Source organism: Populus trichocarpa, chromosome 2, assembly GCF_000002775.5.
Source record: "Populus trichocarpa isolate Nisqually-1 chromosome 2, P.trichocarpa_v4.1, whole genome shotgun sequence".
In the NCBI taxonomy this organism is placed as follows: Eukaryota; Viridiplantae; Streptophyta; class Magnoliopsida; order Malpighiales; family Salicaceae; genus Populus; species Populus trichocarpa.
Genome location: NC_037286.2, coordinates 3,162,948 through 3,283,329, shown reverse-complemented (window position 1 = coordinate 3,283,329; position 120,382 = coordinate 3,162,948). Strand labels below are relative to the sequence as shown.

The 120,382-nt window shown below is 34.6% G+C and overlaps 11 protein-coding genes and 1 long non-coding RNA gene across 31 annotated transcripts; 10 read left to right on the top strand and 2 right to left on the bottom strand.

Annotated features, from left to right (window-relative positions):
• Positions 1-804: 804 nt before the first annotated feature.
• LOC7480684 (serine/threonine-protein kinase Nek2) lies at positions 805-7,088 on the top strand. Its single transcript, XM_024594723.2, has 15 exons — positions 805-1,010; positions 1,993-2,128; positions 2,317-2,383; positions 2,783-2,848; positions 3,102-3,148; positions 3,255-3,300; positions 3,431-3,511; positions 3,612-3,654; positions 3,785-3,834; positions 3,927-4,008; positions 4,101-4,150; positions 4,301-4,374; positions 4,554-4,605; positions 5,387-5,848; positions 6,242-7,088. Exons 2-15 carry the CDS (start codon positions 2,043-2,045, stop codon positions 6,869-6,871), a joined length of 1,836 nt encoding a protein of 611 aa, XP_024450491.2. The 5' UTR covers positions 805-1,010; positions 1,993-2,042; the 3' UTR covers positions 6,872-7,088.
• Positions 7,089-7,454: 366 nt separating this feature from the next.
• LOC7480683 (uncharacterized) lies at positions 7,455-10,714 on the top strand. Of its 4 annotated transcripts, XR_002980178.2 has the most exons (4): positions 7,455-7,797; positions 8,200-9,313; positions 9,505-9,956; positions 10,250-10,714. XR_002980178.2 is itself a non-coding variant. In XM_002302064.4 (3 exons), exons 1-3 carry the CDS (start codon positions 7,534-7,536, stop codon positions 9,552-9,554), a joined length of 1,428 nt encoding a protein of 475 aa, XP_002302100.4. In that variant the 5' UTR covers positions 7,455-7,533; the 3' UTR covers positions 9,555-10,216. The 4 variants fall into 4 exon arrangements, 3 of the variants coding, with proteins under 3 accessions (XP_002302100.4, XP_052306156.1, XP_024450493.2); XM_002302064.4 differs by lacking the exon at positions 10,250-10,714 and having other exon boundaries at positions 9,505-10,216; XM_052450196.1 differs by lacking the exon at positions 10,250-10,714 and having other exon boundaries at positions 8,200-9,356; positions 9,511-10,216.
• A 1,286-nt stretch (positions 10,715-12,000) lies between these two features.
• Positions 12,001-16,124, top strand: LOC7480017 (VAN3-binding protein). Its single transcript, XM_002302063.4, has 7 exons — positions 12,001-12,463; positions 12,625-12,738; positions 14,175-14,604; positions 14,954-15,178; positions 15,323-15,372; positions 15,466-15,523; positions 15,618-16,124. Exons 1-7 carry the CDS (start codon positions 12,134-12,136, stop codon positions 15,830-15,832), a joined length of 1,422 nt encoding a protein of 473 aa, XP_002302099.1. The 5' UTR covers positions 12,001-12,133; the 3' UTR covers positions 15,833-16,124.
• Positions 16,125-17,722: 1,598 nt separating this feature from the next.
• Positions 17,723-19,710, bottom strand: LOC7480682 (protein LIFEGUARD 2). Its single transcript, XM_002300783.4, has 4 exons — positions 19,290-19,710; positions 19,082-19,195; positions 18,273-18,430; positions 17,723-18,158 (listed from the first exon to the last, which is right to left on the bottom strand). Exons 1-4 carry the CDS (start codon positions 19,537-19,539, stop codon positions 17,952-17,954), a joined length of 729 nt encoding a protein of 242 aa, XP_002300819.1. The 5' UTR covers positions 19,540-19,710; the 3' UTR covers positions 17,723-17,951.
• Positions 19,711-25,886: 6,176 nt separating this feature from the next.
• On the top strand, positions 25,887-31,911 carry LOC7480681 (uncharacterized). Its single transcript, XM_024595134.2, has 8 exons — positions 25,887-26,532; positions 26,638-26,787; positions 27,145-27,294; positions 27,919-27,978; positions 29,758-29,871; positions 29,970-30,263; positions 30,518-31,023; positions 31,121-31,911. The coding sequence occupies exons 1-8, from the start codon at positions 25,992-25,994 to the stop codon at positions 31,727-31,729; spliced, it is 2,424 nt and encodes an 807-aa protein (XP_024450902.1). The 5' UTR covers positions 25,887-25,991; the 3' UTR covers positions 31,730-31,911.
• Positions 31,912-32,856: 945 nt separating this feature from the next.
• Positions 32,857-47,640, top strand: LOC7480678 (uncharacterized). 4 transcript variants are annotated; one of them, XR_008058555.1, is made up of 12 exons: positions 32,857-33,952; positions 34,241-34,369; positions 37,704-38,376; positions 39,487-39,636; positions 39,757-39,930; positions 45,030-45,155; positions 45,531-45,650; positions 45,747-45,935; positions 46,070-46,425; positions 46,622-46,956; positions 47,100-47,276; positions 47,322-47,640. XR_008058555.1 is itself a non-coding variant. In XM_052450619.1 (11 exons), exons 1-11 carry the CDS (start codon positions 33,122-33,124, stop codon positions 47,170-47,172), a joined length of 3,156 nt encoding a protein of 1,051 aa, XP_052306579.1. In that variant the 5' UTR covers positions 32,857-33,121; the 3' UTR covers positions 47,173-47,310. The 4 variants fall into 4 exon arrangements, 3 of the variants coding, with proteins under 3 accessions (XP_052306579.1, XP_052306580.1, XP_052306578.1); XM_052450619.1 differs by lacking the exon at positions 47,322-47,640 and having other exon boundaries at positions 47,100-47,310; XM_052450620.1 differs by lacking the exon at positions 47,322-47,640 and having other exon boundaries at positions 47,034-47,224.
• Positions 47,641-51,404: 3,764 nt separating this feature from the next.
• Positions 51,405-56,107, top strand: LOC7480677 (protein TIFY 4B). 4 transcript variants are annotated; one of them, XM_052450617.1, is made up of 9 exons: positions 51,405-51,730; positions 51,832-51,968; positions 52,110-52,285; positions 53,356-53,413; positions 53,526-53,688; positions 53,914-53,979; positions 54,814-54,871; positions 54,971-55,182; positions 55,636-55,913. In XM_052450617.1, the coding sequence occupies exons 1-9, from the start codon at positions 51,613-51,615 to the stop codon at positions 55,740-55,742; spliced, it is 1,095 nt and encodes a 364-aa protein (XP_052306577.1). In that variant the 5' UTR covers positions 51,405-51,612; the 3' UTR covers positions 55,743-55,913. The 4 variants fall into 4 exon arrangements, with proteins under 4 accessions (XP_052306577.1, XP_024449807.2, XP_024449809.1 ...); XM_024594039.2 differs by having other exon boundaries at positions 51,406-51,730; positions 53,356-53,446; positions 55,636-55,910; XM_024594041.2 differs by lacking the exon at positions 55,636-55,913 and adding an exon at positions 55,924-56,107 and having other exon boundaries at positions 51,407-51,730.
• Positions 56,108-59,357: 3,250 nt separating this feature from the next.
• Positions 59,358-65,448, top strand: LOC7480676 (ETO1-like protein 1). 3 transcript variants are annotated; one of them, XM_024594288.2, is made up of 5 exons: positions 59,358-60,709; positions 60,817-62,532; positions 62,959-63,250; positions 64,461-64,770; positions 65,024-65,448. In XM_024594288.2, exons 1-5 carry the CDS (start codon positions 60,579-60,581, stop codon positions 65,242-65,244), a joined length of 2,670 nt encoding a protein of 889 aa, XP_024450056.1. In that variant the 5' UTR covers positions 59,358-60,578; the 3' UTR covers positions 65,245-65,448. The 3 variants fall into 3 exon arrangements, with proteins under 3 accessions (XP_024450056.1, XP_024450059.1, XP_024450058.1); XM_024594290.2 differs by having other exon boundaries at positions 59,637-60,709; positions 64,461-64,839; positions 65,024-65,172; XM_024594291.2 differs by lacking the exon at positions 65,024-65,448 and having other exon boundaries at positions 59,634-60,709; positions 64,419-64,594.
• A 10,487-nt stretch (positions 65,449-75,935) lies between these two features.
• On the top strand, positions 75,936-79,060 carry LOC7480674 (heat stress transcription factor A-6b). 3 transcript variants are annotated; one of them, XR_002980093.2, is made up of 4 exons: positions 75,936-76,728; positions 77,325-78,404; positions 78,507-78,596; positions 78,781-79,060. XR_002980093.2 is itself a non-coding variant. In XM_024594501.2 (2 exons), the coding sequence occupies exons 1-2, from the start codon at positions 76,417-76,419 to the stop codon at positions 78,090-78,092; spliced, it is 1,080 nt and encodes a 359-aa protein (XP_024450269.1). In that variant the 5' UTR covers positions 75,936-76,416; the 3' UTR covers positions 78,093-78,754. The 3 variants fall into 3 exon arrangements, 1 of the variants encoding a protein (XP_024450269.1); XR_002980092.2 differs by having other exon boundaries at positions 78,507-79,060; XM_024594501.2 differs by lacking the exon at positions 78,781-79,060 and having other exon boundaries at positions 77,325-78,754.
• A 2,445-nt stretch (positions 79,061-81,505) lies between these two features.
• On the top strand, positions 81,506-91,701 carry LOC18096151 (uncharacterized). Of its 7 annotated transcripts, none has more exons than XR_002980251.2 (6): positions 81,514-81,664; positions 82,020-82,144; positions 88,312-88,415; positions 90,372-90,472; positions 90,925-91,040; positions 91,148-91,701. It is a non-coding gene; the product is annotated as an uncharacterized LOC18096151 (long non-coding RNA). The 7 variants fall into 7 exon arrangements; XR_008058553.1 differs by adding an exon at positions 83,365-83,525 and having other exon boundaries at positions 90,925-91,701; XR_008058552.1 differs by having other exon boundaries at positions 81,506-81,664; positions 81,992-82,144; positions 90,925-91,701.
• Positions 91,702-97,261: 5,560 nt separating this feature from the next.
• On the top strand, positions 97,262-101,731 carry LOC7480015 (protein indeterminate-domain 12). Its single transcript, XM_002302054.4, has 3 exons — positions 97,262-98,225; positions 98,326-98,722; positions 100,473-101,731. The coding sequence occupies exons 1-3, from the start codon at positions 98,042-98,044 to the stop codon at positions 101,308-101,310; spliced, it is 1,419 nt and encodes a 472-aa protein (XP_002302090.3). The 5' UTR covers positions 97,262-98,041; the 3' UTR covers positions 101,311-101,731.
• A 3,902-nt stretch (positions 101,732-105,633) lies between these two features.
• LOC7480673 (lysine-specific demethylase JMJ31) lies at positions 105,634-111,954 on the bottom strand. The gene is made up of 10 exons (XM_052450698.1): positions 111,724-111,954; positions 111,537-111,614; positions 111,387-111,460; positions 111,117-111,192; positions 110,178-110,230; positions 109,874-109,990; positions 108,224-108,308; positions 107,536-107,651; positions 107,352-107,445; positions 105,634-105,983 (listed from the first exon to the last, which is right to left on the bottom strand). Exons 1-10 carry the CDS (start codon positions 111,802-111,804, stop codon positions 105,921-105,923), a joined length of 837 nt encoding a protein of 278 aa, XP_052306658.1. The 5' UTR covers positions 111,805-111,954; the 3' UTR covers positions 105,634-105,920.
• Positions 111,955-120,382: the final 8,428 nt, after the last annotated feature.

Sequence of the window (120,382 nt, the reverse complement as noted above, 5' to 3'; positions counted from 1 at the left end):
ATTAAAATAATTTTTTTCAATACCAACACATTAAAATGATAAAAAAAATTAAAAATATTAATTTAAAGTTTTTTCAAAGGAAAAAAGATCAACATTTTAAAAATGAGTTGTTGAATCACAATGTTAGATAATGTTTTATTCCGGATGGATAGATTGATTTGAAAAACTTGAGACCCAAAACATAATTCATTTCGTGATATAATTAAACTTATTTGACTTAACTAATAATTTGTTTTTGTGTTTTAAAAGTATTTTTAAAAATAATTGAATTTTTTTATTTTTTTATTTAATTTAATTTTTTTATATTTTAATATATTTTAAACTATTGAAATATCAAATACGATATAAGGATTAAGGATAGAAGAGGGGAAGAGAAGGAAAAATAAAAAAAAAGAGAGTTAGTTAAAGAGTGAACATATGGGCCTGGAGAAAGCCCGAAGTTCATATAACGAAGAGGCCTTGCTCAAAGAGGCATTCTATGAAATAAGGCTAAATATAGGCTCGAATGGAAACGATGAAAACCCAATAAAACGAAATGGGCCTTTTGATTTGGACTGATGAAACGACAGATTGACAAACCCGTGCAGTGCACTGCTTTCTTTTTCACCTTCAGGCTGTCACAATCAAGAAAGGAATCCCAAAAAATAACAGTGACTAATGACACTGCCATTTGACCCTCCTCTCTCTCTCTCTCTCTCTCTCTCTCCCCATTTTGAATTTTAAATTTCTCTCTCTCCTTCTCTCTCTCCTTTGCTTGTTTTCCACTTCTTTTGCCGCTCCCACCTCTCTCTCTCTCTCTCTCTCTCGCTCTCGCTCTCTCGGTAATACAAAATAAAATAAAATAAAATACACAGATAATAATATTTTAAGTCGGTGAAGTTCCTTTATCACCCTCCTAATATTCCCTTACAGTCAACAACAATGTCCTGAAAATTCAAATTTTCTGTTTCAAGATAAGAAGTTGATGCGTATTAGCTAGCCATTCGTAGTAATCAACTGTCTAATTTCAGGTACCCATCTTTTCTCTTTTCACGTCTTGGTTCCTTCTTGCTTTCTCATCCTCTGTTAGCTAATTTGCTAGGAAAGTGTGTCTTGGGCTTTTTGTTTATTTATTTACATTTTGAGTTAGGTTTGTAGTCTTTTCGCTTAACTGTTCGATTACTTTAATAATTTTCTGTGGTTTGTGTTTCAGTTTCTCATAATCTTAATCCCTTAGAAGCTTGTCGGTGGATTATTACCTTATTCGGATTCTAAATTGCAAAAAATCATTACGAATTTCTCAGCTGTTTTTTTTTTTTTTGGTTGGTAGCTGTATGTAATGGAGTTCTTGTGTATCATTAATTTTTATCAAGTCACTAGAAGCTGCATTTTCGGTTTGGTGAGCTATAAAAGCATGCCTATGATGGGGTAACTGTGTGCTTGCGTGTTAGTGGATTGACTTGCACTTGCATTTCCTTTGGCTAGGTGTAGGGTTTTACTCTTACAATCTATGATGTGTTGGATTGTGTACTTGGGGAAAACTAAAACCCTAGGAAACATGCCAACCCCAAATGTAATAACGCGTGTGATGTGTTCAAGTGCATTGATTCTTGAAGCATTACTTGCTGTCTTGAGCTAAGTAATTTGGCTTCAAGTATTTGCCACCTTGTGTGGGGTTTATTGTGGCTTTTATTTTGCTTCCCTCCCTGTAACAGCCAGAGTTTGGTTTGGGGGACTGAGGAGGTTGGTTGGTTGGTTCTATGGTGTGCGGTCGAAGTTTTATTTTATCCAAGATTACTATCTGATGAAAATTTGAAATGGTGGATTTCTTTTTATTACTTTTTGTATGTTAGTTGCTTTGCAGACCTTATTTTACTGTTTAGTTGTTGTTGATAATTTATAGATACTTACTGCCATAATTTATTGTGTTATCTTGCTTTTCTGTTTCTGGGGCATCATTGACTGTAGCTAATATTATTTCGTGAATAATTGGTGCATCGCCGTGCTAAATAGTAAGACTATTTGGAAGACTCTGAAGGGAGGTGGGGTTCATAGAACTCGCCATGGAGCAGTATGAAATTCTGGAGCAGATTGGGAAAGGTTCCTTTGGCTCAGCTCTTCTTGTGAGGCATAAACATGAAAAAAAGAAGTGAGCATGCTTGCTTAAGTTTTTATTCGTATCAGCATGTGTGTGTTTATTGGCCTAGCGTAGCATTTGAAATTCTGAGTGTTTTTAATTTGTTTCTTGCTGTTCTGAATTAAATCCTGTGCTATGGGAAATAAGATTGGTATTCATCATATTCAATTTTTTTTTTCATGGTTTCCCTTTACTTCTAGATATGTGCTGAAGAAAATTCGTCTTGCTCGTCAGACTGATAGAACTCGCAGGTCTGCCTACCAGGAGGTCAGTGTATTTAACTTCTCTTTAATTTGAAGGAGAACTGAACTGAACTATATTCCTTTTCTGTTTAAGATCGAATACATGCTAATAAGTTGTATCTTGAACGAAAGATAAACATCAGAATAGGTTACACTTATGGAACTGGAAGAGATTCTTAATAAAATTTGAGTGACCAAAGCTTCACACGTGTGTTTGTTCTTAGATCTAGTTATGGCTTTTTTACTGTTGTTTATTGCTGGAGAATTAATTGTTTCATATGATGTATTGCATTTGCAGGACATTGCTCTTTTTTCTTTTTCTTCATTTCTGGTGGTCCATAAATTTTAATTTGTACACAGCGTTCATTTTTCACCAAAAGTTATATCTTCAGAATTTAAGATGATGATGTTTTTTGTACTGCAGATGGAGCTTATTTCTAAAGCAAGCAACCCATTTATTGTGGAATACAAAGATTCCTGGGTAGAAAAGGTATGCAGGCCTTATTTTGCGAGCTATATTTCGAGAATCAGCTATTATGCCATTGAGTAATCGGTATTACCTTTTACTTATGTCTTAACTATATGGAAGTGGTGATAGTTAAACCCATATTTGATGTTGAATCATAGAGTGCTAAAACTTGAAAGTTTTTTTTTTTACTGTGATTACATGTTGAATCGTACATAAGTTCGCTTCTATGGTGCTTTATTGTTGTGCAATTGACAACTGGCGTCTTCATTTCCAGGGCTGCTATGTGTGCATCATTATAGGATACTGTGAGGGTGGAGACATGTAAGTTCAATTCTTAATACAGTTTTCAAGAAATGTCTGATTCTCATCTGGATATGACTTGATTTGTTGTCTTCTTGACTTCCCATCCCCATTTGTTTTTCTACAGGGCTGAAGCTATAAAAAAGGCCAGTGGTGTTCATTTTCCTGAAGAGGTAGTTCTTCTTGCATCACAACTGCTTTTCATTGACGCTGCTGCTCTATAGTGTTCATTTTGATGTTAAAAACTTAGTGAACTTGACCTTTTAACTCATGTATGTTCTGCCTTTGACTGATATTGTGCAGAAACTTTGCAAGTGGCTAGTTCAACTCCTGATGGCTCTTGATTACTTGCATGCTAACCACATTCTTCATCGTGATGTCAAAGTCAGTTGCACTTTTTGCACAAATACTGAAATAATAGTTGATATTTTATGTCTGAAAGCTCACATTATTTTTCTCTAATGGTGTTCCAAAATTGCTCCAGTGTTCAAATATATTTTTGACAAAAGATCAAGATATTCGACTAGGTAAATAATTCAACTAGTATTATGGCCATTCCTAACTGTCCGAGCTTGTTTATTCAAGATTCACTTGTGCTTTGGTTTGCAACACTTGTTTTAATCAATACAAACTGCTTATAGACACCTGTTGTTGCAGGTGATTTTGGTCTTGCTAAAATGTTAACTTCAGATGACCTTGCTTCTTCTGTGAGCACTATGTTTACTTATGAGCTTTATTCCAATGTTTTGTCTTATCCCTGATATAATGATCATGACTAAATATTCTGGTCCTAATACAGGTTGTGGGAACTCCCAGTTACATGTGCCCTGAGCTTCTTGCTGATATTCCCTATGGTTCCAAGTCAGATATTTGGTCTTTAGGTTAGCTACTTGTTTAAAATTATTTAAACACGACAAACTGTGATTTCTTTTAATTTTTTTTTCTTTTTTATGTAATTTAATGTGCTTTCCAGGATGCTGCATATACGAGATGGCAGCTCACAAGTCTGCATTTAAAGCTTTTGTGAGTTATTAATATGCTGTTTGTAGAAAAAATATGGACTTGTTTAGGATGTTGCTTAAACAAATTGAATAATTCCATTTCATTGTGCTTTTCAATATGTACCTGGTGCAGATCTTCATAGAATTACCTTTCTTCTTCTTTCTTGAGCAGGATATTCAAACACTGATTAACAAAATAAATAAGTCTATAGTGGCTCCTCTTCCTACTGTGTACTCTGGTCCATTGTGAGTCCACCTCTCACATCATGAATTAAAAATGTCAGCTACAGAGATTGTTTTACTTTTGCTACTTTGGCTTTTCTGATGTGCATTGATAGAAAGTTTTAGCAAGTCTTATAATTGTTAGTAGACTTAGTTTTCATGGTTTTCCCTAATCTTTTTCTTTTTTAATGTAACCTTTTCAGACGAGGGCTGATTAAAAGCATGCTGCGAAAGAATCCAGAACTTCGACCAAGTGTATGTTTTCTCCCTCCTGCCTCCTCCAATTCCTATTTGGTTTTAATGAGCATCTTTATATAGGTTCACAGGAAAAGACATTCAAACACATCTGTATTTATACATTCATTGTTCTGTGGTCCTCCAAAGTGATTATTCCTATGCATAATTAATCTAGAAGTACAAGCCTAATTTGTTCGACTTGGAGAACAAAGTTTGTCCAACAGGCCAAAATGATTTGGAGATCAAAGTGGCAATATGTTTAGGGTTGATTATCTAGTTCACTTCCGTTCAAGGGTCTTCAGACTCTTGTGGATATCTGGGCTGTAAATATGCATTATTTGATCCCTGCTCCTGTCTATTAAGAAGGCTGGGCTTGGACGTTAGGTGCTGGTGCCAGAGTGTTACCTTGATGTTGGAACCTTCTTGTGACCACATTTAAGCTTCAGGTTGTAGAGTACATAAGTCGGGCCAGAAGATTGCAAAACGTATTTATTTATACCTCGAATACTTATTGGGGAAATTCAGCACTGTATGACAACAACTATAGAGTGGAAAGCAAGTTTGTTGGTTTGTTTAGTCTTGACATCCATGAATTGTTCGCTTGAATTTGCTGTGTAGGTTATGATTCCTAACTGAAACCCATGCCTAAGTGCATGTCTCATCATGTTACATGTGCTTATAATTTCTAGGGTGAATAGCTGCATAGTAGACAGAGTATATAGGTTTTAGAAATAAATATGCTTCAAATTTCTTTATAGTATTTATTCAACTTCTTGAAAATTAGTTCTTAATGTGCCAGGCTGCAGAGTTGCTTGGTCACCCACATCTTCAACCTTACCTTCTCAAGATTCATCTAAAGTTGAATAGCCCGAGACGGAATACTTTCCCTGTCGAATGGTCTGATTCCACCTTCGTAAAGAAAGCTAGTTTTCTGGATCCACAAGCTGTTCCCAGTTTTACTACCAGAGAAAAAAGGCGATCATTCAACAATGACAGGGCTTTGAATCCTAGTATATCAGGAACTGAACAAGACTCCCCCCATTCTTCTCAAAGAGATCAGGAATCCCCAGCCCCAATTTATTTGAACCAAAGGTTCACTGAATTATCTGTCGGCGTTGTCCATGAAGAATTTGGTAATACAGCAGCAAAGTTTTCAACATATGCCAGAACCCCAAGATTGATGCCCTCAAAAATTTCTGCTACTCCTAGAAGGCAGTCAACACCATCCAAGATATCATATATTACTTCAAAGCGTGATTCGGTGAGTTTTAGGTATAGAAATGAAGTGTTTCATCTGTTCAAGTAGCATCTATACCTACTCATTTTTTTTTCCAGTTGAAACTGGGGAAATCTGACAGCATGTTAGATGCGGGGCGTTTCTTTGATTATTTAGGTTCAAGTATACTGAAGGTGTCCCCTTGATCTCTGATGTGTAGATCACTGATATGTTTTAGGAGCATATTATTATGACCTAGAGGGCCGCGTTATGCAAGCTCTAGTGCTGACCTTGTCTTTTTTATGTTGGAAGTTAAGCTGTCATGCTTAGGAACACCCGCTATGGAATGTGTTCATAGAAAAACACAAACAGCTTCTGATGAGTTAAAAAGCAGAAGCATTATCATTTGCTAATTTAATGGTATGCTCGTATTCGCAGCTTCCAGTGTCATGTACTACAGTGAGCAAATCTTCCCATACTGCACGCAGAGCATCTCTTCCATTTCCAACGAGAGCTGCAGCTGCAGCTGCAGGAACCCAATATAAGGCCAGTCATGGTCTTCTTCATAGCATGGATTCTCCAAACGTTTCTGTGAATGCTCCACGAATTGACAAGATCGCAGAATTTCCATTAGCCTCTTCTGAAGATCCTTTGATTCCCATCCATGGAACATCAACTTCAGCACAATTCTCTTCATCACCCTACAGCGTGGACTGCTCAATCACAAAGGACAAGTGTACAGTTCAGGTTCTAGAGAGAGCTGTATCCAAGCACCGTGTAACTGATGCTTGCCAGCGAATTGGAAGTGAATGCTCGGAGCATAATCCAACAAGTGGTGTTTCAAGCCGTTCATCTTCAGACTCTAGACAGCAGCGCCGGTTTGACACCTCGTCATACCAACAGCGTGCGGAGGCTTTAGAAGGATTGCTTGAGTTTAGTGCGCGCCTTTTGCAACAAGAACGGTTTGCAGAGCTTGGGGTGTTGTTAAAGCCATTTGGGCCCGAGAAGGTTTCTCCCAGGGAGACTGCCATTTGGTTGGCTAAGAGCTTCAAAGAAACTGCAGTCTAGGAAGAAACATGAAACAAGAAGTTGTCTGTCCTTGTCATCACATGTGCGTATAACTTTGTACTCCCATAGAAAATTAGTTTCAAACTCTCAAACCTTCACACTCGAAGGTGCTTAGATGCTAATATGTGTGCGTATTGATCTCTCACGGGAGAGCTGTTTTTGAGCTTGAAAGTTTTACGAAAACGATGAAGAGGGAAGTTTTGGAGCAGGCATCCAATTGATCTCTCGCCTTCCGATGATTCGGCCACCGTGGTGTATAGGTGTAACAAGTAGAGGCTTTTGGTACAAACGGAAGCCAGATTTCTAGAAGCTTGTAATTTTAGATACAAACACTGTTTCCTTGCTTTGTGCTTGAAAAATGTCACGTTCCCCATAACGTGATATTTCTCAAGGGAGTGACTATAAGAGTTAACACTTGGTCTTCAAGTTTAACAAGGCACCTTTCCCATGGTTTAAACAATTTATTCAGAGAAATTAAGAGACGAGTGAATAATTTTTATTGTCTTGTTTCATTTCAATCCTTCCATAATTTCGCACGTAAAGAAACAAACGGTTTCACCGTGGCCCAATCACAGTCAAGCAGGGCCCAGCAAGGTTCAAAGTACGACCATCGTCCTGCTTTTTGTGTGATCGAGTTCGACGATAGCAGAGAGAGACAAGACATGGAAGAAGCGGGAGTGTTAGAATTGTACGAGCTGCACTACTCTGATTTGCTGCTGTTATCATCAACTTCACCGGTACCAGAAGAGGGAGAAGAAAGAGCGGAGAGAATAAAGAAAACAATAATGGAAACCCTAGGCCCGACTGGCCCTGGACTCCTTTCCATCACTGGTGTCCCTAAAGCTTCCATTCTTCGACAAAGGCTCCTCCCTCTTGCTAGCAAGCTGGCTCTTCTCGATCACGATCGCCGCAAACACATCCTCAAGGTTTAATCTTTTCTTAATTTAAAAAGTTATTGAACTTTAGATTGTTTTATTTTTCAGGGTGCCAGTGTTTAAAGTGACTGGATTGGGTTGATGAAACCGTTTTAGCCTAATTTATTGCTTGGGGTGGTTTATAGCTTAGCACCATTGTTAATATCGAAGAAAGGGAAAGCAAAAATCAATGCAGTTGATGCATCAGTTCTTTTTTAGTATTTCTGCTGTTTTCTTTAATTATAGTATTTTAAGCAACAAAGCATGGAATTAAAAGTGTTTTTCTTGTGTCTGCTTTCGGTGGTGATTGGATGGCGGGTGCGATTGTATTTGGGTCAGAGCATAGTTTGTGCGCTTCCCTACAAGTGTTGATCTTTCAAGTTTTTTTTTTTTTCATTTTCCAATGATTTGCAGGAGCACAACATGGGTAGTGATGTTCCTCTGAAGAACCCGGATAGAAATGTGTCCTCTTTTGCAATGCAACTCAAATATGCTCAAGCTCTAGAATCTGCTCCGGGTAAAACGAATAATAGAGCCCGTTCTAATTCGAATTTAGAATCAGCTCATCTGGATGACAATGATGATGAAGTGACAGACTCTCCGGAAGATGAATTTGCAAATCTGTCTGATATCTTTAGGGAGCTGGGATATTGCATGATGGAGCTGGGGCTTCGTGTTGCGCAAATATGTGATATGGCCATTGGTGGTCAAGAGTTGGAACGGAGCTTACTGGAATCAGGGACAGCAAAAGGACGCCTTATACATTACCATTCTTCTCTAGACAACCTACTGATAAAAGCAAGTGGGAGAAGGAAGGGATCCACAAAAATGCAGGCTTATTGTGAGAAGAACCAAGTGCTGTTATCAAGAAGTGAGCAAAAGCAATCAGAACGCTGTAACTTGGTTGCAAATGTTAATGAAGTCGGATCAAGTGGAAATCAGGGAAACCTATGGCAGCAGTGGCATTATGATTATGGTATCTTCACTGTTTTGACAGCACCCATGTTTCTTCTGCCCTCCCAATTATCAGAAAATACCGCAACAGATCAATTTCCAGTTTTTTGTGATAAAGACTGCCCTTGTCCAACTGGACATTCATATTTGCAAATCTTTGATGCCAATACAAATGATGTCCTCATGGTGAAAACTTCTTCAGAAAGTTTCATCATTCAGGTCGGTGAATCGGCTGATATCTTATCGAGAGGAAAGCTTCGCTCAACCCTTCATTGTGTTTGCAGACCCCCAAACTTAGAAAATCTAAGCAGAGAAACTTTTGTTGTGTTTTTGCAACCTGCATGGAGCAAAACTTTCTCAATGTCAGATTATAATGTGCAGCACAACATGTTAGGTCGTCATTCTTCAAATGAGGGAAATGGCCTTAGTGAGCATGACTTTAATGAAGTTGCTCGAGAAATTCATAAAATTGTCCCCCCACTTTCATCACGGTTGAAGGATGGGATGACATTCGCAGAATTCTCACGTGAAACTACCAAGCAATATTATGGAGGCAGCGGTTTACAATCAAACAGTTAGCTCCTTGCCTTTCTATTTGCTGTAGGATTCAATTTTGGGTTAACACTTCTGATATTTGTTCTGTTATCTCTTTGCTCGATGTTTTTTAGGGGTGAAAGAGATATATAGATTAATTTTGTGAGAAAATAGTTTCTTGAATCAAACATATTTGGTAACTCACCATTGACCTACCTTCCTTTTGTGTAGCTATAGATCTGCATTGGTTTGGTCTTTGTGAGTTTCATGACACCATATAATGTGAGGAGTTACCATAGGCCTTTGAGCTTGGTTGGGCGGTTGCTATTACTATATGACAGTGGGGCTATTTTTTGGAATAAAAGCTGCAATTTAAGCTGCTGATGCTACCATTACCTAGAACAGTTGATGGTGGATTCTTACTTCCTGAATATAGAGACAGACGGCAGAATATGACCAGCGGAAATAGAAAATAATTCGTCTTGAGTGGTCTGTAGAGGGACAGGTCCAAGGTTACTTCGTATTTACTATGAAGGGATGATCTTTGAAGTGCCAATCATAGCTTCTCTACAAGTCATTAAGGTTGACAAAGTCAAGATGCAGGGGCTGTGTTCTCCTTGATTTCTAGCGGGGTCAATCGTGCTCCTTCCATGTAAGGGAAACAGCAACTGAATTTAGATCAGGTGTGCCCTCAAGTCTCGACCAAAAGTTTTACCTTAAAAATGATTACAAACGCCTCTTACCGTGTGAAAACTCTCTATTTTGGGTTTAGACTTCGTAGAAAGCTTACTCGCAAGACGTTAGGCATGACACCTTCGATTCTAGTTTTTTCCCTCGTAGACTAATGAGTTTTTTGACCTGCGAGATATGTAGAAAGAAATAACCCTGTATGTGCAGAAGGAAATGGACCAGCAATTCCAATATACTTCCTCTGGTTATATTACCTTGTGCTAATACTTGATTGTTTGACCTGCAGTGTCTGTTCGAGTCAGTCATGTTAGCCAGGCAGGCCCCAAGCCTGGCACGAGCCTACTTTTATTATGTATCACTGGCTATGCATTGAGACGGCATAATCTTAGTGTCTCGTTGCCTGTTCCATTCGTTAGCCGTTGCAAACGGCTACACGAGAACCAGCAATCCTGTTTGCCATGCATTTACCATTGTGATAACAACTTTGTTATGGTAATGTTGGGCAAAGGTTCCTGGGGTAAGAAATTCTAACATAGGGCCACAGTGCTGAACACTTCTTTTACATACATGGAAGTTTTTATTATTTTATTGTAGTGTATGAACGTTACTAGCAGCACCCAGCCTGAAAGAAGAAAAAAAAAAGAGGTGGGGTTGGAACGGCCTGGAAATTTCATTTCATTTAATGTAAAGTGACACAGAATTAGACGTTTGAATAAATTAGCTTTCAAAATGTATTATAAAGCTAGATCAACCATTGAAATATACATGTGAAATGCAAGGGAAAAGCTAAAGGTGGATAGGGTGGCTGCATGATCATAGAGTGAATGTGGCGAAAGGAATAAAGGGCATCTCTTTATCCAGTGGAGATCATGATGCAAGAATCGCGCTCGAAGACTTTTATAAAAGAGACCCGGTTTTCTTCCTCTTTCTGATTTAAAACTCTTGATTTTGTTCAGAAAAAAAAAAAAAAAAAAGAAAAGAAAAGAATCATTGAAATGCAGGCCTATGTGACAAGGGAAGAAGAAGAAGAAGAAGAGAACAAAGCAGAGATGATGACGTGGATAGGCACGCGCATTTTAGCGCAAGTCTCCCTTCTCTTAAATGGACAGGGCAGGCAGCTTTGTGTCTGAAATTGTAGAGGCAAAACTGTGAACCTAAATTTGTTTGGACCTCTGAAGCTTGTCAGCCTGGGATGTCGCCGAGCCTCGGAGACATTCGTCAGGGGGGGATATATAATCACAATGGTCCCCATCAAACGTGCTTCCTAGCCTCTCCCTGCTTCCCTTTCTCGGAGCTCTTAAGGTGTCCCCATTATAGAATTTTGAACAGGATCTGTATAAAAAACTACATGTCCCATTGCATTAAATGTTGATTGTAACCATTATTTAGAGAAAAAAATATTTAACCTGTTTATAATTACAATATTTTTTGTTTTAAAATGTTTTTATTTTAAAAACATATCAAATTATTTTTTTAGTGTTTTCTATGATTTTAAAATATTATTTGAAAAAAATTAAATAAATATTTTAATATATTTTTAAACAAAAAACACTTTTAAAAAATATTATACACCACAATATTAAATATATTTTTTATTTTATTATTTTAAATATATTTTCGATCATGTTAATATAGTAACGAAAAAATTATTGAAAATCACTTTTAAAACTATTGATTTTGTAATTTTTCAGATAAAAACATTTAGAAAATAATTTTTAACTTGTTGCCGGGTGTTGGAATTTTAGGCACCGATTTTTTTGAAAAAATATATATTTTTTTAATGAATTATTTTTAATGTTTTTATAATCGTTTTAATATATTAATATTAAAAATAAATTTTAAAAATAAAAAACAATCATTACTAAAAATGATAGAGTAGCTCTTAGTGCTGCTTTGTTAATTAAGTACTGTAGATAATTATTAGCTCAACCAATCATAGAGGGCTGATATCAGGTTCCAAATTATCATGCCACGTGAAGTACTTTATTTACCGTGTACCAGACCTTACCATAATTTTACAAAAAGCAACCGTAGATGCCTAGACCATCGACCCCCTTTGGTCCTATAAAGTGACTGGCCCATAGGCTCCTGCAACCTTTGCGGCTCAAAATTTGTACTACTCGCTACTAGTTCCAACCCCACAGACTCTCTTCTTGACTCAACAGCTATTATGGAAGAGATCCCTCGTCTCAACCTTCGCCGGCCAGCTTACAGCCCAGTCTGCAGCAATATTCCGCTGCCAGAGAGCCCAAAACTGCCAATGGAGTTCTTGTCAAGGTCATGGAGTGTCTCAGCTCTTGAAGTCTCAAAATCCCTCTCTTGCATGGCCTCTAACAAGTCTGCTAGCAGCTCTACTTGTACTGATGCTTCTTCTATACCTGAAGATGTCACTGGTGAGATGACCGAGGAGATTGTGCATACTAATCCGTTTGCCAACCAGTTTCCTTTTGCTTCTTCTGCTACTTCCCAGCTTGTACTTGAACGTATCATGTCACAATCAGTAAGTCCAAATAATCACAGGCTTCAAAGTTTGGAGATTAATTTTGACTGACCAGTTGTTATGTTTTCAGACAAGAAGCCATTTTCTCTTATGTTGTGACATTTTGAGGAACTCTTGGTCAAGTTTATGATTTTACATTTAAATGATTCTTGGTGTTGTAGGAAGTGTCGCCACTGGCTTCAGGGAGGCTCTCTCACAGCAGTGGACCTTTGAACTTGACGGAATCAGACAGCCCCCCAATTTCACACTCTGATGAATTTGAGGACATTGTTAAGGTCTTGTATACATTTCTTTTCCTTGAAGATAATTCATGTAATTCTATTTTTTCCAAGTTTTCTCGGGGTAGAGGCTAGAGAGAGAGAAGACATTCTACCACCTGTAAGCTTTTGTCTTGTTCCAATGACACTTTTTTCCCCTTAACATCATTTTGAGTTGTCTTTTCCTAGTAAGGCTGTTTGTAATTGCGTATTCGATTTTTTTAAAGTATATTTTATTGTTTTTTTTTTTATATAATTTTAATGTTTTAGGTTAAAAATAAAAGAAATTAAAAAAAATATTTTAATATATTTTTAAATAAAAAATATTTTTAAAAATCATACAATACCAAACGCATACCAATAAGTTTGTAGTCTTCCATAATCTTTAAAGAGAGAAAAAAAAAAAAATAGGAGCCACCTACATCAGCTGTTACTTTATAAAAGAGTTTGAGTAACCTGTTTGTTTCTGTATTTTAAAAGTGTTTTTTAAAAAATTTAAATTTTTTTTATTAACTTTAAATTAATTTATTTTAGTATTTTTAAATTATTTTGATGTGCTGATGTCAAAAATAATTTTTAAAAAATAAAAAAAAAATCATTACTATGTATTTTTGTACGAAAAGTTATTTGAAAAACAACCGTAATCACACTGCCAAGCATTAGATAATAATTATTTTTTAAAGTGTTTTTTATTTATAAATATATTAAAATAATTTTTTTAAAATTTATTTTTAATATAAATAAAAACAAAATTAATTTTAAACATGAAAATTCAAATTTTTAATAAACACCGTCCACCCATGTTGTAATTAACATGTTTTTCTAAATTGTGCATGATTAATTAGTTGACAACATGTTTCCAGTACCTGAACTGAACTGATCTTGTTGCTTTACATTACTTTGAAGCTAGAATTTTGAGTCCATCATTTAGTTATTTTTTTTCAAGAATGTGTTTTCTAGCATGCACTAAAGAATTTAAAGATGTGATGGTTTTTCAAGTATAATAATAATAATAATAAATCATTTATTTTTTTTATTTCTTACCCTGGCATATGAACACAATCAGGACATGATTACATACTTTCGACAAATTCTCACCCTGTCCTTTGATGTGGTCGAATTCATTAATAAAAAATAACTCTGAAGAACCATTCAGGACTCAAGTACAAAAAAATATCTGCAAGCTTCCAAATTCTCCCATCAACAGAGTTGGTCTCCTTGTAAAAATTGCAGGATCTATCTGTGATCTGATTCTTCCAATCTCGCACCTTTTATCCAAAAGAATCATCCTTTCAGTTTCAAATAGATGTGTATGCAAGCTTACTGTATTTTGTTTTATTTTCTCCTTAAGGAAATGAGCAGAAATTAGTGTTTTCAAAGCTGGAATGACCAACAACCTCTCTAGTTGTACATGCACATTTGTTGCTGATGATACTTTTGCGTTCTCTGTGCAGTATTTTCGTTCTCACAACACCTTGAACCCCCTATTCAGTGGTGGCCGTGCCAGTGCTGGACCTGGTAGTGGTGCCCCTCCAAGTGGAGCCAAGACAGTTGGGAGGTGGTTGAAAGACAGAAAGGAGAAAAGGAAAGAAGAAACTAGAGCCCAAAATGCGCAGCTCCATGCAGCTGTTTCAGTTGCTGCTGTGGCTTCTGCCATAGCAGCCATTGCAGCAGCCACAGCATCTTCAGCATCAGGAAAGAATGAGCAATTGACCAAGACTGACATGGCTGTGGCATCTGCGGCTACATTGGTGGCTGCTCAGTTTGTGGAGGCTGCTGAGGCTATGGGCGCTGAGCGTGACCATCTTGCTTCAGTAGTGACCTCTGCTGTGAATGTTCATTCACATGATGATATCACCACTCTAACAGCAGCTGCAGCTACTGGTAATGACTTTTCACTTCATGTCTATGATAATTTTTTGCAAGTATTCCTGCAAACTGTCCGTTTCTAGCCCACATTTTGTTAGTAGAAAATTTAAGATAGCCCATCGAAGTTATACTTAAATCGTTTGGTGAATTGGGTCTCCTTTTGGGCTGTTAAGACATACTTGATGATTACCCCATACAAGCCACTTTGGCCTGCAAATGTGACAAAATTTGGCGTGTCGACGATGTTTTTTACATAAGTTTCATGTCCATCAAATACTGTTATAGCTGCTACAGTCCCTTAATCTTAAAGCACTTCTGGATGAAAAGTGGCATTCAAGGATGGTTATTTTCCTTTCCTGTTCAGCTCTACGGGGGGCAGCAACCTTGAAGGCAAGAGCATTAAAGGATGTTTTGAACGTTGCAGCTGTAATACCAATGGAGAGAGGCATCGGAATTTATGGTGTGGGAAATTATGTCCATCATAACCGAAGCTACAGCGGTGAGCTTTCCAATGGGGAGAATTTCTCGGGTGCCTGTAGTGTAGAGTTCCTCGCCAGGGGCAGTGAGCTTCTCAAGCGCACCCGCCAAGGTAAATTAATCATCTAACCTTTTTTCATCTGGTTAGTTTTATCACCTCCGAACTGAATATTAAACGGTCTACATCCGTCAGTCTTTCTATATTTCCTTTCCTCTGGAGAACAAAATATAACAGTTAACATTGATGTCATTGCAGGCGATCTGCACTGGAAAAGTGTCTCTGTTTACATACACAGAACAGGACAGGTGAGATTTTTTGAAATGTTTTGTTTAACATCTTATTAACTAACTTCCAATTTCTACGTAATTCACCTGAAATCATATCTTTTTTCATTGTAGGTGATGCTAAAGATGAAGAGCAGACATATTGCAGGAACTATCACCAAAAAGAAAAAGAGTTAGTATCCTGTTACCAGCTCCGCCAATTACTTAGGAGCACAAATTGTAATTCTAATACCTTTACACTTACTGACATGTCTTGTGAGATACAGATGTGGTGTTGGAGGTTTGCAAGGATTTGCCAACATGGCCAGGGAGGCATCTGTTAGAGGGTGGAGATCAGCGTCGATACTTTGGACTGAAAACACTAACAAGAGGTATTGTGGACTTCGAGTGCAAGAACCAGAGGGAACATGATATCTGGACTCAAGGTGTTTCAAGGCTTCTCTCTATTGTATCCCAAAGAAAGAACAGAATCCCAATCTAGAGTTCCACTAGAACTAAAGGCAATGGGTTTGTTTTTATGACTAATTAGCTAGGCTTCTGAACTTACCGGAACCACTGTTGATTTTGTCCTTCTCGGAAATGTAAGTGCAGTGTAGGCATAAAAGAGGTTTGCTTTCGGAACTAAAATGAAACTAGAGGGTAAAAAATCATGTATATGCTTTCATCTTCGGTTTGACCGAAGTAAGGGAAGCAGACTACTGTAGTTATGGCACGTTAAAGAAGTTGACTACAATTAGATGGTGTTATTTAATTGAAAATGGTGGTTTGCCAAATTTCTTCCAGTAAAATTTTGCTAGGTGATGTTCTTTACTTTTGGTGCAAGTCTTCCTGGAGTTGCTGCAGAAATACTTCTCCACTGAATCATTATACATGAGTTATGGTAAAGCCATAATTAATCACCTATGGTTTACTGCATTTTATGAGCAACAAAATGAAATGAAACATCAGTTGGAAAAACGTCCTTGTTGAGTTCAACAGAGCAGCAAACTCTTAATGTATATACCCGGATCAGAGGAAACAGCAGAATAGCAATCAGGGAAGCAGACAAGAAGGGCCCAAGGAAGCTGAAATCATGACCTCAGTCTCCTTGCCGCCTAGAAAGTGTACAGAGTGAGACAAACCACGGCCGCAAAAGTTATGATGGCAGAATGTAAATAAGGCTAATTGAATCAAACAAGGCACCTACATGATTGAAACTGCTTCCTATTATGTTTTAAAATGGAAGGAATACTTGGAACAAATGTGAAAGCAGGAGTTTGAACGAAAATAATTAGCATTCGGAGGTACAAGGTAATGGTACTATGATCAAACAACTGAAGATTTAATCATACAAAATTAACTCTCAAAGTCAAAAGCAAAAACACCACTGGTAAACGCACATGTAAGTCCAACCAGAGGCCCGAGAGCAATGGTAAAAATCCCAAGGAGAAGATAATTCACTGGACGAAGCCGGTGTAAATAATACAATGGACACTAAACTGCACATGTTTTTTGAGAGAGAATAAAACAAAGCAATAGATCAACCCAATAACAGAACAAGGTAAAAAAACGTGCCGATAAAAGGAATAACAATGATAGCTACGTATACAGCCAGTCCCGCCGTAGTGTGCAAGATAAAGCTTGAAATGGGATGGACTGAGACAACTGTGTTTGCCACCGCAACTGTAACTAGCAGTTGTATGGCAATTATTATATAAACTTTTCTAATGAAGATCCAGCGGTTCCTAGGACCGTCCAGTACAGCTGGATATGTTTCAACCTCTACATCTCCCTTCTGCCAGGGATTTGTCCACATCGTCGACATTGGTCGACTTTTGTGCTTTTAATGGAAGGTTGTTTTTCCGGTGATGAAAATGGAACTGAAACGTGGGAAAACGAGAGAAATGCTTAGTTATTTGGGAGATGAAGGCGAGGCAGAAATCTCAAGGCAAGTTTTTTTTATGAATCAGAAAAATATAGCAAGGAATATACTTGAGCGATCATAGTTTATGTTTCATTCCTTCCTCTAGAAGGTTTCCCACGTTGTCTAGCCTGTATTCCCAGAGAATATATATTTCAGCCAGCAGTTCATCAATCCACCAACTAAGCCAGCAGCCATCTCTTGTGCTTGGCGCCTGTTTTGAGATCACCCAATCCACATCTAGATATTTTATCACAATTGGGCGATTGTACAGCATATATTTGCCTATTGAAACCACTCAAGTTCATTGAAATAATCCTGACTGGACATGAATCTACAACAAAGACGCAACGATCATTTGTCCTCAACGTGGAACTTCACTTCTCTCTTCGTGGAAGCAGACAAACATGAAATGGGAAAAAAATTATAAACAAAAAAACAAAGAGGGAAAATGGTGAAGGCAAACATCTGTGATGCAAATCCGAACAAAAACCCGCGATTAATTGTCAACTGTATATATGCAAATGATAACAGATCTCTTTTGTCACTCACATCTGCTCTTGCAACAATGGAGATATGTGGGCAAAAAAGGCGATGAAAATAGTATAGTACAATTGAAGTTTACAGTTTGATTTAATTGAATGCCCAAGAGGAACAAAAACTGAAAAATGGTCTTGTACACAGATACTGGACAGTGATTTCAGCTATCGGCGGCTCTGAAGATGGTTAGCAGCGCGAGGAAGAGATTGAGGATGTCCAGATACAAACTCACTGAGGCCCATATGTATTCATCATAACTGAAACGCTTGATTAGGTTATCGGTGTCATATATGATGTATCCACAGAATATGATTGAAGCCAGGCACCCATAAATCATCACAGAGATTCTGCCCAATGGAAAGAGAATCTGCAGCCAGGAACAATTTGAAGCATTCAGAAAAACCATGAAAATTCAAACACTAGAGGGGGGGAATAACAAGATTCAAATAAAGAAACACAGGAAGCAGGAGAATAAACATACCTGGATGAAAGCAAATACCATAAGAACCATGACTGCACCAAACAAGAAGGGGCCTAGGAAGTTAAAATCATGGCCTCTCCTAGCTGCCCAGAATGTGTACATAGTGAGACTGACAACCACCACAGTTGTCAGAATCGCGGACTCCAGAATCACCTTTCCTGTTGTCAAAAGAATTTCAACATTTAGACATGTATAGCTGGTGAACATATTAAAACGATAACTTATTGCCAACAATTCCAATAGCGTATTCAAGGAAAATCTATAGAAACACAAAGCGAATCAGTGAAGAAAAAGAAAAGAGAGATATCTAGACAGAAACGAGATGTCAATCCCAATTCATTTGAACATCTGCAAAACCAACAGCTTATAAGAAAAAACTCCACATAGTTATCAACTTTACCTAAATAAATCAAATACAAGAAAGACTTGTGCACTCCTAAAACTGTTGCCCTAACCATCCAATTTGTTTTTTTCTCAAAATAATCCAACTCTTCTAATCAAGAACAACCAACAAATGCAACAAGAAAATCAATAGCGAGCCCAAAATTACTGAATTGTTCACTTCCACTCAATTGGGACATGTATGTTCATACAGTTAGTTCCCTTGATAAATTTGTCACGATACCATTAAATTGATATGCCCCAGAAGAGCTGCAATATCAAGAAACCACGACTCTTGGGACACACTCAAAATTTTTCAGACATAAAAAGCAGGGCTCACCATTTCTGACTCCCAGCATAAAGAAAACCCAAAAGGGCATCTAATTTTGGCCACAAAAGTAAATAAAAATAAAATCTTATTTATATACCTTCAGTAAAGGCACAAGTTAAGCCAACAGCAAAGGCGAGAGAGATGGTAAAAATCCCTAGCAGAAAGTAATTCACAGGATGCTTCTGGTGATAGTAATACATAGGCAACAGAGCTGCACAAAATCATTCATAATTAGAACAAAATCCACAACCTAATTAACAGTAATTATTTCAAGAAAACTTAAAGACATTATTTCAAGAACTTACTAATAAAGGGTGTGAGGATAAGCACTATATAGAGCGCCAACCCGGCCCCAGTAGTCGAAAAGAAGACGGCAATCGGACGGATAGAAACAACCATAGCCGCCACCGCGATTGTTATAAGTAATTGAAAGCACAAGATTGAATACACTTTACGAATAAAGGCCCACCGGAGTTGCGGGCTTTCAAGCATCATTGGATACAAAGGCCTCGCTCCGGCCTCCAAGTCAGTCTTCCCGTACGACTGTGCCCACATCTAAGCAAACCTTTCTTTTTCTAGTTATGAACTAGTGACCGTGTAGTGTTTGGATGGCAAGAAAGTGAAGGAAAAGGTGATTTGTTTTCGATCTTTTTGCGTGGGAAATGATGTGAAGAATTGAGTTTTTGAGTGTGGGTGGGGGTGGGGGAAGAGGAGGTAGATGAGGATCAAAATAAGAGCGGTTCCGTGAGATGAGAAACGTCAAGATATTTCGAGAACTTTGGAGTACACGTGGAGTGTTTGCATTTGACACGTGGATTATCCAATAGCGTCTAGAGTTCTCGATTTTTTTTTCTTTTTTCCTGTTGGGCAATTCATTGTATTTTTTTAAAAAAATTTAGTTTAAAATCAATTTTTTATATATATTTTTAGATTATCTAAGGTAAAAAATAAATTTTAAAAAATAAAAAATATATTATTTTAATATATTTTCAAATAAAAATAATTTTAAAAAACAATATTTATATATTTTCAAATTAAATCTCCGTATTATTTTTATGCCTTTGAAATACACTGAAATTTCTCATCGAATATCTACCTATATATCCTTTTAATTTATGCTTAAATTAAAAGGATATATATTTTTTTTTTATTATGGAAAAATTTATATATAAATTTGCACCTTTTTTTTTGTTATGAAAAAAAATCAAAAAACTAAAAACATAAATCAGCATTTCTCAAAAGAAGAGAACTCTTGTCACTCTACAACAAGCAACAACCACCACGAAAATTAGATCCTCCATAATTGATTAACCTGGTTTGACGGGTTAATCTGATTTGATAAGTTAACTCAGTTGTTTTAGATTTTTTTTTTATTAGTTTTGTTTTTCCGATTTTATCTTTTAATATTGTATGCAGTTCACAGTGAAAAGGCTGATACCTTTAGTTTTTTTTTGCTTTTTTTATAGCTTTCACTGTGGACTGCACAATGCAGTCTACGGTGAAAAGGCTGATGCCTTCCCTTTTTTTTAATTAATTTTTTTTATTTAGTTTGTTGATATTTTTTTTTTATTTGGTTATCAAACTTTCATGATACGGATTTCAGGTTTGACGGGTTAACCCAGTTAATTTAGATTTTTTTCTTTTTCTTCATTAGTTTTTTTCTTCTTATAAGTTTTTTTTTCTTTTTTTTATTTAATTTAGTTCATCAATATTAATTTTTTTTCTATTTAGTTATCAGCCGATGCCTTTAGTTTTTCATTTTTTTATTTTTATTTTTTTGCTGTTTTTATGCTTTTGACTGTGGATTGCACAGTGCAGTCAACAGTGAAAAGGCTGATGCCTTTTGTTTGTTTTTTTGTCTTTTTAAATAATTTTTTTTGTTTAATTTAGTTTGTTAATGTTCAATTTTTTTCTAATTAGTTATCAAACTTTCATGACACGGATCCCGGGTATGACGAGTTAACCTGATTTGACGGGTTAGCCCGGTTAATTCTGGGTTAACCGGTCAGTTTTGTTTTTATTTAGTTATCAAACTTTCACGACACGAATCCAAGGTTTGACGAGTTAACCTGGTTTGAAAGGTTAACCCAGTTAATTCATATTTTTTTTCTTTTTTTTTCATTAGTTTTTTTCTTCCTGTTGATTTTTTTCTTTGTTTTTTTCATTTTAATTAATCTATTTAATTATCACACTTTTATGACACGACCTTGCAGTCAGACCCACATTCAAGACTATTGGGTCCGGTATTGCAACCAGACCCACTTAAACTTGGATCATGCAAGTTTAATGTTATTATTAATATTATAAATGTTACTCTTGGGTCAGACATTACATCCAAACCCAAAACTCTTGGGTATAACTTTGCATAAAGACCTAACACTTTTAGATATTAGCTTTTCTTTATATTTTTTATATAAAAACAATTGACCCGCGGCATCGCGCGAGTAATATATCTAGTAACAACTCTAAGCCTTATCTCAAACAGTTCGAGGACAGTGTCTGTAACTATAAATCTTAGCTTCAGAATCTATATTTTGATTTCTTTAACCTGAATGATGGAATAACTTTTTTTTTTTTATGAGTATTTTTTTCAGAACAAATGAACAAGATTGAGGGTGATAACTAAAGAAATGGAAAAGCAAAGAAAGTGAAGGAAAATAAGTTAGTGTCAGTAACAGTTGTTTTTTTAAGTAATTTTTTCTTGAAAATATATTAAAAAACTATTTTTTTTATTTTTTAAAATTTATTTTAATATTATAACTTTAAAACAATTTAATAAAAAAAATCATTTTTTCAGTAAATGTGCAGCCAGCCATATTGCCAAACTAGTTCTTATAGTTCAGTGATTGAGGATAAGGTGGAAAACATCAAATATTATTTTAATATTTATTTTTTTGTGTGTTTTTTTTTTAATATTCTTAAATGCTTTGATTTTTAATCTCCTTGCAGGGATTAGTGGGAGCACTAAATTAACAAAATCTCAAAATCCTGTAGCAAAATCCTGTAGCAATCACTAATCACTGTACACACATCTTAGACTTGCTATTCATTACTACAGTATAATGACTTTTGTATCCTTCCATTAAAACTTCTATAAATTAGAAGTAGCTTGGTCTTCTTGTATAACTCAGGTTTTCTTTATTAATTTTAAAATCATTAAGGATAATTTGATATTTTTAAGTTAATTAATTAATATTAATATTCAAAAACTTGCTAGCACAAGCAATGCTTCTCGATGACCAAATTTGTCCTTCTGTTATGTCATTAAAAACAACAACGTGTCATTTTCCTTTTGTTGCAGTGCGTATCGGTGAAGGTGGGAAGGTTTATCGTCGACAAATTTTTTTTCTTTTCTCTCTCCTAAAAAACAGTTTAGTCCTCTTTGTTTTTGATATTTTAATTTCATTTCTTCAAAAATTTTAATTTTCTTTGTTTTATATTTTTTGTTCTTGGTCCTTTTATAAAAATTTTCTTTGTTTTCGATTTCATCCTTCAATTCCAATTAGTCATGTATTATTTTTTTCCAATTCATTTCTTATTCTTTTGATTTTTAATTTTTTTTCCTAGTTCTTTTGTAAAAGTTTTATTTCTTTTGAATTTCATCCTTCAATCCAAGTTGATGGTCTATTGTTTTTTTTTTCTTTTCAATTTGGTCCTAATTATTTTGATTTTTTCCCTTTTATTGAAGTTATTTTTCTTTTCATTTTATCCCTCCAATAAAAAAAATTTGGGTTTCCCTTTAATTTATTTTTTATTTTGATTTTCACCTTCATTATTTTAATTATCATGTTATTTTGTTAGATCCTTTTGTGTAATTAATTTTTTTTCCTGATTTTATCCTTCAAAACTTGATTTGTTGAGGATTGGGCTTCACGATTTCTCTATATATGGTGCTTCTAGTCTAATGATCTGGGTTATGAGTTTGAGAAATTAACTTGGGTCGACTTTTTTTTTTTTACTTATTTTATTTTCCAAATTAATTATTTGAGATTTATTTCTTAAAAAAAATTTAGATTTGTGGTTTTCTTCAATTTCTTTTCTATCAGGTTATCCCGATTTCATGACCTTAGCCGCAGGTTTTGCAGGTTAACTCAGGTTAGCTCACCTTTTATTACCCAGGTTACATGTCAATCACGCTATCTCGGGTTGACTTGGACAGATTTGTTTTCTCATTTTTCTTCTCCAATTTTATATTTCCAAAGGTTTTTTTTCAAGTTATCATGGTATTTTGTCTTATAAATTTTGTAAACTCAGTCGGATAAATGTTCAATGTTGTGAGATCAAATATCTTGATCTATATCTGTCTATCAATTTTTTAAATTTTGTTTTTTGTTATTGTTGATGACTTTTTTTTTTAATTTATTTTGCTTTAGATCAATATCTTGATCTATATCTGTTTTCGATTCACACTTAAATTTTTTCACGTAAAAAAACACACACGTAAAAAAACCTATATATTCAATTTTTTTTATTAAAAAAAATATGCAACCCATTACCTAGCATATGTCAAATAGCTTAGTTAAGTTCTAAAAGAGGAATGTAGTTGCAGAGTTGCAGTAACAATAAAAGAACGGTAAATGAATAAAGAATTTATAAGTCAAAAGGTGAATTTAAAGGAAAAAACAAAAGTGATGATGTCTAGAATGTGAAAGTTATGTTTGATAAATGATCGTGATGGATTTGGTTTGGATGAGCGAGGTTCGTATCAGAAGCCCGACTGTCAAGAAAGATAGGAAAGAACAAGCAGGATTACGCGCCTTTGGCTTTAGTTACAGTAAAAATATTGATCACATGCCTGTCTTTATTCTCTCTTTTTTAAAGTGAGTTCATATATATGTGTTGGTATCTATTTTTGAGAGATATATAAATAAAAAAATAAAATACAAAAAAATTAAAAATATATTGGAAGAAAATAAAAAAACTATTAGTGAGAAAAATATACCAGAACGCCCAGGAAATTACCGAAGACTAGTTGAGAAAGATCAAAATATACAAGATTAAAAAATTTGACAGTATATTTCCAACTGATGAAGGCCCCATTGACAAAGAAAAATTCAATTTGAGGAATGTAATTCAAAATTGGATGTTCAAGGACTCAATTGAAAATTTTCAAGGTCAAATTGAATTTATTGAGGGCTTAGAGTGTGTTTGGTATTGCGGTAGCTGTTGTGGTTGTGGTTTGAAAAAAATTGTTTTATAAAAAGTACTTTTAATTGAGGTTGGTTTGAAAAAATAGGTATTTGGTTAAAACTATGGTTGAAATTGAGGTTGAATAAAAAGTAGTTTAATGTGTTTGGTTAAGAATGCTTTTAAAATTAAAGTTATAAAATAATTTTAAAATATATATATTAAAATTGATGGTTTTTAATTTAAATGTTGTAGATTTAACTATTGTTATTACTTCATGAAATAAATAATACTTTATATAAAATATTTTTTATTATGCCATTAAACCATCTACAATTCCATTACGTACAAAATTCATTCGACAAGAATTACAGTTTCTATTATTTTTTGAGCGTGTAATAAAATTAGATAAAATATTATCAGGAATAAAATTGATTTGATATTACAGTGCGAGTGAATTTAATTCACTCTACACTAGTTTTTCGGGAAAAAAAATATTATTTACATGACAATGCGAGTAAATTTAATTCATTCTAAACTAGTTTTTTTTTTAAAAAAATACAAAAACTAAACACACTGAAAAAAAAAAAAGTTCCCTCGAACAGTGCAAGTGAATTGCACTGTGCACGTAAACACAGAATTTTGCAAAGCAGCTATAAGCTGCTTTGCAAAATTCGCGTCCAAAACGTGAAATTGCATGGGACCCACTAAAATTAAATTGCGTTTTTAGTGGAACCAAACATTATATTTGCTGTGGTTGCTTCAAACGCAGAAGCAACTACGCAAACAAACGGCCTCTTAGTCACAAGAAAAAAATGAGTTTTGAAGTCAATCTAGACTTTAATTAAAAGAGATTAAAGTCTAATGGTTGGATTGTAATTTTTAAGAGTTAATTTTGTTAAATCATGAGTTTAATTGTATAAATTTTGAAATTTGAAGGGTAATTAGAGATTTGATTGAAGAAATCCAAAACCATGAACAAAACTGAAAAAAGTGCGTGAATTGAGGCTGAAATTGACTAAATCAGAGGCCAAATAAAAAAATAAAAGTTTATTGATCAATTGAGGGTCAAAATGCACAAATACAAAACCAAGGACTAAAATAAAAATAGCGGTCAACTTTGAGGTTGATAATTGAGTTTGATGAGGGTAAAATTGCATAAAATTAAAAGTCTGAAGGCAATTACGGGTACAATTAAAAACAATTAGAAGAAGAAGGACTTAATTGAAATTTGTCAAATCTCAAATTAAAAACTTTAAACGACGTGTCGTTCAAACTTAATAAAGATAAGGTGAATGACACATTGTTCATTAGTTTGCACTTTTATTTTCATAGTTTTAACTGATCGAATTAATAACTTTAAATACATAAATGTGAAGTTACAAACCTTCAAATTAAGCATGAATATGAAGTTACAATCCTTCAGTTAGGGTTTTTATTACCTAAAATCCTTATATCAACTATGATTCTCTTCTTTTTAGTGATAAAAGACAAATTCAAGAAGATCGTCAAGTCGATGCCAACAATATGCAGTAAAACATAAAACTTAAGGCTCAAGTCTGAAAACCTGGAGAAAGGTTCACCATTATATGCTGAAGGGATTTATTAAACTTGAGATCCAAGTCTGATGTGACCCACCTCGGAAAAGGTTCAGCATTGTACGCAGAAGGAATTTATTGAACTTGAGATCCAAGTCTTATGCGACTCAGTATATTTTGTTCTTTTAATCACCATGGAATCATGCTGCTTTTTTCTTTTCAATTTTTAAGGCGCTTGGACAGTGCCAGGATTTCATAATAAAATGATATGGGCATGTTGTGAGTACTAGTTGCTAGTTGTAGTACTCTTGAAGGCTTGTAGCAGTAAGAGGAAGACAAGAAATGGCTTCTCCCAATGGATTAACGAGTTCCACTACGGATAGCATGTTGAAAAACTTGTTTAAATTTGCTATGAGTGGTCAATGGGAGGAAGTGGTTGAAACGTACAGGCGTGACCCAACAGCTTGCAAAGCGAGAATCACCAAGTCAGGAGACACAGCATTGCACATTGCAGTCAATGATGGCCAAGAAGATACCGTCCAAACTCTCGTAGATATAATTTCCGAGCAGTCCAAGCAGTCCGGTACTACTGAAGTTAAGGAAGTTCTTCAAATTGCAAATAAGCGAGGCGATACCCCTCTCCATCTAGCAGCTTCGATGGGGAATGTCAAGATGTGCACTTGCATTGCTCGTCAAGATCGATCTTTGGTGGGTGTCCGTAACAATGAGAATGAGACCCCATTCTTCTCAGCTGCTTTGCATGGTAAAAAAGAAGCTTTCCTTCGTCTCCATAGTATTTGTGGCATTGATGAAGGCCGTTTATATTATAGGGGAAAGGATGGTGAAACTATCCTTCATGTTACCATCTCTCGAGAATACTTTGGTGAGCCAGATCGATTCTATTACAAAATTTTCTTCTTAAGATTTTTTTTAGAAGATGGAAGAAAGTAATGCCAACATTTAACTTTTTTTTAACGTTGTTCTACAGATTTATCATTTCAAATTATTCAGTTGTATGGTGAGCTTGTTAACTTTGTTGACCAGCGAGGAACATCCCCTCTCCATCTCTTAGCAAGCAAGCCTACTGCCTTTAGAAGCGGTAGCCACCTTGGAGGGTACAAGAAGATCATATATAACTGTAAGGCCTCATTCATTTTCGTTTTTCCGCATATGGGATTGATTATCTACAAGCAAATCTCTGTTAGGAATTTAATTTCACTCTTGTATAATTTATATTTTGTAAGAAAATAATTAGTCAAACACACACAACAATTAATAACAAAATAAATCAACCAAAAAATCATCAAATTTACTCGAAAAACTCTCTCTATCATGAAGGAAAAAGCCACGAGAACAACTCCAAAATCATCCATTATATATATATAAGAAAGTAATATAATTACTCGAGTTTCTTAAAAAGTAATTATACAAGTTATTTTTGAACTAAATCCTTCGGGTGATTCATTTTTGGCTTGGATATTCTCCAATTTAATAGGTACATTTGTTGAAGAGCTTAGGGCCGAGGAAGTATCAAATGCTCTACAAGATCAGCCCTCCGGCCAGCACGTTGAAAAACACGGTTATCCAGAGAATTACGAAACATGCTATAATTTCTTCTGGCTGCTGAAAAAAGCCGTCCAAGTGGGTATGCAAGATGGACTCTCTCTCTCTTTCCCACTTTAATGTAGTGTAATATAACTTTCTGACATCCTTGAATCAGTAGCAGTAGACCATGAAATATCAAGATTCATGTAATTTCGTTGTGCACACTCTTAAGATGCAAGGTTCTATATTGGGTTAAACAACTGAAGTCTGGCGAGGGAGCATCTCTTCATCATTTGATTGTTTCTCTCAACTCCTGGTCCATGCATTACATGATATGGTGTGAATCTTATTTTAAGTCAATACAGTGGCTTGAAGTAGCTAGGAAATGCATCATCTCTTTCACTTCATAATGGTCAAATATGAAACTGTCAGATTGATTGAAAAAACTAGTCGACCGCTCAGAACGCAACTATATGATTCTAATCATATACAAATGCGATTTCAGACTATACTCTTTAGTGAAAAGATTTGATATGGATTTTCATTCTATTGCTAGAACGCATTAATTCTCAAAGTTGCTGGACAGTAGTTAACAAATTTCAGTTAAAATGTCCAAGGGCAAAACAGCACAGAACACCAGTGCAGGTTTCTGTGTATTTAGATTTTTTATTTTTTGCAATAAGTGCTCTTACAAGCTGTAATGAAACCCTTGTTTGTTTTTCAGTACTAACGAAGCTTTATAAAGATACAAAACGCCAGACAGGAGATACAGAGAGCCAACAAGGTGAGTTGGTAAAGGTCTAGAAGATTATCCACAGTGGATTCAATTTCATATGTTTAATTGGGTTTAACAATTGAACAAAAATTCACACCTTTTATGTTTCCCCGTAAATTGCGAGAACAGTAAATTTAATTTAATTTTTCTTGGGAGTCTTGAAAATCTCATTAGATATTTAGATGTTTTTGCACTGTATTTTTCTTACTTTTCACATAAAAATAAAAGTAATAATATTTTATTTATAAAAAAAAATCTAAAAACTCTATAAATGGTAAAATATCAATTTATCTTTTAAATTATATCACATACATTATTTTAGGACAATTTTAGAAATTTATTCATTCAGGTCCTTACTTGATTTTTTCTAAATCTAGAATTGCAATTTCTTGTATTAATTATATTTTAGTTCTCAATTTCTAAAATTTATTTACAATCAAGTCACACTTAATTAATCATCCCATTTTAATTTCTAACAAATAGTTCTTATGTATGTGACCCATTAAGTTCTCTAATAAGATGATCCAAATATAAATCATAATCTTAAATAAAAATAAGATTTATTATCAATTCATATTTTACTTACACTTGCTACTAGCCTTGAACTTGAAGTGGAAATTAAACAATTTAATTTATTATCGATTCAACAATTGATTGATTTATATTTGAAGATTAAATATAATGTCTAACACCATGTTATGATCTTCCAAATATTAGTAAAGTAATAAGTAACTTAACTTAATCTTTTAATGATTAATTTCTCAGTGTAATTATTATCCTTTTATCATGAATATTCAAATTTAGATATTATAGTAAGAAGTATGTCTGCTTTGTTAAATCATGTTCGTTCTCAACATTATAGTCATTGATTATTTGAATAAAATTTTAAAACTCTTTTCAAAACTCATTTCATATTAGTTAAGGATCACACAATCAATACTATTTGAGAACAGATATAACATTTTTCCTGATTCACCTAGGTAATAAATCTTCTCTTAATTCCTCAAATACTTTTATATAGTTTATGTTATACCCAATATATGTTTGTTTATTACTTTTGATTAGAACAACATGTGTCCATGATCAAAACATTACACTCCCTATATAAGACAACTTAGTGATCTCAAATCTAAATATCACTTACACAACTATCACATGAGGCTTTTCATAGATATAAATGATCTCTCCATATAGAATTTTCTTACTCAATATACACATCATCTAATAAACACTTGCATATTAGTTCTAGGTATTCTTAATAATATCTCAGTTTATAAGAGCATGCAATTACGTACTTTTTTTTTATAAAGAAAAGAACATAATATGTATCGGTATCAATAACTCTAATTAATATTCAATCTTAATAGAACATTGATCAGGAACAATGATTCGACGCATTAGAAATCTCATAATTATAACGATTTTATATTTTTTTTATGCAAATCATTATTGTTTCATGAACTTTAATTTTATTTTAGATTTATTAGTCAAACATTAGATTTATTAATCAAATATAATTAAATATTAAAAAAATTAATAATAAATATATTTTAATATGAATAAAATTAATGTTACTAACAACGTGTCCAGAACCCAAAATTAGGATGTGAGAATCTTTTACAGGGTTCCATAAACAGAGACACATGTTCACATTTGTTTTTATGGAAATTTTTGCTTGCAAGTAGTTCAACAGCAGAACAACCATAAGTCTCTGATTAACTCTACAATTGTCTTGGTGTTTGCAACATTTATCTATTAGCTCACTGGAATTAATCTCTTAATGTGCAGGAAAGCAATCAGCCACTGGAGCTGGAGGACGCAGATTAATGCCCTCCAATTATAATACCTTCTTTGAATTTGTCAAGTTTGTGTCCAAGGCAATGTTAGTCATTCTTGGATCAGGTGCGCTTCTTCACCTTCATTGACATCTCAGTTATCAATTCATATGCAAATGACTTGATAAATAATAATGCCTTGATTTTGATTTTTAATGTTGCAAGGATCATCGGAGATAACGAAGTTAGAGGTGAAGAAGAAGAAACATACATGGTCTGTTCAGATAATGAGAGAACTTCTTCATAAGACCATCATGTATGAGTATGAGAATGATGGAAGTAGTCCCCTGCCAAGTAAAGTTGATGAAACGCGCCCTTATGCTCTTGGAGTTGGTGGTCGTGTCACGTACTCAGATATGGAGGAGCTACAGGAAAACTCCCAGCAAATGACAAAGAATGACCAAGTAAACAAAAAGAACCAAAGGACAGGAGAGGATAGCCAAAACAAGGATGGTGAAGGTAATGCAATGAGGGTTTCTTCCTCCATATAGATGACTAGCTTTAAAATGTTAAATTATGGCATATAACTCTCTTTTTTCCCCTCTCTGTTCATTAGGAGGCTTCGGTTTTGAGCACTTCAGCTCTTAATTTCCTATTCAAAAAAGTCCAGACTCCTGCTTTCAAATTGAATCTCACAAATTTTAATCTTTGTGAAGTTGATAGAATTCACTTTATCTTGGCCATACATAAATTGCAACTTGAATCATTGGCAGGAAAGGAGGAAAGAACTTCTGAAATAGGAAAGATGAAGATACAGATACTAACAGCAGAAAAGGATGGTGTCACTGAAATGCTGGAGAAAATACTAAACCTTTTTCAAGTAGGAGACATGGACTTGGACAAAAGGAATATAGTGTTGATGACAACAAAGAAGCCCAAAGCCCCTGCAATGGAAATGAGGGAGACACCCATATTAATTGCGGCAAAGAATGGCATTGTAGAAATGGTGGAGAAAATCATAGAAAAGTTTCCTGTGGCAATAAACGACGTGAATGCGGAGAAGAAGAACATTGTTCTATTGTCTGTGGAAAACAGGCAACCACATGTATATCAGTTCTTGCTCTCGCTGAAGAGAAATATCGTGAAAGAAAGCATCTTCCGGCAAGTAGACAGCAAGGGGAATAGTGCGTTACACCTAGCTGCCACACTGGGAGACTTTAAGCCTTGGAGCATTCCAGGTGCTGCTTTACAGATGCAATGGGAGATCAAGTGGTTCGAGGTATGATGTGTATGTAGCACATTGTTTATACAGATAATATGATCACTTGACATTTTCAAGGATTTTATCTAGTTTAATTGATAATAATATAATGCAGTTTGTCAAGGACTCGATGCCACCCAACTTCTTTGTTCGTTACAACAAGGAAGGAAAGACCCCGAGAGACATATTCACTGAGACCCACAAAGACCTTGTGAAAAGTGGTGGTGAATGGCTAACTAACACGTCAGAATCATGCTCCGTGGTAGCTGCACTGATTGCCACGGTAGCCTTCGCAACATCATCCACCGTCCCAGGTGGTGTCAATGAGATAACTGGAAGTCCAATTCTTGAATATCAACCCGCATTCAAAATGTTTGCTATCTCTTCTCTCATTGCTCTATGTTTCTCAGTCACGTCCGTGGTCATGTTTCTTGCAATACTAACTTCTCGATACCAAGAGAGGGATTTTGGCCAAGATTTGCCGAGGAAGCTTTTGGTTGGACTAACATCACTTTTTATATCCATAGCTTCTGTATTGGTATCATTTTGTACGGGACATTTCTTTGTGCTCAGAGATGAACTCAAGTATGCAGCATTTCCGGTATATGCAGTGACTTGCCTGCCAGTGACTTTCTTCGCCGTGGCACAGTTTCCCTTGTATTTTGATCTTACATGGGCAACCTTTAAGAAGGTGCCACAGCGTAGCTACATGGTGGTTGCCTAGCTACAAATGCTTTGCTTCTCCTTTCGCCCTTATCTTCGGTTCCCTGACGTGTATGCCCTTTTCTTTTCCAGGCCAGTTGTAATTTTCGTCATCTTGATGCTTTTGTGATTTGGCTTTTGATGTTATATGACAGACACAGTGCGCCTTGTAACTTTTTTTTTTATATATAATCATTGAGAGGATATTAAAAAGCTACAAAATTAATAGTCAAAATAAAATATAAATACAGTAACATGACAAAAAAAATAAAAAAAAGGAACAGATTTAAAAAAATAAAAAAAATTAATTTACTACAACAAAAATAAAAAAACTATGTAAGATTTCTTATTATACTATAATTTAATGCCATCTAAAGCTGATTACATAAAGCTGACATAGGACAATATTAACCAGACTATATATATATATATAGAAGTGGATTTACTCTCTATATAAATATTAAGAAAAAACAAAACGTGGATGTATTAATTAATTCAAATGTGGAGAAATTACTTAAAGATTCAATTTTATAAAAACTTAAATTTAACATCCAAAAACTGTCTCGAGATATACCTTTACTATCAAGGTTAAGAAAAAAGAAGTGGGATTAAATTAATTAGTTTATTTCTCGACTTTTCTCTTTTAAGAGTGGTAACAAGAGTAAATTTCCCAACAATTATTTAACAATTAAATTTCTATCGTTACAGAGAATTTCATCTGAAGGAACATACAAAGGGGAAACAACAAGAAAGTGAAAGCTCTCTGTCTCCTTTGAAAAAAAAAGGGGGGAAACAACACGAACTAATTAACGGGTTAGAACCAGTTATGTAACAGTAAAAGCCATGCATCTCATGATATATATATTATTTGCTTTCTTTTAGGAAAGCGAAATATCCCTTTGAGCACATCTCATTGGTCTATTTTGGAAAAGCTAGGGGCTTGTGTTATACTACTGCTGTTGGAAATTAACCTGAGATCGAAACGCGATTCACGGGAGGAGCTTTAGGAAACTTGAAGCCCTCATACAAGTATATATATATATAATGGTGCTTTTTTTCTGACAAGAGATTCGGCCATCTAGTTAGATGGAGGGAAATTAATTTCTTGGAAGATAAAATAATTTACAAACAAACAGCTAATATTAAAATTCAATATGAGTGGTTGCTATGATTTGCCTAATCCATAATATATTAGTCGAGCATGAAAAATCTTATTCATGTAACATTATTCTGTTAATTTAGAGAATAAGCTTCCTCCACTCGTCTATAAGAGCCTCCGTGTTGTCTCTGATCTCAACACTCGACTCTCTAACTCTGTAGACATTCATCGTTGCATGGTTTACTCGAACCACAAAACAATCCATTTGCATTTCCACTTGAGAACACACACCCATACCTGGCCAGAAAATAAAACATGATCGTTACATCTTCTTCAAACCCAGCCCCTCAGGTGGGTACATCTAATTCTGCAATCCCGACCCCTCAGGTGGTTGCAGCCTCTTCAAACCCTCAGGTGGTTACATCTTCTTCAAACCCAGCCCCTCAGGTGGGTACATCTAATTCTGCAATCCTGACCCCTCAGGTGGTTGCAGCCTCTTCAAACCCTCAGGTGGTTACATCTTCTTCAAACCCAGCCCCTCAGGTGGGTACATCTAATTCTGCAATCCTGACCCCTCAGGTGGTTGCAGCCTCTTCAAACCCTCAGGTGGTTACATCTTCTTCAAACCCAGCCCCTCAGGTGGGTACATCTTCTGCAAACCCGACCCCTCAGGTGGTTGCAGCCTCTTCAAACCCTCAGGTGGTTCCATCTTCTTCGAGAGAAACCCCTCAGGTGGGTACATCTTCTGCAAACCCGACCCCTCGGGTGGTTGCAGCCTCTTCAAACCCTCAGGTGGTTCCATCTTCTTCGAGAGCAACCCCTCAGGTGGAAGATGAGAAGACGGTTTATCTACCTGTTTTCGAAGTAGGGAACTATGAAGCATGGAGCAAGAAGATGGTAGATGTATTAACTTCACAGCATTTGTGGGATATAGTGCAATGTGGGTATAAGCCACCCAAAGATACCACTGAACTGGCAAAATGGGAAAATAGTCAGAAAGATGGATATCGTGAAGCTCAGAACAAGAACGCAAAGGCCTGGATGTTAATTCATCGAGCAGTTGGCGTGAAAATAATGGAGGAAGTACTGTTTGCTTCTGACAAGTCCACAAAGAATATTACTGGCATATTAAAAAGCTTCGATCAGGTAATTACCCCGAAAGCATCCAACTTAGGTGGAAATGTTCTTAATTAAATCCCTCTCGTCATTTTAGTTTCTAAAACTCTCTAACAGTACCAGTGCTGCTCTCTCTCTCTCTCTCTATATACTCCCACATATAACCTCGTCTAGTAAGACTTTATTTGTAATGGAGAAGGTTAGGCTAATATTCAAGGGTAATAATATTCTTCGAAGATCTCGATCAAGGAACTAAAACTCTCATAAAAATCATTTTTGGTTGCATTAAGTACAGCATTTTTTTTTTTCCCTTAACAGAAGCGTTACGCGGACAAGCCGAACAACGAACTGATCGGAGAAGTACTCAGAGAGCCACATATGGTGGAATTAGTGGCAACGTCACACGATGTTTGGAAGATGTTGAAGACTTACTCAGACAAGCACAAGGTAATTGCTTGCTCCTACACTGTCACGTATTAATTTAATAGTTCAATACTTTTTTTTCCTTTACTAATAATACTATATAAATAAATGGCACATTAATTTAAATCTTCAAACAATTTGAGATCGTAGTTGGGTTCTTTTCATGCTTTAAATTTTCGAACTTTTGGTCCCTACATGACTTGCACAGACCTTCGGGGCCTACACAGAGTAAACAGGTAGAGCATCGATATAGAAAAATAGAGGCTCTTTTTTTTATTTATGTAGAGTAGCAATGGTATAATTCACAACACATCCGGTCACCTAGAAATATAGTTATTAAACCGGACCGGACTGGCGGGTCGACCCGGGACCCGGCCGACCCGGTTTCTAGACCGGTCCGGGTTTGTCAAAAGACTGGCCGGTGCAACAACCCAGCAAAACCCGGTCGACCCGGGCGACCCGGTGTTTTGGAGGTGGTTCGCTTGAGATGATTGCAGGTCGATCTGGGTATGGAGATCTTGAGGGTTGGCGGGTTCCATTTCTTCCTTCCTGACGATTGATGACCGTAACTTAAAAAAAATTGAAGGTTAAACAGGACCAAACTCGCAGTTTCAAGAGAGAGAGAGGCAATAGATACAGTACCAACACCACAGGCTTTATTATCACCATCAAGTCTTTAACATCTCTCTCTCTCTCTCTAGCTAATGTTTTCAAGCATGTAAAAACCAGAGGAATTTGCAGGAAAAAGATGTAAAAGAGAGAGGATTCATGTGGTGTTTTTAAGCTTTAGAGCATGGGTGCGTAAGGAGCAAGGACTGTGCTTCACCCCAGGGGAAAGCATGTCAAGAAGCCAAAGAGGGTAGGAGGAGATGGTGATGAGATTAAGAGATCTCTGCACAAAACAACCAACAACCAATAACGTCACCCTCTCTCATGCCTATGCCCTGCCATATTGGGTCCCACTTCATCTCTTTATAATTGCTTTCCTTTTCCATTTCTTTCTTTAACCACCTGACCTCATAAATAAGTAAATAACCTGGGTTTTATGGGTTGACCCATAAAACCAGGGACCCGGTTTTTTGGCCAGGTCAACTCCCGGACCGGGTTTAACAACTATGTTTAGAAAGACAATCACATTGAAACGATAGTATTTTTAATTTAAAATATATTTTTTAAAAAATATATTAAAATAATATTTATTTTATTTTTAAAAAATTATTTTTGATATTAACACATCAAATAATTTTAAAATATATATATAAAAAATAATTTTAAATAAAAATTTTAAAAAATATAATTGAAACCAAGTTCTTAAACACGTATGCCTCCTTTAATATCCAAGACCCGAAGTATTTAACATTCAAGCGCAAAGCAAACATGTAGGGGGCTTTGTGGGTGCCTTGGCCCAGTGGATCTCTCGGGTTATTTTTGTTGGCCCGGGAAATCGCATTGGCGTCCACCTGGATGGTTTTTTTATATTCGCATGTTCTCAAGCGGTTTAGAAAAATAAAGTTAAAAGATACGAATAGAGATGATAACTATACATATAAAAAAAAAATGGTGATTTCGTTTATAATTGTAAATTTTGCCAGGATTTTACTGTTTCCGTGGTAAAATTATAATTTTTAATTTTTTTATAAAAAAACAAGTTTTTTTATATATTTTTCCTCATTATAATTGATATTTGTGTCATGTTTATTACCATTTTTCTTCTTATCTTTATTTTTTTGTTTTTTTTTCTTTACACATTTTATTTGGAAAAAAATATTATTTTTTTATTTTTTATACCTTGAATATTTATCATTTTATATTCTATTTATTTAATTTTCTTATATAATTAAAAAAAATAATTTAAAAAAATATATGTTATTAAACTTTATAAAATTCATAAATTTGTTTATATGTTTGGTCGGTTAACATGATTCATGGATCTGATAAGTTTAATTTTTTTATTTTATTTATAAATATTGGACTAATTAAAATTAAAATTTTATAATTTATTTTGTTAATAAGGATTATTTTTTAAAAACAATATTAAAAGATAAACAGCACCATTTTCAGACATTGAGTGTAATAAAATATGCAAGAATGGCCGTGACTTCTGACAAATAGTTATATAAGATGAGATGAAGCACGTGCATGGAGGACGTCCAGAAGGTTACCCTGCTGAATTTTGAACCTAGAATGTGTTTGTCTAATTAGATCAGGCCCCTTTTTTTAAAAAAAAAAAAAAATTATAGGGAGGTCACGAAGAAACATCACAGCACCGGCTCCGATCAGGAGTTAATATAATGCTAACCAGAGAAAAGTTTGAGTTAAAAATTATTTTTAAATTTATATAAAACTTGAGATTAAAAATAATATTTATTTATTTTTAAAATATTATATTTTAAAAATAAATAAATAGTATCTCTATCATAATTGTGATAAATTAAAAATTAAAAATATTTTTTTTATACCTAATAAAATTGCCTCTCGTTTTTTTTTTAAACCAATCATAAAATAACTCTTCTAGAAATTTACCCTCTTAAACTAGTATTGCATTTTGCCATCACTACAATCCACCCCCGCCGCGCCAACGACCACCTAATCATAATCGGTGATTCATGGTTATCGGTGATTCATGGTTATTTTAAATCTTGTTTGTTTTTGTATTTTGAAAGTGTTTTTGAAAAAAAATAAATTTTTTTTTATTTTTTTATTTGCTTCAAATTAATATATTTTTTTAGTATTTTCATATCATTTTGATGCGCTAATATCAAAAATAATTTTTAAAAAATAAAAAAATATTATTTTGATGCATTTTCAAATGAAAAACATTTTAAAAAATAATTACAACCACACTCTCAAATATCCTGACATGAGCGGAATCATCCGATACAGTATACGTCAATCATCACTTGTGGTCGATTCTTGTTTTGAAGATCAAGGACATATTTAATTATCTTCCAACTTATATATAGTATACTTGTTAAGAAGTTATTCATAATTCAAATGTTTGATTTTTTATAATTTAACTCAAGATGGGTTTTTAACGTGATAGTGGGAGTTAAGCCTTTTAAGAGAGAATTTCATTACCCATGACATATATAGCACAATTATTATTCACAGCGTAAATATTTATTTTTCAGTTTTTTTAATAAAGGTCGACTCTAATGCAGAGCCAATATTACAACATACGTATGTATTTATGTGTGTGTGTGTGTTGTCTGTTGTGTGTGTGTGTGTGTGTGTTGTGTGTATATATATATATATAAACACAATTTTGATAAAGAAAAAAAAGATGTACCTTTTTTTGCCACATCATGAAAATAGTTTGAAACTCAGCTTCTGTAAGCATTAATTCTGGTTGTGGCAGGAAAATCAGAAGACAACGCCTGAAGAATCTAAACCCGTACAATTAAAGACTAGCCCCGTGGATCTTCATCTAGAGGATACCACCAGATCGAGCTTGTTTCAATATGCCATGAGCGATGGTTGGGACAAAGTGATTGAGATCTATACAAGAAAATCAGTAGCTCACTGTGCAAAAATCACCAATTCAGGCAACACAGCGTTACACATAGCAGTTATGGATGGCAAAAAAACAACAGTGGAGCAACTGGTAAGCCTAATGTCCATCGAAGAAGCCGCTAAGGCTCTACGAGTAAAAAATGAACGGGGAAATACACCTCTCCATCTGGCTGCTTTTGTGGGGAACGCCTCGTTGTGTGATTGCCTTGCTAGTAAAATTTATTTGGACGAGGAGTTTCGGAATTCATCAAGAAACGAGCAAGACAAGAACAATCAGAATTCATCAGACAAGATAGGAGCCGGGTATGAAAAATATTGCATATTAGGCGAACGTAACAAGGAAAATCAGACCCCATTGTTCTTGGCTGCTGTCATGGGTAAAACAGATGCCTTTCTATGTTTACACAGTCATGTTCTTCACAGATACCGCGAATCATATTACACAGGGGGCAAATCATTTTACACAGGGAATAAGGGCGATACCATTCTCCACGTCGCCATCTCTGGAGAATATTTCGGTGAGAACATTTGGATATCAACAAAAATTAAAGCTTATATGTTTTTACTTGTGCATAAAATCATTGTTTATTCTCTCATGAATCATCATGGATTAGAGCTTCGAGCATTGATTTTTTAAAAAAATTTAATTTGATCTTTAAACCTTTTCTTTTCACAATTGAGCTAAAATTAGCATCCATTTACATTTTTTTTAAGGAAGTTTGAATTGAAAAATAGCGGACTAATTAAAGTGAAAAACACGGATAACATAGATGACGCTTTCAAATTTATTTGTGATGTACATTTTAGTCTGATAACTTTTTTTGCTATAAGATGATCGGTCCTTTTAATTTTTTAAAAAATACATTTTGGTGCCAAACTTTATTTTTCTTGTTTTTCAGTTCATTTTTCATGGGAAAAAAGAGAGAAGTTGTCGAATTTCAGCAAAGAGAGAGAAATTAAAAGCTCTTCGTTGATGACAATTCCGACCACTAAACATATTAAAATTGGTGTCAACGGGTTTCACTAGGTGAGAGTAGTGTTATGATGGTTGTTTTAAATCTCAACGTAATCTAGAAAACCAGATCTATGTCAAGGATGCAATATTTTTTCTGGTTTGATTTAGTGGTTTGAGCTGTTTTTTTGGTTTAATGGGTTGATAGGTTGGTTTCTTGGTGTTCGTAAGGTGTTTTGTGATTGAAATGGGTTGAAAAATAGATTTTTTGGGTAAAAAAATTTGTAGGCCTGGTTTTCCTGCCACCACTATCTGGGTTGGTAGACGACGTGGCGGGCAACGTGTCGTCTGCCTATTAAATTATTATATTGAATTATCCCGACCTCATAATTTAGGATGCACAATAGACACATAATCTTGATATATCTCATGTCCACGTTATGGATCTCGCATGTTAACCCAACTTTGCCCATAACAATATTTTTTTTCATTTGTTTTTTTGTTGTTGTTGCTGTCTTATTTTTTTATTGTATTACAAAATTAATCAAAATTTAAATATTAATAATAATATAGAGGTATAAATTCATTCGGTGAATATACATGCATGCATACATACATGAATTTTTTATACAGTAACATGATCCTTATCGAAATCTTAATTAAAATTGATGCGCAGATCTAGCATTCCAAATAATTCATTTGTATCCAAAACTTGTTGACATGAAAAACGAAAGAGGAATGTCTCCGCTCCATTGTTTAGCGAGTAGACATACAGCCTTCAAAAGTGGCGTCCACCTTCGTCCTTACCACAACATCATATACCACTGTAAGTATAAATTTAAGGTTTGAATTTCATATACATGCTCACTTTCTGGAAACGTACGTTAGCTCTTAGCATGCAAGATGCGGTCCGTTTTAAGAAAATGAGCAAACTCACTTTCGAAAGGTACATTTGTTGATCGACTAAAGTGGACAAAAGATGAGGGCGAAGCATATAGAAAGCAACCTGGCACCACAAATCGGCCATCCCAAAACAGGAACAATAATCGTTGTCCAGACAACTATCAGACATGTTTTCACTTCTTTACATCGATGTGCAGGGCTTTTATTTGCATTGCAGGTACGTATATGTGTGTGCACATAATTTATGGTTTTACATTTATGACACTGCCTATACACCAGGTTTAATCGTATTTGATTTTAAGGTGTTTGAGAGCATAGTAGGTATTGATTTTTAAAATGTTTTTTTGCTTAGAAATACATTAAAATAATATCTTTTTATTTTTTAAAATTTATTTTTAACATCAGCATATCAAAATAATCCAAAAAATACTAAAAAAAACTATTTTAAACAAAGAAAAATCAAATTTTAAGTTAAAACAGGTTTAAGCTCAATACCAAACACCCTTAAATAAATGCATGAAATTGAACTGTGTTTTTTTTAATAGATACCCATAAGAATCATAAAAAGAAGAAAAATTTAGTACAATTATACTTTTATATATCATTTATTTTATTCTAAGTCCTTTTGCTAATAAAAAAAATCTAAAGTTGCTATTAAAATTACTATGCACATGGATACAATTCACTGTGGATTATAATAGTGGATTGCATTAAACTTTTTCTGATGGACAGTGATTTCAATAGGAGCTGCAAAGACAATTGAATATGTGTTGTAATGATGAGTTTAAAATGTTTGGTTTTCTCTTGGGCTTTGGTGGCTCTGTCAATGGCTTGCTATGAGGTGATTGTTGGATGTGATGACACCTTTTTGTTTTTGTGTCTATTGACATATGGATTGCTTGAACCAAAAAAAAAATTGCTATTGAAATTACTATGCACACAAATACAATTTATTGTGGATTGTAACAGTGGACTGCATGGCACTTTTTCTGATGTACAATGATTTCAATGGGAGCTGCAGAGGCAATTGAATTTGTGTAGTGATGATGGGTTGAAAATGTTTGGTTTTCTCTTGGACTTTGGTGGCTTTGTCCAAGGTTTGCTACGAGGTGACTATTGGATGGGATGACACCTCTTCGTATTCGTGTCTTTTGAAATGCGAATTGCTTGATGTGTTGGTTGTCACAATTGATTGCCACCTGACCTCTATTTTATTTTAGTTTTTTTTTGTTGCTCTATAGGCTTTTTTTGCTTGTTATCTAATAAAAGAAATTGGGGGGCATTGCTATTCTGTTCATTGTTGGGTTTCCTTTTCTCGCGTTAATTATATTGTCTTTAAGTGCGTGATTAACTTCTCTTCTCTCTCGGACCTCTGAAGCCAAAGGGTGTCCAGGATGATTTTTCATCTTCTAGGGATTTTAGTCGTTAACCCATTCTTATTTTCCCCTTTCCTTTTTAGCATGGTTGGCTAATTCTTGCATTTCAATCTCTATAGTGTCAATGATCTCAAGCACTAGAATTTTTGGGCAGTTGATCATTGGGAACGTGTGGTGTTGGGTGTGTTCTTCCATCGATTTTACAAGTGTGGTCCCCTTATCACCAAATTATTTGTCTACGTGTGTGTCCTTTTTGCTGGAGCTTTTGACCTTGATAATGATGTTGCATTAAATGTAGTGACACTCTGCAAGGTTTGGTGTCTTTTCCAGAATTAGTTTGGGTTTTGTTTGCTTTCGACTAATTCTATTTGGTTATGGTTAGTTATGGTTGTTGGCTGTTTCTCTATAGTCACTATTGCAATTAGGTTTGTTTTGGACAGTATTCATTATGACACCAGTTTGCTTTGGTAGTTTTTACTGCTTTCTTTTTAGCATGTTGTTTTTTTTTCATTTTTCTTTGGCGTTTTGATACAGAGTAGGTTGGTAGGCTTGGTTTGGGTATGGTCTTATTTGTTTTGTTTCCTTTTGTTTTCGTGTATTATTTGAGGCCTCCACACCGGCTATTTTTGTGTTTTTTCTTTCTTTCCATTTGTGCTTCTAGTTCTAGTATTTTTATTTTTCTTGTTTTGTTGCCTGCATTCTGTTTCTCATATGTTACCATTAGTTACAGGTTTGCTCCATATTTGGTGTCTTTTTGTTATGTTATGTGGGCTATGTTCTTTGTTTGCTTAGGTTGCATCATTTTTGTTCTATTTTGTGTTATTTGTTGTTATTGTTTTTGTCTTATTGAAAGGTTTCTTGCATGTTACTCCTTCCTGGTTTGATCTTGCATTATTGGTGTTGGGGGGTCTGTATATTTATGTTGATAGAATTAGTTAATTGCGTTTGCATGAGAGTACTTAGTTTGTTTCCTCTTTCTCCTTAATTAGACTTTCTTTTCTTGCATTTAAACATGTGTATTTGCTTTTTATTTGTTAAGTTTTTTCTTGCATTCTACTTTGTTGTGTTGTTATTTATATGCAAAGGTTTAAAGTCACTTATGTTGTTACTGATGGAGAATATATTGTTGATTTCATGTTGGTTGGTAATAGGGGTGTTCACGGTCCGGTCCGGTTCGGTTTTAATTTAAAAATTCAACCGAACCGGAAAATAGTATTCCTTATTAATATGACCCGGACCGAACAGAGAAGCGATTCAGACCGAACTAATTTTGTGCGGTTCGGGTCGGTTTTTTAGTATTAAAAACCGGAAAAACTGGAAACCAATTAAATAGGTTTTTTTTTACTGCTGTCGTTATACCAAAGCCCTCTAATTCCTTCATTTCACAATGAACCAAAGATCAGGGAGATGCTTAGATCTGCAAATGCACGTGGAGCCATTATAACCACCAAAAAGGTGCAATCCGCAATCCCTTCTCTTCCAACACCAGTTAAAATCCACAAACACAAATTTCTATTACTTTTCACTCAATAGAAAAGGACTCCATTCAGATGAAAGGATCTAGATCGAGCTTGAAAAACTGAAACTGGTTCTTGATGTGTGGGTTGTTGTCGGTGGTTGTTGATAGGATTAAAGTGAAGGTTATGGACGACACTGCTATATGGAAGACGATCTAGATCGGGCCTGAAAAACTAAAACTGGTTCTTGATGTATAGGTTGTTGTATGTGGTTGATGATAGAAGTAAAGTGAAGGTTGTGGATGGCGCTACCATATGGAAGACCAGAGAGTAATGGTAGGAGGAGGTGGGAAGCTCTGGTGTAAAAATTCAAAAAGAGGATTTACTGTTAGGTTAACAGGAGAGAAAATGAGAGAGAGAAGAAGAGAGGAGAGGGAGGCGGCTGGAAAGTGATGAAATGAATTAGGGTTAGGGATGTTTGCTTTTATACCTTGTTTTTTAAGTCTTTCAGATTCAATTGAACCGGTCCGGTTCGGTCCGGTTCAATCGGCTTAAGCTTTTTGAAACCGAAACCGAACCGGACCGAGTGGTTTTTTTATTTTTTAATCGGTTTATTTGGTTTTTTCTATCGGTTCGGTATTTTCGGTTAATTTTTTTTCGGTTTAATCGGTTAGTCAGTTTTTTTGAACACCCCTAGTTGGTAAGATAGTTGAATTTTTTTTGGGCCGTCTACACACAACTATGTCTACGATAAGCAATTTACTGACCCAAACATCGTCACACCTTCAATGAAAGCAAAACTGTATAGAAAGTAGATTTTCCAGCTGCATTTTGGTGCTTTCAGAGTCGGGACCAACCGTTGCGACATAATTGCAACAAACATCTTTGACAATGGCAACATCAATGACACTAACTCTCGTCCTTCATGCTCTTTGGTAGAACAATAGCCCATTCTTATTACACTAGAAAGCATACCACATATAATCACAAATGTTTCTTCTTTAGAAACTCCCTCATATGAACCGTCAAGTATTGGTGATATCTCTACCTTTGGAACTAAAAGAAAACTTGAATTCACTGATTTAGGAGCACAACATAGGTTTGCACACTCAAACACAGCTCCATCATGTTACCATTAAATTCTTGAATGTTGTTTGAGGTCTCTCAATTGCATTCATAATCCTTTTTTTCCACCAAGTTGTTTCTGTTTTGCTTCATTATAACCAAGTTGGTGCATTTCACACTGATGAGCCTATTATCGATGAAGAAATCAACATCCAAGATTTAGCTCCTGATACTCAAGAACAATCTCTTCATGCAAAAAATGTAGTGAGACTCGTTGCCATCCAGCACTTAGGTTCATCTTTTTTTCAACTTTATTATATTACTTTTGTTGTTGTTTATCCCAGCAAATTAAGAATTACTCTTTCATTTGCATTTTTTAATTTGTTCATGATTTGTGCCTTTTATGATGCTCTTGCAAATCTTCTCTTTTAATTTGCACACAAATTGTTGTTAACCATAATATGCTCTAACTTTTCTCAACTTTGCTTACTTTTTTAGACATTAAGAGCTTATGACTTGACCTTTTTAAAAAAAATTAATTTGCCTTCCTGTCTTCACAATTATTCACCTGCCTTCCCAGAAGGCTTCTTCTGCTATAACACCTCTTTTTCATTGTTGTCTACTTGTAGGCTCACATATTTTTCAGTATCTCTTGCATTCAGAACTTCGATCTTGCATGTTTATTTCTTTTGCATAGGTTGCTAAACCATAGATACTAGTTATGCTCCACCTTCTGTTACTACTTGTCATGCTCCAACTTTTTTGGTTTGCTTCATGACATTTAAACAACGCATAAAAACGATGATGCATGGTTATATATTTTGGTTCTGACATACAGTTTTCATTGTTTATGCATAAGTTATGTATGTAGCCTTTCTCTACTATTGAATGCAAAGTTAGTTAAGTTTTGTTTTAAATTGTTATTTTATTGTTCTTTATATGCACGCACCATTCTTTACAATGTAACATGCTTTTAGTCAGGTTACAACTTAGAAAATCATAAGAAAAAACGACATCCTCTTAGCCAGGTTACAAGTTAGAATATTATAAAAAAAACATTAATAAGATCTTGCGGCAACGTGGGAGCATTTCATCTAGTTATTTTTTATTACTAATATTGCCCTTAAACATTTTTTTTGTTAATGTGTTATTTTTTCTTTTAGAAATCTGTTAATGAATGACACTTTCATCAGAAATTTTACCTAAAGGTGAACACTGAACACATGTAATTTGTTAATTATTTAGTTCCTCTTTGATATTGTGTTTTCACCTGAGTTTGAGTGTGTTTAAAAAACATGCTTGATTTGATGTTTTTTAAATGTTTCTCGATGTTTTTATTGAACTGATGTAAAAAAATATATATATTTTTTAATATATTTGACATCGATTTGCTCTTAAATGTTGAAAACAAATTTTAGGTATACAACGACAAGTGAAACAAGGAGAACTCCTGCCAACTACATCTCAGGCATCCCATGATACTAACAATTCCCTGTCTCCAATCAAGAAATCAAGTTCGTGGCTGAAGAAAGTTTTGGGAGAAGGTAAGCACGTAAAGCATCTTCTTGTACCAATTGTATATTAAGGCTGCATGCGTGTGTATCGAAGTAGAAGCTATTTATTTCAAAACCCCAATTCTTCATCAATACGTCAACTGAGCTTGTACCATGTTGACTTATTTGAAGAAATAATTAGGAGAATTAATCTTTTATATATAATTAATTATCGCAATTTTTGGAGTGAGACCAAATTAATTATCAGTTATTCTAATTTCTTGTAATATCAGTTCGTACGCCTGCTTTTAAATTTCTAATTACACCCCTGATCAGGTATATATAATTAATCCCCCCACTAATTTCTAGAATATGGGTGTGTGTGTGTGTACATGGTCCTGGGAAATTAATAAATGTAGTGTGCAGATCAAGAGCAAGTGAACCTTCGATCATCTAGAGAAGGCAGATTAGTTCCTCCAAATTATGATACTATCGTTGAATTATTGAAGCTTGGATCGAAAGCAATGTTGGTCATTCTTGGATTAGGTATGGTTCTCTCCATCATTTCATGAGTGCAAATAATACAATATTGATTACGTGTGAGACACTTGTACTAGCAAATCATGTTCTTGCATTTTCAAGGATCAATGGAGATAAGAAAGATAGGACTGAAGAAAGAGAAGCACACATGGTCTGTTCAGGTAATGAACGAGCTTCTTCGAGAGGGTAAGTTGTACAAGTTCGAGAGCGGTGAGATAAGTGGGAGCCCCAAGCTACGATCTGAGTTATCCGACTCCAAAGCAATTAAACAGTCTGAAGGCAGTGAGAAAGGTTAAATTTTATCCTTCATGATATATGGATCTGAGTAGATAAAAAATGAAAGACTATTAGCTCTTGAATGAAACAATGTTGAATCAGGTTAATATTAAAGAGCTATAACCTTGCGCTGTCACTGATATCATCAGGGGAGCCCGCATCTTCTAAATTGGAAAAGCCAGAGACACCCCTATTAATTGCGGCAAGGAATGGCATCACTGAAATCATGGAGAAAATCTTACATGATTTTCCTCACGCGGTTCACGACGAAGACACGCATAAGAAGAATGTGGTGCTGTTGGCAGTGCAATATAGGCAGCCACATGTTTATCAGTTCTTGCTAAAGAGAAGGAAGAAGAACGAGGAACTAGACAGGATCTTTCTCCAGTTTGATGACCAGGGAAATAGCGCAAGGCATCTTGCAGCTGCCACGATTGGAGATTATAAGCCTTGGCGCATTCCAGGAGCTGCTTTACAATTGCAATGGGAAATCAAATGGTATAAGGTATGGCACAAGCATGTATATATATATATAGAAAGACATGAACACGCTCATGAAGTGACCAACTTTCTTTTACGCTAATTTCACCCAACTACAGTATGATCTATTAATGCATCAACCAATCAAATTGCTTTTGTTTTCAGAGAATAAATCCATTTTAAATAGCATTAACTCTCTAGTTTGTGCCGTTTGCTTGCAGTATGTTAAGAATTCCATGCCACAAAACTTCTTTCGTCGCCTTAACTATAGAAGCGAGACCCCGAAGGAAATATTCAACAAGTCACACCAAGAACTTGTTAAAAGTGGAGGCGCGTGGCTAACCAACACATCCCAATCCTGCTCCGTGGTGGCAGCCCTCATTGCCACTGTCGCCTTCGCAACATCAGCCAACGTCCCTGGCGGAAACGCGGAACAAACTGGCACTCCATTCTTCGCAAACCATATTGCATTCAAAGTATTTGCTGTCTCATCTCTCGTGGCTCTCTGCTTCTCAATCACTTCCGTGATCATGTTTCTTGCAATACTAACTTCTAGGTACGAAGCCAAGGATTTTGGCGAAGATTTGCCAACAAAAGTTTTGCTTGGCTTAACATCGTTGTTTGTGTCCATAGCTGCCATATTGTTATGTTTTTGTGCGGGGCATTTCTTCGTGCTTAGTGATGAACTGAAGTTCGCAGCTTTTCCGCTGTATGGAGTGACTTGCCTGCCGGTGACTTTTTTTGCTATAGCACAGTTTCCATTGTACATTGATCTTATAAAGGCTACATTGGCAACGGTGCCACAACGTAGGTATGTGGTGGATACTGCTGAAAGGGACACTAATTCCTCTCCCAAGAGTGACGGCTCAAATCAACCTTCAAGTCACAAATCTCTACCGGATCAAGGAAATGGAGGCTAACCTTCAACAAAGCAATCAACTGGAGACAAAACTACTCCGAATCAAGAAACAAATCAAGGCACTCAAAGCATACCCTGATCCTCTATATTCACTTACCAAACCTTTATTGTTTGATTTATGGGTGCACATTGCTTGTTATTTCGGCCCTTTATTTTCTTTCAGGTTTGCATTTTACCTTTCTTGATTTTGAGTTTTTTTATGGTTTTGGATTTTTATCTGTTTAATTTCTTTGTTTGGATTTGATCAAAATCACCTATAATCTTGAACGCGAGAGGTTTTCATTTTTAATAATTCATTTTGATATTCAAAGTTTTATTTTAGATGATTTAATCATAATTTAAGGTTAATTGCTTCTGATTTTTTAGTCAATGATGGAATTGTAAATATCGAGACCGCAAAAAAACAAGTGTCAAATATGGGTGGCGTGCTAGAAGTTTCGAAAAAAATACATCTTGATCCTTTAACTTTAAAATTAAATAACATAAATTATATGATTTCAATGCCTCAATTTTGATACAAAAGTTTATTTTTTTTATTTTTAAATCCTTGATTGAGAGAGGAGAGAGACAGAGGTCACACAGATTCTAACAATGGAGATAAAAAAAAATCATTGACACTGATTTAAGCCACCAAAACAATCAATGTTTGTGTAAAATGGTTCCATTTGATAAGAAATTTATATTAGGTGTTTTTACCTTGAAAGTTCGTGAAAAAAACATATATGAAGTCAGTTTGATTTTTTGTTTTGGGATGGTTTTTTTGTTTTTTTTAGGCCATGAATAGGTTTATCACAATTCCTAAGATGTTTTGGGTCAATAATGGGTTGAAAAACAAGTTTTTGGGTATCACAGTGGTGTAATGGGCAAATCAGATGACATGTCGTTTATCTTAGTAGGCAACGCATCATTTTATTTTATTTTCTCAAAAAAATTTAGGGCGGACGACAGTTGCAACAAAAAAAAAAGGGCTCAGTCACCTGGGCCAGACAGGTTGTCAGACCCAACAATATCTGACTTTTGCCTTTTTCTTTTTCTTTTTTCTAATTTTTTTTTAATGAATGCTTTTTCTCTAAATTTTTTATTATTTAGATTTAGATTAATACATCTTCTCTCTTTCATTTTATTTAGAAAATCTCTTTTAAATGACAATTATTTTTTTATACATTTTAATTTTAAAGTGTTTTTCTGATTCATTTATATTTTTTTATTTTTTATATAGATGAACTTTATTTTTAGAAAAAAAAAATCAGATAATACTTTTAATATGTGTAGTCTTACATAGTATATTTTTTTCACCTTTTATATATTCAATTAACTTAATTTTTATCTTTATTTCTATTACCGTTTGCTTAAATAAATAAATTATTTTAATAAATAAATTTAGCAATACACAATCAAGTAAATATCTGGACTTTCAAGATTAAATATCTTATCTCTTAATTTTTTTTTATTTTTTAGTTATTATTTATGGTTTTTTTATTAATATATACATATAATTCTTGATTTATTTAATTACATGTAAAAAAATCTGTATAAATAATTTTTTTATTTAAAAAAAATATTTAACCTGCAGCTTATTTTAAATGTGTCTTGGGCTATTGTATATTTTGGAAAATGGACTTGTGGTCGAATTTGTTTGTTTCTCGTTCTAACACGACCTTTAATTCCTTATGTCGGGCCACTAAAATCTTTAAATGTTCTTGAAAGCTCTGGGACATTGCTACCCAGGTTTGATCTACAAAAACACTTAAATTTATCGTGTATTTTTTTAAAAAAAATAAATTAAATTTACCTTCTAAACACCATTATTCATTACTCCCTTGGTAATCAGCCTCTTTTAATAAAGAAATTAATAAAAAATGCTTAATTGATAGAAAAGTAATTTTTAATCTGATTTTGTACCCCAGCCAAACTTATCCTAGCTTGTTTTTATTTATTAGAAAAATCTGAGCTTATCATTTGTAATTTAACTAATTAATTTATTAGGTTTGGTAATAAGTAGTTCATTGGTTCGCGCTCCGTCTCGGCCATGTTATTTCTTAAAAAAAAATATTAAAAACACGGAGAATTTTTTTGACAATGTCATAAAACCTAGCCAAATGAATTTATTTTAAAACCTCTCATCCCAGCTATTTGTCTAATTAAAGTTTTCAATTAAATCATGTTGGAGCTGACCCAACCTAAATTGATCAATTTTATGGATCCAAAGGTAACTTAGATGATTGGTAAAAACATGACTTTATTTTTTTAAAAAAAATATAAAGACAACAACATATTGGATCAACCACTATCCCCCGCAACCTGGGTCATGGTCTCTATTAGGTTTAATAACATTTTTCATAAACTCTTTTTTATTTAATTATAAAATAAAAATAAATACTCGCAAAATTGAATATCAACCCTAAATAAATATTTATTTGAGGTTGTGATAACCCTGTAAAAAACAAACAAAAATAAACCATGTATTTTATTTCCTAACCAATCCAATATTGAAGGATGAAATAAAAAAAATAAAAGGTCGAAAACAAAAAATGCATATCAAGTCGATGGGTAAACCCGTCAAACTCGTAAATCAAGTAATCTAGGCTAGGATGTCAAATTCGTGAATCAAGTCATGTTCTCTATTGGGTTTAATAACATTTTTTATAAACTACTTTTTATTTAATTATATAATAAAAACAAATATTCGAAAAATTGAATATCAACCTTAAAAAAAATATTTATTTGAGGATGTGATAATCCTGTAAAAAACAAACAAAAATAAACCATGTATTTTATTTTCTAACAAATCCAATATTGAAGGATGAAATAAAAAAATAATTAAAAAAAATAAAAGGCTGAAAACAAAAAATGCATATCCGGTTGGTGGGTAAACCCGTCAAACTCGTGAATTAGGTAACCTAGGCTAGGACGTCAAACTAGTGAATTGGGACATGGTCTCTATTAGGTTTAATAACCTTTTTTATAAACTCTTATTTATTTAATTATATAATAAAAATAGATACTCGCAAAATTGAATATCAATCTTAAAATAAATATTTATTTGAAACTGTGATAACACTATAAAAAACAAACACAAATAAACCATGTAGTCTATTTTTTTTAACCAATTTAATATTGAAGAATGAAATTAAAAAAATAAAAGACCAAAAACAAAAAAAAAACATATTCAGTCGATGGGTAAACCAGTCAAACTTGTGAATCGGGTAACCTAGGTTAGGACACCAAACTCGTGAACCGGGTTATGGACTCCATTGGAATCATATTTTATTTTTTAAAAAACTATTTTTTATTTAACTACATGATAACAAAAATAGATGATTGAAAAATCAAACATCAACCCAATATCAAGATATTTTTAAGACCGCAATAACCTTATAGAAAGTAACATAAAATTAATTATGAAACTGAATTCTCAATTAACCCAATATCTATAGATGAAATTAAAAAAAAAACAATTAAACTCACCAGACCCACAAACCATGCCAACCAACCAAACATGTCCAAGGAGTTCATAAGGTTTAATAATATGATTTTTTTTTAATTGCATGAAAAAAAAACAATAAAAAATTCAAGTTCAATTAAAAAAAATACAATCCACCAAACCTGTAAATTAAAATAACTTGAATTATTCTAGTAAACTCACGAATCATTTTAAACATCTAAGAAGATATACTAAAAAGAATAAAATATAAAATCTAATTTTTAATTATTATAATATTAAAAAAATAGAATAGATAAATAAATTTAAAAATAAAAATGATAACAAAAATTGAAAAAAAAAAGAAAAGGAAAAAAGAAGAAGCAATACATAGTGCGTGGATAAACAATAATTCCCCCCTTAATTTTAATGAATTAAAGATTCATCCTAGATTTCCGCAAAAACAAATATGGTCGGAGTATTTTGAAATCCCAATGGAGGAACATTTTACTGCCGTAAACATGCAATGGGTGGGGGCAATGTTAAAAAGGCTTACCATATTACGTGGCGACCTGGGGTTGCAGTACCATCCATCACATGAATAAATGATAAATTAAATCAAATTAAAATTAAAATTAAAATCTCCTTTAAAAATAAAGCTGGAAGAGTGAGATGCCGCGACACCAAACGGCCCCCCCTCTCCTCAACCTCCACGCACTCTCTCGCTCTCCTGCCCGTTCCCCCCTTTAACCTTTTTCACCCTTAAAAGTACAACAGATTCACCAAAATGCCACTCAAAAGTGTAAAATCTCGTTAAATTCTCCATCCCTGCAAGCTCCGGTAACCGATCACCGGACCCGAAACCAAACAACATGCAACCGGGAGAGACAGTTTCCCGGTCAGCTCTAGAAAAACCCCTTCACCAACTAACCGAAGATGACATTTCTCAGCTCACTCGCGAAGATTGCCGCCGTTACCTCAAAGAAAAAGGTCTCTCTAGCTTAAATATAGTAGTAGAGAGAGTCATGGTTTTTGCGTTTCCTGTCTTTTTAATCTCTGTTGTTGGTGGTGGTGACCGTACAAAAAAATAGGTATGAGAAGGCCGTCGTGGAACAAATCGCAGGCAATACAGCAAGTGATTTCACTCAAGACACTCCTAGAAACGACGCCGGAGACAGAATCTCCAAGGCGACGACTCTACATTCCCCCTCCTGATAACCCTCCGCGTGTGCGTTTCTCTACCGTCAAACCCTGCCTTTCTTTTTTATTTCATTAGTATATAAATGAAAAGTTAAAGACACCTTTATTTTTTCTTTTCTTTTTTTATATAGTTTTAATTTTAATTACAATATATAATGTGTATTTGTAGGCCCCTGCAAATTCCTCTGTCTCGGTGGGGGGAGAAAGTGCCGATGCACCGATCTTGGTGTCAGCTGAGGAGTTAGTGCCGTCCCGGCAACCCGATCCCCCGAATCCCGTTGTTCCCGCTGATCCTCCGCCGCCGGTGTTTGTCGCTGCCACCGAAAATGATTCGGTTTCTCCAAGGTTGTTCCTTGTTTTGCATATGCTAGACATGCATAAGACAGCCTTTCTATCAGTACGAAATAAATTTTTTTAATCCTTATTGTGGGTGAACTTGGTTTTGATTTTGTTGGTCAAGTTGGTGATGCCAAGGCGTGCACTTTTGACTCTAAATGTGAATAGTGTGTGATTGCTTTTGGGGGTGGGTGAGCATGTATTATTCTAGACCGTGATGGTCGGTCAAAGACAGTGTTTCAGCCATTGACTTGTCTGGCTCCGATTCTGCTTGTTTCTTTTTGGTTATGCGTGGGATGTTTTATTTCATTTTTATTACTGTCGAGAGGGAAAATGTAGTTATGGATGTTTGTGTTTCAACTAAAGCTGAAAGCGTGATGATTCAAGTTGGTTTGATGTTTGAAAATTATTGGAACTTGGTGTAGTCTTCATCAGTTTTTCTCTTTTTAAGGTATCTTGTTCTGTGCATGACATGTTCTTGTTAACAACCATTTCAGCAGAGGTGCTGAATTAACATGTGTGTGATCGCCACAAGATAAGGGGTGTGGAAGTTTGAGCTATCAGTTAGAGAATATTCTGATGTCTGATTGGAATAGTAAGGGATTTGACTCTTTTACAAAGTCTGCAGGCCTGCACATGCCATTATTTCTGCACATAATTTGTAGGCAAATTTTTGCCAACATTGTAGGAGTATTTATTATCTAGCTTATGGATGTAATGTATCTTTTAGAAAATGCCCGTGCTGTCTAGGACTAAGAAGATCTTCTCAGTTGTCTTGTGTGGTATATTGAAGAGATTTCCATGTTAATAATTATTATGCACTTTTTAAGTAATGTTAGTTGGCTTATCATACTTACACACACACATGAATTTTTTCGGAATTGTTCACTTTCATATCAGTGTAACTGAAGTATCTGTTGCGCATTGGAAACATGAATAACGGAGATCTATCTGAAGTTTTGAAAATAAGTTTGTCATGCATCTGGAACGTGGCTATCTCTTGGATGACACCTCTCTTTGTAGCGGTGTAAACCAGTAATTGAAGTTCAACAAGCTGAGAAAACTTTTTAATATGTCAGAACTACAGGGGCGGCAAAAGAATCAGCAGGACAGATGACAATTTTTTACTGTGGGAAGGTAAACGTCTATGATAATGTACCGAGAGATAAGGTGATGAAAGCTCTTTCTTTTCTGTATATGCTGGCAATGTCTATAAAGTATGGTGGCTTTCTAAAGTGATTGTTTACAGGCACAAGTAATAATGCATCTTGCTGCAAGCCCATTTGCTCCACCTCAGGAAGCTTCTTCAAATGTAATTCCAGCACTATGGCCTATTCCATGTCAATTGGAAACTCCAGGTGTCAAAGCAACTCCAAATTCCACTGTGGTGATCTTCCCAAACCTGCCAACAGGTTGGTTATCAAGTAGTATTAAGGTATTTTTTTGGATACTATAGATTACCGTTATCTTTGCAAGTCAAACCCTATGTAAGTCCAGTTTAATTTCCATACTTTTATTTCAGGGCTCCACACATGTGCACAAATTAAAGCTTTGTTTTGATATTATTGGGTAAATGGCAAACATTTTCATCCAGAAGCGCAGGCTTTATTAACTAGTTGTCTTGGTTTTACTGTAAGTGAAAGGCGCGGATGATGGTCAGCTTCCCCAGGAAGAAAGCAACATAGCTCGCGAAGACAACCTAGGTAAATGCTTATACTAATCAGCTCATGAAATATTCCTGTTTGCTTGATTGGAAACGTCCATCATGATACCTTTTTTCACATACTTCTATTCTTATATTGCTGCATTAAGCATCTTTTCATCGTAATCTTGCCTTATTATGTGAATTAATTGTGATTGAAGCTTAGATTCCCTATCTAATTTCCATTCAAGTTGATTATAACACCATCTCATCATGCCAACATGGGGGTTGATTCTTCTTTCCATACGCACTCTGCCTCTTGTATCTGTACCAGCACTGTTTAATACCATTCTATGCCAAAAATAAACATATTAGGCCTTATTTCTTATGTTTGGGCCTTTGAGCAGTTGTCTAAGCAAGGTAGATTCTATTCATTTTCTCGGCAAGGTTCTTTTATTTATTGAATCTGTTTCTGAAAGTTATGGATGGAACCTGGTACTGGTTCTGTTTCCTTTTCAGCTACTTGGTAGCCCATGTAAATTTAGAACACACCTTTTGAATTCACTAAATTGATATGCTTTGTGGCATTGTCAATCTATTTTCTGGAATTTGTATTCAAATATGACTGAACAGCTGGAGGTACTTAAAAAAAATGGTGGAAGGAAATGAGCTGAAGAGTGAATAGGATGGCAAACCTTTTCTTCATCTTGTCGTTAATTTTCTTCATAATATCTCATTTTTCATCTAGAGGAACAAACTGGATACAAGCAGGGAGACATTAAATTCTCACAGATATTTAGTGATTATGACATTGCTCCATTTTCTTCCTCTATGATAGGTCTCACTCTCTCTTCTTCATCTTCTTCCTTTTCTTTCTTTCCTTGAACTCTTTTAGAAGGCTCAACAAGCAGAAAAGCATCCTTGCAAAGATATTTAGAGAAGAAGAAAGACAGGTATCTTAAATCTTTAATACACTCTTCATTACAACAAAAGAAATGTACAAGTAGCATGTTTTTCTTTGTTATTTGTCCCTCATACCCTGTTAGGTGAAGGTTAAAGAACAAGAGAAAGGTGGCAATGACTTCTGCTAGCGTAGACATCTACTTAAACCATCGGGTTGGAGATCAAATCTCGAATGATCATTGGAACCTAAATGATGCCTGCTCATCTCCCCAGCCTAGACCTCCTCAAACGCCTAATAGATGCAACTCTATTGACAATTTAGCAAAAAATGGCAGCCTTTCAGCTGACCTTAATGAAAAAGGTGATGGAGGTTTATCTTCTTGTCTTAACTTTTGATATTAGTTCCAAATGGAGTTAGTACATGGTGCTTATGCTTGGAATATTGAAGATCAGTTTTTTTTTTTTTTTTTTTTGAAAATACAAAAATTGTATCAACAGGGAACATAACAAAAACTGTCATATGAACATAAATATCTCCCTCGACTCTTAGTGTTGAAGAGCAAATGTTCTCTGCCGTGTTCTTATTACCAGTTTGAAACTGCACTGCCAATCAAAACTTTATGAAAATATGACGTGCACAGTTCCTGTTAAATTATTAGGTCACTCCTGTTATGTTATCTTTTGATTCAAAGATGTGAAATTCTTCTGGGAAGATATCATGCTTGATGCAGAGTCTGTTTTGAACAATCTCACTGTAACTTCACTCGAGTAATCTCAAAAAATGCCCGTTGTTAACTAAGACGTCTTATTCCAGGATATGCACAAAAGCGTTTACTGCAGTTCAGCTTGTGGTTCTTTACTGAAAGTGCTGAATGGAAGAGATGCAACACACTTTTGAATGTTATTGAAAATACATGTTAACCGACAAACAAGAAAGAATTGTGAAAGCTTGGACGCACAATTCTTTTTCTTGGACTGGCATTACACCATAGATAATTGATTTTTTATTTATTTATTTATAGTGCATTCTTAATGTGAAATCATTGCACTGAGGTTGATTCATAAACTATTTGACTCATGAGTTCTGATCTTGGCGTTGCAGATGCCCCAGAAATCTGAATGTGTGGAGGATGAATGTGTTATGCAGCGCGACCCATTTTGATATTAATCAAGGCAGTAGAGTTTAGCTCCCTTGGAAGAGTTTGTACTATAAGGTATAAAGTTTGTTGTAGTAGTTGCGGCCATTTTTAAGTTATTAATGAGGAAACAAATTCGAAGTGAAGATCTATCAACATCTCTCCACCCTTTGCGTGTATCCCTCTCTGGTAAACGATCATGTGGTTGAAGAAGGGCAACGATAGTGTGGTTGCGTGAGGTAGTGTTTAGGATTAGATTGTGGAAGAAGTTTTTAAAATTATTTTACACATAAAAATATATCAAAATAGCAAGGGATTAGTTGCTGTGTTTAAGCTTGCAAGTCTAGATAAGCAGACACAGTGAGATCTGACAAGATACATGACATGAAATATGAAATGATACCCATGAATCTCCATCCGGTCCTTATTGGCTTTTGTGTTTGGGTGAAACAAATATAGGATCAAACTATTTTGTAGCGTATGGTTTATTAAAACATTGAGTAAAAAATGTATTTTTTATATGATTTTTTAATCAAGTTTTGTTAAATCCTGTGTGTTTGTGCTTCTAAAAAGGTTGAATTTTTTAATTTATTTTTTTACTATAAATTGATGTGTTTTTAATTTTTTTATATTATTTTGATGTATTGATATTAAAAATAATTTTTTTAAAATACAATATATTATTTTGATACATTTTCAAATAAAAATTATTTTGAAAAGCCATTATAAATTTCAATTATAATTTTTACTAAATATATATTTAAATTGAAATAAATATCCGTAACTAAAACTTACTATTTTTAAATTAAAATCATAACAGCTATCTAAACATCAAATACACTGTACATCAATTAAAGCATTGGCTATAGAGCCATGAAGGGAGGCACAAAACTGAGACATCAAGTCTGCCCAGATAATCTTGAAGTAAGATTTTGAGTGGCTCTGCATAGGACCTGTGAATGACACGAAGGCAGGGCATTAGGACAAGTGAAAGGTGTATGATGTTCAACAAATGTAATTAGATCGGCGACAATATGGCCTAGTGATTGATAACGATATAGACTTTTGGATGTTTGCTGGCGTCTGCGTCTCTCCTCGTTGATCACTAAGGCCGGCGAATCTGAACCCACCACGCACTTCCCTTGTCTAAATTTCAACCATGGTGGAAAATCCAGAATAATTCCTGGGTGATGATGTCCCACCACTCTCTGCCATTCTTGCACCCTGCTATTTAGCCCTTTTTCCATGGATTCCTGGTCTCTTTTTTCCCTGATTAGCACTTCCAGATGCGTGAATGACACTCAGCAGTAACAGCGTCATTTCGTTCGTGTTTATGTTCGGTGGGGGTGAAAGGGGCTCTTTTTTAAAATGCTTTCTTGTTTAGAATATATTAGAGTAAGTTTTTTATATTTCTTTTATTGCTTGTCAAAATAACTAAAAAGTTATTAATTTCATTTAAATTTTTTTTAAAAAATAAAAATACGGTCAAATGCACTTCCAGACAGTGCCTAGCTGTCATAACTGGTGTGGGTCAATTATTTTCCTTAAAAGCTGCCCCATTGGTGGTGTTGTTAGCATTTGAATTTTCTGTGCGCGTCATTTCCTTACCAATCCACTACAGTCCCTCTCCTCACTAGGGCGTGTTTGTTTGTGTTTAAAGGTCATCCATTGTCTCTCCTACCATATGGTGGAATTCAGGCATTCAGGCATCATCACTGCATGGTTTGATTGTTTAGAGATGACATAAAAGCAGTCGCTTACAGTGTTTATTTTTACGGTTAAACCATTTTTTTTAAAATAAAAATTATTTTTTATATTTTCAGATTATTTTAATATATTAATATAAAAATTTTTATTTTAATATATTTTTAAATAAAAAAATCACTTTAAAAACACAATCATTTTTTATTTGAGGGAAACATCACTGTAGAAAAAAACAAGAGCAAGAGTGGATATTGTACAGAAGACCTGGACTCGAATGCTCCCCGGTGAACCCACAAGCCACGGAGCATAACTGGAGTTAGGCGGAAGGCACTCGACGGTCAAATACCAGCAAGAGAGGGAGGGACACTGCTGTTATCTAACTTAAATATTATGAAGATTTTTTTTCTTTTTTTTTTTCAAAGAGGCGTAAACGCTGCGCATTTGCTGGCGCTGATTGCATAACAGGGAGGAGCATGTGGTGCTGATTGTTTTTTAATTGCAATGGAATTGTTCAATGGAAGCCACTCATACGTGCGCTCACAAGTAGCTAGCTATAGACAACTGTATTGTTCTGTAGCTACATCATCTGCTGGCCATTGATGGTGGAGAGATGTATTTATTGTTCTGTATCTTCCGCGTGTTTTGCCATTTATTTTTGTGTACAAAATATTAAAATAATGGTTTTCACGATGTGAGGGCTCCTCCGGCGTTGTGAGCGGCGGCGCATTGAGATATTTATGATGGTAAGGCCGCGTATCCATAATGGATTGGCAGGCAATTTAAGTTTCGGTTGATTTTTTTCGTCTCTTTGGCAAACACAAAACTGTAATTTTATTTGTTTTTTTACATACAGTCTAGTTTTTATTCATTTAATTTCTATTTCTTTTGGGTTTTTTACTCTCTTTTTTTTACAATTTAGTTTCTGTTTCATTTAATTTTTATAGTAAATAATTCTATTTTTTTATTTTTTAGAATTTATTTATTACGAAGTTAATTTCAGACTCATGATAAGGATTACAAGTTTTAGAAATTAACACGGGTTGACTTTAATATTTTTTTAGATTCTTTTTAAATTTAATACTTTTTTAATCTAATCTTTGTTTGATTTATTAAGAATTAATCTTTATATTTTTTTTCTTTATTGTCTACCGGGTTATCCCAGTTCTATACCCAGAGTAGCAGGGTTAACAGATTATGGTTGACTTAAATTTTTTTTTCATTATTTTTAATTTTTTTTCAGTTTCACCATCAACATTAGATTATTTGATAATTAAGTTTTATTTAATTTATTTTTAATAAGGTTATTCTAGTATCACAATCAAGTAAAAAGTTTGACATGCAATCCCCAGTGGATTCATATGAGTTTTTTTTTTTTACTGTCAATTTTCCCTATTATTTATTGTCATTATTGATATTTTATATATATTATCAGAATTATACAAATTTATTAAAATAAGTGAAGGGGTGTCATTTTTATTTTTATCTGGAAACGTTCGCGCAGCCTTATGATTATGATTATTATTATTTTTACAGTAGAAAAGATTTGGAACCGCTAGCAACCAAACGCGTGCCAGCAATCTAGTGGTAAGATAAGCCGGGAATGCCGGCTGCCTTAGCAGCATTTTGAATCATAAGGCTAAAGAATATTATCCAGTGTGATTAACTCAGAGAATATTTCCTCTCTCTCTCTCTCTCTCTCTCTCTCTCTCTCTACTTAATCTCTACTTACCATAATTTAATCCCAATACATTCAAGAGGACCCCACAATCCCATCTACAAGATGCCAAGGATTTTGTTTTCTAGCAGCATGCCTTTCTCGATTCACAGCACTTATAATAATAATAATAATAATAATAATAATAATAATTCCGTTACGATACGACGTCGGTTCACCCTCAGCTAATCGAGTCCAGATATCACAATTTTACCCTCGCTTCCACACAATTATTTTTTCTTGATTTTTCGATTTTCCCGTTGGTTTTTGTACCTCGAAATCCAACCAACTACAAATATTTCTCTACTGTTTCTCTCTGCTTTTTCTTTTTCTTTTTCTCTCCGGTCTCCAACGACAACAAAATTTAGAAAGAGGGAGAGAAAAAAAAGTAGAAAAAAGGAAAAAACTTTCCCTTTAACCAAACAAAAGAGAGCCATCAAAAGTGGGAATTTAGAATTTTTCCCTTTGGATTCCTTCACTTTGATCACTCTGCAACTTCTTCAGATTTTCTTTTTTTCTCAATCTCTGGTTCCCTCTTCAAATTCAAAGCCACTGAAACTCAACTGGGTCACTCTCCCCTTCTCGTTCTATTATCTACTACTATTTATCTGCTATTTTAGCTTTTCATTTTGGGTTTGTTTTGAAAGGATAAAAGATGGGTTTGGTTTGGTTTGCCTTTTTTTGGTTGAGTTCTTGAGGTAGCTGTTGGTGGGTGGGTCTTTGGTCTTTTCTGCTTTCGTTCATTTTCCTATTTCAAATTGTTTTCGAAGGTGACTGAAGATTTTTGTCGTGTAATTCAAGACTACAAGTTATTGGCTTTCCATAACTGTCAATTTTAGTCAACCCAAGAGGGATCTGTAAGATTCTGACTGCCTTAAAAGCTCCCTTTTTCATGGTTTGTTTTTACTTATTCAGTGGAACCTTTTGCACACGATTGTTTGCCTGTTGTTTGTATTTATGAGAAGTGTTCTTTAGATAAGAGTTGTTGTTTTGTGGGGTTGGAAGATCTATCAGCTAAGTGTTGTGATGTGTGATCACAAGCAACAGTTTAGGCTTTGTATTTGTTTGCTCTGTACTGCCAAATTTTAGGTTCATTTCAGCTAGGGAGGAAGAGGGGAGAGAGAGGAAAGAATTGAAAGAGTGAGAGGACTAATCTATCTGAATACTGTGGAGATCTGGGACTTGTTTAATCTCTTATGCCCCATGAGGGCTTCCTTTACCTCTGATTCCTGTAAAGAATCACAACTCGACTCCTTAAATCCGCAGTCATGGCTTCAAGTTGAAAGAGGGAAGCTTTCGAAATTCTCTTCACGGTCTTCTTCTTCTTCATCCATGTAAGTTTTTTTTACATCTGTTGTGGTTTCTATTAATGAAAAATGTTAAAAAAATTTATATTTGATTTCAATAGATTGAGATTTTGTTTTCTTGTTGGGTTAATTAGAGAATCACTTACCAAGGTCCCAGAACCACCAGTGCAACCATTCTTTAAACCTGTTGATTATGTAGAAGTTTTAGCTCAGATTCATGAAGAACTTGAATCGTGCCCTCCGCAAGAGAGGTCGAATCTCTATTTATTTCAGTATCAACTGTTTAAAGGCCTTGGTGAAGCCAAATTGATGCGAAGAAGCCTCCGCTCTGCTTGGCTGAAGGGCAGCACTGTGCATGAGAAGCTTGTATTTGGAGCATGGTTAAAGTATGAGAGACAAGGGGAGGAGCTCATTTCAGACTTGCTTGCCACTTGTGGTAAATGCGCACAAGAGTCTGGCCCAGTAGATGTTTCCTCCGAGTTTGATGTTGATATAAGTTCAGGTTCCCATGAGACACTTTCGATGATGAATGGCAAACATATTTTAAGAAGTGTCTCATTTAAAATTGGAGATGAGAAAATTGTTTGTGATAGGCAGAAAATTGCCAGCCTTTCTGCTCCGTTTCATGCCATGCTTAATGGATGTTTCTCTGAATCACTATGTGAACACATAGATTTATCTGAAAACAACATATCGCCTTTGGGTTTTAGGGAAATAAGCGAGTTCAGCATGACTGGTAGTTTGAATGAAGTGTCTCCAGATATTTTATTGGAAATATTGATTTTTGCAAATAAGTTTTGTTGTGAAAGGCTAAAAGATGCATGCGATAGGAAACTTGCATCCTTAGTGTCTTCCCGAGATGATGCTGTCCAGCTCATGGAATGCGCTCTCGAAGAGAACTCCCCTGTCCTTGCTGCATCATGTTTGCAAGTTTTCTTACAGGAGCTACCTGATTGCTTGAATGATGACCGGGTGGTGGAAATATTTAGCCATTCTAATAAACAACAGAAAATGACCATGGTTGGATCAGCCTCATTTTCATTATATTGTTTGTTGAGTGAAGTTGCTATGAACCTTGATCTGCAGTCTGATAAAACAGCTTTTTTTCTGGATCAGTTGGTAGAGTCAGCGGAAACTAACCGACAGAAGCTGCTGGCCTTTCATCAATTGGGGTGTGTTCGGCTCTTGAGGAAAGAGTATGATGAAGCTGAACGTCTTTTTGAGGCAGCTTTAAATGCTGGTCATATATATTCTGTATCAGGCTTGGCTAGGCTGGGTAACATCAGAGGTCATAGGCGTGGGGCTTATGACAAGCTCAGTTCTGTGATTTCATCTGTTACTCCGCTTGGATGGATGTACCAGGAGAGGTCCTTGTATTGTGAAGGTGATAAGAGATGGAAAGACCTTGAAAAAGCAACTGAGTTGGATCCAACCCTAACGTACCCCTACATGTATCGTGCTGCTTCTTTGATGAGGAAACAGGATGTTCAAGCTGCACTTGCAGAAATCAATAGAATTCTTGGTTTTAAATTGGCATTAGAATGTTTGGAACTCCGGTTTTGTTTCTATCTAGCTCTTGAGAATTACCAAGCAGCGATCTGTGATGTTCAGGCAATTCTTACGCTCTCCCCTGATTATAGGATGTTTGAGGGACGGGTGGCTGCATCCCAACTCCGTACTCTTGTGCGTGAGCACGTTGACAATTGGACAACAGCAGATTGTTGGCTGCAATTGTATGATAGGTGGTCTTCAGTTGATGATATAGGTTCCCTCTCTGTCATATACCAGATGCTTGAATCTGATGCTGCCAAAGGCGTTCTATATTTCAGACAGTCTTTGCTCCTCCTTAGGTATCCTCTGAAATCTTAAACGTTTACAGGCATTGCTGCATTAAAATAATGTCCAGACTTTGTTGCCGAGTTAGCTAGAATACACTTCCCTACCTTGTGGCATATGCAACCTATGAATGAATGCTCTCAGTAAACAATATCCAAAGATTGTGATAGCAGGATAGCTTATGATTCCTTTACATTTTATCCCCCGCATTATGCTGTCTATAATCAGAATTAGTTTATAATTTCTTTTCTTTACTTAGGATTCTTTTCAGCAAAACATATTTCTTTAATTTTCCTGACATGAGTTTCTTCTCCCAGTGGGTGTGACTTATGATTCCTTATAGCACAATGTTCATGTGTAAATAATTTTTATATTGGAGGTGGTAAGATTATGGTTATACTAGGATCTTTTCCCAATAATCTTCCATCTGAACTCATCAGGTTGAACTGTCCTGAGGCAGCCATGCGAAGTTTACAATTAGCCCGCCAACATGCATCAACTGAACATGAACGTCTAGTTTATGAAGGTTGGATCTTGTATGATACGGGTCATTGCAATGAAGGGCTTCAAAAGGCAGAGGAGTCTATCAACATCAAGAAGTCTTTTGAAGCTTTCTTCCTTAAAGCTTATGCTCTCGCTGACTCTAGTCTGGATCCATCTTGCTCTTCAACTGTTATGTCCCTGCTTGAAGAAGCTCTTAAGTGCCCTTCAGACAGATTGCGCAAAGGCCAGGTATGATTTTCCTGTCCCCTACTTTTTCTTTGAAATGGGAATTACTGGCATTTGCCAATCAGATGTGTATTGGTCATTGACAACTATAATCAATTACCCTAGTGTGGTTTTGTTTGTCAAGGTTTTCTTGTGTTGATACCTAGGGCATCATTGATTCATATAAAGAAAAGCAATAAGAAACAGAATATGAAATCTTTCACCTGTGTCAAAAGCATTGCAGCAGATCATTGTTGGTGATCAAGCTAATTGTGCTATGATTGGATATTATTTATTGGTTGGTGATAGTGCAAAATGTGCTATGATTCACTGCAATTGATTGGTTGATGATAGAGCAGCGCAGCAGTAAATACAAAGCATACAGTGGTGACTGCACTGGTAGGAGAAGTTACTGATGCTTAAAGTTATTTGAGACAGTGAGGTTCAGAAAGTCCAAAAAGTAAACTCGCTAACTAGACAAGATTCAGGCATTCTGCCTTTGTAAACTGCTGTTAAGAAATTGTTTTCTAAAGTTCTGCTTGAAAATGCCAAGCTCTGGAAGACCACATTTGAAGCTGATTAGAATTCTTGGAGTGATTAATAAAAAAAAACAAGAAGCACTTGCTCATTTCTTTGGTGCATTACATGTGTTGAAGTGTAGATTCATGTGTCTCTGTTTTGGATAAACCCTATCCCAAAGTGAGAGTCATCATAATATGAACCCTGCAAATTGTTCATTTTGGGATTATCCTCATGGAAAAGGCACTCAATAACTGATGAAGTGCTGTTGTACTGTTCTTGGAGTTTTTTATTGGGATGGTTTAGCTTCATTGTTTTCAAGATGTTCGACTGTGGAGAAGCCACTGAATATGAGCATAGAGCACCCTTATTGTTTTGCTTGAAGGATATTAGCCTTACTGGCAGAGTTGAAGTTAAAATGGCACAGTGGTATGAGATAGATAATGTAGGATATGTATTTTTTTTCGTAAACCTTTGATAAAAGCAGTCCCTCAGTTTCAGGATGGTCTGTAGTTTATTCACTTATTTACAAAATTATGGACAGCACCCATTTCATTTTCCCGTTGGGCCCAAATCTAAATACATGGTTTATTGGGTAGAATGATGAATCACTTATCATTGCTTTCTTTTTTCTAGCATTATGTTTAAGTACTAATATAATTTTGTAAAGCAGACCTCTGCTAAATTTTTTTCTTTTTGAAACTTTACTTGGCAGGCACTCAACAATCTTGGAAGTGTCTATGTTGACTGTGGGAAATTAGACTTGGCAGCTGATTGTTACATTAATGCTCTTAAGATCAGGCATACCAGAGCACACCAAGGACTTGCTCGAGTTCATTTTCTCAAAAATGATAAGATTGCTGCATACGAGGAAATGACAAAACTGATTGTGAAGGCCCAGAACAATGCATCTGCCTATGAGAAGAGGTCGGAGTATTGTGATCGAGAACTGACGAAAGCAGATCTTGAGATGGTTACACAACTAGATCCCCTTCGAGTGTACCCTTACAGATATCGAGCTGCAGGTCTGATTCACTCCCCCCTTCCCGCTCTGTCTTTTTTGGGTCTGAATTGAGTGAATGCCAATGATCAAAGTGAGACACTGATGAGAAGCTAATTCTTTATTTAGTTTGGGATTCAGAACTGATCTCAATGAACATCAAAAGAAGGGGTTTTTTTAAAAAAAATGGGATGGTGGTGGTTTTTTTGTTTTTTTTTTTTTTTCATTTAGTTGAAGCTCAATGATACTCAAGCTGCTTTTTGCCGTCTGTTGGGCAGTTTTAATGGACAGTCACAAGGAGAAAGAAGCCATTGCTGAACTTTCAAGGGCGATTGTATTTAAAGCAGACCTTCACCTTCTACACTTGCGGGCGGCTTTCCATGAGCACACTGGTGATGTATTGGCTGCTTTACGTGACTGTCGCGCTGCTCTCTCTGTGGACCCAAACCATCGAGAGATGCTGGAACTTCATAGCCGAGTAAACAGCCATGAGCCCTGAATTCACAAGGATCCAAAATCATCAAAGTGCATATAACAAATACTTCAGTTTTATCATCCCAATGTATACCAGTGAGCATGTGAATGCCCATGTCACATCTATTCTTTCCTGGCCCCTCTTTCTTTCTTTCTCCATTAATTTATGCTCTTAGTTTTTTTGTAATTTAATTTAATCAATATCAGAAAATATCAATGTTCGTCCTCATTACATGTCTTGTGAACCAATAAGGGTAGCTTATGAACCACGAAGCAATCGGTTTGACGGCATCTTTATCCAACTTCAATCGTAGTGAAATTCTCGCACAAAAATAAGGATGAAGAAATTTTGGCCAGGAAGAAAATCTTAACCCTAACGTTGCGCGTGACACTTAGACATGTAACTGTAATCCATAGGGCGATTCAATTATCGCTGCTCATTGATGAGGTTTTCCTCCCTTCTCACGGGAACATTAGAGATGTGAACAGCTTACCTCTTTATCACAGTAGTGAATCTCTTGGGAAGCAGAAAAGCAGGCCTCAAGACTGTAGAGTTTAGGCAGTTTGCATTGAACTGTCAGGGACACTCTGAGAGCCCATTGGTAACTTTTAGGGTTTTTTAGCGGCAGAGCTTTAGTCATTTAACCTGGATTTTCTGAAGAGGATTAGAGGCGTACTCGCTGATGGTTACAATCAACTACAGATAACTGCAGGGGGAGACTCTCCGATGTAACCACCGTCACCTCCACGCTTAGAAACAGCTTTTTTTGGGTTTGTGCATGGGTTGCCCTGCAAATATCTCAGTACTTCCATTGTTTGTGAGCTGCACGCTAGGCGGGGCTTGTAATTTAATTTGTTTTATAATTTTAATTAATTTTAAGCGACGCTCTTAAATATTAATTTGATTTCTAATTTTAGAAAGCCCCACTTCTTTTCAATTGGAGGAAAGAAAAAATATATACCTTACCCAATTCTTTAAATTTCAATTTTAAATAACCCCACCTTCTCTTACGAGGGAACAAGGTCAATCTTTACCTAATTATTTTAATTAAGAAACACTAATTTTTTTCCTGTTATAGTAATTTATCCCTTTAATATTCAAATCTATGTTTTTTCTTTTTATTTTCTATTTTTGGTTTATTTTTTAGTTTTCAAATAATACTACCCAGTTAAATTAACAGGTAAATAATATGATTTTTTTTTCTATTTTTGGTTCATTTTTTAGTTTTCAAATAATACTACCCAGTTAAATTAACAGGTAAATAATATGATTTTTTTTTCTACATGCAAGTAATTGTGCTCAATCATTCATGGTCATTTGCACATCAATCAAGGCAGTAGTAACTTTTTTTTTTTTTTTCTTGTAAGAATTATCGTCAAGCAAATTCGCACATCAAATCAAGATTGAACTCTATCTTCAAACAATCTTAAGAAAATATTTTCTATATTAATATAATGGATTTAAGAAAATAATTTTTCATAGGTATGAACTCCAAAATTCAAACCTGGAAAGAAACTTAAACCCACTACACAGGTTGTAAGTATTAAAGACTTGGAAAAAATTTCAGACCCAATATATTTTACTTTCTCTAATTAAGAAACGAAAAGGATACTCAAATTAGATTTTGCGATTTTTAAAAAAATAATTAAAAAATTATTTTTAATCATGGTTTTAAAAATATACATGTTTAGTTAAAATTACAGTGATATGAATTTTTACATGTAAAATAAATTAAAAACAAGTTTTCATTAATTAAAAATAGGTTATTTTTTAAGCACAATTATACATGAGATTGAATACAAAAAAATATTTGTTTATATGTGATTATGCAAAAATTAGAATTAACCATAATATCAAACGTTATTTTAAACTTGAAGGGATCAATTAACAGTTTTTTAGTTTAAGGAATTACTTTTTTTAATTGAAAATACACAAACCTTTTTTTTAACAAAATTTTGGTTCGGGGACAGGGGGGTTAATTATTGTTCTTAGCAGTGCTAATGTAGCAATTTTTTCATTTTCGTAACTACTAACGTGGGGGAAGTATATCATCTGAGCTTCGAGACGTCCTAACTTGTTCATCTCAACACTTCTCACAATCAGACTCTTTTGCTATTCGCCAAGAACTGTTTCCTATAAAATCTAGGGAACGTCCGTAAACCTTTACAAGAAAGTCTTAGGTTTCAGCAGAGCTTTTACCGAACTTGAGTAATGGGCAGATTCAAGATTGCATCTTTTTCAATACTATTTGCAATTCTTTTCATCAATACCATTCAATCTTCTTATGGGTTATCAGGGTCGTGCATGATAGATCACGATAATGGTGGTGCCCCTGCAGTTTACGAATCTCAAGAGTGCACACGTTGGGTTCTCACTAATGGGTCTCTTCAAAATCAGAATCTAATCAGCTGTCAGTTTGCCACATTCCAAGGATGCTGGGAATATCAAGGAGACCGTGTAGCATATATGTAATCTGGAAATGAAAGAACCCTTGCTAAAGAACAACTCTCTTGATTCTGAGGAGGACAGTTAATGATGTGGCTGTTTTTGATGGGCATGGTGGTAGAGAATCAAGTGAAATGGGGTCAAAGCTTTTGCTTGATTACTTGCACGTTGTGTTCCTGCCGTGTAAGCTAATGGGAAAACGCAAAGGAGAGTTACTTTGAGTGATTGTAAAGCCATTAAGTTGGAGATTTTGAAAGCAGAGCGTTGTTGAAGACCATTTTTGACGTTGATCTTAAGCTTTACTCAGGAAAGAAGTGTTTTTGATTTAGTTGCTTTCTTTAATTACGATTTTGGTTAGAGACTAATTGTTTCCATGGTTTCTTTTTGCGTGTGCTTTCAGTTTCAGGAGGCTATAAAAAACGACCATGTCTCATGCTCTACTGCAGATGTGGTTCTTTAGAATGATGGGCAGAATTTAGTAACCAAAGAAAAAAAAACAAAAACTAGTCTCGTTCCTTATCGGGGTGTTCTACTAAGGATGGCAATACCTTGTCTTGGATTTTTTTTATATTTATATTTATACTTTATTGATTATTTATCAGGTAAAAAACTTGAAGATTCATAAATTATCAAAAAAAATATTTTTATAAATTATTAATCGAGTTTCGGGTACGCATGTATATATTTCAATAACAATAAAATAGTTATTGTGTGTATATATATTAAATGATTAAATTATAAATATTATACATATTTGTGTTTTATATATATTATATTAAAAAAATCTAAATGTTACAAATATATTTATATAATATAAGTATATATATATATTGAGTTACTTTCAAATGAGTTTTAAATTGGATTTAATAATATTCTTATCTTATTTATTATTTATCATGTATGATAAATATTTTAAAAAATATTTATTTATTCAAATCAGGTCATATCAATATTTAACGAGTTTGGATTAAATTATTTTTTCTGTATTCCACTGGTCTATGTCAAACAGCAACACAGTGTTAGCAAATACGCAACAATACATAAACGATTTCCAAGGAAAAAAGCCTTTCAAAATTATATGTACTGTAGGAAGTTGGTAACACTTCAACACTTTCCCTATTAGAGGAACTTCTTCTCTCAAGAATGATTAATTTGGAAATTAGTACTAATTGTTGAGATGAACTATTCACATTGATCATCAATGGACATCTTGGATAAAAAAAAGAAGAAGCTGAAACAGCTGGTTATCGAGAAAGTAATTCAATCTGAAGCAGGCATTAAGTAGCATATATCTGCTGCAAGATGCCTGGCCAGTTAGAGATTATTGTGCGTAGATGCAGCATTTCAAGCAAAGAGGGCCCCTGGTCCGTGCAATGCCTCCCCTCTTCCATCCTGCAAATCTCCCTTTCGGTGATGACAAGGTTAGAACTTGAAAGTTACAAGGAGAAAGTGCCTGAAAAAGAAAAACAAAACGTATTGAAGATCGTACATTCCCTGTCAAGTTAGGTATGTGATGTTGTATTATTTTAAATTTCAGATTTTAGGATATGTGTACGTCTGTATATCGAGCTGAGCACTTTTAATGAATCAAAGCAAATTTGCTAAGAACATTACCAGATCCCAAATTACAGAATGCATAACAATGGCTGCAGCCCGGTTATGACATCTTATAAGTATAACAACAGGGAGAAGACCAAAAAAACTGAGCTAACTGTGGGACCAGCTCACTGCAAAATGACATTGCAATAAGGTCTGGAAGGTCCAAACAAATTTAGGTAAGACATATAAAAAAAACCTCCACACACACACACTACGGACAATCTAATTCATTCTTTCAAGTCAAGGTGGCTGGTGCTTGGTGTTTGGTAAATCAAGATGGTCGATGGCCGATATCTATAAAAGATCCATTTTGATAAATTTAAGGAGTCTTCAATGTTTAAGTAAATATCTTTTTGAGAAAAAAAACAATCATATTTTAGAAAAAGACTCTGAAAATAAATATGCAGTAAAAAATAAAAACTGAAAACCTTTTTCTTTGAAGAATTCATAGTATTTTATAGTCCGTGAATCTTGTCATCTTTTTTTTTCCAGAGAGGAGAGGTTGGAATATCATCTTGCCTTCATAGCATTAAAGATGGATAAAATATATTTTACATATCATTAATGAAAGATAAATATCTCTTACACATCATTGATTAACGATAAATATATCTTATACATAATTAATGAGATATATAGAGAGATTAATATCTTTGACATTTACTTTCTATGTTAAAAGTCATGATAAAAACAAACAGAATCTTGTGACCTAATAGGGAACCCTAATTAAAGATCATCAGTTTTACATTTATCTGGACTCGGCGAGATATTGAGTATAAGAAAGTTGGGTCTAACGAATTTCCAGACTTATATGACTTTAGGCTCAACGCGTAGCTAAGCCCAAGAATATTGGGTCTGGTGGATTGTCAGATCCATATGTATGTGGGTTCAGCACATAGTTGAGTCCAGTGATGTTGGGTCATTACCCTGTCTTTGATCATTTTTTAAATATGAATTTTGGGCAAAAATAACATGTATAAAATATACCGATAGATCAGTTAGCAGTAAGATAATTAGACACAACCAAATTTAATGGAGATCAAAGTCAGGCCAGTATCATGGTAAGTCTAAAAACTTCAGAAGTAGCAGCAAAAAAAGCATAGAATAGTCGTCATCCATTATGATTATTAACGGTAGTAAAGGAGTGTCCATTACATCTTTAACGAGCAATCTACCTCAAACTATATGTTATTTTTTATAAAAACTCAAACAATGTTGATAGGGATTCGTTTTCCCCAATTGACATAGGTCCATCATCTCCACCCCTTGAAACTTTTTTAAGTATAGGCGTTGATAGGGATTTGTTCTCCTCAGTCTTATAGAAAATTTTATAACTATAGACTCGTCCTCCAACTATTAGAAAAAAATTCCAAGTATGAATTCTTTTATCACCATCCAAATTTTTTTTCTAAATATGGGTTCCTCAATGGTTCACCTCTATATACTTAGAAATTCTTTTTTCAATCACGGGGCATACCTCTACACATGGGCTTTTTGGTATATTAACTAAGGTTTTCACCCCGTTTCTCATACAAAAAAAAAACTAGCTAACTCGTCATACAATGTACTTTTAGAAATCTTTGCGTATAAATATCACAAAGACTTGAGAGGCTACTGATAAACCTAAATTTAAATGAAAAAAAACCCCTCATAAAACCAAGGGAAAGACTCAACCTCCATTGGGCTCAACCAAGGGAAAAACTTAACCTCCCTTGGGCTCAACCAAGGAACAAACCCAATCTTCATTGGGCTTAACCAAGAGAAGGACTTACTTTCATTAGGTTGAGCTACATTTTGGATCTTATTCTCCTTACACCCATTAGGTATATAAAAGTCCTTCAAGGACCTATCATATTTCCATCAATATTAATGTTGCGAAAGAAATAGTGTGTAAAAGTCATTTAAGGGCCCATCATATTTCCATTCATATTAAAACATATGTAGATATTTTTTCTCATTAATACATATGTCAGAAATATTTTCTCTCTTTAATATTATTATGATAATATTACACTTTAGCCCTTCTTCTCCATAAAAAGTCTCATGAGCTATAAATAAACTATGAATCCTTTAAATAAAAGGTTCAAAATCCCCATTCTCTACATTAACATATTTATTTGCAGAGTATTTTTCTATAATATTATTACATTTTCTTTTAAAAAATCATTGACTTAATCCATAGAAAGTTCTCATATTCACTAAAGGAACCTTTCGCAAGTATCAAATACCCGCATTTAGCTACCTTAGCTAAAAAGAATGAATTAAATTATTATAATCAAGAAATTAACTAATTATCTAAGAAATGAGATTTGTCTCTAAACTACTTGGATTTTTTGGGACATTATAAAAAAAAATTGTAATGTAGTGATTAAAGTTTTAGCAAAATTATTGGTTGGGCTTTTAAAAAAATTCCACTATTTCATCCCTCCATTTCGAACCATATTTGTGAGTTGATCCCTCCATTGCTTGGCTATGACTTGGAATTAAAGCTCATTTCTTGATTTTTGTTCAAGGCATATCCTTTTATAGTCGACTTTTATTTTTAATTCAGATTAAAATCACACCTAATATTGGATTAGCAATCAACATACCTTAAGCCAGGCATTAACAATCTGCATGTGAAATAAACGAAGACAATTGAACGAGTAAAGTTCAAGCCTTTTTAGGGATTCAAAACCCTATTGGCGTTCGATCGAAGTTTTCACTTGTCTTCCAGCAACCGACACGCGGATCATGCAAGCAGATGATGTGTAGGAATACCAAGTACATTCATACTTGCTACCAACTTTTCTGGGTTTACTGCAGAGTCAACTCTAGTCAGACTTGAACGTCTAATTAATCCAGCATTGTTTAATTACATGATCAACTGTTTCATAATCTGCCACGTACCCTTGTTCCTTAGCATCCTTCTTCCCATAAAAAACCGCGCCAACATATTGGCTTAGGACCATTCCATGCCATTTGGCAACCGCAGAAGGGCTATCCAGCCCTTAAAGATTTGTTTAATGCTCCCAAGCCCTAATTCAAAACCTGAAATTTATTCATTCTGTGCTAGTACCTGACAGGTACAGAGCTGGAGCCTTATCATTGGACGCTGATCCAGCAAGTTTGGTTAAAAGGGCCTGTTAAGATATTTTTGTCTCCTTGAATCACAACAAGTCTCATATACAGGCTTCATCATATATAAAATAAAGGATGGAGAAAAAGAGATGGAACTGCGAATATCCTTTCATGGACTCCAATGAATTAGGTCAACCAAACACAAATGATATTACTTCTTAATTATATAGTGATCAAACTCTTGCTTCTTTGCCGAGTCATACATTAAAATCTGTACTAAGATTTACATGATTGTTCCATATATATATATATATATATATATATATATATGGCATGAACTGGGAAATTATCATGCTGAAAAACCAGTATAATAGAGATCTAGTGCAATAAATCCGTTTTCCTCACTGGTGTGTGTGTGTGTGTGTGTGTGTACTGTGTGTAGCTAGCAAGTTAAACCAAAAACTAGTAAGAAAATTAAATTCAAAATTCAAAAAGATATATAATTTTACCTTAAAAGAATCTTGAAATAATATTACTTTTAAATTGACATGTGTTGATACATAGATTAACAACTCATCTATAAATGTTTGGAATGCACGAGAATTCACGGGATTGTTTTATTGATGAAATAAAACAAATCTCTTTCTTTGCCCCATGCATGGATTTAATTAATAAATGATCCGAGCAAGATGTTGAAAGGAAACAAACGGTGATTGGTAAATGATCTAATGCAAGTTGTAGAAAGGAAACAAACTGCCATTGGTTTTAGAACACTTCCCTCGAAAATATTATTTGTTTTTGCATTTTATTTTTTTAAAATAAATTATTCAAATTAATCTTTTTAATATATTTTTAATCGTTTTGATGTGCTGATATAAAAAATAAATTTTAAAAAATTATATTATTTTAATATATTTAAAAAATAACTGATACACAACCCTAATCTTTTGCTTTATGCCTCTATCCAATTAAAAATTGTTCTACTTTGTTTGCTCGAGATGAGCGGCAACACCTTGGATTATAATCAAACATCTCTCAAAATAATATACATGGCAGGCAACGTGTCTTCTTGTTTGATCGCCACGTATGCCGCTGCTTGGTTATAAGAGAAAAACACCAGCTTTCTGATTCGTCGGGGCAAAAGACCTGATGGGCAGGAAATCTTTTTTTGTTTTTTTAATTGAGGAGACAAAAGGCTAGTGAATACGAAGATTATTCGGATGCTTAGTATAACGTGGCCCTTTATTTGATAGACACGTATATTACTCTTCGATTTAAATAAGAAAGAATATCGCTCTACCCAAAAAAAATCGAAGGATGACGGGGACGAAAAATATCTTCTCCAAAAGAAACGGGCGCGCATTGAATACTTTTGTATAAAATAAATCGTAACAGCTGTTCTATTTATTATAAACCATAGATCTACGAATTAAAAAGAAATCATTGATTCTCTTCTTTTTCATCAGAATTATATTAAAAAATTATGATTTTTTTTATTTTCAAAACAATATTATCTTAATATAAACATTATTTAAAATATCCTCACCAAGTTAAGCTACAAGCCATTGAGGCACCAATTTGACCTAGCAAACTAAGAATGCATTAGGGTTACATGGGGTAATATGATGGTACAGTGGTAAGAGCTTGAGATTAAGAGGTTTACTTCTTATGTGGTTTCAGGTTCGAGTCTTGTGGTTGCTAATATGATGGTTACTGGAAACTTACATGGTCGTTAACTTCAGGACCCGTGATATTAATCGAGGTGTGAGTAAGCTGGTCCGGACATCCAAGTTAATAAAAAAAATGCATTTAATATTGTGATGCATGGTAGTTTTCAAAAGTATTTTTTATTTAAAAAATATATTAAAATAATTTTTTATTTATTCTTTACATTAACACATTAATATCATCGAAAAACACTAACTTTTTTTTAAAAAAAATATTATTTTCAAAACAATATTATCTTGATATAAACATTATTTTAAAATATCCTCACCAAGTTAAGCTACAAGCCGTAGAGGCACCAATTTGACCTAGCAAACTAAGAATGCATTTAATATTGTGATGCATGGTAGTTTTCAAAAATATTTTTCATTTGAAAATATATTAAAATGATTTTTTATTTATTCTTTACATTAACACATTAATATCATCGAAAAACACTATTTTTTAGAAAAACAAATACTCTTTTAAAAATCACCTAAAAACAAAATCTCCATGTACATTTCATAAATTTTATTAAATTACATGTATAAAAAAAATGAGATATGTCTTTTTTTTATCGTATAGATTCATCAAATATATTTGTTAGTGCATGTTTTACCTTTCATATGCAAATTTCTCTACTTTTTAAAAGTGCAAGATTATTGACGCGTTGACTTTTTTTTTCCTGCTCAAGATAGAGCTCACACCCTTGAGCTAATACTAGCTTATCTCCTAGCATTCAATAAGTGGCACTCCCCTACCTACCAAGCGTAAAAGGCCATTGTCATTTTACCTCCAATCAGGACCCTTGAATAATTTTTTTTCTATGGCGTTAGCCAATTATTAGTAGGGTCTTTAGTCGCCACTCTCCTCCAATCAAATGTCATATAGTCACCGCTATCCTCCAATCAGATGTCATAAAACTATTGAAATCTTAGATACCCAACAAAAAGTCAAAAAACACTGCATATTTTTTTTTTTAATTTAACGTGGTGTCCGGACCAGCTTGCGCATACCTCGACTAATCTCACGGGCCCTGAAGTTAACGACCATGTAAGCCTCCAGTGGCCATCATATGAGCGACCACAGGGTTCGAACCTGAGACCACAGAGGGAGCAAACCTCTTGATCCCAAGTTCTTACCATTGGGCCACCACCTAGATGGTTAATTTGTTTTAATATGCTTGGTATGAGGTATTGACGACCACATGGCTTGAATCTAAGACCACAGAGGAAGCAAACTTCTTGGTCCCAAGCTTTTACCACTGGATCACCACCTAGATAGTTACACAGCATATTTTTTACTTAAATTAAATGTGATGGGTCCCGTACCTCACCTCCACCGTGCCTTCAGTCCTTACCCATGGCAAGTTCCAGAAGTTTCCTAGAGGACCACTTCCCTCTTCCCCACCCCTTCCAAATGAAGAAAGCAGCTAGATTTTTTCTTATAAAAAAATAATATATCTGCACCCAATACCTCTAGATCTTTCCGAATGATGACTTATAATAAGATTATGCTGTGATCCATGTTTTATTTTAATTATATATTTAAAAATATTTTGTTAATTAAAACACTTTACAGTTTTGCATTATTTCATCAAAAACATTTTTTTAAAAAATACTGGTTAATAAAAAATTATAATTTATAACTTTTTTAATATTATTTTTTAAAACCACAACAACATGGGTTATTGGAAAGCTTAAAATTTTAAAAATATTTTTTTGTTTAAAAATATATAAAATTGTTATTTTTAAGATTTTTTTGACATGTATATTAAAATAATTTAAAAAATTTAAAAAAATATTATAGATTAATATATTTTTTCAAATAAAATATACTTTAAAAACGTAATCAAAGGCAAAAACATCAGCACTCCCAAACAGTTACGAAGCCTCGTCTCCTCTATTTAACGCTTTAGATAACGCTCCATTTCTCATCTGTGTATAGGTGTCATAAGCCAACCAACTTGTAACGACATAAACGACCTTCCTTTCCCAAAACAAAGCAAATTTCATCACTCACATATATCTCTAATGCTACTTTGCCCTGTTTCTTTCATCACAATTTCCCTTCTTTTCTCCCCATGACCTTGCTTTGAATTCTCTTTCTAGCTTAAAGGGAGTAGCCTCCTCTGTTTTTCTTGACCATATCTCTCTTTTTTGGAGCAAACCCATTTTTTGTATTACTTTCTTGAACTTTTTTCTTTGCCTTTTCCTTGCTAGCTTTCATTTTTCGACAAGATTTCTCTAAAATCCATCCATTCTGCACCAGGAGTTTCGATTTTGGCCGTGGCTAGTTTTATCAATAATCTTGAACTGACACTGGGGCAAGTAGTTTTTTTTTCATCAAAATAAAATAAGAATTGAAGCAGTGAATCAAATTGCAATCATGAATCCATATCTAACAGTGAAGCAAGAGTACGCAGGATCAAGTTTATTGCCTCTGTCCGGCGGTGATGAGCCGCCAACAATGATGCTCCCACCACAGCCGATGGAAGGTTTACATGATACAGGACCACCGCCATTCCTGACCAAGACTTTTGACATGGTGGATGACCCAATGACTAATCACATAGTTTCTTGGAGCAGAGGAGGGTTTAGCTTTGTTGTTTGGGATCCTTATTCTTTCTCCGCAAATCTCCTTCCTAGATACTTCAAGCATAATAATTTCTCCAGCTTTGTCAGGCAGCTCAATACTTATGTAAGTGGTTTGATACCCAGCTAAAAAAAAACAGTCTATTTTCTGAGTCCATTTTATCGAAAATAAGCAGATTTAACATTTATCTGGCATTTCTCTACATGGGTTCTTGATACTTCAAAAAAATATTAATTTTATGCCCAGAGAACAGTGTTAGTGAGAAGATTGCTCTGGAATATCACATGCTGTTCGTGTAACTTTACAGGATTTTTGCTTTTATTTATTTATTTTTGCGGAATGTTTATTAAAGCCATTTTCTATTTTAGGTGCAGTTGGTCTTCTTACTTATTTTTTTATTTTCCTTTTCTTCAATATTCCTGTTGGATGCGGGACCTGAAATTATTTCTACTTGTTACAAAAACCCAAAAAAAAAAACTCCGATTTCTGTTTCAGAGTTGGATTGCTCTACTCATGAAATGCAGGGATGGCTTAAAAGCGATCAGTATGTTTTGGACCAGTAATGGGACTGTCTGTCAAAGTGATATTCTGGAAGTACTTTTTTTTAGTTTGTGTTGAGATGTAATTTTGCAACTTATATTCTTGGTAGGAATTGATGGTTGATATTGGATTCTGACTGTGGAACTTTTTTTTTCCTGCAGGGCTTTAGAAAGATTGATCCAGATAGATGGGAGTTTGCCAATGAAGGATTTCTGAGGGGTCAAAAGCAGCTTCTAAGGAATATAAAGAGAAGAAAGGCAGCTTCTCAGCCTCTTTCTCAACAGCAAGCTCCAGATGCCTGTGTTGAAGTTAGCCGTTTTGGATTAGATGGAGAAATCGATCTCTTGAAACGTGACAGGCACGTTTTGATGATGGAATTAGCGAAGCTTAGACAGCAGCAACAGAAAGCTAGATCTTATATACAAGCTATGGAGCAAAGGCTACAAGGGACAGAACAAAAGCAGCAGCAGATGATGCAATTCTTAGCTCGAGCAATGCAAAATCCTGCCTTTCTACTGCAGTTAGTCCAACAGAAAGGGAAAAGGAAAGAACTTGAGGAAGCAATGACTAAAAAGAGAAGAATTCCTGTTGATCAAAGACCTAGTCGAAGTGGTGGTGGTGAATCAAACCGTATTGATGAAAGTGCAAACCCCATCAAGGCAGAGGCTTTAGAATATGGAGACTACGGATTTGAAGTGTCAGAGCTGGAGGCACTTGCATTGGAAATGCAAGGGTATGGCAGGGCAAGGAGAGAGCAAGAGGATGGAGTAGAAGAGCTAGAGCCACTAGAAAGCGGAGATAGAGAACTTGACGAGGGATTTTGGGAAGAACTGTTAAATGAGAGTGCTGGAGGAGGTGAAGATGAGGATGTGAATACATTAGCTGAGCGCTTGGGTTATTTGCGTTCAAGTCCTAAGTACAGAAATTGAACAATTTTCCGCATTGCTAACCACCACCACCACTTAATTCCAGCAATGATCATTTCATTGCGGTAGCAGGTTTCCATGGTCATATTGTTAGTTGATAGTCTTTTTTGCGGCAATGGGTCCTTTCAAAAGTCATTAGGCTATAATCTTCACCTGCGTTTCTTGCTATTGCGTTTCTTTCTGGTGTTTCTAACCCTTGTATTTTGTCAATTTCTCCGTTTTGTACATCCTTTCGTCTTGTTTTTCTCCATCTTGGTTAGGTTGCAGCAGTGCTCGGACAGAGTCTGGTAGTCCTTATCATGATTTGTCTCAAAGGTTACTAGATTTTTTTTTCTCTCTCAACTGCTCTTTGACTTATGCGTTTAATTCATTAGTTAACAGCAGCTTGTAATTTTCCTTGGCCTCGAATAAATGTAGACTGTTGAGATGCTGTTGAGTTGGACGAGGTGTGGCTGCAAGTTGCAAGAAGCCACAACTAGTTGCCTTTGGATTCAAACAACCGACTAGGTAGTTAACCGCGTCGGCTTGATTTTTCTTTTTCTTGATCTGTCTTTTCTTTTATGCAAGGGAAAGGGAGATTTGGTCGGTGATGAAATTCTTGAAGTTGCTTCTGTACCATATGTAGATTTTTTTCATGACTCTGCAATTTGGCTCTTGATTTTTCATTTTCATTGCCCGCGGGGCTCCAAAGGTCCAGGATACATCGCATTGATTTCCTGACCAATAACCAACAAATGCGCTCGTGGTGACATTTTGTGGCGGATCGTGGTGCTGTCCTCGAAATGGTGATGAATAGCAGTCGCTTTCGGAAAACCAGCACCATCGATCTTCATGGGCAGCTGCCCTCCTGTACGATGAGCTCTTAATTTATCTGACTTGTCGTTGCATGAACCATGTGAACTTCGCCTAAAAACACGAAATTGAATGAAGGAGAAGGACTGCTTAAAATATCCATGATCCTCTATTCCTCTTGACTGGACTTTCCAAGTAATGCAGTATGAATGAGTGTTTCATTACTGAGGAAAAAGGAATTAAAAAGAACTTAAAAGGGGTTGGGAAGAAATCAATATATCTCGTGAAAAGCCTCGTGTGTGGTTTGAAAGTTCAAGTAATCAAGTCCATGGGGTAGAAATGTCCGAATTGGAGACGGAGCAGTGATTAAATCAACGCTGGAATTTAATAAGGGATTAATATTGTGATGGTGATTATTTTTTAAATATTTTTATTTGAAAATAAATTAAAATAATATTGTTTTTATTTTTTAAATTTTATTTTTGATATAAATATATTAAAATAATATGAAAACATAAAAAAAATTAATTTCAAATAAAATAATAAAATAAAATAATTTTTTTCAAAAGCACTTTATGCTAAAACAATAAGACTCTACTTTTAATCAAAGATAAAATTGAAATTCAAAGCAAAGTATAAAATGTAATGTGGTTGGCAAAGTAAAGAATGCGATGGAGTTGATACATTTGGTATTTGAATAAAGGTTTATGAAGCTAATGCTTACCGGGGTTAAGGTTGTTATCATAGTTAAGGCCATGATAAAATTAAGTAGATTTTTTTAGTGTTTTTCAATAATTTGGATATATTAATATTAAAAATAAAAAAAATTATTTTAATATATTTTTAATTGAAAAATAATTTTCAAAAGCATCGGTATTTTTTATTAAGAAAATAAAATCTGTCTTAGTTAATATGATATGGGGCATGTTAAACTTGGAAGACAAAACACTTTGAGAAAGAAGAATTTACAACCCCAACCTAAATAGTATTAAATTAATTAAAGTATAACTAAAGTTATTGGATTCATTGTAACATTATGAGTTAGAGTTTGCTTACAACTCTTTGCTAAAAAAATATATATATATAACTATGAGGGGTGCAGCTTAAGTGGTCAGGCTCTAAGTTTGTTTTCTAAAGATCACCGGTTCGAGTGCTACAAATCTAACTCATAATAATAGGATACTTCAAAAGAATAATAATAAGATAGAGAGTTTTGTTTATTTTAATAAAAAAAAAATAGGATACTTCAAAGAGCTGATAAACATAGATTTTTTTTATGGTTTTTATAGGACAAAACAAGGATTTAAGACAAGATTGACAGTAAAAAAATATATTTTTATGTTAAGTTGCACACTTTCACATCATCATCGTATTACATTAAAAATCAATTAATAAAACTTTCTGAATGGTGGTCTCGAGATTTTAATTTAGAAAGTTAAAGAATTAAGCATACCCTTTAATCACTAAATTTAAGAGAATTATTCTAGCTGTTGAAATTTAAATTTCTACAGTGAGGTTTTTTATTCAACAAAAAAAAGGGGTGGAGATTTTAGAATTTTAAAAACCTCTATTTTTGTTGTATAATAAAATGAATTGCACAACAAAAAAATATTATACATTGAAAATAAAAAAATAATTTCTCTCAAGTATTTACCCTCTATTTTAAGTTTATGGGTGAAACATTAAGAAAACTAATGTATTAATTTTATGTTTACACTCCAATAAAAAATAAAAACAAATATTTTATAATAATAACGTAGTAATACTTTATTTCTACATCCTAATTGAAAAAAAAAGGAAGTGGTAATTAAAACTTTCTTTAATTGATAGTCCAGGATTATTTTTTTTAAAAGATTATTATATTCATTGTACATGTTTTGTTAAATATAAAGTATGTTATTTATCATACATTGTAATATGATATCTCCTATAGAAAAATACACACATTATCAAGTTGAGTAATGGAGTTAAAAAATCAATTTAAAAAAAATAAAAAGCTAAATAAACTAAGTTAATCGTCTAAACTTGTGATCTAAATTATAAGACTTTAATAAAATTATAAAATATAAATTAAAATAAATTATAAAATTTAATCTTCAAAAAATAAAATGTTAGGTGAAATTTTAAATTGATAAAAAAATAAAAAACATTATTAATATTTGCGAACAGTGTTTTACTAGGTGGAATTCTTTTAATATTTTATTAATTAACTAATGTTTTGTTAATATTTTATAAGTGAGCAATTGTGAGAAGAAAAATTAATTTTATCAACTTGCAAATAATATTTTTTTTACAAAAAAAATTAATGGGAGTGCATGTTGTAGTGGCACGGGGAGCCTGTTTGAGAGTGTAATTAGGGTTGTTTTTTAAAATGTTTTTTATGTCGAAATGCATTAAAATGATATTTTTTTATTTTAAAAAAAATTATTTTTAAAATCAGCGTATCAAAACGATTTAAAATATATATAAAAAAATTAACAAAATTATTTTTTAAAATTTTTAAAAATACAAATTGTCCTGCGTTTACAAACGGTCACTCAAAAGAGCACCTTCAGGAAGCTATTGTGAATAGACCCGGCTACTGTTTGTGGGCTGGGCTAATAATAGGGTAGGTTCCAGTGAGTCGGAGTTTAGGTCTGTATTTGAAAGTGCTCCAGTCTAGTCCAGTCCAGTTAAAAATACTGATGCGCTACTCTACTCCGCCCATACACAGAGGCAGCAGAAATTTCAATTTTCTGCAGAAACTGGCTGGTACTACCAAGATTTCATAAATTGCAACAACGGTAAGAATTCTGTTCTTTTACTTGACTAGCATGATTAATTAATCTTTGATTACCCATTGTTAATTACTTGATCATTGTTTGGGATTATTCTCCATTACTGGTTAGGTTTATCGTGATTGTGTTGCTGTAATCTTTAGGAAATGGGAGATTTTTCCAAGCATTTATTGGCAATTAAACGGATGTTTTCTTCAAAGTTTATAATATTACTGTGAGAAATGTGAAAATGGGAGGTGCAAATTATCCACACTGGAAATGCTGAAACATTATCTTAATTTATGGATTGATTGTTTAGCTTATGACATGCTTCATTATCACATATTTGTTCAGATCGTGACCATATGATGTTTACTTCTAGAAAAGCAGACAAAGAGTTTCTTTGTCTCTGTCTTCGTGGTATGTGAGGTGTACACCGAAGAAATTCCATCGAAAGCATGAATCCTTTGTTGGAGGACCTCCAAGAGGACGCTTTGCGGTGAAAGGGTAATATATTCTTTTTCCCTTGCAATCATTGAGTGCTGTCTTGAAGTGAGAAAATCCCTTTTTTAATCTTTGACAAGGGAGGAGCACACCTGTCTCAAAAAGTAATATAGAGATAAAATGGCTGTCAATTTTAATATCTAGATGGTCATCCTCCTGTGATAAAATAGCAAGCAGAAATTACTTATCATTTACATGGAAAAAGTTTGAAAAACTCTCATGACTGTGTGCTATCACCTTTTATATTTTTGTCTAGGTGACAATGTGCAACGTAAAGATAGGTCTTGAAGTTAATAAAATGATCCTCCTCTTATCAGTAAGATAGGTCTTGGTATTGGTTGATTGTGTTACATTTTTCGTGTTTGTTGAGTTTGCAAAAATTTTGTGGGTGGCATTATAATGAATACTAAGTATCAGATGCTTGAAAGAATACTTCGGTTCTCTTTTTTTTTTTTGATAAGACATCAACATAAAGAAGTAGTTGTTAGGGAAGAAGTGACAAATTGAACCCCTCCATCTTCTGTTGTCTAAACCAGCATAAGAATTAGCTTAAAAAGTAGAAACGATGAAATTGAATGACTTGTTAAAAATCCAAGTTTCAAAACGTAGACTGTCAAAGTCACTATACAGTAAAAAATACTAATTTTCAACTATCATATTTTCTTATAAACGCATGGTGGCACACTTGCACTGATATACACCAACAAACAACATTACACGAACCATGTTGATATAAAAATTAAAAACCTCACAGTAAAATTGATTCTTTTCAAGAAAACTAAGATCAAGTTTAAAATTGAGCTTAATATAATGATAATCTATACCAAAACACCAAGACCATAAGTAACTGAACTTCTACCCTATGATTAAAGAGAATTGCGAACAAGAAGTATGAAGACGCCACGAAACTTGATTCATTCTTTGATAAGTCAGAGTAATTTAATGCAGTGTTGTCAAGAGGCGCTTGCCTAGGCACTCCGAGCGAGGCGAGGCGACAACTACTTTATTAGCCTCAGGCAATGAATTTCAATGAAGCACTATCTAGGCAAGCATCTCGTGAGTGGGTGCCAGATGTTAAAATGAGTGCTTGATTGAAATACTTCCTTTTCTGTTGGATTGTTCTTTTTCATTTTTTAACTGATTTATGTTTTGACCTATTTGTTTATTTTTTAATTTACCAAAGGAAACAACTTATGGGTATTTTTGTAAAAATCAAATATTAGGGTAAAAAAATCATCAAAGTGGAAGACATGTTAAAGAAGGATACTTGGAGAGAAAAATCAACCTTACTTTGCGTTGAATAGAGTCAGAGAACAACAATACAAGTACAGAACATGAAAGCATGGATGAAGATGTTTTAGAAGATTAATGAATAATGATGATGGTATTTAAGTTTATTTTTAATCTATTTGACTACTTACTACTTTAAATTATCTTATTTTGTTTTTAGTGTGAAAAATATTTTATATTTTCTTTTGATTTTCTAATGATTTAATCTTAATTGAGAAGATATATTTTAGATTTATATAATATAATTTAATATATCTATGCATATTTCCTTGGTTCATTTGGAAAAGCACCTAGGCGTGCACCTAGCGCCTTGGGCATTTTACAGGCTTGGTATCTTTTAGGACCTTTCGCCTTTGACAACACTGGTTCGATGAAGAACAATAAAGTATTAGGAAAACCTCACACACACAATAATAATTGTTGAAATTGAAGTTTGTTTCCCTAAAAATAAACTTAAATACAAGTTAAATAACCATATTTATAATATGGTAAAAACATCCTAAAGAATGTTGGAAAAACAATAAAAGAATTCTAAATAAAATAGAAAAAATAATCTTAAATCAATTAGAAAACTAATACAAATCCCACTCGGTAGCTTTTAGACCTTATCAGAAGGTCTTCCTGATTTTGATCGCTATGAAATTTAACCCTATATAAAACAACACCTTTAAAATTATCTAGAATAGTTTCAACTTTATCCAACGGTTGAATAGGACAATATGTTTGCCAACATAAAATGATGTATTAGAAAATATAAACCCAAATTCGCCTTTATTGTTCTTGAATGATAGAGAAACTTTGCCAATTAGAAAATCCAAAAAAAAAAAAACAGATACACAAGTTGCTGACTTGGAAATCCTTGCCAAAATAATTTCAACTGCTGCCACTTATATTGTCCTTATAGAAAATGAATTCTTGCTAAATAAGAAGTCCACAAATCATAAAGAAATAAATAGTAAAACTCGTACAACTTCTGGTCTGTATCGTGATGCCTTTTTGGATTTCGATTGATCTGAAACTTTAAACCAACATAAAATAAAACATCTTGAAACTTCTGGTAAAATTTCAGTCCGATCCAGTTAGAATAAAACTACATATTATGAAATATTAAGCCAGAAACTGAATCAGATTGTCCAACCCTTACATGGATTGTATCATTCCTCCTCTTTTCAAAAGGACTTGTACTCGAATCACCAATAGAAACTATGGTAAGATCTAGAGCAACAGTAGCACCCACTTCATTAACCTTTTGTTTAAGCATTTAGAGCTCTTTTTTTGTCAATTTTGCCTCCTATACACTATATAAATATAACAGCTTCTCTCTTGTTTTGCATCCTTTCAACGAGCAAATTCTCTCTCTCGTTTGTATCTTATTGATTCTGATTTAAAGCTTCTCAATCATCAATTAGTTTTCTTGTTTCTGCAAATAACATTGTAATTTCCTTGCACTCATTTACTAAGTTCATAAAAGCTCTTTCACCATCAATCTTTGGAGTTTGGAACCTTAGTTTCTCTTGCTTTTTAGCATTAAAAGCCCTTTAAGATTATCCCTTTTGCAGTTTAGCATCTCTTTTATTTTTTATTCAAACCACTCATCAAATCTCATATTCATCATTTAAATTTGTTTCATGGCTCGTAACATAAAGGCTTGGTTTTCTCTCTTTCAGCGGGGATGTATCACATTTGAAAGACATTGTTAAGATCTAAAAATCACGTTAGTAGTAAGAAAATATATCCCCACACACTTCCTCACATGTTTACACTTAATAGATGTCATTACTCTCGTCTTTCACATAAATTTTCTGCTTTTCATTATAATATGCTCACCTCTTTTACTACTCAATCTCAAAAATTTCAATTATTTAAGAAACTAATTCACAACAAATCAGAAAAATTAATCACTTAAAAACAAAATCCAAAATAGTATAAAGACTCAAGAAGTAATAAAAACTGAAAATTATCAATACTAATCTATGAATACGAAATCGCGAATAACAAAATGAATTTAGGCAAAATATGAATAATACAAAGACATGAAAACAAATTATGAAAATAAAAGTATTGATGAAATAAGACTCAAATAACCCAACTAAGTATTTGTGTGTGTGTGTGTGTGGTGGCCGAAACAAAAAAAAAATGATGCAAAAACTAGATGTTATTTTTTATTTATTTACTTATTTTGTAAATTTTAAGAAAACCCAACCAAGTAAATCTAAAGTATCCCAAATCAAGATTTTTTATAAACATATTTAAAGCAAAAGTGATCGAATTCTATGTTTTTTGAATCAAGATTTGTGGCAAACCCTAATTTGTTTTTTTATGATTTTCTTTGTTCATTTTTATAAGATTTTATATAATCAAGATCCCAAATAATATCTTTTTTTTAACTGATGTCGCGACTAGTTTTTAGAGAAGATAAAGAATTCAACAATAATGGAGTATGCGAAAACTTGAAGATAAAAGGGATATAACCTGATTTAAAGTCTTGTTATGATACCAACTGATGTGAACCCTATGGATATGAAGATCCACAAGTCCACCGTTAAATCAACTCTTTCCAAGAAAGCTAAGATCAAGTTTGGAATTGAGTTTGATATAATGATAACATGTACTGAGACACCAAAACTATAAATAATCGAATCCTCGCCTAATGATTATAGAGAATCGTGAACGAGAAGTATTAAAGACATCACTCGCCTAATGATTATAGAGAATCGTGAACGAGAAGTATTAAAGACATCACGAAACTTGGTTAATTCTTCAATAAATTAGAGTAGTTTAATGAAGAACCAAAAAGTATGAGAAAAAAACTCACACAATAATAATTGCTGAAATCAAAGTCCGTCACAAAAAAAAATCTAAATAACCTTTTTTACAATAGGTAAAAAAATCCTAAATAATACTAGAAAATAATAAAATAATTCTCAATAAAATAAAAGAATAATTCTAAATCAACTAGGAAACTAATACAAATCCCTCACAATAGCTTTTGAATCTTATTGCAAGGCCTTCCCGATATTCAATCACTATAGAATTTTAACCCTATATAAAACAAGGTCTTTAGAATTATCTGGAAAAATTTTAACTCGATCCAACAGTTAAATCAAAAAATATATTTGTCAGTGTAAAACTGTATAATATAAGCTCAAAATCGCCTCTAATATCCTTGAATGATAAAGAAACTTTTCCAATGAGAAAATCTACAAAATAAAAAGATACAAAAGTTGTTGACATGAAAACCCTTTAAAAAATAATCCTAATTGTTGTCACCTATATTGTTATTGTAGAAAATGAATTCTTGTTAAATAAAAAGTCCACAAATCATAAAGAAACAAATAGCAAAATCTGTACAATAATTTTTGGTCTTTATCACGATACATTTTTTAATTCTGGTTGAACTGAAATTTTAACTCAATATAAAACAAGATCTCTGAAAATTTTTGGTAAAATTTTAGCCCTATTTAACAGTCGAATTGAGAATTATACTTGTTAGAGTAAAATTGCATATTATAAAATATTAAATCAGAAACCGAATCTGATTGTGTGAATTGTATCAAAACATCAGTTACATATTTAGCTTTCATGTCCAGCATAGTAATGTATTTTGATGTATACTCAAAGAAATGATGTATATAAAATTTAATACCCTGCTTATTATATAAAAATTTATGGGACAAGTGGACTTCAAAGTCATTAAAATTAGGAGCAAGTGGAATAAGATATCTCATGAAGTAACTATTTATTGTTAGGAACTAATCTTGCACAAAGATTATCGTTGCCTGACATGGACACATCACCAACTAGGAGAGCCAATAAAACAGTCTAGGGAAATAACGCCAGTTGGCATTCCCAGCACGTATTAGGCTGTCCAAATTGATGGCTACTGACCCTAGGTTGAATCATATCATTTTTGTCACGACTGGCTGGCTTTCTTGTTAGTTGCTTGACTCTCTCTATCATGCATGCGCGTGCATACACACGTTTATGTTCACAAATGTAAATTTGCAATTTCCTCTTGGAAATGCTTTGTTGCAGCGTCTCATATGGAGAAGTCTTTTACTCACCATCAACAAAGACCGTGTCAATAAATGAGTAACTCAGCAGTAGAGCCAGTGGCACCATTAAGGACAAGATAAGAAGATCGCTTGAGATGTTTTAATCATACTTAAAGTTGACCAATGGATGCACTGGTGGAGAAGAGTCATCAAATTGAGAAATTTGAGGCAGTGGGAGGGGGAATTAAAATTATGGAGGGTGCAGTGATAGCAATATTATCACATTAACTTGCAGAAAGTCTAGCCCTTGACAGAATCCATTGGAGGAGGCAGAGTTATGTAGTCAACTCCAACTAGTTTGGACTGAGACTTAATTTATTTAAATTTTCCAGAGTACATGCACAAAAACTTGCATGCTATCTACATGCCCCTGGAATTTGATTCGCGTTCCTTTTAGAATCTTAACTTTGTTTAAATTGGTCACCTGTATTTGTGAGTTGCATAGGCAAGTAATGGTGCTTGCTCCATGGAAACAGTCATTAGATTATATGAAACTTTTTTTATATTATTGTAACAACCGGTGTTGGTTAGGTTTTGTTACCCTATGAGAGTAAAAATAGTCTCAAATGCTGCCCTCACCGGTTTGATAATGAATCCAGAAATGTCCAAAGATGCAAAAAGTTGATCTAAACTTGAGAGCTTTTATATCTAAGCTTGAGCGTTATGATATGATGGAATGTGAAAACAAGTCGTTATGCATCCATGTTCACTTAACAGCAGGCAAAGTCCAATCATAAAGCCTTTGGTTTAAGACTTAAATTTCTTTATTTATCTGGTCTCCAGATTGCCTGACTCTGTTTTTTCTTGTTTATGTTGGACTAGCAGAAATTTGAGGTTTTCACCAGTCTACTTTGGACCTCTTGTAAGCATATACCTGAATGGAAGATGATACAACATTTCCTCCCCTCCAACTATGCTGAGAGGACTTGGTAAGTTAAAGTCCGAAAATTAGTCATGTTGCTTAAATATTACAAGTTCTACTTGCCATATTGCTTGTCCCATAGGCGAGAGATGTCTTTTTTATGGTAGGTGCTCCATGTGCTTCAATTACAAGGGGGTGTGACATATGACCTTTATGTGAGTAGCTGCCATGATCAATTAACCTTAGATTCAAGAAATTTCTACTTATTTAGATCAGCTCTACTCTCAACAGTATAGTGTCTCTAAAAGTTTAAATGTGGCTGTTAATCAGTTTTCGGAAAAAAAGAGAGAAGGATTTCCTAGTTCTGCCATATGCCTAAATGTAAACCACCACACGTGATCGTCATCTTCAGGCTTCTCACTGATTAAAAATGTCAAAACATAGTAATCGCCGGGTGTCTAGCTGTCCTCTTAGACGTGTTCCAAGCACAAAGCCTATTTTCTAACATAATTGTTGGCTTCATAAATTAAAGGTGAAGCTTTAATGATGGTAATCTTATCGATATGACGGGCTTGTTGGTTGTGTTGCGCTTGTCATGTAACTTGAGCTCAGAATCTTAGGGGTTGACATACGGTGGACAAAATGCAGCAGACGCTTTAAAAAGGATAATTTGGTCCATTTCTCAGGATAAGACATCAACATATCCGAAAGAAGTTGTTAGTGGAGAACTTTGTTCAGCTGTACATTCTTCAATTCAATTAATTGGTCTAATGATAAAGGCTTGAGAAATTTGAAATGACTTCGGGCCCGGATAAGTTCAAATTTCAAAGTATAATCAATCAAACATGCGATGCATAAATAGAAACTCCATATTCTGTCTCATTATTATGATTTACAGGACACACCTGGATATCCATACTAATTGAAACAATATCTTAATGAAATTTCACTATCCTAACATAAATGTATGTTTGGGTACTTATTTTCATAATATATTTCTTAGGGTAGCCTATCAAAAATATATTTCATACTCTAACAATATCCTTAACGATTCTAGTTTTTGGCTGGCAAAAATTAGAACACTGTATTTCATAGAAATATAAGAATTTTGCTGCACTACGAATATGTGAAATGTAATGTAACTTAAGTGATCTAGCATGAGATACCCAGCTAAGTGACTGTTTCGTATTGGAGTTGCTACTAAAAAGACGGGATTTGAAGAGGATATTGCTCAATATGGAGTCATGGACTCATCTGTAATAGAAGAGTGGACTAAAGCACTTGGCAATCAAAGTATATGTATCGCAATTGTTAGACACTGCACAGGCCGAGGCCAATCATCTCACCTTTTCCTCATCTGGCTGATTATCTTGTGAACTGTCTTCCTCCACTTGTATGTCACACGCATAAATCTTTGATGAAAGCTTTGGTCTGGCAAGTTGCAACCATCTCATGGATGCAAGTTGGAAAACTTGAGAGTAGTCATTCATCGAAAGACTTCAAAATTATCTTCCTAAAATGCTAGGAGGATTTGCCTTCAAATTCTACCCTTTTGGACCCTTTTCAATGAGACTGTGTCTGATTAATGATCTTATTTTTTATGCGTAGTCCATCTCCCAAATAGGGGCTTGGTTTGGTTTCTATTGGTGAGTTCAGTGCATGGGGAGACTGCATAGCAATTAACAGTTTTGCTGCATTGAAAGCATTCATTGGATTTTGTGTCTGATTTAAATGGACAAGGGTCTTGAACTTTTAGATGACATTTTAGGAAGCTATGTTCATTTAGATTTCTCTGTTGTCTTGTGACAAATTAAATAGTTTCAAGTTTGTCCTCACTGATTTAATGCAGAAGCATCCAAAGAAATGAAACAAAGAATCTAAAATTGCTATGCTTTTATCTTTGCTGTAGCATTTGATGTTATTGCGTGATCACAATATGCTGTCCCCCTAATCAGCTTGATGGCTGGCCAATACTTGGCTTAAAAGCTTTAGTTAAAGAACACAAGTTATGTTTTACACGCAGAATTCTGGAGACTTTTCCAGTCTGCTTGGAACTTCCAAAGCATATACCTGAAAGGAAGATGATTCAGCGTCCCCTGGCACCAACTTCGGTGAGAGAACTTGGTGAGTTGTAGGAAAAGCTGCTGCTTTTCCTTACAGATCGTGTTTGTTAGTAACACCAAAGTTGTTCCATAATGTGCTTCAATCCCTAGGGTGTGGTGCCACAAAATTTTTATCAGACTAGCCACCATAATCAATCAAAATTGTACATCCAATAAATGCATCCTATCATCTTTCTGTTTTTTTTAGCTGCAACCCTATAGTCTTGTGTGCATTTTAGGTGTGCCTTTTAGAGGACTGAACAGGTCAAGGGGAGTTAATGAGAGTGTAACTCCCTCTTGCATCCCCTATCCAATGTGTTTTTGTAGGTCTCATCAGTCATCACTTCTCACCCTGTTGCAAGCTTGTTCGGCATCCTTTTATGATTCATCGTTGCTTGTCTTCATCTGATTCCCATGAAAAATGCATAAAGAATGACATTTTGTGTGGTCTAGTAATAATTAATTAACTTTCAGGATCAGACACGGCAAATATTCTGGGGCAGAAACAGGAACTTTTAATTCTTCAAGAATTCTGTCGGCAGGTAGGGAAGTACCAATATCAACCCGAGTGTTGGTCTCTTCTTGAAGAGGTAATATTTTATAGGCCATTGCCCTGTAGAACTTTGTAAATACTAAAGTTGAATCTCTTTTTTCTTCCCTGGATGGTTATGAAATATCCACTTGATCAAATTGTTAGGTAAAGAGTGGTCGAAGCAGCTGCTTTTGTGCATGTTGATAATGCTATTTTCATGCGCCAGCATAAAAAATTCAGAATGATGAAATTCTGAGTCTTTCTTTTTTGGACTCCTGTTCAGTTGAAAATTAGATAACATGACAAGGAAGGGTTCTTCTAACTTCTACTCTCCTGTACACCACAGCAATTTCCATGAAATTCCTTAGCACTGGAAGAGTTTAGAGAAAAAATACTGCCTGCAATTTTAGTCGTGAATTTGGACATCCTATGCTGACTATCAATCCAGTATTTTCAAGCCGACTTAAAATAGCAAAGAATACCAACCGAGTGAGGAGACAAGTAGCCAAAAAGAGCCAAAAATGCCAAATCATTAGGATACCATTCTCTGGTTTCGTGGTCCCACTCTTGAGCATCTCCTCATTTTTCTCATCCGTGACCCGCAAGAATTAATATAACTCAGTCAAACCAAATAGCAAGTGAGACATCAATTATAATTGAATTTTACTGTTTGTATTTTTTTAATTCATATATAAGTATATGATCTACTTGTATTTTTTTAATTTATATATAAGCATATGATCGCTAGGATTCATATGCAAGTATGGATTCATATACAAGTATATGATCGCTCGGATCTTGACTTAATAGGTTTTCTCTTGTAATTTAACTTTTAAAAATAATCATCTAATTAGATTACATCTAGAAGCATATCCACCTATGGAAAAAAAAAATAGTCTAATGATAAGAGTTTGGGGTCAAGAAGTTTGATTTTTCTATGGTCTTAAGTTCGAGTTATGTGATTGCTAATATGATAATTACTGGAAGCTTATATGATTCTTAACTTTAAGACTCGTGGGATTAGTCGAGTTATAAACAAGCTGGCCGGACATCCACGTCAATAATAATAAAAAAAAGTCATAGTAAATAATTCAGATTTTATGTGGTCTCTGCCTTCTTATAGCTGCATTGACCCAGAATTGAGGAGGAGGAAATCTTTAGAATCACGGATCATAGACCCACTATTCTGTTCCAAGTAAAAAATCTTCGTAGTCTACTCTCTCAGCTCAAGAACTTGGAAAATGTTTTCCTACTGAATAGTAATAATAATAAAAGTCAAGAACATGAAAAATCGAATAAATAATGCTTCTAAGAGCAATCCAAAATTGAAAAATCAACATGATTTTTTCTGTTTGTGGTCTTAAATATCCCTTCTTGAGTACATAAAATGACACGGCATCGTGATCCTCTTCTCTCGTGGAGATGAGTTCTAATCTTGATGACAAGACTTTGATTTTTCTTGTTAATACATGTGTCTCATGCATATGATGTAAATTTTATTTTTAGTCAGAATGTTTAATTTGAAGTCACTGTAAAGCTTCTTTTTTACCAACTAGAGGCTGAATATATTCTGAATTACATAATAGAGAGACAGTTCTCTTCTGATTTTGATTTTAAGGTTTCCCCTTTTTTTCTTAGTTCGAACCTCTGAACCAAGATCTCGAAATCTTAAGGAATGGAAGACACCAAAAATCGAACACCTTGTCAATGGCCATGAGATCAATATAGCCAATGTTTCAAAGTCAATTGTTGTCGGCACTTACTTTAGATGCTGTTTAGGATTGCATTTCAAACTTTTATGTTTTATGAAAATTTAATTTTTTTATTTAAAATTAATTTATTTTTTATTTCCAGATCGGTTTAATATTTTAATATTAAAAATAATTTTTTAAAATAAAAAAATATTATTTTAATGTGTTAATATTTTTAAATAAATATTATTTTTTAAAAAATAAATATTAATAAAAGATAGCAAGCACCAGTACAATCCTATACCAGACAGGTTTTTTTTTGGAAGAGAGTAGAAAATTAAAAGGATTTTGCCGACTTGAGAGGTGCAGGAGCCGCTGATGATGATCTGACAGTGTCTTGGAAGCACGTGAGTCTGACACGTGTATCGAGGCGGAGATTGGGTCCAAGCTAAAACTCTCGTGACTTAATACCTTTCTCGTGAGGTCATCATGTGTCCTTAGAGTGGGGTCTCCGGCCACATTGTACTCTTTCTTGGTCCCTCCCTGTTGCTCTTAGCTTGGGCCGTCTATGGGTTTAGGCCTCAGATTCTCATAAAGCCCCATGAATCAGAAAATCCAGCACGCACGCACGCACAAATACACACACACACACACACGTATATGGTGGTGCCAGCTTTCGAAGACGAGTTAATAACCCTTGAATTTGATTTTTACTTGGAAAATATTCAGCAATGGCCCAAAAATAAACACCTCTTTGTTTTCAAATTGTAAGATTTTTTTTTCATTTTCGAATTTTCGGAATTGGAGAGGGTTAGTGCTTGTTGTGTTTTTCGAAACCTTGGCCAACCTTTCAATAAATCCGGGGGGGAAAATAATGTAATGACTTGGGGGTTTCCTGATTCTGTCTGTAAATTGCTTATCACCCTTAAATCTTTGATAAGAACAAACAATTGTGCATTCAGATTTATGTCCTCGTTTATGATGAAAGTTTGACTGTAAATTAAAGGGTTTTTTTTTAATCATGGAATTAAGTAATTAAGAGATACGAGGTTGAAGAGTTGAGTCACATGCATGATAGACCATCTGGAGACGTAATGGTTTGCAGGCAGGGCTCAAGGGAGGAGAGTTTCTATCGATTAAATGAGATTTTAGAGTAGGGTTGTTGACTAGCTGTGGAGACATGCATCTTGCTTAATTTGCAGCTTCAAGTCTCCTCGAATTTAATGACATCAATATTTTGCATGGTGCCTAGGCTATTTGACCCATATAGGTGGCTAAAATGGTGCCCTTCTTGACCCCGGCCCAGACCTTGAATTGGCAAGCTCTATATATACGCCAAAGCTGCTTTTTGTTATGTTTAGCATCGTCTTTTTTCTTCTTTTCTTGATGTAAAAAAAAAAAAAAACAAATTGGTTTTCAAAAAACTGTGATGGCGATTGCTGGTTTTGTTTTTCTTTCCCACAAAAATTTGAAAACAGATACGGAAAATAGAAACCATACAAAAGGAAAGCAAATGATGCTTTAATTAATGGATTGACATGGTTTAGGGTTTGGTGGAGCTTGGTTGTGAATATTTGTGCTTCAGTTTTGATGATGTAAAGAGTCAAATTTAGGGCACACAAACACGGTAAAGCTGGCATTCTGGTGCTGAGCTTTGCCTTTTGTTTCAATACACAATTAATGGGTGCGTGATCTAGTTAGTACTCTTGACAACAAGGCGACAAGCAGGAGGGAAATGATAATAAGATCTTGAGGGAGGACATTGCCAATACATCCAATTATTGATGCACTGATGCAATTATGCCTTTCATTGTGCCCTTGGGAGAAAGGAAAGGTAAACCTGCATGAGAGAATCTGGCAATAGAAGAACCCGTGAAGAAAAGGAATGGCCCACAAAAGGGCTATTCTTCTTTCCCACTGATCAATATGCGCCTCTCTGCATGCACAAAGGATAAGAAACTCAAATTCTTAGGAGATATTTTACAAGAAGTAACATGAAAGACTACAACTAGATGAGCATCATAACTTGATGTGAATTATTAATTATATTCTTGAAAAGGTCATCATTTCATACCTCATATATATATATATCTACTGATCGTGGAAAATCTGGGTTCAACTCAAACTCTAGATATCTAATTAAGTCTTAATTAATATATAAAGCTAATTGGCTTTCGTGTCTTGCTGTAGGTGACAGCTAATCTAGTGTAGTAATTCTACCACTACATGTTGAAATATTTATAGCTAGACGAGTATCAAAAAGATAGAATTGAGATTTGTGTTGAGAAATGGTAGGAGAAATGTCACACCAACAGATAGCTGACCACCTTACTCCTATCGAAGACACGGTTTCACTAAATTCTGGGATTCCTTCCAGCATCAGTTGCCACAGCGTGGAGCAAGAAAATTCTAACACAACTGGGATTATATATATATATTCAATGATTCCAGAATTAAAAAAGCAAGAATTTTCTGCATTCGAAGACAAATTAGCTTTAGTGCCTCCGATTCGCTACTATATAAATAATATGAGGCGTATATTCTTCAATTGACCTGGAGTTTGGTAAGTACAGAGACTCGACCTAATCCCACGTTTAATTGTCCACAAATGACTGGCTATATTAGTAACAATTTGCAATATATATATCTGTTATGGATGACTTGTGACGGCCTCACTCGTTCAGTCTCTGGGATTATAATTTCTTGCAAATGTCCAAGATGGTGTCTGTCTATGTAAAGTCTGGCTAGCTATTTTGATCTTATATATAGTTTAGCTAGCCATTTTCTTATAGCTTTCTTTGTAATTTAGCCATGTATTGTGCCTAGACTGCATCACCCTGTAGCTTTTTTGGGTTAAAGGTGAATCAATGAAGAATAAATCTCATCTTATCCCAAAAGATAAAAGCAAATTGAATCTCACCCTAAAGCCAAATTGATTCAAAAAAAAAGAATTGTAGATCAAAAGAAAACACATAGGATTCCAAAGGATTTGCTTAACGGCTCAACGCTACGCTGTGCAATATTATATGTGAAGTATAATTTTTTCGGAAAGTTCAAATTATAGATGGGTCCTATGTATCTCACACGACTAAAGGGTTATCTGGATATATTTTGCATGGTTGCCGCGCCCTTGAACTTCCATGTTTAGGCCACGCATGACCACTAAAGGAAGGGGAATATCCCTCTAATCGCACAAAGACGTTTATGGCCACTCTGTTTGTGGAAGTTCAGGAAAAACTGTATTATGAAGGGGATAAAAAGGTCAATCTATGCTATATTTCTTCATGGCTTTAGATTTGGGTTTGGAATAAGAAAAAGTTCAAAGGGGAAGAAATAAAGAAGAAGAAGAGGGACCTTCCAAATTAATCTCCCCTTGAGCACTTTCACTGTATACTAGGATGTGAGGGAATAATAGTTACAACAGAAAGAGGGACATAAAGGGAGAAAAACCCTCAACAAAATAATGAAAAACAAGAAATCGATTAATTAAAATTCCACAAACTCGATCGATTGTAATATGATAATATATATATGGTTTTTTCTGTATATTCATAAGGCTTTAAAGATTGATTAATTGCTCTAAAAACTAATCCAATGTTGATCTCCTCCGAATCGTATATATTAAAACTCAGCCCGTTTTCCTTTTTACCTATCTAAATTAAACGGCTATTACTTAATTTAACCTTCGAGGAAAAAACAAGGGTGGTAAAAAAATTAGGCCAAAACCCAAGAAAGATCACGTATTGTATTTATTGTGGTCGGGTTTAATTAACCTAAATCAACAAATAAAAAATTTGATTTTAATTAAAAGATAAATATGGACAGGGTTCGAATTTTTTACCAAGAACCATTCAATCGTACACACAAATTTGATCTAACGATTACATATATATATACACTTGAAAGTTTCCTTTAATAATGTAAGATTGGATTACATCTTATTTATAGTATAATGGAGTAAGACTATTTTCTTAAATCAAATTAGCAAAATAATTAAATATTACGTAAACTAAATTGTTGAGTAAGATCACGACCCAAAAATGGTTTTATATAGCTTAAACTCGCTTAAACTAGTCATCTCTAAGAATTAATTACAACGGCATGAAAAGGGATAAAAGAGAGTATCTGAAAGAAAACGAAACTTGAAAAAATGGAGTAATAATATTCCATAGCAATAGTTCGATCGGAAATATAGTAAATCAAACCCTCAAATTCACTTAATGCATGGTTTAGACAAGGTGTACTATAAGCTTGGCGAGTCAATCAATAACCCAGTGATGGCAGCTGTGGGGTAAGAGAAAAGGTTAAGAAGATAAGTCCTATCCATCTATAGCTCTAGCTCCTTGCATGCCTTTACCATCCTCAAAGCTTTTTAAGCTTCTCATTCTTCTAAGCCATCCATCCTTTTAATATATATATCATTCCATTTAAATCAAGGCCCTTTTAGGGTTTGGGTGTTTTATAACAGGAACAAAGGAAAAGACAGAAAGTGACAACGTCATCCTTTAAAAGAAAAATTATTGAAGAAATACTTATAAGCAAAGAGAGAGTAAAAATAAAGAACAACGTTTGATTATGAATCAAGTGGGTCTGGATTTTCTTCCTTGGCCTTTGCTTATCTCTCTCCTCTGCGTACAGTTGTTTTTTTTTTAGCCTTTTTTTTTTCTCTCTCTCTATCTTTTTCTTCGTATATATTTTTTTCGTAACTTTTCTAATTTGCCAACCTCATCCTTGGTCTGCCATTGTAATCATCACCTCCTGTATACTGATTATTTCTATTTCTATTATTTTTCCCTTCTCTCCTTTATATAGACATAAATAGACAGAAAGGAGAGAGTTATTGGGCAGTGAAAGGTTTTTAAGGAAAAACCAACTTACTGTCCGGTCTTTCTATGTTTGATTGCATGGTGAGCCCTCTCTCATCTAGCTTATTAGTTGATGATTTTTGAGAGGGAGAGAGAGAGAGGTTGTTAAAGAAAGATTGGAAAGAGATACATCTGAATTGTGTTGCAGATTTGCTCAGTGAAGCAATCCATGGCTAGATAGCGACTTGGAGAATAACCCATCATGATCATCATCTCTTCACGAGATTTTGGTTTTGCTACCCAATGAATGATGCCTTTCTGTGTCTATAGTTCACTGCCACCTGTTTATCAATAAAGCTTTGTTTAGTTTAGTTGTGTCCAAAGCTAGGGATTCTCTATTTCTGCTCTTGTTCTTACATCTTGTTGTTTCTTCAAGAGTGAAAAGTGGACTCTTGAACAGAAGCTACTTCAAATAAAAGTAGCTAGCAAGAAATATATCAAACAAAACAAAGGGGGGTATCATTTCTTGGTTTTTCTTTGTTGGAGTTTTCTTCCTCACAGACATGTTCCCTGCAGCCATGTCCAATTCAACTTCTTTGTCTGAAGAAGCTAGTGTATCTTCTGGCACAAGAATTCAAGATTTTGGTAGCTTAAATCAACTGGCTTCAACCATCTCTCCTCTGCAGCAGCAGCAGCAGCAACAACAAAGGACCATCAAGAAGAAGAGAAACTTACCAGGAAACCCAGGTAGGTTTTCTCTATACTCTCTTCAATACCGTGTTAAACTATTTTAGACATGCTAATACCATATATATACGCAACGGTTTCATTATATATGGTCTTGCAGACCCAGACGCTGAAGTGATAGCATTATCTCCAAAGACCTTATTGACCACCAATAGATTTGTGTGTGAGATCTGCAACAAGGGGTTTCAGAGGGATCAGAATCTTCAGCTTCATAGGAGGGGTCATAACCTTCCTTGGAAGCTGAAGCAAAGAAACAGCAAAGAAATTAAAAAGAAAGCTTATGTTTGCCCCGAGCCTACGTGTGTTCACCATCATCCTTCAAGGGCTTTGGGTGACCTTACAGGTATCAAGAAACATTATTGCAGGAAACATGGGGAGAAGAAGTGGAAGTGTGAAAAATGCTCAAAGATCTATGCTGTTCAATCAGATTGGAAGGCTCACTCTAAAACCTGTGGAACAAGAGAGTACAGATGTGACTGTGGAACCCTTTTCTCCAGGTGAGTTTTTTCTCTTCTTTTTTTCCCCTAACCTTTTTATCTTGAGGGGTTTCAAATTGAATATAGTTTTTTGGTCTTTCTACATTTCTGTTCATCTCAGAGTCCCAATGTTCCCTTCTTTATTAATTTTTGATGTTTTACAGTTATGCACTGTTTTTTACTATATTGGGATTCATAGCAAAAAAATTTATCTTTTGTTTGAGTGGGAAGTCTCATCTCATGTCTTCAGGATGGTCTTTGTATTTTGTTTCAGTCTGTTCTGTTTCAGTGGTTTGTTTTTATACAAGAGTGGCAAGCTCTGCATGGAATATATCTGGAGCTTATATGCATTGGCAGGTATCCTAGAAGTGGACACCATTAATACAAGTGTCTGTTACTGCTAACATTGTAAGAGTAACTGAAAGCAGTGCCTCTGAAATCTGAACCTGCCAATTTCAAATTTTGAAAACAACAAACAAGACACTAATAAGGAATTATGGGAGAACAATCAACTTAATCTTTTGTTTTATATATTGTTTTGTGTCTTAATTCAAGATGAGTTAGCTAAGTAATTTTTTTCCTGTCTCCTGCATTCAAATGCATGAATCATAATTGTATTGTTATATTCTTGGTTGGGGATCTGGGCTCTGAAGGAGCACCATTGTTACCTGTTTTGATATACATCGCCATCCACAATATTAAACAACGTTTGATCGATGCTATATTTGCATTTCCCTCGAAGGGTTTGACGTGCTTTTTCACCGTGATTACTTCTTTTGGTACTTTATGACGGGGGAGGGGACTGAAGTCTCAAAAACAATGATGAATATTTGTTCTTGTCCAAGAAAAAAGTGAAAGGAAAGCTCTTAATTTGCTTTTGGGGGGGATTTTCATGGTTGAGTAAAACCCGTGATGATTTCTTTCCCTTGAAGAATGCCATGATTTACTTGCAGAAAATACTGAAACGGTACTGTGACCTTCCACCATGACCAAAACTGATAAATCTGCAAGAAAATCTGATACCCTAATTTGCTTTCATCTTCTTTCATTTGCATTGCAGATTTTGGGGTTTCAATTTCATATCTTTGTTACATGCATGCGCTCGACTTTCAAAAGCCTTTCATGTTATCGTTGTTCACCAATTTCTTGAATTTTGATCCTTTTTACCATCAATGACTATTTCTGCATGCATAATCCATAAACATCAATCAATTCTCATGAATCTAGCTCTCTTTCTCTCTCTACACTTTAGTTTTGACCAAAAAAGATAGTTTTACTTTAGTGTTTGCTCTAGCTTTACGACAATCATGTGTCTATCCAATCCGCATGCATGGCCTTGTGGTCTCTCACCCTTTGAAATACAACAATTTAAGATTAAGTCAAGCGAAGAAAGAGACATTAATCCTTAATACAGTCTTCTCCATTTACCTTTTCTTCTTGATCCCGTTTCTCGTTTTTTTGGTCATGTGTTTTTTTTTTATAAATCAAGATGATAAGCATTGATAATTAACTATTACCAAGTATATCCTTTCTCTCTTGCTGTTCAGGATTCTTTAATTTCTTTTCTTTTTTTCTTAATAGTGTACTGTATCTTTTTTCTTATCTTTCTTCCAAATGTAGAAAATCATGATATGAACATATCAATGGTGTTAAGATTTGAACTCCTCATCATCATTAATTATTTGTTAATCACAAAACTAAATTTATTATTTTGGTTTGGGATACTGTTCACTGATGATCTCTTTATGTGCATGCATTGTCGAAACTACAGGAAGGATAGCTTCATAACCCACAGGGCATTTTGTGACGCGTTAGCTGAAGAAAGTGCAAGACTCTCAGCTCACCAGCTAATTATCTCCCAAAATCCAAATGCCCACGCTCTCCTCCTTCAAAACCCACTTCAAACCCACCACCCTCATTCTCTCTTTTCTACCACAGCTCACCACCAAATCTCCTTCACTTCTCCTTGGGACCCACCTCACCATCAGAACCCTTGCAGTAATAACCCCCTAAACCCAGTTCACATCAAGCCTGAAACTACCGGCCATTTTCAAATCCCCGCTTCACTTCTCCAAGAACCACCACTAACAATGCCTAGCCACAAGGGCTTGTTAGCCCCAACCTTCCAAAGCCTGTCGAATGCTGCCACGTCACAAGCAGCATCACACCACTTGTCAGCCACTGCACTCCTTCAAAAGGCTGCCAGTGTGGGTGCCACTCAGACCTCAGTGGGTCACAGTCACATGACCCAGCTGGACATGGGCGAGTTGGGATCAGCGGGTCAGGTTCATGTTGACTCGGTGAGTCACGTCTCTCAGGGTCCCAGTTACAACCTTAACAGCCTTGCCACGTGGCAGAAGAGTGATCGCCTGACAAGAGACTTTCTGGGTCTGACTGCGCCTGAGTGTGGGGATCATCATGGCCATGCTGCTAGCAATGCGAATGGGAGTGTTAACGTTAGCATGAATGTGAGGGAAATTCTAACCTATACAGGGGGTGTAGGGTTCCACCAGCAGCAATACAACGAGAGAGACCACTCGCTGCTGAAGCCCCACGGTGGTTTTGGATTCGCTCAGCCTTCTGCCTCTGAAGCGTGGGGTGATTGCTAGGGAGCCCCAAAAAGGAAAGGGTAAAATGGTGATTCCATTGATTCCCTTCAAAATGGCCGAGGTGCCCCATGTCTCCTTTGCCACAAGAATTTAATGGAGGTTTTTGAAGAAAAATCTAGAACCTTTCTTATGCCATCATCAACCTCATCTTCCATGCAAGCTTATTATCTCTCTTTACTTTAAGACTGCTATCAGCAATTTCTCAATATCCTGCCTTTCATTTTTAACTTTTGTCCACCTTCTCTTGAATGATAGATTTAGATATGGTAATCAAGAGGATTGGCCTTAATTACTAGGTGACGATGGTGGCTGCCTTGTAATTTTGTTGCGGAAAAATTATGTCACATGTAGAATATAGTAATAATTTCTCCATGGAATTTGGTTTTATGGGCACTATTTCTAAACATCATTTCCTTGAGAACATATCCCATCTTTATCTAGCTAGACAGCTATACAAGAAGATCACATGAGACTACATGTTTGTGTTTGCATTAGAATTGGGAAGGGTTTGGTTTTGAGCTAAGAACTTCTTTTTGTTCACTGTCCCTTTTTTGCTGTTTATGCAAGGTGGGCATAAAAGACAACCCTCATGGACCTCACTGGCCCTAATTTGCTACCGTTATTATCTTATTATGAACAAAAGTAAATCTTTTTTTTGTTCAAATCTTTATGCCCCCTATCCCTTTCATGTTAACTTTAATCATCGATCCAAGTATCGATCAAGTGTCAATCCCACATGTTTCAAATTACAATTTATGTGCTTAAATTGGTTCCAGGTTTGATGATCTTGATCATGGCGCCATCAGCTGTGGATGTTCGTTATGTATATTAATAGAGAACCCACATTTAGACTTGGAAGAAATGCTGAGACTGAGTGCAATGTCGTTCGTGCACATGATCAGATTTCGAAATAGCAATATTACTCCGGCAATCACTTAGGTTTTCTCTCCACTAACTTCAAATTGCATTGATGACAGCATATTTACACGCTCCAGGTGACAGGAAGACGACGCTTTCTACATGCAAAGGATTAGGATTAGGACAAACGCCCTCCATCTTTAAGGAAATGACCACCAAAAATAATGCGTGAAGAATAGAAGCTTTTGAGAATTAAAGGAGGAGATATGTTGTGGGATATAATTATATATTATGGAGGGGTACAGGTCTACTGTGAAGGGAAGATAAGCGAGTACCAAATGAGGTAAGCATGCATGTCAGTGGAGGGCCATGCCTTGTACACTTGATATTGATCACGAGTGTCTCCTTCTCTGCAACTCAATCAACAGTGATAGCCCATTATCATGTTTTTAAGATGTCTCCTTCGTGTTTCTTGGCAACAATCCCTTTGATTTATTCGGGAAAAGGAAAAAAGCCCTTCAATTCACGTTAGTTATATTGTTCGATAGCAATGCAAATGCTTAATTAATTAATGGCATTTAATTTCGTTACTTATCTATTAACTTAAAAAAAAGGCAATTTGCTACTTCTATCAAGATTTGGGCAATTCCCTCTTGTTGGAGATCTAATCCAATGGAATGAATAAACAAAACAATATATATATAGTAGCATGTAAGGCTAGCTAATTAATTTCCTTAGCAAGATTTTCATTGAGGTTTGTGTTCTTAGAAATGGATATGGAGTTTTCTTCTATATTGTGGATGGGAAAGAGGGTTTTGACTTTTGATGTGTTAGCATAAGGTTATTTTTCATGTGAAAATTTGGTTGGAGATATTAATTGATCTATATATATTTGAATATAATATCTTACAACATATATATATATATACTTAATTAAATCTTTACCATAGAAATTGAAGGTTATTTATTTTGATCTTTATGATAAAAATCAACATATACATACCATATTGAATATTAAAACCTCTCAAATTAAATGAATTGATTTTAGACCCAAATAAATAAATAAATAATATTATATCCGCCATGTGTAATTAACCGTTGCCTAGCTATAAATATTGAATTATTTTTCACATTTTATTGTTTTAGCTCTAGTGTGTGTGAAAGATACGGTTTCAAAATAATTAATACAATGACTATTCTGAACCTTTATTATGTAAACGGTACTGATATCTATACAGGACAAAATTTAATCAGGGGCAATTTCCCCGCTTTTCTTCGTGACTGACTGGCTTCGCCACTGTTCACACACCGAATGAAAAGTTTGCCTCTGTACTTCTTTAGCATGTCTGTCCAGCTTTTGTCCAAATGACACAGTTAATTTAAAAGAAAGAATTTCAAATTCGACAGCTTACCGAAAGGGACTTAAAGTCTTCTTCGATAGGACCGATTCAACAGAACCTGTGTACGTATGTGTGACTAAATATTGGAAAATCCATCCGATCAGTCATTTTTTTTCTGATTGAGATGTCCTCGACGGGATTAGTAAGTGATTGAGCTCGGAAAAGCTATCATATTGTCAACACATTCACACAGACCGAATCTATAAGTGGGTGAGTAAATATACAAGCAAACAACTTGTGTGCTGTAGCTAGACGATCTCACCAAGCAATTAATGGGCTCCGGAAAATTAAAATATAGCTCTCTCTACCTAGGAAGAATGGAGTCGATGGTTTCTTTCGAATGAGTCACTATTTACGCCTTGAGTACATAAAATATGCTAAGACGGGAATCCTTGATGAGACCATAGCATAAGCAGTTGGGGCATAGGTTTAGAAATTTCTGGCAATTCCACTGTTTTGTTTACCCTCTCCAATCAAATCCCTGTTAAGGATTCAAGAGATATTAGCGATTTCCAAGAATTTCTTTTTCGTCTACCGTCACTTTATGGTACTAAGGGGAAATTTTTTTGATGATATCAAAGAAATGTAGCCTTTTCTAAAGATGGTATAAATGGCTGTAAAACCTGTTATAAGCGTGAGTAAAAAGGCTACTAAGTTGATGCTGTATGTGTATCTGTGCGAGTGTGGTGGTGGTCCGGGACATAGTGGCACTAAACCAAAAGGAAAAAGAGGAGAGGAGAGGAGAAGAGAGAATTGTCAACGGTTATGAAAAAGATGCTCAATACAACTTTGAATTACAATTCTCTGAGTCTTCTTTTCCTTGATGATCTCCCTACATCCCTTTATCAAATTTTGTGCACGTCCCCATGTTATGGTAGGCAGCTTAACCAATATTATTGAGATTCCAATGATTTTTCTCTACTTTGTTTCCATGACCCACCAGTCGATCTCATTCTTTAACAAATTAAATTGCAATGTCAAGAGACCAGTCTCCATCTGAAAACAGTGAAATTTGCATGTCAATATTCCTGCAACCGACGATACACATCCAGATAATGACTAGAAGAATCACGTACAAAATGGTTTACATGATTTTAGGGTTTGTTTATCCCCAAAGAAGGCGTATGAAGAGTTCTTCGTTGATCCTGAAGATTTTCAGGTTCCATTTGCATATATACTCGCAGCATCTGAACCAGAGAAAAGTAATGGGAAAATTCTTGTTACCGCAACTTTGTATATTCACTAGGATAAGAGGGAGGATACACCTAGGGATTAATAAAAAGGAGAGGTTGCGGGTGTTATATGGAATATCCAAGCTTTTAGAAAGTATATGTGTAAGTTGCTGGGTTAAGGTACTATACATGCCATTTGCCTGCTAAAAAAGACTGCATCTTTTTTTATATCCCTCTGCCGCACAACCAGACAAGCCAAAAGTTTCTCTTCCATTATCTCCACCCTTTTCCTCTCATAACACCCTTGCATATGTCATCTTCCATTAGGGAACCTCATCTTAACAAACCCTCTTTTTCCCTCTTTTCTTCCTCCCAGTCCTAGCAATTACCAAAGCCTTCTTTTCTATGCTTTTTCCTCTTTAATCCTCCTGCTGCAAATCCCCATGCAGCATACTCTTTTCCACACAGCGCCTCATAAGTATCATCAGTAATGAATTAAGAAAAAGTAAATCACATATACACCACCGTGGTCTCTAATACAGTATAAATTGCATCTTTGACAGCATTCCATGAAACCTCATTTTCTTTTACCTCATAAATTTTGACTGACAAGATTTCAGCAATACGTTCATAATAAAGAAATGACAGAAGGTGAGAAACCAGACAAAAGCGTTATCTGTCAACAACTATATGGTTACGTGACCTTTCCTTCTGGTTTGTGTCAACAGCAGAGATGCTTGTTGGCCGGTGAATCATACATAATGTCAGATTATTTTCCACATGTACCTCTTTCTCCAGTGTTGCTCTGATTTAAAGACGAAAGCCATTATTTAGGGAAGATATTGCTATTGATGCCGACAGATATTAATAGCTTATGCGTTCTCGACAGACCATTTTGGACAGAACATGAAGTTCCATAATTCAGACTACAAACTTTTGATCTGTTGAGTTAGTTTCATTAAGAGTCAAATTACTTGGGATAGTGTGGCATATTGAAAGATGTGACATATACAGCACTATTCAAAGTTAGCAATCATTTATATTTCTACAGCATGGATGACTCACATGTAAAAGTACCGATTATGACAGAAAGCTGCTTCTATGGAAATGCTTTGCTCGACTCTTTTAATACTGCAGGTGGGACCAATTCTTTCATGAAGTTGCATCACTGCATGGCCTATCAAATTGGTGGTGGAACGTCAAAGTTTACTCCCAAGTATTTATCGAGAGATTTTTCAAATGCCTGCAACAAGAAAATTAAATGTCAAATTTATACTCATCAGTCCCCATTGCATCAAAGCTGATCAATATAATGTTCATCTTTAACAAACAATTCTGTTTTAGCAGAGTAGAAAACTTTTAGAATGTACTCATTTATCTATAGGCATGCTTGGAAGACTTTACGACACTTGCGTATGAATCAAAGATAAAGATGATGATGCCACAAAGCTAATACAAAAAAAAGTTCGTCTAGATGAAGATGCGGATGAAGATAGGAAAATACAAAGAACCAAAAAGAAAACAAAGGCCATGGAAAACTTTAAAAAGACGCTCATTTGGGGAAAAATCGATGTGGTCAAAGTTGAACTGGATCAGAAAACTATAATAAGAGTAGGAATCCAGAGTTGGATTCAGCCAGTACAGCTTTTAAAGTGCAAAAAGAATAAAAATCCAGACTTCAGAGTATATAAACTGTGAGTGTAATGATCATGCATGGCGATACTAACATGGCACAGCAACAGTCCACCATGCAAACTTTTTCCGGGAAGAACTTGAGTGTTTTTGTTTCTTCAATACCAATAAACGGGTAAGAAACATGGATTTCTGGGCTCATTCACCAAAATCTATTTAGTATAATATCTAAAAAGGATCCTGGCTATATTTGTTTGCATGTTAACCTTCTAACCTATGTGTCACGTGTGCTATGTGAACTCCATCACTAAGTTCCAAACCAGGAAGAGGCTTCGTAGCATGAGGCCAGTGAAGAATCAAAATTGAATCTGTAACATGCTGGAATATAACAACTTGGAAAAGAAATTTCTGTGACACATAGCTAGTGAAGATGTATGGTCTAACCAATTAAACTTCAAAGACAATACTGGTTGAGACTGGGCCAATTACAGTAATGCCCAAGAGAGAATGCTCCAAGCTCAGAAATCACATGTCAAACAGAGGGGGGGCTGTGATTTTAATAGCATTTTGATATATTGGTATAATTTTAAAATATAGTATGAGACTTTCTGCATACTATATTAAGTTTTTGGGTGGTTGTAACTTGCTGTATTTCACTGTTAAGTTGATTGACCACAAGTTAAGCCCGTAGGCCATTACTGAATTATAGGTCATGGAAGCGAAGTCCTAGGATGGAGAATTTGGAAGCAATCCCAATTCCTACCTTTCAGCTTTTTCAGTTGGATGCTCTAGCACTTTCAGACACTGTTATTTCCTCACTCCATTATAGTAATAAATAAATCATTGAGCCTAGAGCAAAATGAATTTCACATGCAAAACATAAGTACCTAAATACATACAAATTGAAATCATAAAAATATGATAAAATATGTAATTTATGTGGTTAAGCAAGACAGATTCAAGAAGAAAAAAAAATCACCCAGTGAGCAAATAATTCCTTCCCGTTAAGGACTGCATCCATTGCAGCAAATTGATCATCAAATGCACCATAAAAGCCTTGGTAGAATTTGTTCCTGAAATAAAAAATGACAAATTGTAGAGCAAATACAAAGATTAAAGGCAAGTTCTTATTTCCTTTTAAGAATAATTTTTTTGACAAATACCGATCGCCTTCTGTTGTCTGTTGATCAATCTCATCAAACTTCCGTGTAAGTACCTCTGCTCCCACTGGTGAAAGCAAGTGCAGTATTAGAGCATCCAAGGTTCTTGGAAAATTGTGCTGGGAAGAGGAATATGACATGTATTATTGGAGCTTATTTTGTGATAGCTGGGAATTTCCTACACTGTTAATAAAAATCCCATCCACCTATTGGAGCTTTATAAGGGAGAGCATACTCGCCGCCATGGAAAGAAGGATGCTCTGAAGAGTTCTCGGATCAAGTGTCCAAAGAATTTTAGCAACTGGATTATCCTCTAAGAAAAATAAATTAGTTGTCAAAGTTTCATCACATTCATCTTTCATGCTAACTTTAGAATCATTTGTTGGGGTTGATTGTATGCATTGACTTTGGTCAGTGATGTTAACACGAACACAGTCAAGAACTAAAGAAACAAGTTCATGAAGAGCCTGGAGAGAACGTGGTTCAAATTCATGCAATTTAACTTTCTGCTGTTGGTCCTGCCCTTGTAAACCCTGTTTCTTGAATGACATGTTCGAGTCACAACACCCATGATCTGGTAAAAGATTATCAAGATCAGTCTCCAGAAAGACACTGGAAACGAGCTAGGAATTCCTTTGAGTTAGAACTGAAAAGGGAAAGAAAACCTAATGGTGTAATTATTAAAACTGACCTCCTCCTCCATTACGGAGCAGCTCACATGTATGCCTCCAGTTTCTCTGAGCCAGGAGAAGCCTTGGGGAGTGCTTGGTTCTGTCCTGATTTCAAATATAATAGACATGTCGAAATGCTTGACCATAAACTTGAAGCTCAAAACAAGAGACAGGAAGGAAAAGAAACAGTATAGTAGACTACTCAAACTTACTGGATGAAAAAAACTTTTGAAATTTTCATTAATGTGTACTCTTTAGTAAGAAGACTCTGAATATGATATTTTGAGCACCAATTGTCATAATACTTGAGATTTCAAAGCTTTTAGTCTACAAACAAATCTAAAAGCTTCAAAAAAGTATCCAAATACAATTAAATTAGGTTTACAATTTTATTTGTAAGTGACCCTCGAGCTTTTCAAAGCTCAAGCAGAATCTCTTTGACTAATAATTTGCAGAAACATTTTTTCTCTTTCCACTGCAATGTTTTTACACTACAGAGGCGTGGCTGATGACAAACCCAAGGCAGTCTCACAAAAAGAACTGCACATTGGCAAAGAATTCATGTAAATATGATGCAAGCAAGCTAACAGAAAAAACATTTTGCAGTGCCCGAAAACAAGAGAAAGGTCTCAATTAGGAATAAGCAATGATATTTGCAACATCTGGCATATCAAGGCGATGGACGTACAATTTCTTTGTCTGTCAATCTTGAATTTATACATTAATTTGGCGAGCCAATATAACATGTTAGAGAAAACAAAATCACCAAATTGTGATAGCTTAACTGCAGATGCCGACACCAAACTTAAACAATTTCACATTTTAAAAAAAAGAGACAAAAAGGAGAAACAACTGAAACATTATAGAAGATAATGAATCAAAAGCACCTTATTAGTATTCTCCCCAAATAATAAGCATCCATGTGCCCTAACATATTAGACATTAAATTGGACTACCACCAAAAGTTGACAGGAATGGTCAAATCATCACTATCTACTTGGTGGAACCTGTGGAGACAACAGTCATCTCACCTGACTAAATTCTAAAAGTGAAGTTGAGTCAAAGAAATAGGTCTAATGACTTGATGATGGTGTAATAAATTGTGCATAAACAAAGAAGAGTATTTTTTTTTTAAGGTTTCTTAAGGATTAGAAAGTTATTGGTTTCTTGTTAAGTTTTACTTCCTATGTTTCGGAAGTCTTAGGTTATTTCTGTAACCTTCAGTTATGATTCATTTTCTTTATGTTGCCTTCAGGTCTCAATTCCTGCAAGTGTTTACAGAATTCAACACCAAACCAATAGCCACCAAAACTCATATTTTTATGTTTTCCTCACCAAACTCAACTGTAATTCCTAATTCCTGATCCTCCACCACAAGAATTCATCAATCTCTCTAGTCAGCTCTGCCACCTTTTGTGATGACTAAGCAATAAACTTTATGGATACACCCCTGATACAACAGAGAACAGAAGTCATGAAAGAAAGTAAAAGGCACATCTCAGATTTCTTGTAATTTGTTATGAAAATAGAAAGAAAAGGTCAATACCAAACTTAAATAAAGGCTAGAACTATATCAGAAGCTTTCAAGTTAGCATTATATTCTCATATTACAGGAAGTTTCCTAGTGCAGGGAACTTTCTCATGAGCATCGTTACATTTTTAAACCTTACCAGCCTTCAGGAATGAAAAGTGCATCATCTGCATGAAGAAAAACCTTCTGAGCGTAGTCCATGGAGCATTTTGCTCTCGGATATAATGAGAAGTCAGGGTTTTCAAGAGCAACAGAACTGCCAGCAAGAAGAAAACAAAACAAAAAAGATAAACAATCACAAAAATATACAATTCCAAAGTTTGCAGTGGCTAAGCAAACCTTACTCGAATTACATTTTCCTGCTCTTACGAAATGAAGGGAGAACAGAAATTAACTTCTTGTTCCTCACAAAAAAGTGGCATACATGTGGTTTGAGGCCTCACCAAACACAGGCTTTGGGTAAAAAATGGACTTGCAGAAGGGGGGCATAAAACAACTGCAACAAAGAAATACTTCAGCAAAAGGGAAATAAAAAATAAGCAAGATCTAACGCATAGGGATAGTCTTAAAGCCAATACCATAATGTAAAGAACAAAGCCAGCAAACTCAGTAGGCAAAAAAGCAGTATCTAGAATAGATTAGTCCTTTTGATGAGGACAGATAAAGCATTTTTAATTAATCGAAGAGAGTCTGAAATTCTAAAAAACAGAGAAACAGTACAACAAAATGGCAATTTTTCAACTAATAAATAAATTGCTAAAGGGAACTGTCTAAACCAAATAGTTCAATAGTCAAGGGTTCAAACTAAAAGCTTGACATGGAGCTGCGTGAGTAGGAAGAAAGCATTAGCATGCAAAAATAGCGAAGAGTTTTGTAGGTTTTTTACAAATAATAAAATTCTGCAAGGGCTATTAGCATTGCCATGAATCTATAACTAGCAGCTAAAGAGAGAAAGTCTCCATGGTGCAGAATATACAAAAACAAAGAAAGAATGAAAGAAAACAGCGGATCATAGCGAGTGCTTAACCTAGATTGAGCATTATTCATCCACAAATTGACAGAAGCTAGTTCTTTTGTCCCCAAAAATGTAGGCTGGCAAAATCAATCAACAGCAAACAACTAGTGAACCACGGAAAGAGGCAAACTAAATAACAACTAATTGGAGAAAGAAATGCACAAATTGTTTGAATGTCATCCCTAAGACCTTCAAGCTGAACACTCTCGATCCTCAGGATTCATTATCAGAACCTGATCACAGACAATTAAAATTCAAACATAATTTAAATTTTCACCATCGTAATAATTCAATATCACACGGTATCAAACGCGATAAACAAGAAAAATAACAGTCGGCCGGCCTCTAGAAACAGCAAAATTCCAACCTGTGCTACATAAATTTGTCGAAGAGCATCGCCAGAAAGCAAACTGGGCTCTACATCAGTAACAGCATCCTGATATCTTCCTGATTGCAACAAAGAATCAGGACCATTGTCCGTGTTTCGCATACTTTGCTTGCAAAAGTCAATAAAGGTGGAAAACAGTAATTGAACCCACAAACAGTATACCAATAAGAAGAAGCACTTCAAAGCTACATTCATAATAATAATAATAATCAATCAATTAATAAATAAATGGGAAAAAATTAAAACTACCCTTTCATGGCTTCTGATATCACCGTAAAATACAGGTGCTGTTTTAGATAGCATAGCTTCCACAGTAGATGATCCTACCCGTTCCTAAATTTCAATTAATTAAGCAATCACATTCGTTTAATAGAAATAATTCTAAAACATTAAAGAAACCTGCAAGTAATCGAGACCACCATTAGCCGGATTCCATTCGACGAAAGCTTTCCAGTTCTTAATGCATCCATTGAACACCTTTGAAGCCAAAAAATAGTAGTGGTGAATAGATAAGCTCTAAACAAGATAGTATAGATGGAAAGCTCTGAAAAGCAGGAGATATAGAGAAGGAATTGAATTGAATTACAGCGGAGACATTTTTGGATTCGATTTCAGAAGCGAATTCTGTGGGAGAAGGGAGTCGAACTTGCAAAGACTCCTCTTCCATCTTATTTCCAAATCGTTCGCAAATGAGTGAGAAGAGCGAGTTTGAAGTTCGAACTTCAAGGACAGTGAGTGTGAGTAGCCGAGTAAGAAATATTGAAAGGTTCCTGCACCGGCGAGGAAATCGTGCCAGTTGCACTGACAGGGAGAGGAGGTGGTAATTTGGTAGGAGTGCAAGGGTTGATTGTGTAATTTAGAAGAAATCATGGTTTCGGGGGTTAATTATAAGTTTACCCATTGATCGGTCCTTGTAGTTTCAGAAACTATATGTTTGATCCCTGTATTTTCATATTCATTTACAACATTTTTCATTCATTTCATTTTACTTATTTATTTGTTTCAAGATAAAAAGTTTATAAAAAAGATATAGATAGTATGAAAATATTTATGAGAAAATAAAACAGATTTGTGGTACAAAATACTGTTTAATTAAAAATGACCAGCACCAGTCAAAGGGTCATTTAAATAATGTTTAAACGACAGGGACTAATTTGTTTTATCTTGTAAACTATAAGGATTGAATTATAATTAACTCTATTTTCAATTTTTACATGTGTTTATGGGCCAATACTGGCCTGAATTACCGGTAATTGGATCCTGGGGCTCTGATTTCTAGACCCAGTGACTGTGAACTTAATATGATGGTGTTCGTTTTTTTATTATTATTTTTTAAGAATTTAATAAATTAGAGTATATCTTTATCTCTTAAATTGCATTTAGTTAATGTTATGATACAGAATTATTATATATATAAGTACAAAAACAAATTTGATTAAAAATATTAAGATGAAAATATAAAAATAAATATACAGTATATTTATAATAATTTTGACATAAATTTATATTTTTTTCAAAATAATAAGAGAATAATTCTTTTATCCAAACAATTTCCGTCTCTTTCATCCATATCATTTTACTTGGACAGATGAGCAATAATTTATATTTGGGCTCTAATTATAATGCTTTAACTTCAGCTTTTTCTAGATATTATCATGGGGTTTTGAGCTTGAAGTTTTTTGCGCAGATGGGCACTCAAGATTTGAGGCCTAATGGAAGGAGGAACATACCTACACTGGGATGATCTTGCAAGGTTCCTTTCGGCATATAGCAAGCAAGGTAAGAAAGTGCACTTAACTGCTGCTCCACAGTGCCCGTATCCTGATGCTTGGAGGGAAATGCATTAAAGACAGGTCTTTTCGTTCTCATTAAACCACTGGTTGGTTGATCAGGATTTTCACCCTCTTTTCTCCAACTCGTCTTTCCCTGCTCTAAAAATGGAGATTCGTCCGCTCAATGTTAGCTCCGGAAGCTAGGTAAATTATTGCATTTGCTCATCTTGTGATTGAATTTTAATGTTAACTCGGGTATTCATTTTTTGTCTTTGTTTTTGTTTTTGTTTTGATAAGGAAGGGAAGGGGGGGGGGGGGGGGGGTTGAAAAGGGGCTGCTGGAAATTGAATGAGGAAAGGAAGAAGACCGCTGTTAGGTGTGGTCATCAGGTATTTGTTGTTTGTAATTTCCAATTTTTTTGCTTTTAGAGTATTAATTGTTAGTTAACAGTTATTGTTAATAAATATTCAACTAATAAGATTGTTGACTCCACTCTCATCCGCAATAATTGATCTAGTCAGTTGTCATCTCAATAGTCTTTAGCAGGTTCAGAATCTTTTATTCCTTATGAAACTCCTGCTCTGCCTCCCCGTAGATGTTTGTTAAGTCTAGCACCTTCTAGGAAGCCCTAGTTGCTCAATCTCATTGCCACATTCTACATGTTTATTCTTTTCTTTTCTTTCCTGTAATGGATTCCGGTGTTGGCAGTTCTGATCAGCAGTTTCTCCATGGTTTTCGTTCATCAGATAGCTTTCTAAATCAGGGAGAAATGCAGGGTGATCAATTGCATAGGGCTGCTATCTTGGTTAGGAAGAGGAAGTGTGGTTTCCTGAGTTATTCAAGGATGTGCAATTCTATACTTCTGCTGCTTCAAATGGTTATGGCGCGTTGGAGAGGATTTGTTTGGCCTGGGGCATCTTTAGGGCTGATCGTCTAGATTATAATCCTGGTGGTACTGCTGCAGGTGATTCCCATTTTTTTTTTCCTGGTTTGTGTCCATAACTTAGTTTTTTTGCTGCCCTCCAATAGTTCTCTCAACGCAATTATGAATATTTACAGCCAATTGTTCTATATAGATGTTATAATTTTCAGGGTTAGATACTTAGATACATGGATCTTTCATGCTCAAGAAGTCATGTGATTGGTGAGGAGGATTAATGATCCTCAGATCCGTCTTCCCCAGTACCCAACAATCAAGAGCATGTAATTGAGTGGCAGAGCAGGTTCTAGGAAGTAGCATGGTTGTCGTATTGATTAGCACAGGTCTTCTTAAGCAATGAGAATAAGTCTTCTTACTGGCTAGAAAAATCATAAAAAAACAAACAGGTCGTTTCTTGGGAAATCTTTCGTCTACAAATTTATCATTTTTTGCATGCTGATCATCACAAGGCTGTACGAATAACTATGGTGGATGGTGTTTGTGATTAGGATTCGCAGTTAACAAGGACCTTTCGAATGGGGCAACGGATGGGCTAGAATTGAAATTTGAAAAGTTAAGAATGCCTCTTAAAGTTTAGCATTCTTAACTTTTGGTTATCTTTTCCAGGTGGGGTGTGACATTTAGAGTTGATATGATATGTTTCACTCCAAATTGAGCTGCATAGAATCAAAGTCTTGGTTTTGATTTCTAAAACTGTCATGTTGCGAAGATAAATATTTATTTGCAAAGCTTCAAAACTAGCAAAAGTTTGAGCTTCGATAGAAGGATTTCCCAGCACATAAAAAAAAAAATATCATGTAATAATCGCGTTCCTTCTTGTTTAGTCGTTCCTTTTATGTTGCTTATTTATGCTCATCTAGATGATAATTTTATTGCCAATCTTGCAGTTCACCAGGTCAGGCCATACTCGATTGATTGGCCATCCAATCATGAGTATAGCTGTCCTTTTCAGCACAGTGGTAAGATAATGCATCATCTCTGTGGAGAATTGTAGGAGAAGTAACCTGTTGTGCTACCAACGTGGCTGGATATGGAACCATCTGGCAGTTCCATCAGTGGAATAATGTGCCCATAGTATACTCTTTTTAAGACATCAATAACTACACACTTTAACTTAAGAGTGAGTTTGATATTACGGTAGTTATTTTGATTGTGATTTTGATTTGAAAAAAATTATTTTATAAAATTTATTTTTAGTTGAGGTTGGTTTGAAAAATTAGATGTTTGGTTAAACTGTGGTTGAAATTGAGGTTAAAGAAAAAATAGTTTAATGTATTTGGTAAAGAATACTTTTAAAATTGAGATTATAAAATAATTTAAAAAATATATATTACTATTGATGATTTTTAATTTAAATATTGTGGATTTAACTATTGCTATTACATCATGAAATAAATCATATTTTATATAAAATATTTTTTATTATTCTATGAAACCATCTATAATTCCATTACGTATGAAATACATCTGACAAGAACTACAGTTTTCAAAAAATATTTAGCGTGTAATAAAATTAGATAAAATATTATCAGGTATAAAATTCACTCTAAACTATTTTTAAAAAAAATATTAAAAAATTAACACACTAAAAAAAAAAGATCACGCAGTGCAAGAGAATTGCACTGTTCACTATTTTTTAAGTGAACAGTTCAATTTGCGTTCACAAACAGTGTATCACTGTACAGTGTTCATGTTAATTGCACTGTTCATTGAATAGTGCACTTAACATGAACAGTGCAAGAAAAGCAAGGAATCCTTGCTTTTTTTTAACTGCGTTTCCAACACAAAAACCAAGTGGAACCCATGAACAGTATATAACTTTTTTTTTTAACCAAATGGCTACAAACTGCATTTGAATTAAAATGCAACCGCAACCGCGTAGCGAAACGTGCTCTAAGTGCCAAAAATTTTACAGTTCCCATGTTTGAGTTTGAAACTATGGGGTGCAAAATTTCCCTTAGAGGTTGGACCGTTCCTGCGTATATGATGTTTACACCCTCATCTTGGTCAGTTGATAGAATCTGATTTGGAGGTCGGATTTTGGGATCTAACTTCAGTTCTATTTCCGTTTATTGCCGTGAAGATGGAGCACCACTTGTTGCAATTATGTTACTAGTCAATGGCTTGAATTGAAATCTGGACTCAACAAAGTTAACATCATGCACTTCTCACACTGTTGCAGTTTCAATTATGGACTGGAATCACATTGCCAAACTGAAGTTCAGTTTAAAGGCCACGCAAACGTGTGTTTTAAAAGAACTGAAATTTTTAATTTTTTTAAATTATTTTTTGTGTTTTCATATTGTTTTGATGTGCTATATTATTTTAATGTATTTCTGAATGAAAAGCACTTAGAAAAACAATCGCTACTACATCTCCTGAGCATCATTGAAATAGTATGTTAATTTTTCATTTCATTTTATTACAAAACAATGGGGGGAAATAATTACAGTAAAGTTCAACTGCTTTACAAAAAAAATATATGTATATCATGTTAATAATAAATCCATATCATTTTCAGAGTTGTGCCTCTTCACTATAACGCTTTTGCTGAGTTATGATGGGGCAGGATTTTGACCCAAGGCCGAGAAGTAGAGCAGAATGGGCCAGGCCTGTTAGACCAGCAATCCTCCTTCCGGGTGGTTACGCTCGTTCGTTCCTGACCAACCTTGGTATGCCAAACTGGTGCAATTAGATGGTGCAAAATCCTCTATTATCAAGTACCAATAAGACAATCTCCGCCACAATAATTCCAATAGAGTAAAACAACGGACATGACCTCTTGTCAAGGTTAGCTTTAACCTTGCAGAGCCACCACTGGATGTTTGGATAAAGGTCCTACAAATACCAAGTATTGATCAGTCAAACTGGACACTGATGGATACGGTCCAAACCGACCAGGACGAGGAGGATTGAAGGGCTCTCGTTGAGTAATACCCATTGACCTGGGACCTCTGTACGGATAGGGAGGAGGGTTGTTTACCTTGCAAGCAAGGGAATGTTGTATTGTTTGGTGGATGAACAATTACATAAAAGGCTTGCAACGATCTCACATTTGAAGTGCATGTCTCGAAGTGAGAGCCAGCACGTAGTGAGAGCAATTCGTGAGAGGGTTGATGACATGCATGTGGGTGTGAGATCCCTGGATACTGAGGATGCCTTGGCAGTTTTTTTTTGTTTTTTTTTTTACTTTAAAATAATATTTTTTTAGTTTTTTAGATCATTTTAATGTGCTGATATTAAAAATAATTTTTTAAAAATAAAAAAAATATTATTTTGATGTATTTTCAACAAAAAATATTTTGAAAAATAACGATTACCCTACTTTCAAACATCCATACAACACTAATTTTTAGAAGACTACGGCTAACAAATATTACACTTATGCAAGCCGTGCACTCTCAACTTCCCTATCCTTTTCGAGCTTGAAAGACTAAGCACTGTTTGGAAACGCAGTGCAAAACGCGTCTCACAAAAATTTAATTTTTTTTTGTATATTTTGGATCGTTTTGATGCGCTGATCTTTAAAATAATTTTTAAAAAATGAAAAAACATCATTTTGATGCATTTTAGCATGAAAAGTACTTTGAAAAACAACCGCAACCATACTCTCAAACAAACACTTAATTAGCATTATCAAGTTCAGCACCTCCAATTTGTTTCCGTTGTTGCTTCTGCGTTTAAAGCCAACCACAGAAAACATATGTTTGGTAACAGATGAAAAGTGGATTCACGTGCGTGAGCCCCAACAATTCCTATGTTAAAAATGCAGTCTCACTAAAAGCAGCATTGTGCTGCTTTCAGTATGGAGAGCTCTATTGTTTACTTAAGTGAACAGTGGAGACATGCACCACTATTCACGTGAACAGTGGTGCATGATTCCAGCCGAACCGGATCCGGTCCAAAGCTAAATGCATTGAACCAGGTCTAACCCAGTAAAAAAATTAAATTTTTATTATTATTTTTAACTGTGTTTTATTGATGACGTAGCATTTGTAGAATTTGATCGCAATTCCAATTTTGTTCCTAATTATATTTTACATGATGTTGTTGCGCGCTTAAGAAGCCAAGAAAATTGTAGTCCTGGTCCTTGTCGGATGTATTTCATACATGATGGAATTGTAGATAGTTTAATTGAACAATAAAAAATATTTTATATAAAATATTATTTATTTCATGATGTAATAGCAACAGTTAAATCTACAATATTTAAATTCAAAACCATCAATATATATATATATATAACCTCAATTTGAAAAATAATTTTTTTGTCAAATACATTAAACTATTTTTTGTTCAACCTCGAATTCAACCACAGTTTTAACCAAACATATATAAATATCAAACCAACCTCAACTAAAAATATTTTTTTCAAACCACAACCATAAAAACTATTACAATACCAAACATATTTAATTTAATAGATAGAAAATGATCGTTCATGACTCTAACATTTAAACCACCCCTCGAAAGGCTGTAGATCCTCTAAAGCTATACCATTTGATGTGTTGAGAAAATCGGACCACTCCTGATGGTATTCTTTCTTTCTTTTTTCTCTTGAGAGGGTCGAGAGTTTTTAGGTTATTCGAATATAAAAAACATTGATAATCGAATTTCTAAAAAAAAATGTTAGGCTACACTACTTATATATGTTTTTTTCTTCTCGAGCACTCGTGCATGCATGATCTTGTTTGATATCTAGTAACAAATATTCATAAAAAAATACTAAACGAATCTCAATTTAAACACCACATCGTTCATCACATCATTAATTCAATGCCAATTATTTACCAAATTTCTCACGTGAAGTATAAAGTTTTTGATTGATGAAAGTAATCAGGGGCAGGGGCCCGGTCCTGGCTAAAAAAAAATATTATATGCCTTTCCTTAAATTGTTTTAAACCCTAAAACTAGTAAATTTTATGTGTTAACCCCTTTAAATAAAAATTAATTTAACCCCCAAAAAAAAATTTATTGACTCCGCCTGCCATCAAAAGCAACTATCATCTATCTTTAATTAAAATTATAAACTTAAACCCCGTTTATTTTTATGTTTTGAAAATATTTTTGAAATTATTTGAATTTTTTTTCTCTAATTCAAAATAATTTCTTAGCTATCATCTATCTTTAATTAAAATTATAAACTTAAACCCCGTTTATTTTTGTGTTTTGAAAGTATTTTTAAAAATATTTGAATTTTTATTTCTCTAATTCAAAATAATTTCTTAATGTTTTTAAATTATTTTAATGCGTTGATGTCAAAAATATTTTTTAAAAATAAAAAAAATATTATTTTAATTTATTTCCGTGCGAAAAGCATTTAAAAAAACAGTTATTACTAATTTGATAGAAACCGTGGAAGGATAGGTATAGTTGATAACCTAGTCTAATAAATAATAGAGATAAGCTTGGCACGTCTGAATGGATAAAACAGCAGGAGAATTCAAACCGTTTTTTTTTTTCCTTTTGTTATTGAAGGATTCAAAGAAGCTAAAAATTTGAATCGCTCAAGCCACCGTTAAAAGGCATAAATAATTAAGCAAGTGGTAGGAAATGATGACTGGCAAGAGAGATTGAACTCAGATGAGAGGGAAAAAAGGCCTGGACCCAAGGTTTTTTTTTTTTTGGTCCGCCAGTACTCTCGCGCGCTTTCTCGTTCGAATAATCAGACAGTGGGTACCACTTCCACGCGGTTTCCCATTCGGGGTCCTATGGGCCTCGCTCGTTTATTATCTGTTTCCTCACTTTTCTTCTCGCTTCTTCTGGCGCATTGCATCACGAAGACTTTAATCGTTCTGGTATAAATACTGCACATTCCTGTACTGTTTATCTTCTTGTATTTTATTTGGATTTGCTTCTTTCTTTTTTTCATTTTATTCTTTAAAATTTTATTTTATATTTTATTTTATATTGTTGCTTTTTTTTTTGGCATCATTAAAGAACAATCAAATCAAATTTATTGATTAAAAATAAAATTTAAAAGTAAGAGATCAAGATGAAAAAAACACCACAAATAAATGATGATCTCAAAGTAATCACAAAAAAATTTATTTTAATCCTCAAACTTTACAAATTAAACTTTCGATCCCTCAAATTCATGATTTGAAAGAGAAGGAGAGAGAATGCCAGATTCAATGATAGAAAAAAAAAATTAACATTAACATTAATTTTGGCTACTAAAATAATTTATTTTGATATTAAAATATTTTATTTGATAAGAAAAGTTTAATTATTTTTTTATTTTGAAATTACTTTTAAAACAATCTATATCATACTTTTAAATAGATACTTAATACCGTCAAGTAATAGAAAATTATAAATATTATTTTATCTCTAATTTCTATATATATATTATACCGTGAAAAGTATCTTTAATTTTTCTGGTATAGCTTCCGTCAGGCATGAGGTTATAGGAAAATCAGTATTTGTGCGGGGAAAGCTGGTCCCTTGATGGAGATAAACATTCCCTGAATGCGTTGACCATTTGCACTCACGGCTAGATTGACTCGTCAGTAACTTGACCTGACTTTTAA

What these genes read in the sequence shown, in the direction of transcription:
- LOC7480684 (XM_024594723.2), top strand. Translation starts at nt 2,043, where the DNA reads ATGGAGCAGTATGAAATTCTGGAGCAGATTGGGAAAGGTTCCTTTGGC. An exon ending in TACTGTGAGGGTGGAGACAT is followed by an intron (nt 3,149 to 3,254) that starts GTAAGTTCAATT and finishes GTTTTTCTACAG; the next exon opens with GGCTGAAGCTATAAAAAAGG. An exon ending in GTGTTCATTTTCCTGAAGAG is followed by an intron (nt 3,301 to 3,430) that starts GTAGTTCTTCTT and finishes GATATTGTGCAG; the next exon opens with AAACTTTGCAAGTGGCTAGT.
- LOC7480683 (XM_002302064.4), top strand. Translation starts at nt 7,534, where the DNA reads ATGGAAGAAGCGGGAGTGTTAGAATTGTACGAGCTGCACTACTCTGAT. An exon ending in GCCGCAAACACATCCTCAAG is followed by an intron (nt 7,798 to 8,199) that starts GTTTAATCTTTT and finishes AATGATTTGCAG; the next exon opens with GAGCACAACATGGGTAGTGA. An exon ending in CAGCGGTTTACAATCAAACA is followed by an intron (nt 9,314 to 9,504) that starts GTTAGCTCCTTG and finishes CCTTTTGTGTAG; the next exon opens with CTATAGATCTGCATTGGTTT.
- LOC7480017 (XM_002302063.4), top strand. Translation starts at nt 12,134, where the DNA reads ATGGAAGAGATCCCTCGTCTCAACCTTCGCCGGCCAGCTTACAGCCCA. An exon ending in AACAGCAGCTGCAGCTACTG is followed by an intron (nt 14,605 to 14,953) that starts GTAATGACTTTT and finishes TTTCCTGTTCAG; the next exon opens with CTCTACGGGGGGCAGCAACC. An exon ending in TCTCAAGCGCACCCGCCAAG is followed by an intron (nt 15,179 to 15,322) that starts GTAAATTAATCA and finishes ATGTCATTGCAG; the next exon opens with GCGATCTGCACTGGAAAAGT.
- LOC7480682 (XM_002300783.4), bottom strand. Translation starts at nt 19,539, where the DNA reads ATGTGGGCACAGTCGTACGGGAAGACTGACTTGGAGGCCGGAGCGAGG. An exon ending in AACTTGTGCCTTTACTGAAG is followed by an intron (nt 18,431 to 19,081) that starts GTATATAAATAA and finishes TTTTGACAACAG; the next exon opens with GAAAGGTGATTCTGGAGTCC. An exon ending in TGGTATTTGCTTTCATCCAG is followed by an intron (nt 18,159 to 18,272) that starts GTATGTTTATTC and finishes TCCTGGCTGCAG; the next exon opens with ATTCTCTTTCCATTGGGCAG.
- LOC7480681 (XM_024595134.2), top strand. Translation starts at nt 25,992, where the DNA reads ATGGCTTCTCCCAATGGATTAACGAGTTCCACTACGGATAGCATGTTG. An exon ending in CAAGAAGATCATATATAACT is followed by an intron (nt 26,788 to 27,144) that starts GTAAGGCCTCAT and finishes CCAATTTAATAG; the next exon opens with GTACATTTGTTGAAGAGCTT. An exon ending in CCAAAACAAGGATGGTGAAG is followed by an intron (nt 30,264 to 30,517) that starts GTAATGCAATGA and finishes AATCATTGGCAG; the next exon opens with GAAAGGAGGAAAGAACTTCT.
- LOC7480678 (XM_052450618.1), top strand. Translation starts at nt 33,122, where the DNA reads ATGATCGTTACATCTTCTTCAAACCCAGCCCCTCAGGTGGGTACATCT. An exon ending in CTTACTCAGACAAGCACAAG is followed by an intron (nt 34,370 to 37,703) that starts GTAATTGCTTGC and finishes TGGTTGTGGCAG; the next exon opens with GAAAATCAGAAGACAACGCC. An exon ending in GGCTTTTATTTGCATTGCAG is followed by an intron (nt 39,931 to 45,029) that starts GTACGTATATGT and finishes AACAAATTTTAG; the next exon opens with GTATACAACGACAAGTGAAA.
- LOC7480677 (XM_024594039.2), top strand. Translation starts at nt 51,613, where the DNA reads ATGCAACCGGGAGAGACAGTTTCCCGGTCAGCTCTAGAAAAACCCCTT. An exon ending in TTAGAGAAGAAGAAAGACAG is followed by an intron (nt 54,872 to 54,970) that starts GTATCTTAAATC and finishes TGTTAGGTGAAG; the next exon opens with GTTAAAGAACAAGAGAAAGG. An exon ending in AGCTGACCTTAATGAAAAAG is followed by an intron (nt 55,183 to 55,635) that starts GTGATGGAGGTT and finishes GTCTTATTCCAG; the next exon opens with GATATGCACAAAAGCGTTTA.
- LOC7480676 (XM_024594288.2), top strand. Translation starts at nt 60,579, where the DNA reads ATGAGGGCTTCCTTTACCTCTGATTCCTGTAAAGAATCACAACTCGAC. An exon ending in ACAGATTGCGCAAAGGCCAG is followed by an intron (nt 63,251 to 64,460) that starts GTATGATTTTCC and finishes TTTACTTGGCAG; the next exon opens with GCACTCAACAATCTTGGAAG. An exon ending in TTACAGATATCGAGCTGCAG is followed by an intron (nt 64,771 to 65,023) that starts GTCTGATTCACT and finishes TCTGTTGGGCAG; the next exon opens with TTTTAATGGACAGTCACAAG.
- LOC7480674 (XM_024594501.2), top strand. Translation starts at nt 76,417, where the DNA reads ATGAATCCATATCTAACAGTGAAGCAAGAGTACGCAGGATCAAGTTTA. An exon ending in TCAGGCAGCTCAATACTTAT is followed by an intron (nt 76,729 to 77,324) that starts GTAAGTGGTTTG and finishes TTTTTCCTGCAG; the next exon opens with GGCTTTAGAAAGATTGATCC.
- LOC7480015 (XM_002302054.4), top strand. Translation starts at nt 98,042, where the DNA reads ATGTTCCCTGCAGCCATGTCCAATTCAACTTCTTTGTCTGAAGAAGCT. An exon ending in AAACTTACCAGGAAACCCAG is followed by an intron (nt 98,226 to 98,325) that starts GTAGGTTTTCTC and finishes ATGGTCTTGCAG; the next exon opens with ACCCAGACGCTGAAGTGATA. An exon ending in TGTGGAACCCTTTTCTCCAG is followed by an intron (nt 98,723 to 100,472) that starts GTGAGTTTTTTC and finishes TCGAAACTACAG; the next exon opens with GAAGGATAGCTTCATAACCC.
- LOC7480673 (XM_052450698.1), bottom strand. Translation starts at nt 111,804, where the DNA reads ATGGAAGAGGAGTCTTTGCAAGTTCGACTCCCTTCTCCCACAGAATTC. An exon ending in GACAAATTTATGTAGCACAG is followed by an intron (nt 110,231 to 111,116) that starts GTTGGAATTTTG and finishes TCTTTGTTGCAG; the next exon opens with TTGTTTTATGCCCCCCTTCT. An exon ending in CAGACAACAGAAGGCGATCG is followed by an intron (nt 107,446 to 107,535) that starts GTATTTGTCAAA and finishes TTTTTATTTCAG; the next exon opens with GAACAAATTCTACCAAGGCT.